General features: G+C 44.7%; 4 protein-coding genes and 1 pseudogene across 8 annotated transcripts; 3 read left to right on the forward strand and 2 right to left on the reverse strand.

Moving 5' to 3' along the window:
* Positions 1-51,608: 51,608 nt before the first annotated feature.
* LSM3 (LSM3 homolog, U6 small nuclear RNA and mRNA degradation associated) lies at positions 51,609-59,435 on the reverse strand. The gene is made up of 4 exons (XM_036431258.2): positions 59,294-59,435; positions 56,187-56,297; positions 54,858-54,953; positions 51,609-51,905 (listed from the first exon to the last, which is right to left on the reverse strand). The coding sequence occupies exons 1-4, from the start codon at positions 59,312-59,314 to the stop codon at positions 51,825-51,827; spliced, it is 309 nt and encodes a 102-aa protein (XP_036287151.1). The 5' UTR covers positions 59,315-59,435; the 3' UTR covers positions 51,609-51,824.
* Positions 59,436-59,447: 12 nt separating this feature from the next.
* XPC (XPC complex subunit, DNA damage recognition and repair factor) lies at positions 59,448-87,846 on the forward strand. 3 transcript variants are annotated; one of them, XM_036431236.2, is made up of 17 exons: positions 59,449-59,671; positions 66,333-66,528; positions 67,880-68,004; positions 71,091-71,214; positions 72,713-72,797; positions 75,427-75,584; positions 76,431-76,551; positions 77,972-78,061; positions 78,222-79,106; positions 80,729-80,889; positions 82,283-82,364; positions 84,387-84,521; positions 84,601-84,770; positions 85,283-85,376; positions 85,885-85,974; positions 86,974-87,208; positions 87,241-87,846. In XM_036431236.2, the coding sequence occupies exons 1-16, from the start codon at positions 59,587-59,589 to the stop codon at positions 87,181-87,183; spliced, it is 2,811 nt and encodes a 936-aa protein (XP_036287129.1). In that variant the 5' UTR covers positions 59,449-59,586; the 3' UTR covers positions 87,184-87,208; positions 87,241-87,846. The 3 variants fall into 3 exon arrangements, with proteins under 3 accessions (XP_036287130.1, XP_036287129.1, XP_045435178.1); XM_045579222.1 differs by having other exon boundaries at positions 86,974-87,846; XM_036431237.2 differs by lacking the exons at positions 84,601-84,770; positions 85,885-85,974; positions 86,974-87,208; positions 87,241-87,846 and having other exon boundaries at positions 59,448-59,671.
* Positions 74,455-75,207, forward strand: LOC118715265 (annotated as a pseudogene).
* Positions 82,097-106,611, reverse strand: TMEM43 (transmembrane protein 43). 2 transcript variants are annotated; one of them, XM_036431253.2, is made up of 12 exons: positions 106,437-106,611; positions 104,002-104,151; positions 103,009-103,143; positions 102,122-102,216; positions 100,728-100,777; positions 100,395-100,464; positions 99,506-99,576; positions 98,394-98,515; positions 98,039-98,113; positions 97,642-97,743; positions 94,723-94,840; positions 82,097-82,319 (listed from the first exon to the last, which is right to left on the reverse strand). In XM_036431253.2, the coding sequence occupies exons 1-12, from the start codon at positions 106,446-106,448 to the stop codon at positions 82,243-82,245; spliced, it is 1,077 nt and encodes a 358-aa protein (XP_036287146.1). In that variant the 5' UTR covers positions 106,449-106,611; the 3' UTR covers positions 82,097-82,242. The 2 variants fall into 2 exon arrangements, with proteins under 2 accessions (XP_036287146.1, XP_036287145.1); XM_036431252.2 differs by lacking the exon at positions 82,097-82,319 and adding an exon at positions 89,070-91,979 and having other exon boundaries at positions 106,437-106,609.
* A 198-nt stretch (positions 106,612-106,809) lies between these two features.
* On the forward strand, positions 106,810-121,602 carry CHCHD4 (coiled-coil-helix-coiled-coil-helix domain containing 4). 2 transcript variants are annotated; one of them, XM_036431256.2, is made up of 3 exons: positions 106,810-107,018; positions 115,587-115,685; positions 120,509-121,602. In XM_036431256.2, the coding sequence occupies exons 1-3, from the start codon at positions 106,997-106,999 to the stop codon at positions 120,811-120,813; spliced, it is 426 nt and encodes a 141-aa protein (XP_036287149.1). In that variant the 5' UTR covers positions 106,810-106,996; the 3' UTR covers positions 120,814-121,602. The 2 variants fall into 2 exon arrangements, with proteins under 2 accessions (XP_036287149.1, XP_036287147.1); XM_036431254.2 differs by lacking the exon at positions 106,810-107,018 and adding an exon at positions 115,199-115,392.
* Positions 121,603-134,561: the final 12,959 nt, after the last annotated feature.

Raw genomic sequence — 134,561 nt, forward strand, 5'->3', positions numbered from 1 at the left:
GTTTCACTCTGGGATGATGAAAAAGCTCTGTGGGTGGATGGGTGGATGGTAGCGGTAGTTGCACAATGTGAATGTATTGTACTTAATACCACTGAACTGTACACTTAAAAATGGTTTAGGTGCCGAAACCGGTTTGGCTCAGTGGTAGAGCGTTGGTCTGCGGACTGAAGGGTCCCCGGTTCGATTCCAGTCAGGGGCATGTACGTGGGTTGCGGGCACATCCCTGGTAGGGGGTGTGCAAGAGGCAGCTGATCGATGTTTCTCTCTCATCAGCGTTTCTAGCTCTCTATCTCTCTCCCTTCCTCTCTGTAAAAAAATCAATAAAATATTTTTAAAAATTTTTAAAAATGGTTAAGGTGGTAAATTTTGTTGTGCGTTTAAAAAAACAAAAATAAGGCAGCCTACAGAATGAGAGGATAAAATCAATAACAGTTAACAACCAACAAACAAAAGCAAAGAATGTGGTCTGGCCTCCAACTGAATGGGCAGTGGAACCTGAGACCAGACCTCACCCAGCAAGTGGATGCAACCAGGGCCGCGTCTGCTGAGGGTGTGGCGACAGGCAGGCCACCTCATGGATATGAAGAGGCCGATATTCTCAGGACTTCATGAGAGGCCATTGTGGGGACACATGGGCTGTGAGTTTCTCAGGTATAGCTCCCTCTGGGAAGATCACCAGTGGGAGAGCCCACCTAAGAGCCACAGCCCCCAGGCCGGGGAAGCCTGCTGCTCCCTGAGGCCCCACCCAGTGCCTGGCAAGGAGCTGGAGGGGCCTTGGAGCATGGAAAGGAGCTGATGCAATTCTCCTCTGTCCTCCCAGCTTTCAGATGAGGTCTGTCGAAGGTGCTGCCCCACCTCTTAACACCCAGCAGCCCTGTAGTCTTTCTGGTCACTTCCGGGGGTCATCAAAAGTCTTGTTTTAGATATAAAGAAATCTAGTCTGGTACAAATTATATCAACATTTAGATTTTGTAGCCAAATTGAGACCTGCACCACCACCCAGCCAAGGCAGAATGGTGAGTCCCACAGGCCAGTCCTGGTTCCCCCTGGGTGGGGAGTACACAGAGGGGCAGAAAGATGCCCCCAGGCAGTGCTAATGTCACCTAGCACCCAGCCCTCTCTGGGGCAGCTGCCTCCACATACTAGGAGGTGCTCACTAGGGATGGCAGGTGGGAGGGGGTGAGGAGCACTGAAGTGAAGGAGGCTCTTCAGGAGGACAGGACAGTCCTCTAGTTCCTCCTGCTCCTCCCCTGCACCCTCTTAGTGGCCTACCTTCAGCTCCAGATGCCACTAATGATTACGGTGAGCCTTGAACTCCAACTCTCCAGCCTCGGCCTCTTCATCTGCATAATGAGGGTGGTCAGAGTCCAGCCTCTCAGCAGCCGTGAGGGCAGGCCTGTGTCGTGTGCTTTATTTAGAGGGTAAGCTCTGGGCTGGAATTTTTGAAATTGAAAAATTCCATGGCTGCATGGTCTGGAGTAGTTTAACCTCTCTGTATCTCTGCTTGCTTATGTGTATAATGGAAGCAAATATAGGACAGACCTGGTAGAACTGTTGAGAGGATAAAGTGAATTAACATGCATAAGACTCTCACGGGGGCGTTGGGTGGTGGTAAGGTCTCAGCAGATGTGAGCTGTTACTGTTTTGAAGCAAGAGAGGGAATTGAGAAGGCTCCCGGCCCAGGACAGACCTTGTATTCGGATGTTTGCAGGACTTGGAGTGTGAATTCTCTTCTACCCAATCCCCCTACTTCCGAGGCCAGGGACTGTGGGCAGCCCTGGTGCCAAGGGGTCTGGCATGTGTGAGACCTCAGGGCCCTCACAGGCTGTCCCCAGCTTCCTCAGGCCTGGCCGCCAGAGCTCCCAGGCAGCCAAAGTCCATCTGACCCAAGCCCTGCCTGGCCAAGCCTTCAGGCATTGGTGGGGATCCAGAGCCCGAGCTGAGGAGGAGGAAATGTGGTCGGGTGGCTGGAAGGCTGGGTGGGCAGAGGTCAATGCAAAGGCAGCCCTCTTCTCTCCGCTCCGGAAAGCCCCAGCTCCACCACGTCTCCCCTGCGTTTCCTGGGGCAAGCTGCAGGGCCTCTCTGACCTCAGGCTCCTCCTCTGTCAGAGGTCTGCTGTGGGGACTCAATGACATAACCAGCTATCAGTTGCTCAATACATAATGGCTGCAATTGTTATTTTTATTATTATTATCTCATTGGTGGGGGTGACTGTCTAGGGCATAGAGATTAAAAGCATGCCAGAGCCCAGAAAGAAACAAGCATTGTGGATGTCCCCCTGCACACACTTTGCAGATGAGAAATCCAAAACCCAAGGTCTCGCAGCAATTAGGAGAGGGAGCCAGGGGGACCACACAGGGATTCAGGCTCCTCAGACCATGGAGCCAACATTGTCAGAGGTGACTTCTTACACGGCCCTGGGAGGAAATGTGCAGAGGAAAGAGGGGCCCCGGGACTGGGATGTAGGAAGAAAGAGGGGCCCCATGACTGGGGTGAAACGTACAAAAGCTCCCTCTCCCTCTTCTCCCCCTCATGCACGTCTCTCTCTCAGTAGTCAGAGTGGGGAACTGTATTAGCTATTCTGTTCTAGGATTGGGAGAAGTAATGCAGAGCCAACACGTGCAAAACAGAACGAGGACGCAAATGCACCACCAAAGGTGACTCAGAGAACTGGAAGAGCCTTCGGCATTGACCTCAATCCCTCATTTACAAACTCTGCTCGTTTTATTGTGGAATATTCCCAACGTATAGAAAAGTACAGAAAATAATGCAACAAGTGCCCGTGCATTCCTCGCCCAGTGCTGTTCAGTTCCAACATGCTGCTGCTCCCCTCCCCCCTCCTGGAGGCTCCTAGTAGAGATAGAGCAGAAGCCACGGGAACCCTCCCTGGCTGCATCTCTCTCCCAGGGAAATCGCTCCCTGGATCTGGAATGTGTCCTGCCCATATTTGTTTTCACACATACATCTGCATCCGTAAACATGACTGGTTTTTGCTTGTTTTCAAACTTTATCTAAAAGGGACTTTACTGCATGAGTCACTTGCAACTTATTCTTTTTTTTTATGCAACATCAGTTAGTGAGGTTGCTCCACATGGCTCCACAGAGCGCTAATCCCTTCACAGACAAGTCTACAAAGACACCTCGATCTATTAAACCCCTTTCCCGCTGATGGACTGCTAGGCTGTTTCTAACTGCTTGCCCTCACAATTCAGCTGCCCTGAGCATCACGGCTTCCCCAGATGGTACTTGACTGCTTTCCAAGGTAGGGATGCCACTTCTCGGTCCCACAGTTGCACGTCAGGTACTGCACCATCCACGTTCACACTATCGCTCGGTGGTACACCAAACCTTCCTTCTTCAGTAAGGAAACTGAGGTCCAGGGATGAAAAGGACCTGTGATCCTAGAGTCAGTGACTGAAGGAGCCGGGACTCCATGTTTCAGTTGTTTATTGCTATGAAACAAACAACCCCAATACTGAGTCGCTTTTTAAATGCAGTTATTCATTTTGCTCATTAATCTGCAGTTCAGACAAGACTTAGAAGGCAAGGCTGGTCTCTGTTCCATGTAATGTCAGCTGGGGTCGCTTGACGGGGGCGCCTGGAAGATCCATTTCCAAGATGATGTACAGACACCAAGTTGGTGCTGGCTGTTGGGAGGTGCTGGGCTGGGCTGAGGGAGGGGTCTTGGTTCTTTCCTGCAGGGCCTCTTTATGAGCTGCTTGGGTTTCCTCAGGGCAGACTGGCTGCGTCCCAATAGCCTGTGTCCCAGAAACTGGCAGTGTCACTTCTGCTGTGTATTGACAAAGCAACCACAGGGTCCGAATTCAAGTGGAAGGAGGGTCTATGTTATGTACTGCATCTTGACGGAAGAAGTGTCAAAAATTTTGCAAGTCTTGTTTTAAACACACTTGACCTCTGCAGCAAGCAATCCTTCAATAATGTAGAGGTCAAGACGCTCTAACAGGCAGCAGATAAACAAATGAACGGCAATGCTGCTATCATGGCTGCCAAAAACTACACTTCATCGGTGACTAAACCAGCCACAGCATGCTCAACAAGGACCTGGAGTAGAGGCCCCAAAGTATTGGCTCAAGGGCCAAATCTGTAAAAATAATTATCCATATTTTAAATTGGTAGATTTTACTGCAAAAATCCAGATTTCCAAAAAGAAAAAGAAAAAACACATAGGGGAGATTTGGCAACATGAGGCTCTCATTCCCAGATGGCCTCTCTGACTCAGTGGAGCAGTGACCACTCTGGTGAATCCTCTGGTTTTCTGCAGTCCCCAGCGTTTGGAACTGGCTCCTGTGGACCCTTGAGTTGGCAAAGTCTGGGTCACTAATTCTAGGACATTAGAAGGGCATTGAGATAATCATTCCACAGGGATTATTAGTGAACACAAATAAGGGATGTGACATAGCTCTAGGGGTGGGGGAAGTAACCCTAGAAGGCTCCCCAGCACCTGAGTCATGACAGACGGGAAGGATCTGTAAATGTTCAGGATTCTAGAAGCTAGTGCGTTTGATTTCCAATTGGGCATCTGGACATTGAGATTAGGAAGGACATAACAGCAAGAAGTTTTTTTCCCCTGGGTGTCCAACCTCTACAATACCAAATCCAATCCCCTCATTCCTATGTGGGAATGAATAAAGAGCAAAAATTCAGGCTCTATGTAGGTGGTGACTTAAATGAAGGACCCCCTAGATGCCAAACCCTCCAGACGCTGTCCTCATTGGCTGGCCATACAGCCTCAAATGCTAGCATCAGCACCACCCTGTACGTTGCAACATTCTATAGGACGCATATGTTACTTGCAAAGGAGGACATGTTTACAGACATTGCTCATCTGCCCATTCATATGAGTATGAATTAATTAATCCCTCAGATTTGCCAGCTCAGAGAAGGAGCTCCTGGGAAGGAGACGGGATGAGTAAGTGTTGGTGAAGAGAAAAGAGAGCTCATAGGAGGCTGCTTGGGAGGCAGGGGGCACAGCTGGAAGCCCTGAGCTTCATGCAGTAGAGGGAGATCTAAGATCACCAGGGGAGGAGGAGGTAGAGGTGGATGTAAGAAGGGAGACGAGGGTCACCATGCAGCTGGGCTTCCTGCAAGTCCCTCAGTCTCTCTTTTGGGATCTAATTTCTTCCTCTGCCAAAGAAGGGACCTAAAGCAAACCTGTGACACTAGAGTCCTAGGAGTCTCATATCCCCTCAGTCTGATCTTCCAAGATGCCACAATCCCATGTTCTCAGAGACTCTTAGAGTTTTAAGATTACTTTATTAGCTCTGGCTGGTTTGGCTCAGTGGATAGAAGGGTCCTGGGTTTGATTTGGGTCAAGGGTACATGCCTGGGCTGTGGGCTCGATTCCCAGTGGGGGGCATGCAGGAGGCAGCCGATCAATGATTCTTTCTCATCATTGATGTTTCTATCTCTCTCTCTCCCTCTCCTTCCCTTCTGAAATCAATAAAAATATATTTTTTTAAATTATTTTATTAAATACTGTCTTTTCGTGATATTTTTGAAAATGCAACCAAAGATATTATGGTTCAAAGGCTACTTCTGGGGCTCCAAGAGTCTAAGCTTTGATGTTGGCCAGGGTCTAAGTATTCATATTCAACCATTCTAAGGTTTTATGGATCCATCATACTTTCTCATCTAGATCCACTATGGGAAGACTATAATTTGCAATGAAGCCAATGGTTTATTATCTATGTGCTACCTCTGCTATGGTTTTCCTTTAAATTATAATTTTAAAACTTTTCACATCATTCTAAATAATAATAGTATTTGTGAAGTTGTGGATTTTAAGGATAAACACTATTTTTCTAAAAACATACCAAATAAGTTTGGGTAATATAGGTCCTGGCAACCCCTCCACCATCTTAGGCACCATCAGCAATTTGAATACATTTGAGAAGCCATTGCCCATGGGGCCAGCCCCCTCATTCCTGCAGGGAAGCATGGAAACATCCATTTGCAAGGATAGGAGCTCTCTGGGCACTGAAAATGTGAGGTCCACTCACCATGGGTTTCTGAGGAAGGCTGCCCCGTCCTGTTCCAGGTAGAAGTCACAGTTGGGAAGGCAGAGTGCCCTTCTCATGGGTTCCCATAATGGAGACTGGAGTGGCCTGGAACCCTGGGGGGGATACTATGCAATACTGCCATCTAGTGGCCAAAATGCAAGAAACGAAGAGAAGGGACAGAAAGAAGATGCTGTTCCTGGACAAGATAATGGGATACATAACTGAGAAACAAAGCAATCTAGCAGGTAATCAAATGCTAAATGGGCAGCATAGAAACAACTTAAGTGTCCACCAGAGGGGTATTGATTAAAACATTATAGTACATCAAATGAAATAGTATGCAGGCATTGCTAAGGATGCTATAGAGCTATATTATTGATGTGGAAAAATGCTGTTGAGTGGGATAAATGAGCACTAAGCAGTAACATGCAACTTGTGTAAAATGTAAGTTTAAACTCACTTTGGCTGTCCACTTAAAGAGAATATCTGCTACCCTCTGTCTTCCGCATGGCAGTATATATACCCCACCCACAAGCTGCCTCTCCCCACCACTTCCCCCACACCACCCCCCTGCTTCTCTCTCCATGGCCACCACCTTGGGAACCAGCACCATTTATGCCTGGGTGACTGCAGTCACCTTCCAAGTTCCAACCTTCCCCTCTGCCCTCCACAGCCAAGAGAGCGTTCCCAAATACCAGCCAGATCATACTGCATCCCCAATTAAAATCCTCTAAAGGCGCCCTGCCCTGGCCAGGTGGCTCAGTTGGATGGAACATCATCCCATACACCAAAGGTTGTGGGTTGGATTCCCAGTCAGGGCACATACTTAGGCTGCTGATTTCTCCTCTCTCTCTCTCTCTCTCTCTCTCTCTCTCTCTCTCTCTCTCTCTCTCTCTCTTCTTCCCTCTCTAAAAAATATATAAAAACATATCCTCAGGTGAGAATTTTTTTTAATCCTCCAATGGTTTCCTGTTCTGCATAGAATAAAAGCCAAGCTCCTCACCGCGGCCCTCGAGCAGCTGGCCACTTCCTCTCATACTCTGACCATCTCTCCCTCCATGCCTGATCAATGAGCCTCTATCACTTCCTCAACCCCCCCGAGTCTTTGCTGAAACACTCCTGTCCTGTTCCTCTCCAGCCTGATCTCTACTCAAACTTCATGCCTGGGCACACCGTCACATCCCCAGAGAAGCCTCTGTGGGTAATGGGATTTCATCTGTGTATTTTTTCTAATTTATCCAAAGCACATGTATTATGTTGTTGTGATCAGGAGAGAGCAATCTAGTTATATTCATTTAAAAATAAAATCCAATGTATAGACCATTGGTACATGGTGAGTTCAAAGAAGGAGGAGATCTGTGTAAGCTGGAAAGTCAGAGAAGGCTCCCACGGAGAGTGAGGATTGGAGGAAGGGAAGAATGAGGCCTGGGAAAGAAAACATTTGGAAAGGGAAGCATTTGAAGGTATGAAGGTGGAGGAACCAGATTTGAGCCGGAACCAGTGGGCCTGTCCAGAGGCAGCTGGAGGAGGTGGCACCTGGTTATTTAACTGTCTGGCACCCTTAATTCTGGTTGCAGCACCCCTTACCCCCCTCTCAGTGGGTTCTCAGTATGGCTGTGTGGATTGAGCCTGACCAATGACAAGCTTTCCTGGGATTTTTGCCTCATCTATTTAAAAAGGGTGTTTTCTTACCACTGAAGTTACCAAGCTGCAAAGATATATGCCTGGTGAAACCAGAACCAAAGATGTAGTCACATTCCTGATGCACATTTTTGAGCACCTGGATTCAGTCACACCTGAAGCCACATCTCCCTAGACTTTTCAGATCTGTGAACCAGTAAATCCCCCATCTTTGGAGGATTGGAATAGTTTGCCATCCATTTCTGTTACTTGTAACCCAAAGATTCCTAATGTCCACACTAGTCTGGCTGGTTCAGAGACTTGCTTTGGGAAACAGTGAGGGAGGCCGAGCAGAAATAGCAGAAGCAACACATGTTCTGGCTGCTCTCTGCAGACAAAGCCTTTATTCCCAAAGTGGACCAAGGCATCTAGTGTAGGAATTGGAGAATTCGAATTTTTGAGACAAGTCAGAAATCTGAAACGATAAGCCCTTTCCCCTGACTGTCCACAAGCCACAATCTCCCTCATCTACCCAGAAATCCTTTGAAAGGAGATGCAGGGACAAAAATGGCCCGAGGCAGCTCCCGTTCTTGGCTTCCTGGGGCTCTGGCGAAAACGGTTCTCCGTCTTCCCAGACCGCGTTGGGAAGGCCAAGAATCCACAAGACAACTGGGCAGAGGATGAAATGGGTGAGAGTGGGAACCATTTGGTGCATTTTCCACTGTTCTTTCCCTGTTTATGCATGCTCCAACTACTCCTAAGGGCCCTTGATCCCTGCCAGGGAGACAATGTGGGGGTGGAGGAGAGAGACACAGGCCCACAGGTTCCGGCCCAAATCTGGTTCCTCTAAGAACTGTATGATGACATGAAGAGTCAGTATTTGTGTCAAAAGTCCTCCTCCATGATCCCCAGTGCCTGGCAGAGGATTACATATAAAAGGGACTGGTTTCCATTCAGAAAATAGATTCCAAGTTCTTACGGGAATGAGCAGACTAGGACTCCTAAGATGGGTGATCGCATAAGTGTCACTGCCTTATCTCTTCAGGGGACTTAACACTCCTGTCCTCCTACAGCATGTCATTTGGCCCCCACTAGGGCACAACTTCCTCCGAAACCTCTGGCCTCAGACCAGCCACAAACCATTTACTTCCCAGCCTTTGAGAGCTGCATCTGTAGATGTGAACTATAATCAATAGGTACAGAAAGATATTTGTTAAAATTCAATACACATTTCTGACAAAAACTCTGAGGAAAAAAAGAATATCAAAGAGAACCTTCATTTGATAAAGAGTACCTGCCAAACACACAGAGAGAAAGAGAGTGAGAGTGAGAGCGAGAAAGAGCGAGCGAGAGAGAGAGAGAGAGAGAGAGAGAGAGAGCGCTTATATCATCATTACTGATGAAGTATTAAATACTTTTCTCCTAATGATAGAATAAGAAAGGAATATTTACCACTATGATATCTATTCAACATTGGACCTGCTCATTTCAATAAGGCAAGAAATAAAAAATTTTAAAATGAAGATCGGAAAGAAAACCTACAAACTGTCATTATGTCAGATGATAATACTATATATGGAAAAGCTCAAAATAGTCAACAAAGTATTAAAATGAATAAATGAATTTAGAAAGTTTGCTGGGTATAATCAACATACAAAAATTGAATTTGTATATACTATCAACAATTCGAAAATGAAAGTTTTATTTTCTTTTTATATTTTTATTGCATTTATTGGGTAACATTCGTTAATAAAATTATATAGGTTTCAGGTGTATAATTCATCAGGGATATTGGCCTATAATTTTCTTTCTTTGTAGTGTGTTTACCTGGTTTGGAATTACAATAATGCTGGCCTCATAAAATGAACTTGGGGAGTCTTCCCTCCTCTTGAATTTTTTGAAACAGTTTGAGGAGGATAGGTGTTAGTTCTTCATTGAATGTTTGGTAAAATTCACCTGTGAAACCATCTGGTCCAAGACTTCTGTTTGTTGGGAGTTTTTTTATTTTTTATTACTGCTTCAATTTCATTAATTGTAATCAGTCTATTCAGATTTTCTGATTCTTTCTGATTCATTTTTGAAAGATAGTATATTTCTAGGAATTTATTCATTTCATCCAGATTGTCCAATTTGTGGGCATATAGTTTTCCTAATATTTTCTTAAAATCCTTTGTATCTCTGTGGTGACAGATGTTACTTCTCCTCTTTCATTTCTGATTTAATTTATTTTGGTCCTCTCTTTTTGTTTGATGAGTCTGGTTAGAGGTCTGTCAATCTTGTTTATCTTTTCAAAGAACCAACTCTTGGTTTCATTGATCTTTTCTATTTTCTTTCTTTCTTTCTTTCTTTCTTTCTTTCTTTCTTTCTTTCTTTCTTTCAATCTCAATTCCCAATCATGTTGTGAGTGCTCAATGGTCACACATGGCTAGTGGCTACCCTACAAGGCAGCTCAAGTTTAGAGCATAAAAAGGAACTTTAAAAATCATGCTTTGCAACCTTCTTATATTGCAAATGACACTTACAGAGTTACATGCCCTTCCAGTGCAGTCCACATCTGGAGACTGAAGGAGGCAGGGTTTGGAGGTATGTTGGTTCCCACTGAAGATGGGCAGCACTCACCTCAGGGCCCTGCTGGGTTGTCTGGGCCTTCAATAGCCTGCATCACAGACTAACTTCTATTTCTGCCCAATCCTGCTCCTCCCTTTCTCTTCATAGGTGCTGATCCCTAATAGACATCTTGCAACCCAAACTCCATCACAGCATCTGCTTCTGAAGAAAACAATCTGTGGTTGCAAGGATATAGATATGGAGCAACTGGAACTTTTAATTATTGCTGTTTGGATCATAACTTAAAACTACTTCAGAAAACTGGTTGACAACACCTACTAATGCCAAAGATGCATACACTCTATTACCCAGCAAATCTCTTCTGGGTAAAGAACCAACTGATATTGGTGCTTATGGCTACAAAATTTTGCCTTGTTCACGGAAGCTTTGTTCATGATAGCAGAACTGGTGACCCAAGAAATGGCCATGAATAGTAAAATGGATAAATGCATGGTGGCAAGATGGTGCAATGTACAAAGAGTTAAAGGGGAAAAACTGCTGGTAAACACAACAACCTGGATCAGCCTCACAGGCAATATGTTGAACTGAAGAAGCCAGACACAGAAGAGTATGTACTGTATGATTCCATTTATATGAAGTCTGAAACGAGGTACAATAAATATATGATGATAGAAGTCAGAAGAGTGGAGAAGTCAAGGCTAGAGGGGACCTGCTGGGGAGCTGGCAATGCCTAATATCTTGATCTGAGTGGTGGCTGCATGTATGTATTCTCATACAGAAATTGGTCAAGCTCTACAAATAATACCTGTGCACTTTACTGAATGTTACATCTTGATAATGAAAATATGGAAAGAAGAAGAAGAAGAAGAAGAAGAAGAAGAAGAAGAAGAAGAAGAAGAAGAAGGAGGAGGAGGAGGAGGAGGAGAAGGAGTTCCAAGTCTTCACAATGACCCACATTTATGGAGAACTTACTATGTTCCAGGTCCAAGGCTTTACCTTTAACATGCAGTAGTTCATGTTAAAGGTGAACACAAATACAAATACAAATAGACACACACATATCAACACACACACTAACATATACACACCAACACATATACACTCCAACACACATACACTCCAACAGACATAGCAATAGATACTCACATACCAACCAAACACTAACATACACGAATACACACATATACATATGCACATAGACACACCAATATATACCCACACACCAAACACACCAATACACATACACCAATGTACCCAAATATACACACGCAGACACACCAAAACACACACCAACATACAACCAAACTCCAACATACACCCAAACACCAACATACCCACATACACCAAACATACACATACACAACACAGTCAACCCAACACACATACACGTACATGCACATACCAGCTACAAGGCACAGCTGAGAGCTGAGCTATGGGGAGAAATAAGAACCACAGGCAGAGATATTTGTTAAACTCTCTGTGCTTCAGTCTTCCCATATTTGAAGCGGGAGTGATGACAGAGATGTGATCACACACACCCACCAGTTAGCACAGGGCCAGGTGTACCCAAAGTTCTTTGAATATAGGGATTGTCAGTACAGCCAGCCCTGTTGAGGGAGGACACATCTGAAAAGGACAGAGTGTTGTGGGGGAAACAGGCAGACAGATAACACGATATAGCCCATGGTACCTGGGAAAGGATTGGGACAGATGGTGTAAATATCTGCATCTCCCATTCAGTTTGCAAATCCCTTTTATGCTTGTTACTGCATTTCTTCTGCTCTACATCTTGGGAAGGGCGATCATGCTAATTCCATCTACAGAGAAACCATGGCTCACATTGTCAGGAAGGGGAGATCGCATATTGGATCTTGTCCTTTGTTTTTGAAAAGCAATGAAATGTGGGGTGTGTTTCATGTGGCTGGCTGGTTTGATGCTCGGAGAAGCCTTAAATCACTAAGTTGGGAGAGACACAGCCAGGTGAGGAATCCGAGGCCTAGAGATGACAAATGGGTGGCCCCAGGTCACACAGTGAATGTTGGGAGCAGAACCAGCTCAAAAGTAGGTTTTAACTACACCAGACAGGCTGTTAATACAATGACATGGAACAAAGGTAGGGATGAGAGGATTGGAACCCAGCTCTGCTTCCCCCCACTTCTTCAAAGACCCACCTCCCGGTCTTGGAGTTCTGTGCAGCTTCTATTAGAATGGACATGGTGTCCCGGCCGCCTTTCTTGCTGGAGGGTCCCCAAGGATGCAAACAAGAACCAAGCTCAAGACTTCCTCCACCCACACTCAGAACCACATTCCAGCCAGAGGGAACGGAAGAGAACTCAGACCTCATTAGTGTCATCCCCGGCACCCAGGCAAAACACATTCCTAAAGGTCTAGGGCTTCAGATGAGACCATCTGGGAACAAAATGATGAAAAAGTCCTGGATCTCAGGATGGAGCTGTCAGGCAAACATCAGTCCCTTAGAAGGAAGGGTCTGTGATCCCAGCCATCCTGGACAACCACATTGAGGCATGGCTGACATGTGGTCAGGACAGTCCTCAAAAGAAACTGTCTTGGCAATGGATAAGAAAACTTTTAGCACAATCCAGACTTGGTGCCGTCCCTTAAATCTTAAATTGAGCTTCTTATGTGATGATTTAGTAGTTAATCAACTCAGCTAGACGCTGGGCCTTCAGGCTACTTGGAAGGAAGGTAGAGGAAGGAGAATCTTGGTTTTGGTCACTCGGCTTAAGTTCAATGACTACTGGGAAATTGTACAACAGACACACACCATGCCCGCCCACAGGTCTCATCGGCATAGCCCCAAGAGATCCTCCCACACTTTGCTTCATTCACAGTCTTAGCCTTGCACCTCTTGTCCAAGTGAGCTTCACTTTCCACATGCCTCTGAGCCCACCAGGTGATCCATCTTCCCATTTAGGACCCACAGGGTACCCACCATGGCCTCCTGACTTGGGCTTCCTGATCTCACCACCCATTCTGTGCTACATAACACAGCTCCCTGTCAGGGGTTGACAGTGTCCCCACCAATTTCTCACTTGACTCACAAAGAGAATAATGGGAAGCCCAGAGGCTGGGGCCATTGTCACAAACACAACCGAAGTGTGTGAGTACCTTGCAATGCCCTTATATAATTCCTAGGAAAAATGAACTAATGAATCAACTTGCCCAAGTGACCCATGCCTGCTGGGGACAGGTGTGGAAGATTGGGGGACCAGCCTGATGACAGCGGGTTCCTGCTTTCCAATCCTGGATATCTCACAAAGAAGGAATAACCAAACAGCTTTGGGGACACTTTTAGGGTTGCACAAGGAAGTTAGAACAAGGTCTTCAATGGAAGCAAGTACAGCCAAAGGTCAGGGAGATTCAAGGACAAGTGCAGCGTCTAGGTCAGTGGTTCTCAACCTTTGGGTCGCGACCCCTTTGGGGGTCCAATGACCCTTTCACAGGGGTCGCCTAAGACCATCAGAAAACACAAATATTTACATAATGATTCATAACAGTAGCAAAATTACAGCTATGAAGTAGCAACAAAAATAATTTTATGGTTGGGGTCACCACAACATGAGGTGTATTAAAGGGTTGTGGTATTAGGAAGGTCTAGCTGGTCCTTACAGGGATATAAAAGTGAGTGCAGAAAATCCAACAAAAGACAAAATTGCTACCTCAGTGGGGCCACATGCAGTAATGTGTCTTTCTATGTCTTCTTTTTCCTCTCTCTCTCTCTCTCTCTCTCTCTCTCTCTCTCTCTCTCTCTCTCTCTCTCTCTCTCTCTCTCTCCTTCTCTCTTTCTTTCTCTCTCAGCAAACACTTATGCAGCCAGCTCTATGCTAAGCATGGAGCTATAGGTAAGGAAGCAATGGGGAAGCAAGACCTGTCTGCCTTCACACAACTTGCAATCTAGTCAGAGATGGAAAGATGGACACATAATCTCACTAATCCTACATAATAAAGAGATAATATGCAAATTGACCATCGTACCCTCACAAGATAGCTGCCTATGACCAGGCTGGCAGAGGGAAGACCAAACGACTGAACAAGCAGGCTACATGGGGCGACCAGGCCATCAAGGGGGGCGGGGGGGCAGTTGGGGTGACCAGGTCAGTAGAGGGAAACAGTTGGGGGTGACCAGACCAGCAGGGGAGCAGTTAGGAGCGACCAGGCCAGCAGAGGAGGGCAGTTGAGGGCAACCAGGCTGGCAGGGGGGCGGGCAATAAGAAGCAACCAGGCTAACTGGGGGTAAGGGGTGTAATTAGGGGTGACCAGCAGGGGAGGCAGTGAGGAACAATCAGGCCGGCAGGAAGGGGCAGTTAGGGGCAATCAGGCAGGCAGGCAGGCAGGTGAACAATTAGGAGCCAGTGGTCCAGAATTGTGAGAGGGATGTCCAGACATCCCCAGAGGAGTCCCGGATTGGAGAGGGTACAGGCTGGGCTGAGGGGACCCCCCCTTCCCTTGCACAAATTTTGTGCACTGGGCCTCTAGTAGCTCTATATAAGCCAGGAGATCTAAGTGAAGAGAGGGATTCTAGAAGAGAAAAGGGAGAGATGTTGGTAACTGTCCTATTTGGGGACAATAGGATAAGGCCACAAAGGTTTTCACTGCCTTCAGCTCTGTGTGTTTCTCTGTGAAGTTTCCCTGCTGCTGCCCAGATGAAATCTTCCAGATGTCAGATGTCCACACAGGGTCTGTTTGTTTGCCTCTGATTATAGTCTCCTTTATGAATCAAGGCTTGGGGAAAGCATTCCTTGTTCAAATAGATGATTAAAGCCTCCAGGAGAATTCCGCGTCCTTGAGGTTGGGGAACTCAATGTTCCACCTCAGTGCTGATGGCTCCTAAGGACCTTCTGTTCAGCCCCGGGGCTGGTGGGATGGATTATTTATTGGCCAGATTAAATATATCCTCCAGCTATAAAACTGGTGCCAAAGTCCTGGGCAACACTCCCAGGGCAAGACCAATTTGTCTACCCATGGAAGAGTTCTATGGATTGGGCTCTCTCCTCCCCTATATCATTTTGGGAAGGAGAGATTCCAGGTTGAGCATTGATAGTCTGCCCAAAAGGGTTGTCACGCCTGGTACACACTGGGCCCAGCTCATGAACAAGACAGACCAGCAGAGCTCCTAGTTTAGTGGGGGAGACATAGGCCCGTCAAATCATCACTCATATATTATATATGTAAATCTAAATCATGCTAACAGCCACAAAAGAAAATCACAGAGTTTTCAGGTGAGTATACTGGGGGGGGTCTGGTTTAGATTAAGGATTTAGTAACATTTGAGTTACGAGATCTGAAGTATGAGCACAGGTGACACAGGAAGGGAGGGATGGCAATACAACAGTATGTGCAAAGGCACTGAGGGGAGACAAACCAGGGCAAATCTAAGGACTTAAGAGAGGCAGAGTAAGAATAGGGGAGTGATTTAAGAGGGTGAAGGGCAAGTCACACTTGGCCATGCCGTCTGGAGTTTTATTCGTGGGAAGCTATGGAAGATGTAAGAAGGAGGCGGACTTCATAATTCTCTTCCCCCAGGCCACCTCTCTGATCCTTCCTGCTAACTACAGGATTTTTCTAAAAGAGCTCTTATCCCACCACTCCCAGCTTAGACCCTATCCATGGCTCTTCACACTGGACAGGATATCAAGTCTTAGCAGAGGTTTAATGTCTTCATGATTGGTCAAGATTTTGAAAAATAAATAGACCTCATGAAACTACCTTTTCTTATATTCCCAACAGTGGCCTGAGCATAGACACAGTCTTTGTCATTATCTTCATCATCATGGCTCCCATTAATTAAGCTGTGATTACTGTGCTAAGCATTTTATATGATGTATTGGTTAGCTGTTGCTGTGTAATAAAATAGCCTAAAATTAGTGACTTTAGAATCTCAACTTTCTTTTTTTTTACCTATTTCACCCATTTATCCCACCAACCACTACCCACCTTTGGTATCCACCAATGAGTACAATGTCTGGCACACAGTGCATATACTTTTATCAAATATTTGCTGAGTGAGTAAATAGAAGCCCAGGAAAATGATTATTACCCCATTAGCCCAAGGTCACACAAGAGGACTAGACGCCCAGATCTCTGACCTCCTTCCCATGGTAGCCTCATTATCTGGACCTCCTGCCGCATCACTTCCCCAAAGTGGGTGAAAAAAGAACAAACACAAGATGTGAGATGTTCTGCTCTATCTTCCAGAGGTTACCCTAAAACCAGACATAGCCCCCAACACATACATCAGAAAATATTTAGATTTCACATAGTGCATGGAGAGAGCACAGGGCCCAAAGTCCAAAGACCCAAATGTGATGTGTGATCCTGCGCAAGTCACTTGGGCAAGACCTAACTTCCTTCATCTGAAACACAGGGATATAAATCCCTGCCTACATCCCAGTTCCATGTTAAAGATCAGAGGAGCTAATGGATGTACACCATTGCAAATCAGTAGGCTGTACCCAACTCAATCTACAGACCTCTCCAGGTTTGTTCAATTCCACCAACTGTGCCACCACCCCAGCCTCTTTTGCTTGCTTAAGGGAACCCTGGCTCTAAAGCCAGCTCATCTCCTAATTACTATGGGCTCAGCTTCCCACAGAGTCCTGTCTGGGTTTTAGCATGGCCTCCCTTTACTCATCACTACAGGAACCACAGTGCCCCAGTGTCTTTATCAAACCCTACTAGACACAGAGAGGCTCTCATTTCTAGACTCAGATGAAGCTCTGTGTCCTAGGGTGTCCACGCTGTGCCCTGGAGTGTCGGATATGGCTTCCCCAGTGGCTGTCCAAAGGGGCCATGCAACACATTCAGGGGAATTAAAGCTCCATAGAGAAAATTTAGACCAATCAAAGACAGAAAATAAAAAACAGTCAATGGATATTTCCCTTCTTCTCCCACACACTCTTTCAAGGTGTTCCAGTTTCACATGGCTTCTCTGAAGGAACATGGCATGGCTGAGTGACCAACTGTGCTTTCTTGTGCAGCTGTGACCAGCTCAGCAATGTACCACCTTGTGTTTGCTTCCTCTCCTTCCTGGCCTCACTTCCAACTTCTTTCAGACTGCATTCCCACACCCCCACCCTGCAATGACACATCATCCAACTCTGTCATCTAGGCAACATGGCTTAAGAAAAAGAGGAGAAATTGAGGATATTGTCAAATTGCAGTCGCTCAAAAACTCATAAGTGGACTGGCATATCCCTAGTGTTAGTGAGGAAATGGAGCAATTGGAACTCTCATACACTCCTGTGGAACGTAAATTGCAACAGTCATTTTGGAAAACAATTTGATAGTTTCTGAAAAAGTTAAATATCTACCGTATGTCCTGATCCTTCCACTCTGAAATATTTATCCAAGAGAAAATAAAAACATATGTCCACACAAAGATTTGTACAAGAATGTTTATTGTAGTTTTATTCATGATATCCCCAAACTCAAATGTTCCAAAACTGGTGAATGTATAGACAAATGGTGGTGTATTCATACCATGGCATTCTACTCGGCAATAAAAATGAATGAACTATTGATATACTTAATGTGGGAAAATTTTAAAATAATTATGCAGTGAACAAAGCCCCACAAAGAAAGAGTACATACTATTTTATTCTATTTACATAAATTCTAGAACTTGCAAGCTAATTTATAATAGCAGAAACCACGTCAGACTTACCTAGGGACTGGGTGGAAGAGGGATGGATTGCCTAGGGGCATGAGGAAACTTTAGGGAGGGGTGGGAACTGCTGTACTGGTTATGGTAATGAATAGTTTCATGGAAACATCTGAATAAAGCTGTAAAAAGTAAAAGGAAGGAAAAAAAAGAAATCGCCATGCCCACAAGTGAACTCAACCAAATCCTTAGAGAAACAATAACTCAAATGCTATTTAAAACATTTCAGTGAAAAGAGGAACGCTTCCAAATTCCTTTCGTGAAACCAGTATAACTTTGATACCTGAAACCTGGCAAAAACAGCACATTAATGAAGAGCTAGATGCTCTACACACACTTGCGGAGTTATTATTAACTCTGTAAGTCAGCTACACTGCATCTGACCTAGTTTCAAGATTTTCCTTTGTCCTTGGTTTTCAGAAGTTTAATTACAATGTTGTTTTGTGTGGATTTCTTTGGGTTTTCCTGTTGTGGGCAATTAGCAACCCGATCAGATGTGAAGAGGAGGCACATTGATCTCTATCTAAGACTGATGCCAATGACAGGCTTCTAATGGGCGGGCACCAGAGCCAGGAAAGGGAGTTCAGACATATCAGCGTGGTCTCCTTGATGCCTTTCTTGGAACGTCCCTCCTCACCCTGAACCACCCGTTCCCCATGACCATGGCTTCTGCCTTCGTTTATATCTTGATCACCTCTTGCTTTTTCTTTTAAACAAACAAACATAAATCAGCAGTCTCTGAGCCTCCTCTATGCACAAAAATCTAATTATGGGGCATCACTATGATCCTGTCACTCCTCGGCTCACCTCCTTTCACAGGCTCTGCTCCCTCATGGCCCACAGAACAAAGAGCAAACAGGCACACAGCCCAACGCTATAGCGTCATTCTCCATGATGTTGTCACTTGCTTCCAGCCAACGTTCCGATCATGCACAATGTTGTTTAGGCCTCTGTGTCTTTGCAAAGCCATTCCCTCTGCCTGGGTGGTCTTCCCTCCCTCTCATCAGTGAGAAGCAGTGGGTCTGCTCCCCAGGTCTAACTTGTGCCTCCATTGCCCAGCTCAGAATAGGGTCTGGCACCAAACAGATGCCACTGAGAACTTATAGGGAGGAAATGCTCTCTTTATTTTGCTGGTCCTGATCTATATCCTTTATAAGACAACTATAATCACAAGTATAGCATTTTCCTGAGTTCTATGAGTCATTCTAGCAAATTGTCAAACATAAGGGGGGGAGGTATGAGAACCCCAAAATCTGCAGTTTCGTTATAACAGTGGGTGACCTGGGGTACCCTGAAATGTGGCTGCCATCAGAAGTGAAGAAAAGTCTTGTTGAGGGCTGTACCATTAAACTGTGTAGTCTGCAATAATTCTAAGTGGTTAGTGCCAGAATTATGTTGCAATATTACAAGAGGCATTAGAATTTCTAAGTAAAAAAGTACACAAAAGAAACCACATCCTTGTAACAAAATGTCAACTACTAATGTATAATGGATGGTTGAAATGAGAAACTAATTTTTTTTAAATCATCACAATCATAATTGGGTCAAGCAAGAACCATCAATGGATGCTGAAACTAGTGGGTGAAAATTTGATGAGGTAGAAGATAATTGACATAGTCTCAAAGTATCACTCCATAAATTATCTACTGATTGTGAAGGATATAACAGTAACTTTACAGCATAGAAACCTGAAAGATACCACTTTGACCAAGAAATTATAAATAGATGAGGGTAAAAATAACATAAAGGGTGCTAAGGCTTCTGTACTTCAACTGGTAAAATGATGACATCAATAGACTGGTGTTATATATGTATAATTTAATACTTAGAACAATCATTAAAAGTACCTATACAACGAGATATATTCAGAAACATTATTGATAAACCAAAATAGAATTCTAAAAAGTGGAAGACAGGAAAAAAACAAAACAAAAATTTGAACCTCTAGCAAGACTGATGGAGGCGGGTAGAAGGGAGAAGACACAAATTAGCACATAGGAATGAAGCAAAAGATATTGTTTAGGCCTCAAATATCCCTAAATATCCCCCACCCCCCGAACACATCAGAAATAAAATGGCCAGCCCAGCTAGCATGGCTCAGTGGTTGAGTGTCAAACCTATGAACCAGGAGGATAGGATTCAATTCCCAGTTAGGACACATGCCTAAGTTGCGGGCTAAGATCCCCAGTGTGGGGCATGCAGGAGGAAGGCAATCAATGATTCTCTCTCATCATTGATGTTTCTATTTCTCTCTCCCTCCCCCTTCCTCTCTGAAATAAATAAAAATATTAAAGATAATAATGATAATATGGACATGAGCAGAGCAAGGACGATGGCTAGGTGCAGAAGTTCACCAGGGAGGAAAGCCCTGAGTGCCTAGCAAAGGACAATTGTAGATGAGACCTCATCCCAGGGTGATCTTTCCTCCCCTAGCATATCAGTGGTCATGCAGTTTGGACCCCCTGCCCTTTCCTCCCTAGAGATAATATGTAGGTCTCAGTTGTATTTCAGCTCCAGGCCTAGAAAAATAGCAAAACCAGACAAGTGACCCCATAGCTGGATTGAATAATGACTCCCTCCCCTGACGCTGACCAATCAATCAGTGGAGACCCGGCCCTCAGAGGACACCCCTGGAAAGCTGCTGAATATGCTATTCAGATCCTCCCCTGAGACCTCCCCTCCACTCTTAAATCTTTAGGAGTAAGAACATGACATGTTCTTTCCCTCTCCCTCTCAGGTTCCCTCCTCATCTCCCCAGGATGTTACCATTACCTTCCTCTCTCCTAAGCTCCAAGGATCTCTCCTTTGCCTTTATAAACTTATTTTATAAGACCAGTTCTTTTATGAATTACTTCTTCCACCTTTGTGATTTTATAAATAAATGTCCTCTTATTTAAAAAAAATAATAATAATAAGGGAATAGTACAATCTATGTATTATACATAAATTAGACAATGGAATGATTTCTCAAAAAAAAATAATTAACACAACTCACTCAATATTAGATCTTAGTAGCACTAGAACTATTAAGAACATTACATTTATAATTTAAAAATCTCTCCAAAAAAAAATTCTCCAGGCCCAGATATTTCACTGGAGAATCTACCAAACATTCAAAGAAGAATAAACACTAGTTCTACACAATCTTTTCCAGAAAATAGAAGAGGAGAGTATTTCAGGATTTAGTCAATGAAACAGAATTAGTGAGATATACAGTATGTTAAATGCACAAAATAATTTATTGCACGGAACGGGCCCATTGTGGTGGCTGGCTAGGCACTCTGAAACCCACAAAGTAGGCTGTCAGTAAGGGCAGGTTGAATTTCTTGGCCAACATGAAGCTGCAGTCCAAAGGCGGAATTTCAGGAAAATTTCAGGGTAAACTTAGTTCTGTTTGTAAGACCTTTCAAATGATTGAATTAGGGCCACCCGGATAATCTAGGATAATCTCTTTTACTTAAAGTCAACTGGTTATGAATGTTAATCCACCTACAAAATATCTTCATGGCAACACTTAGCATTTAATTGAATAATTGAAGAATAAAGCCTAACCAAGCTGACAGATAAAACTGACCATTACATGTTACCACTGTCACCTTGGTCCCATACACAGTCTCCAAAAACAGAATAGCTAGATCAGATATCCATCTACTAGTGATATAACTATTCTGTACACAACTGAAAACACACTAACCCTTTCCCGAGAAGAGATTGCAAAGTCTTTGATACCCTGTAATTTAAATACTGTGATATAAAATTACCTGTTATTAATACATCTTATGTTGATGGTAAAGGGGGTAAGAAATGAAAGGGAAAAAATATTTGCTTCACACATATTCACAAACATATTCATAATAAAACAAGGAAGAAAGACTCAACTATCACATTTTTAATTTCTATAACTGGTCATGTGGTTCTTACTTTTACTGCTATATTTTCTTTGCCCCAACCTGTCCTGGTTCTTTATCTGGTGGAGTCATCCAAACCTTCATTCCTGAAGGGTCTGGACCATTAGTAGTTCTGTCTGAATTTAGTTGTTGTCATTTTCCATTACCTTAATCGCAGAAATGGTAAGACAGCCTAATGAATTTCTTGTATTCCAGACATACTTTTCCTTATCTTATCCAATGGCCATATTTTGCATATTTCTATTGCTACATCAGACCATGGACTACCAGCATTCTTTTTATGACTGAAAATAGAGTCTTTTGTGTCTTTAAATCTGGTCACATCAAAGAATCAATTCCAGAGCACACAGGACCAATTCAGAAAACTCTTCCTTAAGGTTCTGTTCCTCCAGAGCCATTTCCGGTATCAAAGTCTGTATCAGTCAGGGTCCAAGCAAAAAAAAAACAGAACCAGTGGGGTATATTCATATGGATGTATTGCAAGACTTTGGATTACATAAGTGAGAGGGCTGTCCAAGCAAGTCTGAAATCTGCAGGGCAGTCAGAGTGTCAGGACTCTTGAGCATTTTTCTTTTTTCATAAGAGAGCATTCCTTTAGAAAATTACAGAGGCAGAAGAAGCAGTTCATATAAGAAATGGGCTTAGGAAACAACTAATAGAGGCAAAGGAAGGGCCCTTAGAGCTTAAAAGTGAGAAAGGTAAAGGTGACCACCTCAGGGGATGGGGAGGAGAGAGAAGGAAGAAAAGGGTCGAGGGAGGAAGCACAGGCACTCTTAAGGCCTTTCGACTGACTGAAGCAAGTGTCATACACAATCTGGGATAATCTCCTTAAAGTCATCTAATTATGAATGTTAATCACACATACAAAGCACCTTCATACCATACCTAGTGTTTGACTGAACAACGGGGATTGCAGCCTAACTAGTTGACACTTAGGGTCATCCAAGGAGAAAATATTCCCAATTCATTTTTAAACCAGACAAAGTGCAATACAAAAATGTCCTGGGAAGAGTAGAAACCCCATGGAGCTGGACTCCATCCACTCAGCAGTCTCCAGAGCAGGGTCATCATTTTCACCTGGACATTTGGCTGCCCAGTTCCCATTACCGGGGGAAAGTTAGCATATTACATCAATTTCAAATTACTTGTGTCTAGTATAGGAATTCCAAGCTATGAATAAGGAGGGCTCCATGTGTGTGTTCATTTATTCACTCACTCATTTATTCATTCATTCTAGTTAACATTTATCATACTAAGCTTGCCTATCCACTGGATAAAGGAATTTTATGCCATGATATTGTTTTTATCTTCCCAGTAATTTGACACAGTGGATCCCTTGGCCCCACCTACAAATGAGGAAACTGACATCAGCAAGATTGTATGAATAGGCCTGTAGGTTTTTATTTGACCCCAAAGCCTGCCTTCTTTACCTCTACACTAGGCTTTCATTCCAGGGCTGTAGACTGTCACCTGAACTCAGGAGTTTTGCCAGGTCTAAGTTCCTTGAATCTCTAGGAAAAGTGCCCAGAGCTTTAAGTTGGCCAGGAAACATCATTGGTAATCTGGCTGCCCCGAGATTCTGAGTCTTGTCCACCACTAGGCCTTTGCTCACAATGTTTCCTCCTACATTCCAAGGGCTAGGTAGTGGTAAGAGTGCCAGCTCCGAAATCAGTCAGAATCTAGGCTGTTTGGCCTGAGTCAGGTGGCCTCACCTCATTAAACGAACTGTTTTAGGATGGGGATAATAGCCTGACCTCATTGGATGTAGAGGGAATTAAATGCCAGGGTGCAGGGGGTCTCGATCATTGAACATACCGTACCTATAAGTCACCTGACCATATTATTAGAATGCAGATTTGGATTCAGCACATCTAAGGAGCTAGGGACCCTGCATTTCTGACAATTTCTCAGGTGATACCATTTCTGCTGGTCCATGGACCGCAATGAGTAACAAGGAGATTGTTCCACTGATATACTCAGCATGATGTTTGTACATAATAAGTACTACACGATGGTAGGCTAGGCTTAGGGTTACTGTTAGGGTTAGGGTTAGGGTTAGGCTTAGGGTTACTGTTAGGGTTAGGGTTAGGGTTAGGGTTAGGGTTAGGGTTAGGGTTAGGGTTAATAACAAAAATTCACCTCCCTCAGAACACCCAGCCCACATATTTATTTGCTCTGTCCTCATAGTTTTCTCTGATAAAAGGAAATGTACCAATTCATTAAGGAGGAACAGTTGTTTTTTTCCTGGCACTGACTTCTAAGAGCAATTTATCACCTGGATCCTCAGAGGAGGGATTCTGATTAGAACAAAGGATCATATCTTCTAGAAAAACCCTGTTGCTAGCCAGAAATGTGTAAGTGAGGAAATGTTGTCAGACCTGGGTCTCAGGCCCAGTTCTGTGTCTGGGTGACCCCCAGGCAGGATCTGCCTCACTGGCATTGTCTTCCTACTGGTTAGCATAGGGCATGTGCTTTGTGATGGTGGTTGCTCTGCTCTTCTCCTTTCTTGTCTGTAGCACAGGTATAATTGCATGTTTCCCCTAAGATTGTTTTGAGAGTCATAGATAGCATATGTCAAAGTTAACACTTACTCGGGGTCAGGAACTTTAAGCTGAGCCTATGAAATTGCTGATAGCAACCATTTTTACCTACTACTATAACAATGGCTTGAGCTAATGTACGACTTGTGTAGTCCTTACAACAAACCTTTGAGGCACATACTTTTTTTTTTTTTTTTTTTTTTTTTAATCATCATCAATTCTGTTCTACAGATGAGAGAAGTGAGGCCCTGTCCAGGGTCACGTGGCTGGTGACTGGCAGAGCCAGGACTCAATGCAGGCAGCTTGACCGCACAGCCTCATGTTTCTCGTCATAATACCCAACTCTCCCCTAATGGTGCCACACTGAAGACCCTGAATTTGCATCTCCTCCCACTCAGCTGTGTTTAATGCTGATCCCCACAAAAGCCAAGGGCCCACAGCTAATTGTCCTTTTCTGGCAGCATTTCTGCAAGGAGCGAAGCCAATTCATTCTGGGAATGTTGCTTTCTGGTGATCTGGCTGGAGCTTGAGAAGCTGGAGAGGGAAACAGGCTTGGCTGGGCCTTTACGAATAGCTCTTGTCCGAGTGGACCTATCCTAGAAGCTCAGCAGGGAGACTCAGCTTCTGTCATGCAGCCAAACCTGGTCTCATGGCTATCAGTGTGGCCAAATCAGTGGCCACTCACCCACACCTTACCCACCCCTGCACCCTGACCCCGAGATTAGCTCAGCCTCTCCTGTATCTCCTCTCACATAAATCCCTCCTGGGGGTGTTGGGCATCATTTCTGGGGCCAGGCACAGTGGTGAGCACCAGTTTAATCAGGGCTGTGACCAGCAACAAAGGTACTATGAATACCCAATTTATGAAAGTCTTGAAGAGAGGAGGGTATTTACTCAGGGTCACCCAGTGAGTGACCAGCAAGCCTGTTGAACTCCAAATCCACCCTCCTTCCATTATGCTGGCTACCATGACCTCCCATCCAAAGACCCCAAAAGGCCAGTGCCTTTGTGTCATTGGGAGGAGCAGCACTGAGGAATCTCAGGACTGCTCTCCGTCTGTGTAGTTGGGTGGTTTATTCAATGAGAGTCCCACACTGATGGCTGCAGGGATTGGCTCAGAGATGGGCATGGGACTCAAGTTAGAGTAAATCCTGGGACTTTTGCCTTTTGCCGAAACTCCTGGGGAAAGATTCCCTCTTTGTGTTGAGGTGACTAGCAGAATGTTAGCCTGCAGCTGCTGGGGGCACCCTGGCTACTCCATGGGAAGGACCTACTTGATAACAAATGCTAGATTAGGGGAGAGTAGAGACGAGACACGGAGAGGAATGAATCTCTGACAATATTCTTTGAGGCTCTGGAATCAGACACATGGTTCTACCTACACACTGCCTTTGACGCACACTGCTCATCGCCTTCCAAAGTAGCCCCTTTTGTTTCTGAGCTGAAACCTACCTCCTGGAATTCACACAGATTGGTGTAGTTCTGCCAATCTGAGGGGCAGCAAAAGTTCTAACGGCAAATGGATATGATTTCAAATCCCAATTCTGGCATTTTCTCTTCAAGTCAATATAAACTTGGAATAATAATACCTCTGCTGGAGTGATGTTGTGGGGATTGAAGAGCTTGTGCAGTGCTTTGCTTCTGTTACCATGTCATATCATCACTGTTATATTTGGTAACAAATTGTGAGGCCCAGACAGTAGGGACTTTATTTTATTCAACTTAGGTTCCCCAGCACCCTGCAGTGGTTGGCATGGAGTGGGTGCACAGTTGATGCTAGTAAAAATAAATTGGAAGTATATTTTAGCCAAGACCGGTTTGGCTCAATGGATAGAGCGTCGGCTTGGGGACTGAAGGGTCCCGGGTTCGATTCCGGTCAAGGGCATGTACCTTGGTTGCGGGCATATCCCCAGTAGGGGGTGTGCAAGAGGCAGCTGATCGATGACTCTCTCTCATCGATGTTTCTAACTCTCTATCTCTCTCCCTTCCTCTCTGTACAAAATCAATAAAATAAAAAAAATAAAAAAATAAAAAAAAATAAAAAATAAATTGGAAGTATATTTTGACCTCTGAACTATAGTGAGCTATGTGGGGACAGCTGCTCTGTTACCCAAATCTTCTCTTCCTGTCCCTGCTCTCATCTTCACCATTTCTTTGCACAACACAAATGGTTTTCCTTTTGAAAAAATGTACTAACTCAATTATTCTGTGAATATTTATCAGTTACAACCAAAGGAATGAAAATAAGCTCCCATGGTACAAAGAACCCAGATGGTTGGGGTTAGTTTTTTTGTGTTTTTTTTTTTTTAACACAATATTCAACTATTTTACTTATTTAATGTTTTTCTCAAGAAACAAAACAAAACCAATCTGCCCTAAAATTTGGAAATGAGTTTCCTTTCTCACAGTGTCTCTTGCTGTCTGTTGGGAGTGATGTGGGCATGCTTGGCAGTCACAATGGGCTGCTGACATGGGACAAGCAGGTAATGGGAAACAGCTGCTTGGCCTGCACTGTCTCTAAGTTCTAAATTGGTGACGAGGTGCCGCAGACAAAAGACAGGCAGGCATGGTTTGGGTGGAGGCCCCACGAGCAGCGATTAACTCATCTTGCCAAGTTCGCCAGGCGAAGCAGAGTGTGCTGGGCTGGCCACAGTGCAGCAGGCAACTTCCCGTGCCCATACTCTGTGCCTGTCTTTACAGCAGTGTGCACCCAGAGAGATGAGCCCACTGGCCAGAGGGCCGCCTCCCTCTCTCTGATATTGGAGAAGACATCAGCCAACAGGGACTGATGCTAAGAAAAGGCCTCACCGTCCTCTGTGTCCTGCAATAGCTTCCTATCTCTACCCCATGACACTACACCACATGGTAACCTGAATAACCTCCTGAAAATGTCAATTAGATCAGAGGTCAGCAAATGACCTCGTAAAGGGCCAGAGTATTTTAGGTTTTGTGGGCCAGGTTTTCTGCTGTTGTAGCATAAAAGTAGTCATACACAATGTGTAAATGATGGACAAGATTGGGTTCCAATAAAACTCTATTTTTACTGAAACCGGTTTGGCTCAGTGAATAGAGTGTTGGCCTGTGGACTGAAAGGTCCCAGATTCGATTCCGGTTAAGGGCACCTTGGTTGCAGGCACATCCCCAGTAGGGGGTGTGCAAGAGGCAGCTGATCGATGTTTGTCTCTCATCGATGTTTCTTTTCTTTCATCTTTTTTTTTTTTAATATATATTTTATTGATTTTTTACAGAGAGGAAGAGAGAGGGATAGAGAGTTAGAAACATCAATGAGAGAGAAACATCGACCAGCTGCCTCTTGCACACCCCCTACTGGGGCTGTGCCCGCAACCCAGGTGCATGCTCTTGACCGGAATCGAACCCGAGACCTTTCAGTCTGCAGGCAGACGCTCTATCCACTGAGCCAAACCAGTTTCAGCTCATTGATGTTTCTAACTCTCTATCCCTCTCTCTTCCTCTCTGTAAAAAATCAATAAAAATTTTATTTTATTTTTTAAAAAACTCTATTTTCAAACAACAGGCAGCAGGCTGAATTTGGCCCACTGGCTATTGTTCCTCTCTCATTGGTCCCTCTGTTTAAAACCTTGCAATGACCCCAGCTAAAACCCAGGTCTCCAGGCCTGCCCTACTGACCTCTCCACCCTTGTTTGGGACTCCAGTCCTCACTCACCACCCCATAGTCACTGTCAAGTTCATTCCTGCACTTACTGCTGTTTCCTCAGCCAAGAACACTCCCCCATCCCCATTTCACATTTTCACATGACTCACTCATTCCCATTTTTAGGTCTCAGCGCAAATGTCACTTCCTCAGAAAGGCCACTCCTTCACCCCTCTGCTGTGACCATCACCTCTCCGCTAGCCACTCGTTATCATAGCATCCTGCTTTATTTTCTGTATAGCGCATGTCAGAGTTTGACCTGATCTCTTTTCTTTGTTTAGTGTTTCATTGTGCTCCTCCCCCTAAGCTCCGGGAGGGAGGGAAGCTCATCTCCTGTGCCTATGCCCATGGAGTTAGAGTGCAGCATATATTTGGAGAATAAATGAATAAACGAGTGAATGGCTACTTCAGTAGCCTCCTCCCAACCAGTTTCCTCATCCTCTCATTTCCCTCCATCCGATTAGCCACCCTGTTGACAGTGTATCTTTGAAAAATGAATGTCGGATCATGGCCTGCAACTGCTTTAAATTCTCCAATAACTTCTTATTGCTCCAAATCCAAATTCCTCACCATGGCCCCAAAGGCCCTGCAAAAACAAACACCTGCCTGCCTCTCCCAGCCCATCTCCCATCCTAAAGAGCAGGCTGCCTGGAGGGTCCATGGATGTGACCCCGGAGGACGCCACTTGGCACTGAAGGTGTTTTTGCATTGATATCAGAAAACGGGTTATGTTCCAGGAATTCACTTTGAACAAAAGAATGAGGCCATGAACACCTGACTCATGAGAGGCTGGGAAGTCATCCAGTTTCCTCAAATCACCCCACCCAGGTCAGGCTCTCTCCTGTGACACGCTCTGGGAAGAAAGAGAGAACACAACCTTTATAGACTGATGCCAAAGTCTAAGGGCTTGAGCTTTTTTTTTTTTTTTTGGGGGGGGGGGGGGAGGGGGGCGGCGTAGAACATAGAGCTTCCCATGCTCCTTCTGGCCTGAAAACTACATGCAAATCAATGAAATAAGTTAGTCAGAGAAAGGTAAATACCATATGATCTCACTTATATGTGAAATCCAATGAACAAAATAAACTGATGAACAAAAGAGATACAGAAGCATGGATACATGGGACGACTAACAGTGGACAAAGGGGCGGGCGGCGGGGGGTGGGGGCGGGGGAGAGATGGAGACTGGATGAAAGAAGGTGAAGGAATTAAGCAAAAAAAAAACCAAAAAAAACACCAAACACATATATATATATAACATATAGACCCAGACAACAGTGTGGTGATAGCAGGAGGGAAGGGGTGGGGGGAGGTGGACAAAGCAGGGGAACATGGGGATGGAAAGAGACTTCACTTGGGACGATACTGAGTACGACAGAGTATGCAGATAATGCTTTATTGAGTTGCACATGTGTATAGTTTGAGTTGCAAAACCTGTATGGTTTTCGAACCAATGCCACCCTAATATATTCAATAATAATAATAATAATAATAATAATAATCTGCATGCAAAGCAAAGTAAAAATGATTAGGGGTGGAGCTGCCAAGAAAATAAGTAAGCAGAGTGGGTAGTATTAGAGCTGTGGACTCCTCATGCAACCATATAGTTTATACTGCTTTTTCCTCTGCTGTAAGTCAAGTAGGTTAAATTCTTCAGCAAAGATAAGACCCCACGGACAGCCCACACAGGTATCTCTCATGCAGATTATTGCTTGGGCTATACTGAGATAAAAGATTAGAAAGCTGCCCCTTTATGGCTTCTTCTCAAATAAGCCTAGAAAATAACATCGAAATGGCTAAAAGTGGTACTGGTCATCTAACTGGTGTGTAAAGTAGATAATGGAAGTTAGAAGAATATCTATTTTTTCCCCCCATGGGAGTTAAAAGTATTTTCATTTAGTTGGGGCAGGGTTTGGGGGTAGGGGTGGAGATGGTGAGGGGAGAAAGTGGTGACCCTTAAGCATTTCTCCTTTTTCTGAACTGGCTTTCCTGATCAGGTGCTCACTGATGCTCTACAGTGCAGTGTTTTCAGCAAGACACAAGCGCCCTACTTTTAGGCATTTGTTAAGCCAGGCCAACGCACCAGGCTGTCAGGTTTATAAACCTGGCCACTTAGCATCTCTGGCCTCCAATCCTATTTGATCTTGATTTGTTTTCACTTTATCTCATATCTCCCCCCTCCCCCATTCTGAATTCTTATCTCCCTGTCATGAACTCCTCCCTATTCTTATTATCTCTGGATTTGGCCCCTTCCTAACGTGTGGGTCCTGGCCTACCTTGCTCACCCACCTCCCTTTTGTTCTACTGTCACCCATGGCCCTGACTGGTGCCTAGTAAGTAAGCCTTGGCCCAGAGCCCCTGAGCAGGGAGCAGAGGTACTGTGAGAGATTACGATGATACGTCATGGAGAACAGGACAGACAGTCTCCCCACTCAACACGTTTGCGACCTCTTCTCCAACATCCCATCCATCGGCTACCAGAACACTGCCAGGGCCAAGAAACTCTTGACTTCCTAGGACTGTCCTTTTCATTTCTGACAACCTTATCAGAAAGCTCGAGCTGTCAACAAGCTTCAGAGCTGCCCTGAAGTCATCTGTTTCCTGCAGAGTGCTGACGGTGTGGTGTGACCTCCAAAGCAGCTGTCAACATACATTCTGCCTATCACTGCTGACCCCAGCACTGCAGCATGCGGCATGAATTAATCACTTCCACTTCTCACCAGCACCCGCTCCTGGTGCTTTTTCTGCCTCTGGTCATTCATGCTCAGTAGATAAGTGATAGCCACAGCACTGTGTTGAGCATGGGCAGGGTTCCGGGACAGCCAGATATAGCTCATTATCAATGCAGTTACAGTGCGTGGGCTCATTGAGATGTTAGGGGACACTTTATCAATGAGGGAGGCTGTCCCAGAAACTCTGGCGTGGGGTTTTACGTGAAGGAATGGAGGTGAAGATGAAGGCTGCTGAGATAGCAGGGCCTGCTTATCTGACACGTTTTCCCAGTGAGGTCAGACATCAAGACCACAGCCATCTGCCCAGGTGGAAACAAACCACAGAATGCCAGAGCTGGAAGACCTCAGAGGCTTTTCAGAGAAGAAAATGGGACTCTGTAAAAGGACAGGACTTGCCCAAGTCCAACAGGGAAACAGTGTTGAGAGTCAAGTATACAAGAAAAGAAAAAGGGCCCCTTTGCCCTCTGTAAGTAGAGTTGGGCTTTGAAGAAGAGGACCAGGATTGCTGAGGTTGTGAATGTTTTGCTTTTCTGCCTTTAAAACATATAAAGAGGTCAGTAGGAAGTCAGAGATGAGCTATTTCTTTAGAATCCCAGTTGAAGCATGGCTTTTCATTTATATAAAATGTCCAGACTTTTTAAAAATATATATTTGTATTTGCCTACACCGGTTTGGCTCAGTGGATAGAGATTGGCCTGCGGACTGAAAGGTCCTGGGTTCAGTTCCGGTCAAGGGCATATGCCTTGGTTGCGGACACATCCCCAGTGAGGGGTGTGCAAGAGGCAGCTGATCGATGTTTCTCTCTCATCAATGTTTCTAACTCTCTATCTCTCTCCCTTTGTAAAAAATCAATAAAATATATTAAAAAATAAAATAAAATGAAACAAATATATATATATTTGTATTTACTTCAGAGAGGAAGGAAAAGGGAGACAGAAATAGAAACATCAATGATGAAAGAGAATCAATGATCAGCTGCCTCCTGCACAATCCACACTGGGGATTGAGCCTGCCACCTGGCCATATGCCCTTTCCAGGAATCAAACAGTGACCTCCTGTTCATAGGTCAACACTCAACCACTTTGAACCAAGCTGGTTGGGCAAATGTCCATATTTTATAAAACAATTTCACTCTTTCAGTTTTTGGTTTTCTTATGTACATATGAAAAATAAAATGACAATGATAAGTATTGGTTCAAAGGAGAAGAAAGTTGCTAACTATTAAATGATGATAGTTTTACATCAATGGTATTACATGATTCAAATAGAAAATTGGTTAGTTACAATTATGTTGATTTTTGTAAAATATCAATATAATTTCTTGATTTCAGAGAGGAAGGGAGAGATAGAAACATCAATGATGAGAGATCATCACTGATCAGCTGCCTCCTGCATGCCCCCTACTGGGGATTGAGCCCACTACCCAGGCATGTGCCCTGACCTCCTGGTTCAAAGGTCAATGTTCAACTATTGAACCACACTGAATGGGCTGATGTTTTAATTCAATTCATTGAAATTCATTCCACCAAATGAATTTGTGTCTGACATGACATTATTGTAAAGGCTACTGTAAGTTTGAAGTTCAACTCTAAATTTAAAAAATCACTTATTTTAGAGATAATAATATGCATAAAATTTTATTGGGGCACAGCATCATGATAATACAATGTACTTACTAAATAAAAAGGGACTTGGAAAGGCCTTTCTGAAGAAAAGGCTTTACAGCTAAAATCTGAAGTGAAAAAGAAAATCTGAAGGATGAGTAATAATTCACCAAATGATGACTAATGGGAAGAGTTTTTCAGATGGAAAAGGACATGCAAATTTTCTGAGGTGCGATAAAGCGTATCACATTGTAAAACTAGAAGAAGGCTGTGGGACAGGGTATAGTGCGTGAGGGGCCTAAGAGGAGAATGGAGAGAGGATAGGGTCAGATTTTGCAGGGTCCTATAGACTGTTACAAAGGTTTTGGGCCCTCGCTGGTTTGGCGCTCAATGGATAGAGTGTCAATCTATGGACTAAAGGGTCCCAGATTTGATTCCAATCAAGGGCATGACAAAAAAAAAAAAAAAAAAAAAAAAAAGGCTTTGGATTTTTGTTTTTCATTCCAAGTACAATGGTCAGCCAGTCAATGAGTAAACCGTATGTCCATGTAAGTGCCCAGTATTTTTTATGCTTCAAAGGGCAAGAACACAGATGCAAAACACTACACTGCCTTGAGGACAGACACAGTGTAAATTACCCTGGGTTCCCAAGAAGCAGATCACAAGCCAAGGATTGGAATGCAAATAGTTTATTTCATGCCAGGAAGCACTTGCAGGAGAATGGGAACTAAGCTACAGAGGTGAGGAGCCAATAAAACAGGTACTGTCACACAAGTGGCCACTGTGGGCAGTTGGAGCTTAATTCCACTGGGAACTCTGGGAGCCAGCATAGAATACAGTGATTCCCTGATATCTTCAGAGATATCCTACACAAGGAGAGTAGTGGTTGAGGGCTGCTTTTGGGGATAAGGTATTAATATGCTGGTAGTTCTAGACTGCCATGCTTGTGATTAGAGCAGGCTCCAGCAGCTGGAGAAAGCCCTCAGTAAAAATGCAGGTGCTGACAGAAGTCAGGGTAGCTTGCGCTAAAATGAAAAGACCTGATGTAGAGCTGTGGCACAGTGTCTAACATACCAACATATGTATAATGGGAGTCCCAGAAGCAGAGTGGTGAAAGGAGCAAAAAGAATATTTAAAGGAATAATGGCCAAAATTTCTGAAAATTTGATAAAACACGTATATCCAAGAATCTCAATGAATCTCATGATCTTGACTGAGGCATTAAAATCAAACTGCTGAAAGTTAAAGTCAGAATCTTAAAAGCAGCAAGAGAGATGACTCATCAAGTAACAAGGAATACTGGATAAGATTAACAGCTAATTTCTCTTCAGAAATCATGAGCTCAGCCCTAGCCAGTTTGGCTCAGTGGATAGAGTGTTGGCTTGCGGATCCAAGGATCCCAGGTTACATTCCGGTCAAAGGCATGTACCTTGGTTGCGGGCATATCCTCAGTTGCGGGTGTGCAGGAGGCAGCTGATCGATGTTTCTCTCTCATTGATGTTTCTAACTCTCTATCCCTGTCCCTTCCTCTCTGTAAAAAATCAATAAAATATATATTTTTAAAAAGAAATCATGAGCTCAGAAGGCAGTGGGATGACATATTCAAAGTATTGAAAGAATAAAACAGTCAACCAAAAACTCTATATCCAGGAATATTATCCTTCAAAATTAAAAAAGAAATTAAAACTTTCTTAGATAAACAAAAACAGTTTGTTGCTAGTAGACCAATCATACGAAAAAAGCTAAAGGAGTTATTTCTAGATGAAATAAAAGAATATTAAATAGTAACTTGAATTCACATGAAGAAATAAGGAACACCAGTAAAGGTAATTATAGAGTAAGTATTTTTTTTAATTTCTTTATTGATTAAGTACATATGTGTCCTCATCCCTCCATTAACCCCCCAGAGTCAGTATTAAGGCATTTGTTTTATAACTCCTGTTTTTTTCCTATGTAGTTTGAAGGACAACTACATAAAACAATTATCAATATATTGATGAGCACAAAATGTATAAAGATGTAATTTGTGACAATAGCAATATAAGTTATTATGGAGGGCAGAACAATATAGGAGCAATGTTTAGTATACTATTGCAATTAGTTGGTATTAATTTGAACTGGATTTTTAAAAAATAGGATGTTAATGTAATTCTCAGGCAACCATTAAGACAATAAATAAAAAACATATACGTAGTTAGCCAAAACCGGTTTGGCTCAGAAGATAGAGCATCGGACTACGGACTGAAAGGTCCCAGGTTCGATTTCGGTCAAGGGCATGTACCTTGGTTGCGGGCACATCCCCAGTAAGGGGTGTGCAAGAGGCAGCTGGTCGATGTTTCTCTCTCATTGACGTTTCTAACTCTCTATCCCTCTCAATTCCTCTCTATGTAAAATCAATAAAAATATATTATATATATATTTAAGTTATATATATAATATATTTATATAATTTATATATATTTAAATAAAGAAAAGAATCAGCCCAGCTGGCGTGGTTCAGTGGTTGAGCATCAACCTATCAACCAGAAGGTTATGCTTTGATTCCCGGTCAAGGCACATGCCTGGTTGCAGGCTCAATTTTCAGTGTGGGGCTTGCAGGAGGCAGCCAATCTATGATGTTTTCTCATCATTGATGTTTCTATCTCTCTCTCTCCCTCTCCCTTCCTTTCTGAAATAAATACAAATATATATTTTTTAAAAAGGAAAGGAATCAAAATGATATACTAGAAAATATCTAGTAACACAAATGAAAGCAGTAATGTAATGGATAAATTAAGGACTATAAAAAATATGAAAAATAGTATTAAGGTAGAAATAAGGCCTTCCTCATCAATTATTTAAACTCAAAAATTAGAGTTTAAAATCAGTAAATGTAAATGATTTAAACTATACAATTAAAAGACAGACATAGGCAGCATGAATTTTTTAAAGGATCAAAATAGCCCTAGCCGGTTTGGCTTAGTGGATAGAGTGTTGGCCCGCAGACTGAAGGTCTTGGGTTCAATTCCAGGCAAGGGCATGTACCTCGGTTGCAGGTTCAATCCTGGGCTTAGGTCAGGAAGCATGCAGGAGGCAACCAATTGATGTGTCTCTCTAACTTTGGTGTTTTTCTCTCTGTCTCTCTCCCTCTCCCTTCTACTCTCTCTAAAAAAAATCACTGGAAAAATATCCTTGGATGAGGATAAATAAATAAATAAATAAAATTATCAGATTATATGCTGTCCACAAAAGACCCATTTTAGATTCAAAAATACAGCCAAAACTGGTTTGGCTCAGTGGATAGAGTGTCAGGCTGCAGACTGAAAGGTCCCACGTTTGGTTCCGGTCAAGGGCATGTACCTTGGCTGCAGGCACATAGGTGTGGTTAGCACCCATGTACACTGTCTCCACTGAATCTTTTAGAAGCTCTTTAGAATGAATGTGTTCACTGTGTACACATTTATTGTTAATTTCCATAAAATATTTCCCATTAATATAATCTTCTAGATGAATGTGTTCCTAGTATTACACCCTCCCTCTACCTGAACTGGCATCTCCTGAATCTACTTTTTAGCCATCAGCAACAGAAAGGCCCAAGTCAATCCAGAAGACACCTTACCCCCGCCCTGGCCCAGATGACGTGGCCATTTCTTACCTGGGGCCAGAACGAGGTGGGGTTGGGAAGCCTGGGCAGCAGTGGGTCAACTGAAGACAAAGCAAAGGTCAATGAATGGAAAGAAACAGTCAAGGAGGGAGGGCCCCAGCATCTGTTTCTCTCAGGAGGAAGCAAGTGACCTAGGCCTGGCCAATTGTAAGGGGCACGTGACCTGGGCCATGCCCATCATAAAGCATCCTGGGACTTCGGTTGAAATTTCAGGAAGGAGGCAGGATGCCTAAGCTGTAGAATGTCTACTTGGTGCTGCTGAGGCCATCTTGCCACATAAAGGAGGCACTTGGCTGAGAACAGTGTCAACATTGAGTAAAGTAGAAGCAAAGGATAGAGCAACAGATTCCTGGTGATTATCACTTGAGCTCTTGGATGAAATCATATCTACAGTCATATCCGCAGTCAGCTTTCCCTACTCAATTTCCCCCTTAAGCCAGTTGAAATTTCAGTTGTTTATTATTATTATTATTATTATTATTATTATTATTAAAGGGGTCAATTGTCAATAACATATTACCCATTAATATAATCTATCTTTCATAACTGCCCTTTGCCTCAATTATCATTTTAAAGTCTGCCCTTTATCTTCTGTGTGAATTGAGTGTCTCTTCACTTACCTTTGCACAAATCACTAACCCCTTCCCCACTAACTACTGTATACCAGCCCACAGGCACCTCCTGGGATATCTGCTCAAACTCCCCAGGGCTTAGGGGATAGCTGCCAGGCAAGCCTCTGTGCGTCCTTTGGAAAATCTCTTCCTTCTAGGACAGGAACTAGTGTGTTTGTTACCCATTGCTCACTATGGAGAAATCATGGCATAAACCCTTTTGGAGCGCAGTGCCAGGAAAATGTAGGTGCTATTTTTATCCCCTTTTCACAATGAGAAACAGAGGCCCTGAGAGATAAAAGTTTCTTGCCCAAGATTACACAGTTAATCTGTGATGGGGCCAGGATTCAAACCCAGGGTGTGTGGCTCCTGGGCTCACTGTCACCACTGACGTATCTTGCGCAGTAAGTGGCGGATTGTTGTTACTAATAATAATAACCAGTCACTCCAGCAAAGTGGATGACGTGGTGGCCTTCTTATCCCTGGTCACTGGATCTTCGCCATCTTCCAATGATTCCAAATGTACTTTATAAGAAGTCACCTACAGCTGGATAAGAAATGGAGCAGCCATGTTAGGATCCTGTAGTCCCTAATGGAGAAAAGTCACCTGGGATGGACTAAATTATCTTGTTCCACAGTTATCTTCTTCAATACAGTAAGCTTCAGGACCAGCTGATTTCGTACAATAAAAGCTGGGTCAGTCCCCACCTTACTACCTGGCTATCTCTATTCCAGACCTTTGCCAATCTTACCTGGGCATTGTAGTTGATAAGAATAGTGAACCCAGGAATTAAGAAATGTCAGGATTCCAAGCCAAGCTCTGCCATTAACTGTGTACAAGGTCAGACTACTTTTTCCCCTTTTCTGAACCTCACTTTCCACATCTGTAAAATCGATATGTGTGGGAGAGGGTATCTGACTAGAGTGATATTTCCCAAAGCTTTGTAATAAGCATCTTTTTAGGAGTTAAAGTTAAAAGTATATTTAATTTCAGGACTTCTTAGAAACTTCAGCTCTTGTGCATTGTAACTCCTGAACAGGGAGACAGCACACAGCAGTTTCCAAAATTACTTGTCAAAAAAAACCTTTCTGGGTGCACTATTTTGGGGGAGTGACTCTGTAAGACAGAATTTGGGAAAAGTTAGATTAGAAGATCTGTAAGAGCCCTTTTAGCTCTGAGGAGTTTAAATTGAAAATTCATTATTTGGACCTGGCTGGTATGGCTCAGTGGTTGAATGTTGACCTATGAACCAGGAGGTCACAGTTCAATTCCCGGTCAGGACACATGCCTGGGTTGCTGGCTTGATTCGATCAATGATTCTCTCTCATCCTTGATGTTTCTGCCTCTCCCTTCCATTCCCTTCCTCTCTGAAATCAATAAAAAAATATTTTTAAAAAATTCATTATTTTTACTTAGGGCTCTGTGAGATGCTAAACTAATGAAAGGGGAAAAAATAATTATGGTCAGTAAAGTTTAGATAGAATTCAGTTATAATTTATAGAATTCCAGTTGCTGAAAATGAGGTCATGAGTGGGAATGAATGAGAATGACACAATAAACAGAATAATCAATGAACTTGAACCATGCTGGACAACAGAAGGGGCTATACTGTAAGCTGATCTTGCCATGTGTTTCCTCTTTGGAGATTCAAGGACACACAGATTACTCTTTCTATACCACCAGATTCTGGGATGAATATAAAGTCAGAAACTCATGGCTTGAGGAAAGTGACTTATAGACTCTGAGTTATAAAATCAAAATGATTTTGAACTTTTGGAGAGAGCAAAATCAAAGACCTGTGGGTGTGCACATCATTTGCAGGAAAACAAACAAGCAAAATGAACTAACAAGCATCTCACTGAACCTGCCCAGGGAGAAATTCCACAGCAGTCCTCACTACTATTGTAAAAAACATGTACAGTGCAACTGACATTCTGTTCAGAGAGGTATATTGTCATATTTTGGTGAGTATAAAAAGTACCCATAGAAAAGAACTTCATGGATTCATTCTTGACTGAAGTCCTCTATGTTCACTCAAAATTGAATTTTCACATCATGGGAGTTTTTAAGAGGCAAAGTGGAGTAGGACAATGGCCATAGCACTGGAATCAGACATTTACTCTATGAATATGTATTGGGTGGCTTGTGTGTGCCAAAAGTTGGGAATGAAAGAGTCAGAAATCCCGTCCTAACAGAGCTGCCATCCTGGCTTTGTTACTTATCAGCTGCATGAGCGTGGGCAAGTCACTTAACTTTTGAGCCTGGTTAGCTCAGGTTCACAGGGTTGTTGGAAAAGCTAAATATCAGATTTTGCATTTAGCGTGTCAAGCCCAAGGCCTGGTGCCTAAGTGGCTTCTAGAAACAGCAGGCAGGATTATGGATCTTGCAGCCCAAGGGGGAAAGGGTGTTCAGATAGATTCAGGGAGGTTTTGCACTACAGACAAAGCCTTTAAAGAAGGTACGGGATGAGCTAGGACATCAGAGAACAATGGCTTACTTCCCCGAATGAAGCTCTGTTTTTGTTCTCTGCCTCTCACTTGATACCCCAGCTTTCCCAGGTCCAAAAGCATTGGCATCTGCTGAGTTGCTGACTCCTTGACTACAGAGCCCTGCCTGTTAGTCCATGTTCACTCGCAGAGAGCCAGCTTCCCTGTCAGTTCAGCTTCCACTGCCTTTGTCTTTTGGATTTCCTACAAGATCCCAGACATGCCTCCATCCCAGCCTTGGGGCAGGGGATCTCTGCCAGGCCCAAAGGCATCTAAAAGGTGCCTAGGTCAACACAGATCTAGTCCCACTCGACCCAAAAGCGGTTCACTCAGCACAAGGGGAAGTCTAGAGAGAGCAGCTCTTTGCCCAGCCTGCCACTGTCATGCCTCATGTCCTCGAGCTGCTCATTTCCCATCTCTGAGCCAGGTTCTCCTCTGTCGACTGTTAGGATTTGATCAGACATCCCTAAGGGCAGTCCCCAAGCTTTAGCACTGTTCAGAGTACAACTATTCCTCTCACAGGATACCTAGAAGAGATTTGGAGTCGACTAGACTCGTTTGCCCAATATTACCTCCACTTTCTGAGCATAGTTTTTCTATCTGTAAAAATGGGCTTAATGATCCCTTCCTTTAAATAAGACTACTGACATAATGGAAAGAGCAATGGATCTCTAGTCTGACAGATTTGAGTTTAAATACTGGCTCTGCCATTTTGCAAGAAAAATCTCTCTTCACTTATGAAATAGGCAGATAGCATTTATCTTTTTTTTAAGTTTTATTTTATTTTTTATTTTTTTATTTTTTTCTTCTCATTTTTTTATTAAGGTATTATTATATATGTGTACATACCTTAACGGTGGAGGTGAGACGAACTATGCATCACACCTGCACATAGTAGATGATCAATAATTGGCAGCTTTTATTATTGTGGTTGTTATTTACTCTAAACTAAGTGCCTGATTGAGCTGTGCTCACCCTCTCTGGGTCTTTGGCACTGGCGTTCCTCCTGCCTCTCTAACAGGGCTTCTGTGGCTAAAAGCCACACCCAGAGGGCTGTCAGCAGCTGCCCAAATTCCTTTTGGGTTACAGAGTCCATGGACCATGCAACTCTTCCTGTTGAAAGGTATGTCCTCAAATACATATGATGTGTCCTCAAATACACAGTACCCTATTTACCCTTGGAGGGGAATGAGTAGTATTTAGTTGAAGTCCTCTTCTGTTGCCTGAACTTTCTCTACCCCACCCTCTACTGAGAGTTCATTCAGCCTGTTCCTACCTCCAATGAAGAGGAACTCACTAAATGCAAAGGTGGGTCATTTCATCATCCACCCAGCTGCCAGTTAGCTGCCTGGCTTGCTTGGGAAAAAAAAATCATTTAACAGCAACAAAAAGCTTCTCTAATGGGCAAGCCATCTGTGAATCATTGATTGCAAAAAACAATACTGTTTTCTTGTCCATCCGCTCCCCAACTCTGAACTTTGTGCCCACAAAAAAAAAAAAAAAAAAAAAAAAAAAAATGGAGATTTGACATTTTTCTCTAGAATAACAAAACTGTTAATGTGTCTCTTTCATTCATCCACCCACTAGACATTCCCGTAAGGAATCCACTTTAGATGCCCAAGAGAATGCATTTACAATTCTAAACATAATTAGCTAGCTTCCAGAGGGAAGAGAAGCATTTTATGGGCATAGATAAATCATATCTTTGGCCAAATATTCTCTTCTACTTTCCAACAGGGATCCCAGAGCGATTTCAGGACAGGACTCCAGGGGTAACATTGTTTTCCTTGTGTAGCTTCAGAATCCGAGACACAGAAAAGCGAAGGTCACCCAATAAATTAAGAGCAAAGACATGCACTAAATCCCAGGAATCTAAGACCTCCCAGCATAGTAATTGATCCTCTAAGATAAATGTTTGTCTTGCTAACTAGGGATTAACTGTGGTCCTTACAGAGGGATTCTTGAGGTTCAAAATTATAAACAGGGAAACAGAGCTTGGTAATAAGTTGAGTGATTAATTGGCAGAGAAAGCTTTCAAGGAGGAAAGGATCAATGGGCTGAAGCAAAATTAAACATCTTTTAGAAAGTTTTCCCACTCCCTTACATTGTTATAATTCTTCATGCTCAGTCTCTTCATTAAGCATTTTTAATGTGGGTTTTTATTTGTTTCTTAGTTTTTGCTTTTTAGTTATTTTTCTAGCAACGTTATTTATCACATCTCCAACTTAGATTATTTCTCAGGCTAAACTGAACTTGACCTTTGCCCAATGAAACAGAACAGCCTCTTGCTTATCAGAAGTAAATGGGACCAAAAGGCCATGGAATAATCAAAACATAATCAGAAATTGCTGAATATAGAACATTATGTTTCTCTGCTGAGGAAAGGGGCACAGTGAGGATTAGTGTCAAGGGCACAGGTGGTGTGCTGGCTCTGAGGGAGCCACCTGAGGAGTGGACCCACTCAGCAGCTTTCTTCCTTTTAGCCAGCTTATCACCAGCAGTGGGACAGTGTGGCCTTTGGACTGAGATTGCTAGCTTCCCAGTTCTGCCATGTTCTTGGTGTGCAATTTCAGCAAACTTCCTTTTTTTTTTTTAATGTAATTATTGATTTCAGAGAGGAAGGAAGAGGGAGAGAGATAAAAACATCAATGATGAGGAGATAATAGATCAACCGAAGGACTTGTATACATGCATATAAGTACAACCAATGGACACAAAACTCTGGGGAGGAAGGGTATGTATGGGAGGGGGGGCATTGTTAAAATATGTACACATAATAATTTTTTTTTAAATGTAAAAAAAAAATTAAAAAAATTAAAAAAAAAAGAATCATCAATGATGAGAATCATTGATTGGCTGCCTCAAGCATGCCCCCTACTGGGCATTGAGCCCACAACCTGAGCATGTTCCCTGACCGGGAATTGAACCGTGACCTCCTGGTTCATAGGTCCATGCTCAACCACTGAGTCACACCAACCACTGAGCAACTTTTCTGAGTCTTGGTTTTCTCAGTCAGTTGCTAACAGACAAGCTCCATGGGGGTAAGAACTATATCTGTTGTGTTAACTAGTTTTCTTTAATGCCTAGAGCAGGCACTCAGTACATATCTGCTAAACGAATAAATGAAATAATGGTACCATCACTAGTATTGCAGGATCATTGTGAATATTAAATGAGAGATTACAAATCAAAGCCTTGGACATTCTAGATGCTCATTAAACAGCAGTTCTTATATTTCCAGAGCTACTGGGAAGTAGTGCCAGGGCTGGGAAGAAGTCTGGGTATTACATTGTAGAGCCCCTTGTCCTGCAGATGAGAAAACTGAGACTCAGATATGTAGATCTATTTGTTCGTTCATTTAACATATTCACCAAAGGTGCCTTCTAGATGTTAGGCACTTTAGGAGATATATCAAGACAGAAAAAGATCTCCACGCTAATGAAGTCTACATTCTAGTGGGAGGAGATCATAAAGTAGACAGATATATAAAGAAGAAGAATTTTAGCCCAGCTAGTGTGGCTCAGTGGTTGAGCGTCAACCTATGAACCAGAAGGTCAGATTCCTGATTCCTGTCAGAGCATATGCCCAGGTTGTGAGCTTGATCCCCAGCAGGGGGAGTGCAGGAGGCAGCTGTTCAATGATTCTCTCTCATCATTGATGTTTCTATCTTTCTCTCCCTCTCCCTTCCTTTTGGAAATCAATAAAAGATATATATTTAATAATAATAATAATAATAATAATAATAATAATAATAAAATTAGAATTCAAGATCTAGGTGCCATGTGGGGTCCTGCTACCAATGTATTATTGCTTCTAAGCTCTTTCAGAGGACAGAGCTACAAAGTTTCTCAAGCTTTAATGTGTTTATGCGTCACTGAGGATACTATTAAAGTGCAGATTCTGGTTCCATTGGCCAGATTTACCTGCTAGGATGGTGTATAGACTCTGCTTTTCTAGCAAGCTTCCATGCTGACACTGGTCTTTGCAAACCACATTTTAAGCTCCAAGGATCTAGGACTCAAACATTGATTCTCAATTGTTCTCAAACTTAGGCACTCATTGGAATCACCTGGAAGGTGTAAGATAAATATTCCAGGGTTTTCTCCCAAGGTTTCTGATTCACGAAGTAAGGACTAAGCATGTGCATTTCTAACAAGCTCCCAAGTGATGATGCTATTGCTGATCTGGAACCACACCTTAAGAACCACTGAGCTAGAACATGGCTTCTCAAACATGGCCACACATTGGAGCTCTTGAAGAGCTTTTTGGATTTTTGTTTGTCTTAGATACCAGCTGGTGTGTATCTATGATTTAATTGGTATAAAATGTGGCCTGAATATTGAGAATGTTATGAGCTTCATAAGGTTCTATTGCTCAGCACAAGTTGAGAAGATTGTTCTAGGAAGAGATAGGTATATTATAAAATACAAAGACCTTTAACAGGGAATGAGCTTGCCCTGGCTGTGTTGACTCAATTAGTTGGGAATCATCCGATGCACCAAAAGGTTGCTGGTCAGGGCACATGCCCAGCTTATGGGCTCAATCCCCAATAGTGGGTGTGCAGGAGGTAGCCGATCAATGTTCTGTTCTCATATCGTTGTTTTTCTTTCTCACTGCCTCTCTAAAATCAATTAGAAATATACAATATATATATTTTTAAAGAGGAAATGAGCTTGATATTTTCCAGGGCCAGCTAGGAGGCCAGTGTGGCTGGGAAGAAGGAAGTGAGGTCAGAGTGGTGGGCAGAGATGGGAATCACGAGGGAATGAGATGGGTCAGGTGTGTAGAGGTTCCTCTGGTGAGATGGGAAACCACTGGCGGCTTTAAGCAAGGATGAAGTGACCTGAATGCCTACCCATGACCCTCGCCCAAGAGTCTCAAGGCCAACTTTTCTCCCTTATACAGGTGTTTTCTACCAAATGAGTTTGAATTGTGATAAAGAAAGGATGAAATAAATTCACAGCCTTCTCCAAGTGCCCCCCATATTTTAAGTATAAATTTTGTTTAGAATTACTTTCCAAGCTTGGAATCCTTGAAAAGCAAGTTTGTCATAGTAATAAAGAATTATGTCATGGGCAAAGGACTTGGTGGGTAGGGGACTCTAGTTATTGATAAAGACATCCAGGAGTGCTTTGCTTTAAGAACACTTACCATACACTGATATACGCAACACTATTGAACTGTTCACTTAAAGGAGGTTAAGATGGTAAATTTTATGTTACGTTTTTTACAATTTTTTAAAAATATAATATTCATATATATGAATGACAAATCTGCAAAACACTAAATTCTTTAATTTGGTAAATTTGACTTGTTCCTCAGGAATGTTACTATGGGTATTTTACTATCATATGGAAAATTATATGATTCTATATAATAAAAGGCCAATATGCAAATTGACTGAATGGCAGAATGACTGGTCGCTATGACACACACTGACCACCAAGGGGAAGACGCTCAATGCAGGGGGAGCATCACTCAGCCAGAAGCCCAGCTCACGGCTGGTGAGCACAGCCACAGTGGTGGAAGCCTCTCCCACCTCCGCTCAGGATCGAGCCCGCTCAGGCTTAAGCCATCAGTTGGAACTCCCCCAAGGTCTCCTGGACTGCAAGAGGGAACAAGCCAGGCTGAGGGACCACCCTCCCCCCAGCCTGAGTGCACGAATTTCATGCACTAGGCCTCTAGTTAAGAAAAATAAGGGCACACTCTCCCTCTCAGGAGCACACCATGACTTTCCTCAGGTGTGTTACCTTTGCCCTTCTCCCTTCTAAGCTCTGAGGGCCCTTCTTTTGCTTTCTGTAACTTGTTTCCTGAGCCTACACAGCGCAGCTGGCTCACTTCTACTACCGCTGTAACTTTCTAAATAAACTTTCTCTTATAATTTGAAAGTAAAAAAAAATAATAATAAAGGATTTATGCAAAGAATTAAAAAATGTATAAAACCATGAATTGGGAAATGAATAAAGTTGGGAACAACCACTCACTTTAACAAAAGGATACTTTATGTGAGGGTTTTTGCATCAGGTTCACCTAAGTGACAGTGACACTGAAAACATGATTCACTTGACATGTAACACTGCAGAAACAACTAGCCTGTAAAGGGAGGCCAACTAAAGGGAGGCAATGTCAAATCCAACAAAGTGAGTAACTGAGATTTTGCTATCTGCTCTATCCCCTCAAGGCCATTGCACAATATGAGTGTGCTTGGATTGGACAGGATTCCTGTGACACGATTCACATACTATTTTGATTCTGGCAGTTGGTAACCTTTCTTCTAGGAAATGGGGAGGAAAAGCCTCATTGGTGATATTCTATTGCTCTGAGCATGTGAGGGCTGCTAGGCTGCCTGGGGCAAACTGAGCAGAGGCAGGTGTGGCACCTGGGTAATTTTTAGCAACACTCCCAGGCATGATATTTGATGGTGGCCTGCAACCATCTGTCAACCTGCCATAAAGATGACCTTCCCTTTCTCTGTTATTTGAGCCCTGGGTTTTTCCTGGGCAGGAGCTGACAGTGATGTCATCATCTTGTGATGCTGCTGGGTGACCTTGTTCACTGAGCTGCTTCCACTCATTACTATGGTACCCTAAAGTTGAAATGAGAAAAACATTGCTGAGAATCAAGGAGAGCAAGATTGAGATTCTGTAAAGGGGAGCTCCCCCAGAACCTCCTCATCTGATTTTCAAACCCTTATCATGATAAGCTTTTATCTGACCAGTTTCCAGGAGTCCTCAGACTGAAAAAGTCATACTAAAGGAAAAGCAGTGCAAGAAGAAATCAATAAGATTATTTCTCTAAGCATTGCCGTAGTCTCAGCAAGGCAGAAACTATGAACTCATAAAGAACAGCTTTGATCCTTGTCATAAAAACAGATGAATATTTACGAGTGGCCTCTCATACTAAGGACAAAATACAGAGGCTATTACAATATGTGGAGCTGCTGGTTTAATTAAGGGAAACAAAGATACACTGAGCTCCTCCTGCACTCCAGGCCCCAAGCTAGGTCCTTTAGGACGTCATTTACTCCTGAGCCTTTCTCCATGAGATGGGCACTGCCACTATTCTCATCTCATGGATATATTTACTGTTATTCAGTGAGTAAGCCCCAGTGCTGAGATATGAATGTGTGGCTTTTTGACTCCATGTCTGTATTCTGTACATACAATCATTGGCTTTCATATATTATAACTAAGAGTTTTTCAAGAACTCAAAATTTAGACTCTTTTAATCAGTAACAAAATGCTCCCAGGCCTTCTCCCCACATCACACAATGTTTACACTGGAAGGACATTGTACACATGAAGACACTGTGGTAAAAGGATCTGCTCAATGGAATGGTGGAATCTGGCCTCAAATCCAGACAAAAGCTCTATCCAACCAAAGTCAACTACATGCACAGGACAGAGTGCTGACAAAAGCCATCTTATCAGGAATGGGGCTTGTTGACAATCTCATTTTAGTTCAAAAGGATATGGGCATAATTAAATGGGTGTTTTACCTTACAATTTGCTCCATTATTCTTTCTTTCCTTCTTTCCTCCTGACAGCAGTAGATATTGTTGGGTTGGAGTTCACAAACTGTTCGGATTTAATGAAATAAATGACACAGAGTTTGCCAGCCAACATTAATATACTGTATGTTGACTGCAAACCAAAGGTAGAAGTTGAAAAGTAAAGAACACAGCACCATCTGGTGTTGACAATTAGCACATACAAGTTTAGGAATGCTCTCTCTGAAGCAGGGATCAAAAGCTCAAGCCTCTTAGGGGTAAAATTCCTCCTTACATTTCCCTTCAGTTGAAGAATTGAGGCCCAGAAAGGGTGAGAGGTTTGACAAAACTCATAAGCCAAGGGGGAGAGAGCTGAATCTTCAGTGTTTGTTTCCAATTCTGTGCTTTTAATGAGACCCAACTGAGGAGAAGAGAGGACGGTCATTATCCTATGAACATGGAGTACCAGTTTATATATGATCCAAATGGCTGCTGGTATTCACAAGGAAGACCCCTTCCTATAAAAATGGAAGGGAATGTTAACATGCAATCAGAAGGGACTGTGCAACAGCACAAATACACATTGCATAGCTCTGGGGACTACGGTGTGAGCAGAGAGCTGGAGTTGAGTGACACAATGGTTTCAATTTAGATTTTGGATTAGATTAACTTGAACTTGCAAGCCTCTTTCACTCTCTTGACCTTTTCCTCCCAATCTATGCCAGAAAGGTGCTGAATTACACCTGAACCTCTGAAATCCCTGACGTGGCCTCTCTGATTTCATTTAATACTGCCCTCCTTTGGCTCACTGTCCTCCAGCCCTCTGACCTCCCTGCTAACCCTTAGCCAGGTCAATCTGTTCTTGCCTCAGCCTCTGCATGAATGAATGCCATTTTGCCAAATCCCCACAAGGCTGGCTCCCTCCTGCTGTTTAGATGCCTGCTCTGTGACAAACTTGCACTGAGCTCCTCTGATGTGCCGTCCCCAGCTGCTGTCATACCTTCCATGTCCTTCATACCACTTAGCTTTGTGTTGTTTGTTCAGTCCTCTGTTGATGGACCCTACACTTAGTAGACATTTGATAACTTTTAATTGACTGAATTAACTTATTTCATGAGCCTCAAGAAAACTATTTGGGGAGAGAATGAATGCAGTCGGACACCGGCCCCATGGTGTAATGGTTAGCACTCTGGACTCTGAATGCAGATAGTTGGAATAAGATGAATGAATGACCTTAGCAAGCTTAGCTAGCCTCCCAATACTGCCTCCACTTCTGTGACTTCTGAACCTAGTGTTCATGATGTGTTAGTAACATTCTAGGCACTGTCCTAGGTTTCCTTACAGTTGATCTTAGGGTATAAGTAGTTTGCCCGCTGATACATGGCTCAGCTGGGATTTGAAACCATGGTTTTCTGACCACATTTCCAAAATATAATGGTCAGTTTCCAACCCAAGGCCAACACCCAGAGCTCAGATCTCCACAGCACCATAGGTGTTGAAAAAAATTCCTCTAGAGCAGTGATCGGCAAACTTATTAGTCAACAGAGCCAAATATCAACAGTACAACGATGGAAATTTCTTTTGAGAGCCAAATTTTTAAACTTCTTCTAATGCCACTTCTTCAAAATAGACTCGCTCAGGCTGTGGTATTTTGGGGAAGAACCACACTCAAGGGGCCAAAGAGCCGCATGTGGCTCTCAAGCCGCAGTTTGCCGAACACAGCTCTAGAGCATTCAGTATCAGAAACTGCAGAGGGGCATGTTGCTTCCACATCCAGGAAGCCTCTAGAAGCAGCCAAGAAAATAAGGATCTACATGCTCCAGGTATTAAAATTGAGCAATGGAGGTAAAAGGAATTTAAAACTTAAGACATTGGCTTCCTCATTTCTTGGTGTTACTTTTCTATGTGTATTGATAACTAGTTATCTACATTTGGCATATACTGCTATTCTCAGGTATATACGGTAATGAGGACAACAGTTAGAAAGGCAAAAAATATGGGAAGCATTGTCCAGTTGTGGGAGGACATTACAAGTACCTGGAAAACAATGTGCAAAGTTCACCTTTGACTGAACCATTTACCTTGAATGGATAAAGAAGTTACTAATATATACAAGAGTATTATTCAGTCATGAGAAAGAAGGAAATCCTGCCATTTTCAACAACATAGATGGACCCTAAGGGCATTATGCTAAGTAAAATAAGTCAGACAGAGATAAATATTGTATGGTATCATTTATATGTGGAATCTGATTTTTTTAAAATACATTTGATTTTTTTTTTTACAGAGAGGAATGGAAAGGGATAGAGTTAGAAACATCCATGAGAGAGAAACACTGCTCCTGCACACCCACTACTGGGGATGTGCCCACAACCAAGGTACATGCCCTTGACTGGAATCAAACCTGGGACCCTTCAGTCGATAGGCCGACACTCTATCCACTGAGTCAAACCAGTCAGGGTGGAATCTGATTTTTTTTTTTTTAAAAGTCAAACTTAGAAACAGAGTAAAAAAGGGGGGATATGAAGAGGATAGTAAAAGGGCACAAACCTTCAAGTATAATATTTATAAGACCTGAGGATCTAATGTAAAAAATATGACTTTAGTTGACAACACTATTTTATATAGTTGCCATTTGCCAAGACCATCAATGCTATCACATACACAAAAAAGATAAATCTAGTTGGATGCATTAACTAGATGGTGAGAATCCTTTCACGTGTATCAAATCACTACAAAGTATACTTTAAATATATTACAATGTTGTCCATTATACTTCAATAAAGCTAAAGAAAAAAGAACCATTTGCCCCTTACATCCAGTGTTGTTGCTGGTTTTCTCAAGACTTAATTACTCAATCATCCAGCATTTACTGAGGACAAACTTTTTTTTATTAAATTTCTTTATTATCACATATATGTCCTTAACCCCCCATTCCAATCCCCCACCCCCCACCACTCATGCTCCCACCCCCCTATTGTCCTTGACCACTGGTTAGGTTCCTGTGCATGCCCATAAGTCCTTTGGTTGATCTCTCCCTTTTATCCCCACCCTCCCTTTGAGGTCCAACAGTGTGACCCATGGCTTCTGATCTCTGGGTCTGTTCTTGTTCATCAGTCTATGTTGTTCACCATTTCCCCTAGATGAGGGAGATCATTGAGGACAAACTCTTGGCCAAGCCCTGTGAATACTGTACCTGGTGAAGTTGTGTTATTCACATCATGCAAGTATCCTACCTTCCTCAAGAGCTCTAAAGACCCCAATACCTACTCTCAGCCTATCACCCTTCTATGTTACAGGTCTCCCACCCCACCCTTAGAGGACCCAGCTACCATCAAACTCAGTCATCAAACAAATCTAAGCTCTATCCCCTCCTCATGGTGCTCCAGGGCCTCCTATTAGATTCCAGAGCAATGGCTTTAAATCATAACTTCCACTATGAGGCATGTTCCAAGAAACTCATTACTAATAATCAAATCCCAAAGGGGTTTATTTTCTATGAATTAGAGGAGACTACAAGTTAGCCTTTCACAGTAGGCATTCTTTATTTCCAGCTCGAATCCATTATTTCCCCTGGTTCCCTTTGGGGGGAAAAAAAAATGCCCCTCTCCAAACATAGACTATATGGCTCAATGGAAATAATCTTACTCTTATCTCCAGGTGGGCATGTGGCTCAGTCCTGGCCAATAAGAGTCCTACATTCACATGGCCATCATGACTAGACATGAACTGGCACATGAACCAATTGAGGACAATGAGACCACTGAAGTTTGAAGGCAGTTAGGTTGTAAAATCTACTACCAGGTAGTGCTTGGGCAAGAATGAAACCCACATAGTTCAGCACAGCGGAGTTACAGAAACATCAATCAAGCCTCTTGATCCTGCCAGGATGACTCCCGGATTGTCAGTTACTTTCCTGGTCCAAAGTAGGTGAGCATTGCTCATAGCTGGCAAATGCTCACACAATAGAACATTCCTCTTCTGGACTAATGAGCCTAAGGACAAAGTATGGAGGTAGCAGAAGTGAAAGAGGTTCTCTCCTGTCTACTTATATTAGATAAATAGATAGGAGAGAACCCATCAGCTCGCCCACACTTGTTCTTTTTTCCCTGCTCCATTAACTTGCAAGGACAGGTACAATAAATAATGAACACGAAAACTTCCTACTTATGTCTACCAAAAGCATCTTTTTTGCTTATGGCTTAAAATATTGTGCATATTGGCATATCGTGCCTGATACTGGATTAGCACACATTGAGCATATTCATAAACAGAACATCCACATATGAATTTTTATTTTATTTCAAAATGGTACAACCTACCTAAAGATGTCAGGTTTTAAGCCGTCTTAATAAAGTTTGCAAAATTGTTACACATTCATTAACTTTCCTCTATCTTTTGAGCATAAGTGCTAACTGACTGGAGCTAGAAGTAAAAATAGGTTTGCTTTTTTAGTCTTCTTTGTTTTATTGTGCCACTGAGGTTATATTAGCCCTCTCATCAATCGCCTGTGATCCAAGAACAGAATATGGTTTTAGTCATAAAATATGTGTAGTGTTGGTAGATATGATCAAACTGAACCACAAAGGCATAAAACCACTGACACTTAAGCTAAAAATAAATTAGGCCAGATAGAAGTAACATGCTCATCCTTCACTGCAATGCTAACATTTAGTGACACATCACCTCCCCCACACTCACCCCCTTCTGGTTCGGGAGTTCTTCTCTGTGTCTATATATGCATTATTCTATCAGCACTAATCTCACTGTCCTGCAATTATTGATTTAACTGCCTTCTCCGAAGACTGGCGGGAAAGAAGCATATTGGTAGTACTCAGCCTGGCACCTCAAACATACATGTGTACCAATACACTGAATATAAGACATGTGCTTACTTTAAAGAATTCAAAAGACAGGAGACTGCATTAAAAACAAAAAAAGAAAACATCAAGTTTAATTTAAATTAAAAAAACAGAAATTGTCTGGAAAAACCAATGGAGCAAATTAACGCCTAAAAAATAGGGCTGCATTTTAGTGATCACATTTATTGGAAGGGTTGGAGAAAAATAAAAATGCCATTTAGCTTAAGAATTTGTGTTATGTGCACATAAACTCATTTCAGGAGCAGAAGATTCCTTGGTCATTTATTAATATCAAAATTTTCGCAGGTTTCTCTTTTGAATATCTTCTACCTTTAAAGACGCAATCATATAAAGTCTCCTAATTTCCACACAGGATATATTCTTTGTTTCAACCAACTCTTAATGGAGGGGCAACTAGGACAACACCATCTCCCCGGACAAAAAGCATTGGAATATTCCGTTTTGTTGACTGGAAGAAAAAGAAAAGAAAAGAAAAAAAAAAAAAACAGAACACATTTACACAAATATGCAGTAGTATTGTTTATTTGTTGTTGTTTTTCACGAAATTTGAAAACAAAAAACAAACATGATTCATTATAACACAAACAAATTGATTAAAAAACCTGATTACTTACCTTTGTAGTACAAAAGAAAAACTATCTGTTTACTGTTTACTTTTCCTGAATATCAATAACTGGAGCAGAGACGGCACTATCTACCAATATCCATTTTCCTCTTCTCTCACATAGCTACATTCAGGCACACAGCTGGCACACAGCTATATTTCTGACCTAAAACTTCACTCAGGATGGTTATGAGGGGAGAAATAAAATTCTATTGTGCATGTTGTTACCACACTCAACCATATAAAATGGATACCTTGGGGTATTTGTTTGCCTAAGTGTCGAGCCTTAGGCAGTAATGAAACAGATATGGAATGTATGAAATCCTCTTATCCCTTGGGAAACATAAGGTAAGATTGCCTGCAATGATTTGGAAAGTAGCCCAAGGATCTCCTAAACCTATAGGTTCTAGAGGAAGAGATTGGAAAAGTCAAATGTTGGCAGGTGTTGCTGATAACCTAATGCACTCAGCAAGGAGTATAAAAAAGATATGAGCTCAGGAAAGAACTGGTTTTCAAGCAGAGATTATAATAGGATTCAAAGGGTTAGAAAATCCAATGTTTTTAGACCCCAAACTGTAGATATAAGTAGGGAAAAAGCTTTGGGGAACAAAGCCCAGTAAAACTTCTCAGTTAAACAAGCTCAGCCCTGTCAGGCTGATGTGGCTCAGTGGTTGAGTGTCAACCTATGAACCAGGAGGTCATTATTTGATTCCCAGTCAGGGCACATGCCCTGGTTGCAGGCTTGATCCCCAGTGTGGAGCGTGCAGGAGGCAGCCGATCAATGATTCTCTTGCATCATTGATGTTTCTATATCTCTCTCCCTTTCCCTTCCTCTCTGAGATCAATAAACACATATTAAGGGCAAAAAGAAAACAACCAAAAAACTCAGCCCTAGACAAAGATCAGATTAAGGGTATTGCTTCCCATCCAAGCTCATTTTATCAAGTGGCCTCAAGGAGGCAAACATTATTTTGAGGGACAGGAATAGAGGTGAGGAAGTAAAGAAAGGCATCTACAAGTTATGTCTAGGAAAAAACACTGACTGGGGATATGGACCACAAAACTGACTGGAAGTAACCAGATTTTTGGTCTAAATAACAGAAAAATCATAAACAGAAATAGAGAATTTTTGAAGGTGAAAAACACCAAGAGTTTAGTTTTAGATGTACTAGATTTAAGAAAACATCCAAAGTGAATATTTTTTTCAATAAGAATGTTGGAAATAAGAGTGAAACTCAGAAAAGGAAGGAAACTAAAAATGGATTTATATATAATCATAATTGTACATATATAATCATAACTATGTATAATTATGATTATGTATAATCCTATTACAACATATCACCAGCTTTCCATGCACCCAATCCAGTGTATCCTATTATAATCCCGAGAGGCAAACACAGGTATTGGCATTTTACAGAGGGGGTTCCCACCTGGCCAGAGTGGCTCAGCTGGTTGGGCTTGTCTCATGCACCAAAAGGTTGCCGGTTTGATTCCCAAATAGGACACAATGTCCAGGTTGCAAGTTGCAGACTCAATCCCCAGTAGTGGGTGTGCAGGAGGCAGTGAATGGATGTTTCTCGCTTTCCTATCTATCAAATCAATAAGCTATTGTTTAAAAGAAAACAAAAACTGAGGGGGTCTCAAAGGCCTAGAAAGTTTCTATAATTTTCCCAAAGTCAATCAGCAGCAGCAGCAGCCAGAATTTCAACCTAGATCTAATAAGAGCACAAGCTTTTATGCTGTACTGATTATTGTTATAGACTCACTAGTGGCCCAGTGCACGAAATTCGTGCAGGGGAGAGGAGTGTGTCCCTCAGCCCGGCCTGCACCCTCTCCAATCTGGGATTCCCTCGAAGGATGTCCTACTGCCAGTTTATAGGGATTGGGCCTAAACCGGCAGTCAGACATCCTCTCACAATCTGGGACTGCTGGCTTCTAACCGCTCATCTGCCTGCCTGCTTGATTACCCCTAACCACTCTGTCTACCAGCCTGATCACCCCCAACTGGTCCCCCTACCCCCCTACTGGTCTGCTCATCCCTAACTGAGCTCTTCCCCCCCACCCCCCAGCCTGATCACCCACAACTCTGTCCCATCCTGGCCTGATCACCCACAACTGCCCTCCCCTCTTGGCCTCTAACTGCCTCTACCTCAGCCCTGCCACCATGGCTTTGTCCAAAAAAACGTCTGGAAGGTCCCACAGTCTAATTAGCATATTAGCCTTTTATTAGTAGATAGAGGCCTGGTGGACGGGTGGGGGCCAGCTGGTTTGCCCTAAAGGGTGTCCCAAATCAGGGTGGGGGCTCCCTTGGGGCATGGGGCAGCCTGGGCGAGGAGCTTGTGGTGGTTTGCAGGCCAGGCGAGGGTCCCACTTGGGAGGTGTGGCCAGCCTAAGTGAGGGGCTGAGGGCCAGCCTGGGTAAGGGACTGAGGTCCGTTTTCAGGCTGGCCATACCCCCTTCAGGGTGAGGGTCCCACTGGGGTGCATGGCCAGCCTGAGTGAAGGGCTGATGGCTCTTACATTGTCATATTGCATTGAATCATAGTATTCCTGCTTACCAATGAGGAAATTAAGCCTGCAAAGTTAATTCCCTGTACCCCAGTATGAAGTGGCCAAACTAGTATTGAAAATCAGGTCTGTTTGACCCCAAAGACTTTACTTTTAATTGCTATACTCTACTGAGCCCATGAGTAGGAGTCAAAACATGATAGACTTGCTATAAACGAGTGTTAAGCTGTCGAATGTTAAGATTAATTGGCATTTTAAAAACAAAGAATAGAACTGCGTGACTTACTTTATATATCTCTTCATATGTTTCCTCATCAATTTCTATGGTAGTCACAGTCTCTTCCACATCTCCCAATATCATATTTAAATGTTGATCATAAGCCTGAAGTGGGAGGGTGAGGGACAAAGAAATTTAATAAATTAAGAAACAATGAACAGGGCTTACAATATGCAAATGACTCAATACAAGTAACACATAATACTTATATCACAAACTTCTATCCTCCTATATAATAAAAGGGTAATATGTAAATTGTCCCCTTGACCGGAGTTCAACCAGAGTGTGACCAGAGCAAGGGGCCAGCCTAGCCAATAGGCCGTGCGCGAATTTGTGCACCATGCCTCTAGCATGCAAATAAGAAATAATCTTGCTAGACTTGGTTGGTGTTGCTCAATGGTTAGCATATCAGCTGGCGCACCAAAGGGTAGATAGTTTAATTCCCGGTCAAAGGCAGGTACCTGGGTTGCAGATTTGTTCCCAGCCTGGTCAGGGTGTGTTCGGGAGGCAACGGATCCACGGGTCTCTCTCACATCCACATTTCTCTCTCCCCCTCCCTCCTTTTCTTTCACTCTAAAACCCACTTATTTTTTTAGGAATGGTGTGTGTGTGTGTGTGTGTGTGTGTGTGTAGTGCAAACACACACACACACACACACACACACATTTAGAGACCCAGTGCACTTGGGGGGAGGGAGGATGGTCCCCTCAGCCCCGCCTGAGCCCTCTCGCCTGAGCCCTCTCGCAGTCCAGGAGCCCTCAGGGGATAGCCAACTGCCAGCTGAGGGCCGCTCCCTATGGGAGCGCACTGATCACCAGGGAACAGCTCCTGTGTTAAGCGTCTGCCCCCTGGTGGTCAGTGCGCATCATAGTGACTGGTCATTCAGTCATTCAGTTGATTTGCATATTAGCCTTTTACTATATAGGATATACATAAAAATATAGACTCAATTTTTAATTTTTAATAGTGGTTACCAATAGAAGAAATGGAATTTCACCTTTTACTCTATGTATTTGTGTTGTTTTAATTTTTTTCACAAGAAAACACAAATTTATGTATATGTCAGTAATTTAAAGAACATTTAAGTAAGAATGAAAAAATGTTATTTGCAAGTATATAAAAGGAACAAAATGAAAGAAATGAACATCTTCTTTAATAAACACATCACTTCTGTTAAGAAAAAAAAATTTAAAAATATGAATAAAATACAGTTGTATTAGACTTACGAGGCCTTACACCTCACTCTCCTCTACATTAAAAGGCTTCTCTACAGTGGGCAGTTTTTGTATTTCAAGGGGTCAGGGTAGCAGAGGATGACAAGAAAATAATATTACTTACATGTAATCTACCTCGAAGCTCCCTGTCATTTCTCATTTTCACATAAATTCGCTCATCCAGACTGAGCCTGATAAGATCAAGGGGCTCTTCGACAGTGTTGGTAGTTTGTTGCTGATAAAAGAAGCAGGCTTATAGTAACAATTACTAGAGAGAATGCAGCACTCAAATCAATGCCATGCTGTGTGATGTGGGCAAATAACATAACTCCTCTATGTTTCAGTCTCATAATTTGTAAAATGTGGATAACAATAGTGCCTACATAATACCAAGGATTACATGACATATATGAAGACTCAGAACAGTACCTGACACAAAGTAAGTGCTATACAAATGAGGTCTGAAAACGTACATGCACAGGAAGGAGTTGGCAATTTAATCACAACTATACTCTGCTCCTTCACAGTACAAATTGTCTGACCCAATTTCAGGGAATAAGGAATCACTATCAGGGACATTAGCCTTATCTCAAATATCATTTAATACAGTAATGTGAAAAACATTCACTTAATGACTACTACACACTAGGCAGAATGCTAAGCAGAGATGAAGGTTTGAGAGAAGACTAAATTCATATAGGACAGGCTGACTTTTGGGTGCCTAATGGCCAGTAAGAGTAATACATTCAGCAATAGTAGAGAATACTGGCTGAAAACACTGGCTTTGGGTGGGTTCAACTCCTGACTCTGATACTTATGAATTGAGATTAAAAATTATGCCATCTCAGCCCTGGCCAGGTGCTCAGTTGGTTATACGCCAAGGTTCGACCTGGGGTCTGGGCACTACAAGAATCAACCAATGAATATAAAAGTAAGTGAAATGTCTGTCTCTCTCTTTCCCCCTCTCTCTAGTCAATAAATAAAAATGGGGAGGGGGGAAGGAATTATACCATCTCTAATTCTATTTCCTGGTCTATAAAACTCTTATGAGAATTAAATGAACTAATGTATAGCCCTAGCAGGTATAGCACAATTGGTTGAGCATCATCCCATGCACTGAAAGGTCGCCAGTTTGATTCCATCAGGGTACATGCCCAGGTTGTAGGTTCGATTCCTGGTGTGTGCAGCTGATCAATGCTTCTCACACTGATGTTTCTTTCTCTTTCTCTCCCCCTCTCTTCCCTCAATCTCTAAAATCAATAAAAACACATTTTTAAAAATTGAGCTAATGGCCCAGCCAGCATAGCTCACTCATTGAGCATCGACCTATGAACCAGGAAGTCACAGTTTGATTTCAGGTCAGGGCATATACACAGGTTGTGGGCTCGATCCCCAATGGGGGATGTGCAGGAGGCAGTCAACCAATGATTCTCTCTCATTGATGTTTCTATCTCTTTCTCCTCTTCTCTCTGAAATCAATAAAAAAAATTTTTTTAATTTAGCTTAATATATTTAACACTGAAGCTGGCAAACAGAAATTACTTATAAATGGTTGTCATTGTTTCTATTAAAGAACGATTGGGAAAGGTCTCAGAGATCAGAGCCATGATGACTTCGATCATCCATGTGAAAGGGATGGCTGAAGAAGAGTTGATAAAATTATTCAGGGAGAGCTTCTTCAGTGAGTACATGAGGCCACTGGAAGAAGGTGACTGAACATTACAGGCTCTACAGTCTAAAAAGGCTAGATGAGGGGAGAAAAAAATATCCTGAGCTCAACTGGTCCCCAGCCCTAGTTCAACAGGTGTTTGTTTAGAACCAGCTAACCAACTAGATTATAATGATCCAGATTATAATGATCCAGAAGTTAGTCTCTGCCCTATAGAAGCTCATTCTAGTCAGGAGAGACATATAAATAATTATAACACTATTAAAGGCCTGGTGCATGGATTTATGCACAGGTGGGGTCCCTCAACCTGGCCAGCGATCGGGGCTGTCTCACCCAGTCCCGATTTGGGCCAATGGGGGCCGCCAGCCGGGAAGGGACTGTGGAAGGGCTCCAGGGCATGTCCAGCCCCATCTTGCCCAGGCCCCATCCGTTGGACTCCAGCAGCAAGCTACCCTACCAGACAGAGCATCCACCGTCTGGTGGTCAGTGTGTGTCCCAGCAACTGGTGGAGCAGTTGACCAACCAGTTGACAGATCGGTCGGACACTGAGCATATTAGGCTTTTATATATGTAGCTATAGATAAGAATATACACATGACAGAAGCCTACTTTAGCCTCAGTCTGGGATGCCTGCAGATTACCCTTTTAAATCTGTAGCTTTAAATATTTCCTTTTCAAAGAGACCTCCCAACTCATTCAATCAACGTGTTAAATGTTTCCAGTGCTGTTCTAAACTGGGAAGACAGAATAGTGAACAAAACAAAACTCCTGCTATTAAGAGATCCATTTTTTGGGGGGAAAGGGGGGGGGGTAGGAGATACATTAAACAAAGCTTATACTAATATGAACCAATAACATGCTATGAAGTAGATAAAAAGACTGGCAGAGTGTTCTTTTATGTAGGTGGGCAAAAGTCCTCTTTGATGAGAAGTGAGACGTGGGTAGGAGTTGTGGCCTGATCCACACTGATACCTGAACAAAAGTATTTTGGGAAAAAGGAAGAGCAGGTGACAAAGCTTGTGTAGGACTATCAGTTCTGCATACCACTCCTGGCTTGTATCCTTCTTACCACATCACAGTTCCTATATATCCCACACGTCCATGTTTACTTTTTATCTGTCCTCCCACACACAATACAAACTCCAGGTGGGACCGGCGATCACGTATGTCAATGCTGGTGTCCCCGGTGTTTTGAACGGCGTCTAACCATCCAGAGTTGATGTCCCCTAAGCATATGTTGAATGAGTAATAACTGGTGCGCTCAGTAATGATAAAATTCCTCAACCTCACTGTCACGCTTTCTATCAGAATCCGGACAGCTCCTGTGAGGCAGGCAAGGATCATTATCCCCATTCTATAGATATAAAAGCGAGACTCGAGGGGAGAAAGGAAAAGGCGAGAGAGCGCAGTCCCAAGTTTCCCGGCGGACTTCTAAAAGGAAAGCCTTCAGAGCCTGAGCCCGTGAGACCCGGAGAGAGTCGGCATGGTCGGTTATCTGGGAGAAAGCAGCCCCGGTACACAAAGCCAAACAGGGAAGCTGCTGCTCCTCAGCAGACACTCACCTGGTCCACGTCGTCCGCCATGTTTCAAACCCTGCGCCCTTTCCCCGCCTCTCGCGAGATCTAGCTAGCCCCGCCCAGGCCCCCGGAAACGCGAGGACGCGAGGCACCGGAAGTAAAAAGAAATCTGTTTTGCCCTGTCTTCGGGGCGGAGCTGCATCCTGAAGCAGCGTGCGCTGGGTCTGTGAAAGGCAGGGGCGTGGCCATGCCGCCTCCCGCTCGGGGGCGCGGCCCGAGCTCGTGCTGCTCTCCGCGGCGTGGTGCGTCACTCGCGGAGCGAGTCTTGCCTGAGCGAAATGGCTCGGAAGCGGGCGGCTGGCAAGGACCCTCGGGGACGCGAACGACGCGTCCAGAAAGTCAAGGGCGAGGAGACGGAGGCAGGTGAGAGCGAGGCCAAGCTGGACTTAGCGGGAGATGCTGAAGGAGATCCGGAAGCAGGCCGGGGTGCGGGAGCGGAGAGGCCGACCCCTTGGAGGTGGGGGGCGGAGGCTGCTCTGCGCCCGTCTGCGCCACGGAGCCACGTTCCCGGGGCAAGTGGTTGTACTGCTGCCTGGGTCCTCCCCGACGCGTCCCTCTGCCTTTGTCCCCAGGCGAGGAGTGATGCGCCCTGAGCGGTTCCCCTGACACTCAGCCTCCCCACGAGCTCCCTGTTTGTCTGCAGGATAAAGTCCATCCTCCTGGTAGATGCAAAGGGCCAAATAGGGGAAAGGCATTGCAGTTATTCTGTGTCCCCAGAAGCCGGTGGCCCAGGACGCAGAGCGCTGTAGTGTGCAGACTCCCAGAGTAATATCGTGAGCTGGACAAGATTCGGGTCCAGCCTGACTTCACGATGATAGCAAATGTTGGTCGTGGGCAAAGCAAAACTCTTGGTTTTCTTCTTTCAGTTTGTCTCTTCTCCAACTTTTTCCCACCGCAATAAATGATACCTTCGCCCGCTAGTTACCGCAAACATCTCCTCCTTAAGCGCAGCCCCCCAACCAGTCAGCAAGCCCTGTCAGTTCAGTCTCAGAGCTTTATCTCGGTCCTCTCCACTTTCTTTATTCTCATGGCCATAGACCCTGCCCAAGCCATCACTATTCAGTTGAACGACTGCAGTTGCCCCTTTACTGGTCTCCCTACTTCCCTTCCCCTCCCCCTGCAAGAGTTCACCCAGAAGCCCAAATGATCTTAAAAAAAAAAAAAAAAAAAAATCAGATCACAACAGGATGTATTTCAAACTCCCTGTGTCTTTCCATTCCTCTTGGCGTAAAATTCAGAATTCCTCGTCGTGGCTTACAAGACCTTACATGATTTGGCTGTTGTTAATCTACCTGTTGTCTCCTGCCCCTCTTTTCTTGGACAGATACTCTCCTTGCAGGCCTCCTTTGTGTTTCAAACATGCCATGCTATTTCTTACCCTGAACCTTTGTCTTTGAGGTTCCTTCTGCCTGGAATGTCGTTCCGTGGCTCTTGCCATGACTGGTTCTTCTTCCATCCTCAACTCAGATACTCGTGAATGCCCTAAAGTGGTCTTTACCAGATACTCCCTGTCACAGAGGCCCTCACAGCCTCTGTCACACTCTGTAATGATCTTGTTCATTTATTTGCTTCCTTTTTGATTGCCCATCTTACTAACATTTAAGCTTCATGAAAGCATTTTTATTTTTTGCTGTATCCTCTTTTGCCTCTCCCTGCATATACTAAGTGCTCAATAAATATATATTTTTAATTTTTAAAATTGATTTTAGAAAGAGGAAGGAGGGGAGAGAGAGAGAAACATCGATTTGAAAAACATTGATTAGTTGTCCTACTTATTTATGCATTCATTGGTTTATTCTTTATATATATTTTTTTTTATTGATTTTTTTTTTTTTTTTACAGAGAGTTAGAGAGAGGGATAGAGAGTTAGAAACCGATGATAGAGAATCATCGATCAGCTCCCTCTTGCACACCCCCCACTGGGAATGTGCCCACAACCAAGGTACATGCCCTTGACCAGAATCGAACTGGGACCTTTCAGTCCGCAGGCTGACACTCTATCCACTGAGCCAAACCGGTTTCAGCCATTGGTTTATTCTTGTATATGCCCTGACTGGGGAATCCAACCTGCATCCATGGCTTATCAGGGTGATGCTCCAACCAACTCAGCTACCCGGCCAGGGCATTCAATAAATATTTTTAATAATCGCAAAATGCATGCTGTAGAGCACATGTGTCAAACACAAGGCCCGCGGGCCAAATCCGTCCCGCCAGGCCTTGCAATGTGGCCCGCACCGCGCTGTCATCACTGCACTCCGCTGCGTTTCCATCACAATGACAGTTTATGACTGTTCAGTAAACCATTCGGCCCGCGATTTAGGCTGGATTTTAGATTTTGGCCCCTTCTCTGATTGAGTTCGACACCCCTACTGTAGAGCAAGGGTAGAGAACCTTTTTTTCTACCAAGGGCCATTGGATGTTTATAATATCATTCGAGGGCCATATAAAATTGCCAACTTAAAAAATAGCCTGCTATATTTTGTCAGACATTTAATTAATTCACCCCTAATGCTTTGGCAGGGCCAGACCAAATGATTTCGCAGGCTGGCTATTCCCCACCCCTGCTGTAGAAGGACTCCTGAAAAAACTGGGTAATAGATTAGGTAACCAGCTCCTATGACACAAGATTCAACAATTTTGTGATTCTTTATATATTGTCAAGTTCTCCATCTATTGGGAAGTAGGCAAATGCTAACAGTTTCTAAACTTAAACAGTGATTTGCTGTGAGTTCCATTTCATTCATTTACTACTTATTCAAATAACATTTGAATATTTTCTGAGTACCAACTGGGTGGTGTACAAGAGCTAAGTGACATGGGAGATCAAGATTTCTTGGAGGAGCTTAGAGGATAGTAGTGTTGACATTTACAAAAAATACCAAGGCAAAGTGTGATGTCATGGGAGTAGGTGTAGGGCCTTGTGGCTTCAAAAGGAATAATTAAGTTTTTTGGTTTGTTTGTTTGTTTGTTTTTTTATATATATTTTTTATTAATTTTTTACAGAGAGGAAGAGAGAGGGATAGAGAGTTAGAAACATCGATGAAAGAGAATCATCAATCAGCTGCCTCTTGCACACCCCCTACTGGAGATGTGCCTGCAACCAAGGTACATGCCCTTGACCGGAATCGAACCCGGGACCTTTCAGTCCGCAGGCTGACACTCTATCCATTGAGCCAAACCGGTTTTGGCGGAACAATCAAGTTTGTCTGAAGATATTGGGACATGCTCTCTGAACGAGTTGTCTGATCTGTGCTTTTAAGGATGGGTAATATTTTAGCAAGAGGCTTAAGAGGGTGTTGATATTCTAGCCAGAGGGAACGTGTTCTGAATACGGGGCAAGCGTTTCTTCCAGCTAATACTTCCCCTGGCACCAGCTCGGTATAGCTCCAACACTATATAGCAAGTTGTGATATGCACTTGGGTAAATTATTTTGGACAGATAATTTAGCCTTTTTGAACCTGGTCTGTGAAACATAACGCTGCCTTGCAGGGTGGTTGTGATTTTCCAGTGAGATAGCATATATTGTAAAATCTTGGCATGATCCATATTAGGTGGTCAGTTGGGCTAGCTCATATCAATTCAGTCTACATGTAGGTTAGCATGCACTCGAGCTTAACTCAGACTCTGTTAGCCAGACGAGCTAGCAATAAGTTTCCAACGCAGCTCTCAGGATCTGAAGAGCTAGAATCTTGTCTGCGGTTGGGAGGAGGAACAAGTGTGGTTTGGGCTGCAGGTGACATAATGTGGTGACTGATGTTGCTAACAGTACATTGTGTAGGTTTTAACAGCATCTGGGTGCATGCAATGAAATTATAGTAATGAACAAGACAGGCAACGTTCTTGTCTCATGATGCTTATAATCTGTGGGTAGGTAGGGGTAGATAAGACAGACAATAAAAAGTTAAAAATAAGCCCTGGCCAGTGTGGCTCAGTTGGTTGGGCATGGACCCTAGGTTGCTAGTTCAATTTCCTGTTAGGGCACATGGCTGGGTTGGGGCTCAGTCCCTCAATCCCAGGTAGGGGGTGTGCAGGAGGCAGCTGATGGATGCTCTCACTTCGATGTTTCTCTCTCTCGAAAAATAAATTTAAAAATTTATATATAAGTTCACGTGGTGACAAGAGCTATGAAGAAAGCAAAACAGCTTACTGTCATAAAACTGACATGAGGCTGGGAAGAAGCAGCTAAGTCGGAATCACTGGTCAGGGGAGGTTTCTGTGAGGAGCGGACATGTTGAGCCAGTTACTGAATGTCCTGAAGGAGCCATCCATACGAAGTTCTTGGAGGAAAGATCCAGGCAGAGGGACCGTTGAAAGACTCTTAGGGGAATGAGGTTGGCCAGGTACCTGGAACAGTGAGTGAGGGGGATTGAGGTGAGAGAGGTGGGCAGATCCCTTAGTTTAGAGACCAGGCTAGGGAGTTTGTATTTTATCCTAAGTGCTCTGAGATGCCGCTGGTGGATTACACAGGTGTTCTTGTTAAATCTCAATAGATGGCCAAGCAAACCACAGTGGTAACTCCCGCCCTGCTGAAATAGCCACTGTGTACCACCTGTGTGGTGTGCATGAGCGATCAAGATTTCTTTCTAAACAACTATTTTGAATTCATTTTATATTGAACTCCAGGTGGCTGGTTATCCATGTTAAATATCCCTAGATCATAGAAAGTCCTGGAAAATGGCCTCTAGATTCTCTAGGACCAAAAACACAGCAAAGAATAAAGAAAAAATCACCTATATTTCTACCATGCAGAAATAACCACCACTAAATAATGGTATATTTCCTTTTAGTCTCTTGTTTTGTATAGTAGAAGCCATACTGTAAAAACAACTTTGCATGCTTTACATTTTATCCTAGATCATTCTCCTTTGTCTTAAAAGATAACTGAATTATATTTTACTGTGTTACTATACTGGAATTGATGATCATCTCATGGTTGGACACTTGGATTTTTTAATTTTTTTATACTGTAAATAATAATACCATGAACATTTTTTAAATTTAATTTTTTGTTTCCTTTTCATCTTTTTTTAACTCTTCTACTTCTCTCTTCAAACCACAAAAGTATACAGCTGTGCCTTTTAACCAACCAAATACATTTGGTGAGAAAGAAATGGTACCTCTGAAGTATCCTCCCACCTGCATTTTTAGATCAGTAAAAATGAACTATTTTGCATCTTTGCTTATTGGTAGAAGGCTAAACACCATTGTAAGACACAGAAATCCTGATTTTAAGGGCACTCTACTCAAACTGTCAAGTTACAAACCTTTAATCAGCCTCTGGCCTTGGAATAAGAAATCTGTTTCTATATTCTAAATAATTTTGAAATATTTTGTTTCCATTGAAATGTTTAAACCAAGGGAATACATATAGGTTTTAACAGCATCTATAAAACATTTGATAGATGTTTTAACTAAACCATTGATTTTTGTCAAGCATTAAAACAAATGCCCCTAGTCCTAGATGACTAAACCATTGATTTTTGTCAAGCATTAAAACAAATGCCCCTAGTCCTAGATGGTTTGGCTCAGTGGATAGAACATCGGCCTGTGAACTGAAAGGTCCAAGGTTCAATTCTGGTCAAGGTTGTGGGCTCGATCCCCAGTGGGGGACTTGCAGGAGGCAGCTGATCCATGATTCTCTCTCATCGTGAATGTTTCTATCTCTCTCTCCCTCTTCCTTCCTCTCTGACATCAATAAAAGTGTTTGTTTGTTTTTAAATGTCCCCATAATGTGAAATTTATTAAAATTAAGTTATGATTTTAGGTCAGAAGGGAGTCTTCTTCCCATGCCAAAGTATATTCTTAAAGAATATAAATACCCCAAGAGCATCATCAGGACAAACCATAAATGAAAGGAATGAATTCATTTGATATTTTAGGTTAATATTGCAGCTCCTTTGGAACCTCACTATAGGCTAGAGTATTTTTTTAAAAAAGATTAAATCTTTTTTTAAAGATATATTTTATTGATTTTGTACAGAGAAGAAGGGAGAGAGATAGTTAGAAACATCAATGAGAGTCATCGATCAGCTGCCTCCTGCACACCCCCTACTGGGGATATGCCCGCAACCAAGGTACATGCCCTTGACCGGAATCAAACCCGGGACCCTTCAGTCCCCAAGCCGACGCTCTATCCACTAAGTCAAACCGGTCTCGGCAGGCTAGAGTATTTTTGTTTTCCAAAATTAGTTCAAGCAGAGTCATGCAAAGGCAGAAAAGTGATTTATTTTAGATTCAAGATTATTTTCATGAATAGTTTTGCAAAATAAAAATCCTCTTTTGCCAAGTTATTCATTAATTCTTTATTATTAAAAGTTAATATATTGATATATTTCTATGTTAATCAACCATAGTTTTAGATACCCTAATTTAACTGAAACCAACAGCTTATGCATTTTTATATTTCCCTTTACCAAAAATATAATTATCTTAAGAAAGTAAAGATAATTATTATTATCTTATTCTAACCCTAAGCTTGCTGAGATGATTAGTATAGCAAGTTCCATTTGGATTAAATTGGAAAGATTTCATAAAGTATGTGTTTTGAGCAGAGTTTGATTTTGAAAGATGGTGAAAATACATATTAATAGAAAGAAGGTTGTGGCAAAACTTAATTATGTTTACGAACTCATAATATTTCACATAGTAGAAATGGATTATCCCTAAAAAATCGTCTTGTCAGGTAGTAAATAAGCAAGGGGTTAATCAATGGTCAATGGATTTTCTTACTGGATATAAGCAGAAACTTAAGCTTTGAAAGTTAGATATGATGGCCTCTCTGTAGTCTTAGGAAGAGTTGAATAAAATGCTAACAAAGGAAATGGTTTGACTGTGGGCACAGAGTGTAGACTGGACTGAAGGTGGGCAGAGGCTGAAAGCTAGTTGTTGACTAAATGTGACATGATGAGCTGGTGAAGGAGATGTGGTTTGGAAGGAGGTTACAGAAGAAGAGTTTTCATGACCCTGAAACCATTCTGCATCCACATTTTTATTGTCCCTTCCCTGTTGTATGTGGGCATCCAGGTGACTTTGAAGATGAGAAACCCCCGAAGAAGAGTCTGCTCTCAAAAGTCTCACAAGGAAAGAGGAAGAGGGGTTGCCATGATCCTGGGGGCTCACCAGATGCTCCAGCAAAAAAGAAGGTGGCCAAGGTGACTGTTAAATCTGCAAACCTCAAGGTTAAAAAGGATGAAGTCCTCAGTGATGGGGAAGATTTCAGGTGAGAGGTGTTGATTGCTCCTGTCAGAGAAATGTGATTCATAAAACCTGCTCTTTTTGCTTGTCATTAGGATCCACGGAAAAGACTGGATCTTTAAACTCTTTTAGATAGAGCTCAGACTACTACCAGTAGTAAGCGCTAGAAAGAATCTTAGCGATTATGTACTTACCTCCCAAACTTTTCAGGTGAGAACAATGATAGCTTGCAGAAAGTGACTTATTCAGGATTACACAGCTAGATAATGGCAGAAACCAGGATAAGACTTAGATCTTTTGACTCCTGATCCTGTGTTCTTTGTACTATACAAAGATACTGCATGTAAAAAGTATTTACCTGCCATTCCAGCTTTCTCTCATACTCCTCTCCTCAGGCACATTCGACTCCTGCTCAGCTGGACTGCACATGGCATATGCTCAGACTTTGCTATCTCTGAGTTGTGCTCATATTCTCCTTCTAAAAATGCTTTCTTCCACCATGAAGATGCAGGTCAGAAGCCGTCTACAGACTTAAGATCTTTTCAACTTAGGGTGGGTTTATTGGGAAGTAACCCCAACGTAAGTTGAGGAAGTTCTGTATTATACATTAGCAACCATTTAGTCTTGAATTGATAGGTAGCTAGCTACTTACCTATGTAGCTATCTATTTAACTAGGTAAGGTATCCAGGTTTATGTTGGTATTTATGACATATCTGTGTATAGTCACATTCCCACTTATCTTGAAGTTAGACTTCAACTTTAATCTCCTTACATCGTATTTCTTTTTTGGTTTTGTTTTTGTTGTTAATCCTCACCCAAGAATATTTTTTTCCATTGATTTTTAGAGAGAGTGAAAGGGAGGGAGAGGGAGAAAGAGAAACATTGATGTGAGAGAGAGACATCAATTGGTTGCCTCCCTCACACACCCCGACTAGGGCTGGGTTTGAACCTGCAACCCAGGAATGTGCCCTTGCAAATGTGAATTCCCTTTTCTTTCTGGTGCCCAACTGTATGTACACAGATGTCACAGCTTTTTCTTCTAGCACTCACATCATTATTGTGGTTTCTTCTAGTTTTTTCTATGCCATTTCCTGACTTCGCTGTTTCCCTTCACACAGCTCTAGGCTGTAGGTTTATAGTATTCTTTCTGTTTGACAGCACAATCTAGTATTAGACTAATGATCAGAGCACATCTTGATGAGAACTTGAGACTCATGCTGATGGAGAAAATGAGGCTCAGAACTCACAAATAAATTTTAAATAATTGCAACCAATTTTCAATAAATAGAAGGTATCCTTAAAATTCTGTTTGGTTTAAATGTAATGCTGGGATATCTGAGCCTTCTTCACCTTCCTTCCTGTGGCCTTTACACAGAGACTTTACAAGTACCTGCAAAAAGGCCCACCATCCAAAGAGAGAGTCTGCTGTGGACAAAGACAGCCATGAAGGAGACGACGACGATGAGGAGGAAAGTGAGGATGATTGGGAAGAGGTAGAAGGTAAAGCATCTTTGTTTTCAGAACTGTCTGATCCTGTTTTTCTGTTTGATTCTGTTTAGAGTCATGTCACTTATTTGCAATCCTGTTGTTTTCTTTTGAACCTAATAATACTAAAGATAAGGTTGCAGTAGTAACTTGCTTTTGATATGAAAAATTCAACACCAGATTATTAGAGCAGGTTGTATACAGGGTGTCCCCAAAAAATGTATACACACTTAGAATAGTTATGAAGGCAGTGCTTATTAAAATATATTTCCAAAATGTAATAGCTATCAGCTGTTGAGTGTATATACATTTTTGGGGGACATCAGTATTCTCTTCCTTTGCTGTCATTGGAGTTTCACCCTCCCTGCCTCCTTCCATTCTCTCAAGATCAATGGGGAGAATATTCTCTGGTGGATTTGTTTCCCCCCCCCCTTTTTTTTTTTCTAATCCAGGATCTATGAAAGGTGTAAGTCTTCTATTGGTTGTCTAATTAGTCTCTTTTATTCTATAACAGTACCCTCCACCCACCATTTTTAAAAATATATATTTTATTGATTTTTTACAGAGAGAAAGAGAGAGGGATAGAGAGTTAGAAACATCGATGAAAAAATCATTGATCAGCTGCCTCTTGCACTACCAGGAATGTGCCCACAACCAAGGTACATGCCCTTGACCGGAATCGAACTGGGACCTTTCAGTCCGCAGGCTGACACTCTGTCCACTGAGCCAAACCGGTTTCAGCCACCCACCATTTTTTATTGTTTTGTTTTTCATAGCACAGCTTTTTTTTAGTGCCCTGACCTCTTTATTTTATAGAATGTTTCAGGTTCTGATTATGTCTGATAAATAATCAAACATCTCATGATGTTGTTACAGTTGTTTCAATATCCCATGTATTTTTTTCTTCTTTTTTTGGTTAATCCCCATCATTGATTTTTTTTAGAGAGAGCGGAAGGGAGAGAGAGAGAGACAGAGAGAGAGAAACATCAAGTGAAAGACATGTAGATTGGTTGCAACTGGACCAAGGCTGGGGATGGGGCCTGCAACCGAGGTATGTGCCCTTGATAGACTTAAACCCAGGACCCTTCAGTCCACGGGCCTACACTCTATCCATTGAGCCAAACAGGCTAGGGCTCCCAGGTATTTCTTTTTTTTTTTTTTTTTAATTTTTAAAAATATATATATTTTATTGATTTTTACAGGGAGGAAGGGAGAGAGATAGAGAGTTAGAAACATCGATGAGAGAGAGTCATCGATCAGCTGCCTCCTGCACACCCCCCACTGGGGATATGCCCGCAACCAAGGCATATGCCCTGACCGGAATCGAACCCGGGACCTTTCAGTCCCCAAGCCGACGCTCTATCCACTGAGCCAAACCGGTCTCGGCCCAGGTATTTCTTAAAAGTTGTAAATTAAGTTCAAAGATTTGATTGAATTTAGATGAAACTATTTTTTACCCCAAAATACTTCATAGTTGATGCTTTTTAGTGCATTAAGAGATACCTACTCTCAGGTTGTCCTTCTAGTGATGCCAAGATTGATCATGTAAGTTGGTACTGCCCGATTATGCCAATGTAAAGGTGCATTTTCTACTTTTTAAAAAATATTTTTTTATTGATTTTTTTAGAGAGGAAAGATGAGGGATAGAGAGTTAGAAACATCAATAAGCTGCCTCCTGCACATCTCCTACTGGGGATGTGCTTGCAACTAAAGTACATGCCCTTGACCGGAATCGAACCTGGGACCTTTCAGTCCATAGGCCGACACTTTATCCACTGAGCCAAACCGGTTAAGGCAATAATTTTTTACTTAATGGTTTTAGCATGTATTAATGATATTGACTGGATCAAAAATTATTATATTGAAGATTGCACAATGGTAATAATATGATTCTATCATTTTATGTACATTTATTAGTTGACTGATCTGAAAAGGAATTGTATTTATTTAGCAAGTGCCTAATCTTACCTCCATTTCAGGAATTGCATTTAGTAATTTACTCTGAGTATCACCATAAACGTAGAGATTTTTTTCTTTAATTACATATATTACCAGTTATCATCGTTATACTTGAGCTTCAGATTGTCCCACATTTGGCTGCTGGAGGCCCCTTTAAGCTACCCTCCCATGTCTTTTCAGCGTGACCCCCTTTAGTTTTTTAGAACATTTATGCTTTCTGATACAAATTGTTTCAGGCTCACTTTATTCTTTCCAGACCTGGAATCAAAATTTTTTTCTCTCCAAGAAGCCCTGGTTCATTTTAATGGGAACTGGTAAATAGAAACCAAAAGTTTGGCCTTAGAACAGTCTTTCCAAAAATCGGGACTTTTTAAAACGCCACAGGACTCGGAAAAATTCGTTGAAAATCGGGACTGTCCCATCAAAAGCGAGACGATCTGGTCACCTTACTAGATGCTTTCATTGCTGAGCAGGTGTTACTGCTTCTAGGCCTAAAACTCCTTTAACAGACCCTTTGCCAACGAGGTTCACAGTTAGATCCAGTTCAAAAAATTCAGTTTATTTCAGCTGGTGTTCACTAGCCTTGTAGGGGATAAAGATATGAAACAGATGCGTTTCTTGTCATTAAAAGTTTACAACTAAGACTGAAAAACACTGAAATCATCACTGTATACAAAGCAAATTGCATTGTGTATTATGTAGTAATAAAAAGAAAATTGTCTCATTTGGCTTTTTTTAAAAAGAATAAGTATCTACTAAAACATACATAAGCATCAGCTCCTTCATAGCAAAGATCTGTATCTAACTCAAGTCAATGTCTTTTAGCCTTAGTTTCCTTTTCTTCTTCTACCGGGACTACTTCTGTGTATTTCTGAGTGGGTTAAATGAGACAAATAAATGTGGGTTAAATGAGACAAATAAATGTAAAACAGCGCAGTGCTGGCGTTTCATTTTTTTGTTTTGTTTGTTGTTGTTGGCTTTTTAGGTATTCAAAGCATGGGAGGAGAAGTTATCTCTGTGAGTTCCACCTCACATCCATTCCTCACTGCCTCCTTCCCAGCAGAACCTTGATTTTATTCAGTAGAGTGATTATTATTATAATTGCTGTTAATTGGTTGTTGTTTTTTAATTACTATTGATAGAACTTAGTGAGCTCGTGCCAGGTGATGCAGCAGAAAACGCAACCTTCTCTCAATCCGTTCTGCCTCTGAAGCCAGTGGAGATAGAGATTGAAACACCGGAGCAGGCGAAAGCAAGACAAAGAAGGTAAGATTAGGCACTTGCTTCTACATTCCTATCACATGCCATTGGCAGCTAATGAAAACTTCTGAGAAATACGTACGAGACCAGGGCTGAGTATCAAAGTGGTCAGGAGCCTTGGATGAGAGAACCTTGGGCTCAACTTTAAAACTTGAGTGAGAAACTTTTGTATCCTGGCTGGGGCAGGAAATGGGGGGAGAATACTCCTATATATTGACCAACTTCTGTATGCCATTGTTGTCCATTATCTTACTTAATGTCTAGAATAGGATGTGAATGAGGAGTCAGAGGCTCAGAGAGGTTAAATATCATTTCAGGAGTCACTCAGGCAGTAAGTGGATGAGCCAAGTTCCAAGTCCCTGTCAGGCTCACTTGCAAGTTACACGTTCCCCCACCACATAACTCTGCAGGTCTTGAAGCAGTGCCCCACCATGGTAGGGAGCCCCCATTTCATCCCAAAATACCCATTACCTCTGTAGCTTCTGGTGGCTTGGAAATCTGGAGCACACCTGGTAGTTGACTGGTCCATGAGTGCCTCTGTATGATGAGCACATTATTTGCCATGCCTAAGGAAGATAATAAAAGTCATTCAAGAAGCGTCGTTTTGTGTGTGTGTTTTTAATCCTCACCTGAGGATATTTTTTCCATTTTCAGACAAGAGTGGAAGGAAGGAAGGTAGAAAGGGGGGAGAAGGGGAAAGAGAAAGAGAAACACTGAGAGAGGCACATTGATTGGCTCTCTCTCACCCCCACTCCCACCAGGGGTGGGGAGCAGATTCGCAATCAAGGTACATGCCCCTGCCAGGGAATCGAACCCAGTGTCCTTTGGTCCCTGGGCTGACTCTCCAACCTCTGAGCCAAATCGGTCAGGACTTCAGAAGCATCTTAAAAATGCATGGGACGCAGACATGAAAGAGATTTTACATCAGAACAGTAAAATACAAATGACTGTACATTAATTGAATGTAAAGGCAGTAGTGGTTGCTAAGGCTGGAATCAGTAGTTGGAAGGTCAGGCAGTTAGAAAAGACTTCCTGGAGGAGGAGAACTTTTACTCATGTTCATGAGGCATGATTTGGTGCAGGTTGAAAGGAGGTCAGTCTGGGTAGAGACTGTCCTAAGCTATGTTTTGTAGGTGAGAAGAAGCAGGAAATAGGTAGCTTTTTAAAAATTTACTTGAGTAGCACAGTTTTGTGCAGGAAAACAAGGAGAGTAAATCACATGCAATTAAAAAGTGAGCCGAAACCGGTTTGGCTCAGTAGTCCCGGGTTCGATTCCGGTCAAGGGCATGTGCCTTGGTTGCGGGCACATCTCCGGTGGGGGGTGTGCAGGAGGCAGCTGGTCGATGTTTCTCTGTCATCGATGTTTCTAGCTCTCTCTCTCTCTCCCTTCCTCTCTTTAAAATATCAATAAAATTATTTTTTTTTAAAAGTGAAAGAAATTGGGGGAATGAAGTCAGGTTTCAATTTCCCAGTTCATTCTTGGATTTTTCAATGTGCATTACAGTGAAAAAATACAAATGGAGTTTGAGACGGCTCTTCGGAGAATGATGAAGCGTTTCAATAAAGAAGTCCATGAGGACACACACAAGGTAAGGGCAGGAAGTGAAGGGAGGCAGAGTGCGGTGGCAGAAAGAGCTGGGGTTCACAATCAGGGAACCCTATCTTGTTCCTGGCTCTCCCACTCACTGTGATCTTGGCAAGGTTCTTACTCTCTCTGAGGCTTCGTTTCCTCATCTTTGAAGTGGGGGTTAATAACAGTGTCTTTCTCGGAGGGTGGTTGTGAGGATTAAATGTCTATCACAAGTGAAGTACAGAGTACAATGCCTGACATGGAGCAGGGGCTAAAAAACAGACTCTCAGTCTCTTCTTTCCACAGTTTAATAACATTAATTCTGATCTCAGCTAAAATTGCTGGTTTTTTATTCAGCTGATAGCTATTGAACACATATTCTGGACCTAGTAAGGTTCTTGGCATTGTAGGAGAGAGACTCGTATAAAGCTTATTTTCTACAATTAAAGGGTTTCTGATGAAAGACCTCAAAACAAATAAACTGCCGAAACTGGTTTGGCTCAGTGGATAGAGCATCGGTCTGCGGACTGAAAGATCCTAGGTTTGATTCCGGTCAAAGGCATGTACTTGGTTGCAGGCACATCCCTGGTAGGGGGTGTGCAGAAGGCAGCTGATTGATGTCTCTCTCATCGATGTTTCTAACTCTCTGTCCCTCTCCCTTTCTCTTTGTAAAGGATCAATAAAATATATTTAAAACAAACAAAAAACAAAGAAACTCAATACTTAAAGAGATCAGTGTGAGTTTGAGTAGCTGAGGAAGGCTTTATTTAGGAGAAAGGACGGGAGCTGGGTCTAAGAGAAAAGCCAGTATGTTGAGATGGGAGTGGACAGAGACTGGAAAGATTGCTCTCTCTGAGTTACGGAGGGAATGGTAGGACAACTAATTTGCCCACATCTTTGAATATACAAGAACTGGAGTGAGGCCCACCTCTCTGCGGCCTTGGGAAATAAATAAGATAGCTCTGTTTCTTTTACCTCTTGGTGTTGGAGATTTGAAGCTGATGTGAGGGAAGAAGGGCAGTGCCACTATTGAAACAGGGAGGCTGTAGTGGGAAGGAAAGAAGACCGATTTTGAAGTGAAAATGATTCAAAGCTGTGAAAGACAGTCACATGATCACTTCAGTAGGTTGAGGAAGGGTGGAGTTGGAGGTCAGATATGGGACAGGTGTGAGGTCTAAAGTGGAGGAGGTTGGGTTCAACACACATGGAAATGCAGACAACAGTACGGTAAGCCCATGCTATCCACCAGCTTTGACAGTTATAAGCCCGTGAGCAGTCTTGCTATTCTTTCCCTCCATCCATTTTTCCTCCTAAGCAAACTCCAAATGTTGTAGTATCTCCTCCATAGTTCCTTCAGTATATATCTAAAAGACAAGGCCTCTGCCCTAGCTGATTTGGCTCAGTGGGTGGAATATCAGCCTAGGGACTGAAGGGTCCTGGGTTCGATTCCCATCAAGGCATATCCTGGGTTGCTGGTTCAATCCCCAGTAGGGGGCATGCAGGAGGTAGCCAATCAATGATACTCTCATCATTAATGTTTCTGTCTCCCTCTCCCTTCCTCTCTGAAATCAATAAAAATATATTTAAAAAATAAATAATAAAAGACAAGGCCTCTTAGAAGAAGAAAAAAGTTTGTATTCTGGAGCTTTGAGATTTGAGATTATTTTGAGTAGTTAGAAGAAGATGGGTTGAAAATCAAAATCTCAGGGAGCGGGACAGGCCAGCGCTGGAGGGAGCAAAGCATCGCGGGCAGCAAGCGAGATGCAGCACCGAGGCTTCCTCCTCCTCGCCTTCCTCCCCATCTCCGTGGCACCAGAAAGAGAGACAGTGAAGAAGGGTGGCCTGGGGAGCGAATGCACTGAGTGGACCTGAGGGCCCTGCACCCCTAGCAGCAAGGACTGCAGGGCCCAGACTCGGGGCATCCGGAGCAGGGTGCCATGCAACTGGAAGAAGGAGTATGGAGCCAACTACAAGTTTGAGAGCTGGGGGTCATGTGATGGGAGCTCGGGCACCAAAGCCCACCAAGGCACCCTGAAGAAGTACAATGCCCTGTGCCAGGAAACCACCCGCATAACCAAGCCCTGTACCCCCAAGACCAAAGCCAAGGCCAAAACCAAGAAAGGGAAGGGAAAAGACTAGAGGCCAGGCCTGAATGCCAAAGAGCCCCTGGCCCACGTCCTCCCTCACACAGCCCCAGTGTAACCCACCAGTGCATTTTGTTACTCTTCAGCTTTATCAATCATGCCCTGCCCTTTCCCTTCCCTCTCCTCCCTCCCCTCCCCCCAAGTGCCCAAAGTGAGAGGGACAAGGGAATCGGACAGCTTGAGCCTCCCCCAAAAGAATTTGATTTCCAACCCCTGTTGTTTTTATCCACAATGACACAATTGCTAAAAAAAAAAACAAATAAAACTCATTTTCTCCCAATAAAAGCTTTCTTTATATTTAAAAAAAAAAAAGCAAAATCTTGGGAAATGGGATGTTTCTCTCCCCCTCAACCCCATCTCTGAAATCAACAAAAGCATATTTTTTCAAAACAGAAATAGTCAACAAATACATCCTGCCTATAAAATGTCTTTTAATTCAGCAGCAAAAAATCCCTCTAATGTTCAGCTTTTCTTTCATCTCTTCCTTTTTCTCTTTCTCTCCAGGTTCACCTTCTGTGTCTGTTAGCAAATGGCTTCTATCGAAATCGCATCTGCAACCAGCTCGATCTTCAGGCTATCAGCCTCTCCATCATCCCAATTCGCTTTACCAAAGTGTCTCTGCAAGACGTGGACATCTGCTACCTGTCAAACCTGGTGAAATGGTATGGCCCTCCGGCCTGTGCCACACAGCCTTAGTGTAGGATTTGTGTGTCTCAGAGGTTGGGGACAGTCACTTAACACAGATATCCCCTGAGGTGACCCTGTACGCCAGGCAGTGGGCACAGCATTGAAGACAGAGCATTGTCAGTCTTGACCTCTGTCCCGGAAGAGCTCCCAGGTGAATCTGGGTGATAAATAAGCCCCCAGGTACCGTATTTTTCGGACCATAAGACGCTCCGGACCATAAGACGCACCAGTTTTTAGAGAAGGGAAATGAAGAAAAAAAGATTCTGAAACAAATAGTGTCCTAAAATATTTTATGTGCATTAAAACCCAACATCACAGTCATAAACACATGTAATCAACCCTGTAAAGTAAACAGCAGCATTTAGAACCATTTTAGAGCCGGGCAAGCACACAGAGACCACACAGAGCTGGGCAAGTAAAAAAACTTTTTTTTAAAGTATATGTGTAGGCTATATTTGGACCATAAGACGCAGGGACTTTTTCCCCCCACTTCTGGGGGGGAAAAAGTGTGTCTTATGGTCCGAAAATACGGCAATTAGTGTGACCATTGCTCTGCAAGCAGCGTGCTGGGCACCACGGGCACACAGAGCCAGGGCGCTTATCTCAGCGGGGGGTCTGGGAGGCTCCAGAGCGAGGTAAAGTCTGGATTTGGTCTTAAATGATGAGGAGGAGTTACCCAAACGGTGGGGAAAGTAGAACAAGAGCAGGCGGGGCTCACGATTTCCTTTGCAGACTGCCCCTTCTGATTTTCTTGTCTATAAAGAACAGAGTTCCTCTTTGCTCTGACTTCTCACACAAGAGAATGCCCGGCTTCTCCCCAGGTTCATTGGAACATTTACAGTTAACTCTGACCTTTCAATCAGCGAGCAAGACAGCCTGCAAACTACGTTGGAAAGGAGATTTGCGATTTACTCTGCACGAGATGATGAGGAATTGGTCCACGTGAGTGATTCTTCCTGGCAGCACTATTTTTATTACTGTAGCAAATGACAATGGCAGTCATGTGCCAGATGTAAAGTAAAACTAGGTACTGCAGCTCAAAGAGGCTAAGTACCTTTCTTAGGGTCACTCAGTTGACAAGCATTGGAATCAGGGTTGGGACCAGTGTGTGATTTGAAGGCCTATACTCTTTCTATTACTTGATGTCCTCATGTGTGAATTTTTGTTTCCTTTAACACAATTTAGAAATTGTGTTCAGAAGTTCCAAGGAAATGTTTCAAATTGGCTGCTGAAATCCTTAAGAAAGTGTTTTCATACCTTCCAATTTGGGTGATGGCATTGGCAGGCAGCCATGCAGTGAGGGGAGTTATATCTATTATACCAAAGGAGCCCTGGTGAAGAGGTCTTATGTGTAGACAGGCTTTACAACATGCTTGAAAATACCCTCAGGTAAGGTTCTGTCTGAATAAAACAAAAACAAAAGTAGGTATTCAGTTTAATCCCTGGAAGATGCCTGTGAATACATAACACTTGTGCCTGAGCCTCAAATTCCCTGTTTGTTTAGGGAAATCGACCAGACTTTTTGAATCTTACAGGCTAAGTGCCTGTCATCTTTACCTCTCTTCTGACTTGGCTTGATAAACTCTAAGATACCTGGCATGGCTAGTAATTATGCTGTAATACCACCATAAAATATCCAGTGATGGTGAGGAAAACATTAATATTTTAGTATTGTCCTTCCAAATTTTGTTTCTCTGTATTTGTGTACATATACTAGAATACTGGTTTTGTATGTGAGAGTGTTTTTAAAGCAAAAAATATATAGTGGGTGTTTGTTTGTTTTTTTAAAGATGAACAATTTAGTGATGTTCAGTGTATTGAGAATTTTGTTTGACAATCACCTCAGTTTCCAAAACATTTTTGTTACCCCAAAAGGAAATCCTGTACCCATTCAACAGTTACTCCTTCTTCTACCTCCTCCCACCTCCTCATATACCTGGCAACCACCAATGTGCATTCTGTCTAATGATTTATATGTTCTGAATAATTCATATAAAAAGTAAGCTGGGAAAAAAACACCACATATAAACAGCCATAACCCAATATATACAGGGGTAGGTCCTTTTCAAAATATGCATATATGTTTATGTTTGTGTATAATTTATTCTTAGAGAAATTAGCATTATATATTTAAACACAGACTTTTTCTTTACTATATGGTAAACATTTTCCTGTTTTTCTACAAAGATAGATCTCTGCTACATCATTTTTAATAATGTCGAGGGTTCCAGACTCCTAGTGTTAGACAGCTTGGTTTTTTCTAACTTTTCCCTATTATAAATGAGCACCACCACCACCACATTTAATTAATTAAACCTTTAGTCTTTTCTGAGGATAAATGTGTTATCCTTTTTCATTACAGATGTTTTTACTGATGCTCCGGGCCCTGCAGCTCCCTACCCGACTGGTATTGTCCCTACAGCCAGTTCCGCTGAAGTTGTCAGCAGCCAAGGTGAGGCTCTTGGGGCTTCCAGAGAAAAGGGTGGTTGGTCAGGGAGAAGTGAGAAATTATCATACTTTAAAACAATTGGTCATTAGACTGTTTTTAAGGGTCAGATTACAGGGTCTCTATCTTATCATTAGCCAAAAAGAAAATTTCTATTTTGTTGAAGGGAAAGAAGCCTAAAGAGAGATCCTCAGAGGGTCCTGACGGCTCCTCAGAAACTTCCAGCCAAGTCTCAGAAAATCACCCCAAACCAAAGACCAGCAGAGGAACCAGAAAAGAGGGCAGTTCTGGAGGCACCAGCAGTCCAAGGGCCAGAGGGAAGAGGAGTGAGGCCACTGCCGTGGGGAGGAAACGGAGAGAGCCCTCCTCCGGCGGGGGAGAAGAGGGCAAGGCGGAAGAGCAGGAGGAGACCCGGAGACAATCGCATGGCCGGGAGCGACGGGTGGCCTCCAGGGTGTCTTACAAAGAGGCCAGTGGGAGTGACGAGACCGACAGTGGCTCTGACTTCGAGCTCTCCAGTGGGGAAGCCCATCATCCATCTGATGAGGATTCTGAGCCTGGTCCTTCGAGGCAGAGGAGGGCCCCCGCCCCTCAAAGGACAAAGGCAGGGTCCAAAAGCGACTCCAGGGCCCGACACGGGAGCCACCCTCAGCATCCTGACTCCCCAGCGGCACCCACAAGCTCCTCAAGCAGTAAGAATAAGAGAGGCAAGAAAATGTCCAGTGATGGTGAGGGGACAGAAAAAGGGAAAACGGCTGGTGTGGACCAGTGGCTAGAGGTGTTCTGTGAGCGGGAGGAAAAGTGGGTGTGTGTGGACTGTGTGCATGGTGTGGTGGGCCAGGCCGTGACATGTTACAGATACGCCACCAAGCCCATGGCCTACGTTGTGGGCTTTGACAGTGATGGTTGGGTCCGGGATGTCACCCAGAGGTATGACCCAGCCTGGATGACAGCGACCCGCAAGTGCCGGGTTGATGCCAAGTGGTGGGCTGAAACCCTGAGACCCTACCAGAGCCCACTGGTGGAGAGGGAGAAGAAAGAAGACTTGGAGGTAAGGCCTCGGCTGCCACGGGCCCAAAGACTCGGTCAAGTTATTAACATTATTCCCGTATTTGAGCACTTTTGTATGCCCAGCCCTTTGTTGGGTATTTTTAGTGTTTATCTCATTAGTTATCACAACTATAAAGCTGGGGCTATTACTGCCTTTTTTTTTTCTTTTCTTTTTTTTCTTTTTTCCAATTAAGCATTTAGGATTGAAGTGATTGACTGACTGACTTGGCATTTGAACCCAGGTCTATCTGGCTTTGAAGCCTGTATAGTTGTAGTTATTGCCCAGTTATTTAATTTATGCAAGTCATACTGAGGGAAAGAAGATGAAACTCATTAATAAGATTACCGCCTTCCTTTTCAGACCGTACCCACTCACAAAACACACGCACAACCCTCCATGGATCTAGAACACTCCTCTCCTGGGGAGGAAGGGACTCAGATGAGGAATACCTTCAGTCTGTTGAGAAGGCACACTGGGAAGACTTCTAGACTGAAGGGCTCAGGAGGAGGCCTGAGCTGCTGTGCACAGCGGTGGTGGCATTGAGTGGAGCTCAGCATTCCACATGGGAGCATGCCCAGATTTGCTGGCGAATTGTTCCCAGTTCCTCAGATGGGTGAACCATGGGCTTATTTAGCATTCTCTGTATCGTACAGTTCATCCTGCATTGAGAGTTTCCTCTGGGGGTGTTCTGGTTCATTTTACTGAAAAATGTAGGAGGAGATGGGAATTGTGCAGATGGCATTGTGGCTAACCTAATAAAGTCTGTACTGGAAGCTAACTATGTGGAGGAGGGTCTGTCTTACTCCTGGCTATTACTCCATATTGCCTGTCCTCACTAATATATTTGGGGGTTTTCAAGAACTGCTAAGGAACTGTCTACGAAATCTTGGTGAATCGGATGTGAATTACAGCAGTGAAATTGTCCACTGAAAAATCAAATTCCTGCCCTAGCCGGTTTGGCTCGGTGAATAGAGCGTCAGCCTGCGGACAGAAGGGTCCCAGGTTCAATTCTGGTCAAGAGCACATGCCTGAATTGCAGGCTCAATCCCCAGTGTGGGAGGCGTGCAGGAGGTAGCCGATCAGTGATTCTCTCTCATCATCGATGTTTCTATGTCTCTCCCACTCTTCCTTCCTCTCTGAAACAAAAATATATTAAAAACAAAGAAAAATCAGATTCCTTATAGTAGACTAGGAAAAGTCACAAGGTGTGAACAACTCATTTTGATTTCCTGTGAGCAGTTAAGGAAACACACGTTGCAGAATAATGATGCCACTTGGAGATAGGACCTCTTTCCTGAAGAAAACTGTTTTTATTCCTTGGGACTCCTTAGTAGAGTGGACACTCGTCAGCTAGGGCTTGCTGAGGAATAGTTAGATGACTTTACAAAGTTGCTGTAAGCCACAGAATTACTTGATTCTTCATAGTTTGTTTTGTTTTTTGTTTTATTTTGTTTTTAATCTGAAACCTTAACAACAGCTACAAAGGCAATGTTATAATCGTTGGTGCTCATGAAACCTCTGCTTCACAAGTCTGTGAACAAGTTGGTCTGAGGATTTCCCATATCAAACCTCACTTCCTCTTCTAAACCACATGCTCAACATTATCTCTCTGGCCTTTGCAGTTTCAGGCAAAGCACCTGGACCAGCCTTTGCCCACTGTCATTGGCACATACAAGAACCACCCTCTGTACGCCCTGAAGAGGCATCTCCTGAAGTACGAGGCCATCTATCCTGAGACAGCCGCCATCATTGGGTATTGTCGTGGAGAAGCTGTCTACTCCAGGTACGTCTGCTGGCCAGGTGGGCTTCCTGATGGCCTGGGGTAAGAGGATGATAATGTCATTTATCAGACAGGATGAGTTTTATAGTGTGTGCACGTGCTATTGTGTGTGAGGATGGGTAGAAGAGATTAAAGATTGGAAATTAAAACAACATGGAATAAAAGATAAACAGGAGGGGAAAAGTTATAGGGGAAAAATAAAAATAGGGCAAGTAAGGTTTATATAGGGCAATATAAACACACCCTTAAAATATAAATTAAAAATATACAAAAGGAAGTAAAGGATTTGGTAATGAAAAGTGATTGGATATTTTAATGTGTACAAAGCTTCTGTTTTGGAAGATGGAAAATTCTGAAGATGGAGAGTGGTGATGGTTGACAATAATGTGAATGTACTTAATGCTACTGAACCATACACTTTAAAAATGGCAAAAATAGTAAATTTTTATGTTAATGTATGTTTTCCCACAGTGGAAATGCTGAAGAAGTGAAGGGAGAAAGAGTAGGAAATGAATGTAAAATATAGACAAAATTAAAACAAAAATATTTAATATAAATAAAAGGTGAAGAAAAAATAGAAGTAGATGAAGAGCTTTTAAGATATAGCAATAGAAAGAATAGAAAAGAAATATTTTTAAAATTATTAAAATACAAGACCAAAAAGTAGATGTTCTTAAGAAATGTGAAGAGAGAGAGAAAAGGAGATACAGGGAAACTTAATGAGTAGATGGTTTGAGTCTGACGGGACCACTTCCTGCATGTCAGTCCTGCAGAGAGTCACCCTGGACCCTCAGTTTAGGGTCTGTGTTGGAAATAGAATTGCAAGGCTGGGGGATAGCTCTTAGCTCTGGAAGGAGAGTGAAGCCAGAGGATTTCTCCCCGTAATCACAGGCTGCCAGGAATTATTTGACTGTTCCATGTGCATGAGTCTTAATTCCATGGTAATTTATTAACGCAATTATAATTTCCATGTAGTCTTTTTGAGTTCACCACCCCTTCCTTGGACACTTGTCCTTCAGTTATTGGCCGCAGACCAGATCCTGGGCAGGCATGTGCTTGGTGGTGAGGAAATGTGCCTTCAACTCTTCCCCCTATAGGCTGCAAAGGGACTCTCATGGTAGGAGGAGAGGTAAGGGTACCGCATGAAGCCCAAGACAGAAGTGTCATTCTGTTTAGGGTTTGTAAGTGAACTCACACACCCACTAAGATGGGAAGTCCAAGTTTACTGTTTGCCTGAGGCAGGTCCCTGGCTTCCTCAGGAGCAGAGCCTGAGAAGAGTACACAGGCTGTGCTCTTGCTCCTGGGAGGTCCTATTAGCACCCGGGTCCTCAGGGTTTCTCTCCATACTGTGCTCCATCACAGACTCTCCTTTGTCTCCCTCTGTTGGCTTCGGCAGGGATTGCGTGCAAACCCTGCACTCCAGGGACACATGGCTGAAACAAGGAAGAGTGGTGAGGCTTGGAGAAGTGCCTTACAAGGTAACCGGAGCGGGGTGGGCACCCTCCAGACGAGGGCATCGGGAGGCTCAGGACCGAGACTGAGTGGAACAGCTGAGTGCAGAGGAGTGAAGTCTAAGGGCTGCTGAGTGCAGGCCCAGGATAGGAACCCAGGTCTGCTTTCCTAGCTTGAGAAGGAGAAAAGCATTTAAATGATGTCTAACTTGAATGAAGAATTTGTAAGAGATGGATTGTCCAGAGCATGCAAGAAATCTACACCAAAAGGCAGCCCTCAGACTCCTGGTGTGTGTGCCTGCTCAAAGGCCATGTAGATTGGAACTGTTACTGAGTTGCTTGCTCTAAGAGGCCAAAGCCCTGCTTTATGCATACACATTGGCTACTTAAATATTTTCAAATATATTTGAAATCCTGTCATTTCAACATATAATGTTTTGGAATGTTAACGAGATATTTTACATTTTTTTCTTAGTAAGGCTTTGAAATCTAATATTTTACTTTCAATACATCTCAATTGTGACTATTTCATTTCAAATGTTCATGGCTATTATAATAGCACAGTTCTAGCATAATCCCAAATCTCAGGTCCTCCTTTTGTTCTGAAACCTACTGTCCAGCCCCCTGTCTTCTCTTGCTTGGATCACAGCCACCTTCAGCTCTTCAGTTCATTGTCAATGTCACTGTCATGGGATCTTTCTGAAACACAGGCTTGCATGTGACACCTCCTGGGTAGCCCACCCTCACCCTACTCAGAGTCATGTCTTTCATGAAGCACAAAACATGTGCTACTCTTAGATTCGCCTTTTTTCCGGCCACATTTCCTCCTGCATGCCAGACTATTTCAGCAGTCCCAAATACTCATGGTTCCAAACACCTTTCCCTCAGTCCTTTTCACTTTGACCAGTCCTCTTTTGCCCTTTCAGACTCAGAGAGATGGGGCCTGTTCTGAACAGCTTGTCTGATCCTCTCCATCCTCAGGGCTGGGCAAGGGGTCCTGCCTGTGGGCGCCATTCTGCCTTCTAATCCTTACACTGAATTGTAGTCTTCTCTGTCTCCCTACAGGAGCCTGTGCTCCTGAAGAACAAAGACTGCCCTTTCTCTGCCCCTAACAACCGGTGTCCCCGTGTGTCTGTAACAGATACTCATTGGCTCTCCCTTTAATTAACAGCATTGGATGAGTGGCTCCTGAGAAAGGGACTGTCATTCCCACAGGGTGACAGAGGTAGTGTGCCCAGTTTCCCTGGCATCAGTGGCCACTAGAACAGCAGTCAGCAGTCCACAGCTCACAGATCACATCCAACCTAGGTCCTGTCTCAGAATGGCGTTTACATTTTTTTATGGATTGTAAAAGGGAGAAATAAAGAATATGCAACAAAGGCTGTATGTGACCCTACAGAAAAGGTTGGCCAGCCCCTGCACTAAAAGCATCCCAGGCCAAATAGCCCATACTTAGCCCACGCCTGTGCCACTCCTCAGAAAAGTTACACAACCTTTTCCTCCTCGCCAGTTCTCCGCTCCCTTTACCCCCTCACTTCCCAGTAAAAATGTTGGTATTAACCATTAGACATCGGTAATGCAGTGTGTTTGGGGTCCCAAACTATCAGTGCCTTCCAGGGTACATGGCACAGTTAGTTTTCTAGGGTTAAATCCTGGCCATGTCATTCTAATGGCCATGGGATATTAAGTGGCCTCATTTCTTGAGTTCCAATTTCCATTTCAGTGATGAAAGTATTGAACAAAGTACAGTAATCCTCCCCTTATCTGTGGTTTTGCTGTCTGTTGTTTGTTACCCACCATCAGTCATACTCTGAAAATATTAAATACACACAGAGCACTGAGAACAGTGCCTGATACAGGGGAGCACTCTGTAGCAGTTAGCTGGTGGTACTCGTGCTAATGGTACTCAAGGCGATAAAAGGCACACCCATCCCGGGTTTGCTGGTTTGTTCTGTAACAGGTGCAAAGCCCTGCCCACGGGCCTGCTATACAGTGAGCACTCAGGCAGTGGAAGCCTTTGTTGTAAACTGGCTGTTCCCTCTGGTGCAGATGGTGAAAGGCTATTCCAACCGGGCCCGCAGAGCCCGCCTTGCCGAGCCCCAGCTGCAGGACCAAAATGACCTGGGCCTTTTTGGCAAGTGGCAGACGGAGGAGTACCAGCCCCCCGTGGCTGTGGACGGCAAGGTGAGGGCGGCGCTCAGTGGGTCCGGACCAGGCCGCTTCATTCTGCAGCTGGCCAGACCTGGCATGCCCACCTCTGCAGGTGCCCCGGAATGAATTTGGGAACGTGTACCTCTTCCTGCCCAGCATGATGCCTGTTGGCTGTGTTCAGCTGAATCTGCCCAACCTGAACCGCGTGGCTCGTAAGCTGGGCATCGACTGCGTCCCGGCCGTCACCGGCTTCGATTTCCACAAAGGATACTCCCATCCCATGTGCGTGAGGGGTCTTCCCTAGAAACTGGAAGGAGGGCAGGAGGTCACGGTGAAGTGGGTGGGAAATTGGTGTGGGTCTGGGGGAGGGGGAGGTCCAGTGGCTCTGAATCTGCAAATTCAGCCTTAGCACGTTACCTTTTACTTTTACACTTAAAAGTGAAACCAGCCCCTAATAATGTTAGATTAAAACACTTTTTCCTGGGGGTGGTCACAGGTGACCTAATGGGGTCAGCGTCCTTCCTGGTTGGTGACCTCTGTCCTGCACGTAGTGGGGCTGGGCAGGGGCTCTTTTCCCAGCTCTTAGGCAGGGCCCGGAAGAAGCAGTACCAGGTCCACAGGCTTTCCTTCTGCACGAGCGGCACCTGTTAGCCGTTATGGCCAGGACTGTGGACCCGCCGGCTCAGGAAGTCCTCAGAGCTTAGGAGCGGCCTGCTGTCCTCCGCACTGGGAGGCGGAAAGGAGAGAGCAGGAACCGGGCTCGGGGAAAGTCCACCCGTGTTACATCCCCACAGAACTGACGGGTACATAGTCTGCGAGGAATACAGAGACGTGCTCCTGGCCGCCTGGGAAAATGAGCAGGCACTCATTGAAAAGAAGGAGAAGGAGGTGAGCAGTCTGGCAAGGGCTGGCCTGGGCGGGGCTTGGGGTGGGGAAGCACAATGGCAGGGGAAAGCAAGCACCCTGGACGGGCAGTGCCTCGCTTACAGCAGCTATAAAGGAGAGTCTGTGCACTCTGAAGCTCTTTCTGGCTCCACCTCCATGGAGGGCCCTGTAGGGAGCTAGCACTGGAGAAAAAAATCCTTCCTACACCTCAGAATCCCCTGTCTGCCTGGGTCCCAGCCCCTGACTGCTGACGCCACTTGCCTCTGTCAAAAGGAATTGTCTGTGGTCCAGGTCTGAAGAACCTCCCCGAAAAATTTTGGAGTCGAAAATAATTTTTAAAAGGGTTTTCTTTTTATGCCTGTCATGCCTTTTATAAATCATTCCAAATCTTAAAACTGAGACTTGATGTAACCTAAAGTGTGTGTGTGTTTTCACAGGTTCCATCTTATTTTTCCTGAAAATAGCAGTACTCAATATTTTATGCTTACCTGTGTCGTCTTTTTTGCTGCAGAAAAGGGAGAAGAGGGCGCTCGAGAACTGGAAGCTGCTGGCTAAGGGATTGCTCATCAGGGAGAGGTTGAAGCTTCGCTATGGGGCCAAGGTCAGTGTGGGGCCTTCATAAAGAAGATTAGCTTGGGGTGGAAAGGGGTACTCAGAAATCACTGGCCCGTATTCTGCCTAGATGTCAAATCACAGATCAGTCAGCTTTATGTTTGATGCCATAGACCTGTCCCCTTACCTTGTTGGGGAAGGTGTCCCTGGAGTCAGCCTCAGCTGCCTCTTCTGGCCCCAGCCCTGCCCCAATATCCCCTTTTCTGCTCCTATCTGCACAAGCGAGGAGGTGCGTGCTCTGGTGCTAGGAGACGAGGCCTGTACTTCTGTGTGTGAGCCACCATTCAGCCGGGTGTGCTCTCAGTGCCTGCAATCATCCCCCAGGACAGGAATACTCTCGCAGCACCTGCCCTGTGGCAGGCCAGCCTCTGGACACAGGTGCGGATTTGACATGCAGGCCCGACACAGTCATGTGGTGTGGCCAGTGCTGGATCAGAGACAGCAGAAAAATGCCCTGGGAGCAGCTGCGACCACACATCTCCTACTCCACATGCTGCCTATTTGCCTTTAAAAAATATTCTTGTCATGCTTCTCCCTCAAATCCCATCAATGACCTCTTCACTGGGCTTCATGCCTGACTGGTCCCTTCCTAGCACTGTGCTCTCACCCTCTGCATCCAGCTGCCGCCCCAAGTTCAAGGAATATCTCCTCAGAGCACTGGGCACTTTTGTTCAGAATTGAAGTAATACATGCAAAGCACCAGTCAGTAATGACCTCCTAGATTTGATTGTACGCTCCCTGAGGGTAGTTTCCTGCCTGGACATCTTGGTGTTTCCTCAGCTTATAAGTTACCAGCACCTACTTGGATGAGTCCCCAGTCTGAGGAAGACACAGGAAGACAGGCCCTAGTTCTCCCCCAGCCCCGTGCAGTTCCCTCGTCCTCCGAGCCTCGCAGCTCCAAGCAGCCTGTTGATAGGAGCTTTACTGCCTCTTGAGGGTGTTTACTGACCCGGGGCCTATGTTTCCCTGCACTGCCCCACCTCTGCAGAGTGAAGCAGAAACTCCCCACCCAGCAGGAGCTGGGCTGTCTTCTGATGAAGAGGAAGGACCCAGCTCGAAAGCAGCAGCAGCCAAGATCCTGGCTGCCTCCTGGCCCCAGAACCGGGAAGCTCAAGAAGAGCAGAAGCCGAAGTGCCCGAAGAGAACCAGAAGGGGAAAGGCAGAGGCTTCCCACCTGTTTCCGTTTGAGAGGTTATGATGTGAGGGGCCATCTCATGGCAGGATCTGGCCCTTGGGCCCGACACCTACCCAGGCCTTGAGGCCATGGTATCTCCACAGAGAAAGCAAACAAGCAGCGTGGGTTGCAGACAAGGATCCGGAAAAATTGAGGTGGTGCTGCAGGTCTAGTGTGGCCCCAGCCCTTCTCAGATTCACTCAGCATAGAGCCTTCCAAGTTTCTTGCTCCCACACCCTATGTTTTGAGCTATGGAACCCATCCCTGGAGACCCTGGTACACTTAGACCAGCTTCTTCCCATCTTCTGAAACATGAGTCCGTTTTTTAGAGAGACCCCTGGGGAATTTTCGGATGATGGTACATTAGGAATGACCAATCCTTTCTTCCAGATTCTTCATCTGTCCGACACTGGTGCTCTCGCCTCTTACAGACTTCAGACCCTCTCTCTGCAGGCCACTCCTTTTCCCTCAATCAGGTTTACTAATACTGACGAATGCTGCCTCTTTATAGCATGGGGATCACATGTCAACTCAGATTCTGGTATTGTTGGGATCCACTTTTCGAAGTTACATTTCATGATGGCCGAAGGCTAGAATCATTACTGGACAAATTTTATAAAGCTCTATGGCACTGTAGGTATTTAGAATAACATTTTGAGAAAAAAATAAAGCATTTATCTAAAAAGACTCAGCTCTACATTTTCTTTCAGATTTTCTATCAGCGAAGAAAACATGCTGTGATTTGTACATGTCAAAACTACATTAAAGATAAGTTCTGTTTTCTTGTAGGCTGGGGGGCTTACATACATGGATTTTTTTTTTCTATGTTTAAGCAAGGAGGTATTATTTAATCTTTGACCGGAGCCAATAAAAATTTGAATCAGTTTTATCCAAGGGAAACAAACAAAACACTTGAGGCATGACTCATATGCAAAAAAAAGGCTGGCAGGAAGACTTGCTGAGAAACAAGTGGGTTGCCATGGAAACTGCAGAACCTCACTATTCCTGCACCAGACCCCTTCCTCTCCTCAAAAGAGGTAAGCAACTTGCTTTCTGGGAATTCAGTGGAGCATCATCCTGTCTCCCCAAACCAACCTGTTTTCCAGGCAGAGGTCAGCTCCTAGGAGGCACTATGGAAGTCAAATAAAACTCTCAGTTTTGAAATACAAGAATAGGTTTTGGAAAGTTTTCGCTCACCTGCTTCAAATCTTGTAATATCTAAAAAGAACTATTCAAATTGTTAACTTAAGGGTGGATAATTAACAGCAGTCCATTGCTTCCGAACAGGAGGCAAAAAAGAATTAAAAGTTAATGTCACATGTTTGGCATTTCATGGTCTTTCTGTCACTCCTCGCAGCAAACTTGTGGGGGTATAATGGCATTGTTCCCATTTTATAGATGAGGGAACTGAGGCTCAGAGTATTGATTTTCCCAGCATCACATAGCCAGTCAGTGGCAGACTTGAGACTGGAATTCAGGTCTGTGCCAACCCAAAGCCAATGATGCCTTTTGGACTGTGGCTCCATCCTGTCTTCTAGTACAATTCTGAAGATGGGTGAAGTATGAATCTTTCACTTTGAATGCATCCAAAACAAAGTAGGCTTTGATATTTAAGACTTCTAAGTGCTAAAAATATTGAGCTGCCCTTAAAAAAAAAATATATACATATATATATATAATTTATATTTTATTTATATTTATATTATATATATATTTTTTATTTATATTATTTATTTATATTTAAAATATATATATATAAAATATATATATATATATTTTAACAACTAAAAACAACTTAGAACTGATACTAAAAATCATATGATTTGTACTGAGTTTTACAGCTGAATTCTTTAAGATAGAAGTTTCAGAAAGAATACAGAAACAACAAAAGGAACAATGGCAATGTCCTATAAAAGTTACTTAGAATTTTATTTTGATTTTTCTATAAAAAATACAAAGAATAAAAATTTCATGATTTTTTCCAAGGCATCAAATATTTCTTAACATTATTTTGCTCCTAAAGAACACTTGAAATTGGCAGTAATTTAAAATCTTATGCTAGGAAAACTTACACAGATCAAATCCCAAAAATTTTGTATATACAGTAAAACCTCGATATAAGGACTAATTTGGGCAAGGGTGTGTTCATTAATGCTGAAAGCCCATTTATATAATAAAATAGGTTTCCCTAATGCATATTAAAAAATTGACAAATTAGTTTACCTGTTTTCTTTTAGGTAGACAAGTTTAATTAAAATTAAGTATATATGAAAAATTTAATTTCACAGAAGTTTCCTACATGTATTATTGTAATTTTAAATTTATACTGAATAGATCTAGTAAATGTGTACATTCACCAGTCTCCACTGATGGGATTGGCTTAGTGTATGTCAGAACTTGGGCGTTAAAACTGCTGCAGAAAGTGACACTGTGCGACAACAGAACTAATTACTGCTCCATGCGGTGTGATCACGTGTTCATCATTCACCAAACATTATTTACAAACACTGATTCTTAGATTTAAATATGTAGATCATAGTTGTAGATATGTAATATTTATGTAATCAAAATTACTTTTTTTTCTAGCATAAGGCCTATTCACTAAGATTTATTAAAAATAACAGTGAATAACAACAACAACAAAAAGAACCTGTTAACTGTAAGCAACGTTTGGTTAAAAGCATTTTTTAATTGAGAAGGGGTTAATTTTCACCTGACATACAGACTGGAAATTTTGTCCATTAAATACTTTAAGTCCGTTAAATCGAGGGTTTACTGTACTGTATTTTCCAAAAGTATCCTTTGAGGATTGAGAGCATGGGTGGGACACTTTTTTTCTTCCAAGAGCCATTTGAATATTTATAACATCATTTGCAGGCCACACAAAATTATCAACTTAAGCATTATCCTGCTATATCTGGTCAAACATTTAATTAACTCACCCCTAATGCCTTGGCAGGGCCAGACCAAATTATTTCTCAAGCCTTATATGGCTTGTGGGCAGGACATTCTCCACCCGATTTAGAGATTCAATGAAACTGCAGGGAACTATTTCAGTCCTTAAACCCAGATAAATCATCTGTGGGGCCAGCTGTCTTTACCATGAAGAATCTGTAACAGATATACCAGGACTACAGGAGAGACTATTAGATCACTGATTTCAGAAGTTCTGACCCCTTTTCAACCACCAGATAGTTATTTGCTAAAGCAACCACTCCCGGCAAGGTAGAACAATTTCCAAGTAGTAAAAGATAAAGTAAAAGCTATACAAAGAATTTTTTAGGACCTTCTTTATCTTTCAAAGGGTGTGAGAGTAGTTGGGAAATAAGTTGATTAAGTGTGGGTAGATTTTATTTTGGAGGAACAAAGTGGCAGACTCTTAACAGATAAAATGAATAGCAGAAGCAGCCATGGAGGCCCAGCCACTGTATCAGAAGTCCATGATGAAAGGAGTGAGGCCGGCACTCACATCTATAGCAAACCTGAGGCCTCCGAGCTTGATTCTGATGGGGTCATATGAAGGAGCGCAGGATAATAAAGCTTCCAATCTTTTCCTTTAACAGCTGACTAAAAGCTCAGAACTCTTCAAGTGCACAGGAAGTGTCTGATGCTACAGGATAAAAGGAAACGCTTTGCCTTGTAGATATTCCCCACCTCTTCCCAGAAGGGGAGACAAATCATTTTGTAACACTTATTTCAAAAGCATCTTAAAGCTTCCCAGTGACACACAATACTGACAACGGGAACTTTTTTTTTTTAACCAGATAAGTCACAGCCCCATTTAACACCTATGCTCTGAATTAACCTCTAACAGGTTAAAGGGTGTCTTTTTCTGTAACAGTCTGAAATATTAGTCATTCAGGAGGTTTTCTGATTTGCTTTTCAAATCTCGTTTTTAACAACTCCCTCGGGGTAGGAGAGTTCACATGAAGTGAAGCAATAAAAACTCAGAGCCTTTGGAGATACTATACACCAAGAAGATTCTGCCAAACCATAAAAAGTGTGAAGCCCACAAATGTCCAATTTCCCTTAGGACATAGCTAGTAGGTTTGCTTTTTTGAAGTACCAAATCTAGTTCTAGCCACAAACTGGGTTTACAGCGTCCCTGCTTTGGAGGGTATGTATGGGCTTCGTCTGTCTTGGCAATACAGCACCGATTAGACAGCTGATAAAGGTGGCCCTTTAGTATCAAGGGAGCGGCTAATGGTGTGGCAGAGCCTGGACTCATCTCCAAGGAGCAGAGGCAGAAGCGGGTAAGGCAGCAGGTCTCTGAGTGTCACCTCGGTATCTGAAGACACCGGCGGGATGAAGCATGTGAACCAGCCACACTGTCCCAGGAGAAGGGGGACACAAGCGGGAGAACGCCTGTCATGCTGCCAGATAGGAGCTGCCTTCTGCCCATCAAAGCAGCTCACTGGCAAGAAAGGGTGGAGAGACGTTAACAGATGAACACCAAACCTGACGTAAGTGCATGCTGCCAAGTCTGGCCCCTTGAAGAGTGGAGCAGGTGCAGAATCAAAAACCAGTGTGGACTCATGCTCTGGTGCAGAGCAGGGTCAGAAAAGGGGGCAGGAGGAGACCTGGATCCTGAAACTCAAATGGGTGCCAGGGCCTGTTTCACTCCAGCTTTTTGGCTGGCACCCGTGTCCGAGCAATGATGATGGGCACCAGGGCCAGACAGGCGATGAAGAGGGCCCACAGAGGCCGGTAGAAGAGCCAGCCAGCAGCCACGGTCAGCAGGGTCAGTGAGGTGGCCACACAGAAGGCAAAGGCCTTGAGGCCAATGTCGACCAGGTCTCGGAAGACAGGAAACCAGTCCACTGTGGGGAAAAGAAAGGCAGTGAGGCTTCGAGGACGCCATGTTCTACGTCTCAAAAGTCAGCAGATGGTTCCTGTCTCCAGACAAGGATGAGCCCTTGATGCCAGGTGAGTAAGGGGAGGAGAGGGTCATTGGTGGAAGGCTAATACCTCCTAGTGAGGGCTGAAAGATCCGAAAGAGGAGCCCTCCCTCCTGAGCTGCGTGGCTGGGCACAGGCTGAGCCGCCCGCTGTGCACTGCTCCCGGGAGAAGGCATATACCAGTGCTCTGTGAACTTTAAACTGCGTGTTGAAATCAATCTAAAGCCAATATAAAGACTGGATGGTGTGCTCAGTGGTTACAATATTTGTCACCGCCCCCCCCTCCCCCCCCCCCCACACACACACACACCAAAAGGTCACAAGTTTGATTCTTGGTCAAAGGATGTACCTGGGTTGCAGGTTCAATTTCCGGCCCCAGTGGACACATATGTGAGGCAAACAGTCAATGTATCTCTTTCACATCAATGTTTCCTCCCCACACCCCACCACCACCACCACCACTCTCTAAAAATCAATGGAAAAAATTCTGGGTGAGATTAACAACAACAAAAAGACATTTGACTGCAACAGTGGCAAATTTTGCTGTACACACAAAATTTACTGTACACACAAAGGAGACTGGGCAGACTTTTCTGTGGGTGCCTATTTGGGCCCCTCAGCCACTCCTGGAGATGTTTGTTCATTCAGGCACCAGGTTGTTACCAATTATCTCCATGCCCAGCTCTGCATGGACTGAGGGAAACAAATTAGCCTTAGCTGGCCCCTGCCTCAAGGCTCTCACAGGCCCAGTATGAAGTCTAGGATCCGGCTAAATCCATCTGGAACTACCCTGTTCCTGGCCTGTCCAGCATCCCATGGCTGCTATCCACTGGGGGAATCTCCACTGAGTTCCCAGGAGGCCCAGTGGTTTTGTGCCACTGGTTTGCAGAGGAAGCCCTGGTGCCCTGCCTTGACTACCGGATCCTGCAGGCCACCCCACGGCTCATCTTTGTCTACTCTCAGGTAGCACCCCTATTTGGCCCTCATAAGAAGTACAGTTCACGTTTTATACTGTGGACCATGTGTCAGGCACTGCCTGTACCATCTCATCTAACCCATAGGCCTAACCCCTGTAAGGCTGGTATTATTTTTGTGTTATTTTTAATCCACATTCAAGGATATATTTTTTATTGATTTGAGAGAAACATCAATGTGAGAAACATGGATCAGTTGCCTCCAATAAGTGCCCCAACCAGGGATCAACTTCATAACCTAGGTTATATGCCCTGACTGAGAATCAAACCCCCAACGTTTGGGTGTGCAGGACAAAATTCCAACCAACTGGGCCACCAAGCCAATGGAAGGCCAGTGCTATTCCTCACCTCATTTTACCCACAAGGTCACGAGGCCCAGGGAGTTTAACTTGCCATAAGTCTTACAGTTAGAAAGCGCCAGAGCCAGGACTTAAACTCAAGATGTCTGAGCCCAGAGCCTTAGCTCTAAGCCATGGCTCTGAGCCTTGAATGGACAGGGAACCTTGTCTGCCCTATTCATTATATGGTCAGGCTCAGACCAGTGTCCTGCACACTCCAGGCGCTCAGAAATTCTTCCTGAATGAATGCTTTTGTGTTGCAGGCTCCTGAATCACTCACCCTGCACTTTGGATCTCTCCATCCTCTGAAGTCTGTTCTGAATCTACAATGTCAGCATTTCAGATATGGAGAGAATCAGAGGAACACAGGCAGGCAGAGATTCAAAGGGCCCTTTGAAAGAGACTCCCACCTTCTCTCTTTGATGATGGGACAACAGAGTCTCTGAGAGAAAAAAGGCCTGTCCAGGTCACCCAGCCACGATGAGCTTAGTGCAGAGGAAAGAGGGAGGGTTCTGTTCAAATGCAGATCTCTCCTGAATGAAACTCAGCAGTAGCCCAAGTGACCCAGCCTGGTGCGGGGCTGAGTGCCATTCTGAGCACAAATCATCTATCCGAAGAAAACCTTGGAGAAGTGTCCTTCCCCTCCCTGTACCTCAGTTTCCCCATCCATAAAACGAGGCAGGTGGCCCTCCCTGCTCTGACAGTCTGGGGTATTTGCAGCCAGGTCTCTCCCAAACTGGAATGGTAAGTGGGGAAAAGGTTTCTGTTGGGGCTCAGAGAAGGCTGAGTCATCTGACTGGACAGGGACTCACTGGAGTAAAGGCTCAGATGGAAAGTCCTCTGAAGTCCCGTCCTCCCATTCCTCTGATTGCAACAGTCTACACCCGCCCTTACTCAGTCAGCTGGGCACTAGGTCCTGAACAGGCCACACTGGGCAACTACTGGGCTCACTGGTGCCAGCCTCGGGCTATGGGAGCAGCAAACTCTCCCTGTGCCCCAGAATTGCTGGCTATCCCAAATCTAGCCCAAAAGTATAACGATATTTTAGTGTTTCCTGTTTGGCAAATATTTCATAAAACTACAAAAGAGGTGCGAGAGAACCGCAGCTAACACGGGAAAGAGGATGGCCCAAGGTCCAGAGCTCTGACATAAGACTTCAGGTCCCGCTCACTGCGAAGGCTGGCCCTTCATCCCAGAGCTATGGAGTACGTACTCGGAGATGCCCGCTCCCTGCCCCAAGTTGCAGACCGTCAGGTCAGAAAAGCTGACAGGTGGTGTGAGAAGCATGGAGGAAGCACAGAGGGCTACAGGACGACGACGAGCAAGAGTCCCACCCCCGTGGCCCCCACCTACCCAGAGTATAGAGGATCCGTGTCATGAGGTTAAGGCCCATAAACATGGCCATCCAGCCAGCTGCCCGCAGGCCCCATGTCTTCATGGAGTTGCTCTTCTGTTCTCTAAGAAACACCTCCTGTAGGACAAAGCAGACAGGTGGCTGAGGGGACCATAACAAAGCAGGAGACATTGGCCATTTCTGAACAGACCAGAGGAAGGTTAAGGGCGCATCTCCCTCCCAGGTCTAAGTGCCTCCCCGCCTAGCACAGCACAGCAAGGTGCGCACACACATCTTTATGGAAGGCATAGGCCCTCGGGTCACAGGACAGCTCCTTCAAGAGTCCTCACCCCGCCAACTCATCTGGAATAAACGTGACCCTCCCTCATACGACAGCAGTGCCTTCCTGGGGCCGTTTATCCACAACCATGACAGTGGGAACGTGTGAGTGTGCCTGCAGGTGCTATGGGAAATGCTTCGTGTATGGTGTCCGACTTAATCTGACACTGCTCATGGCATCCGGGACCTCTCTGGTTTTCCTCCATTCCTTCCCTCCTACCATCCTCTAAATGCTGAAATTCCCTGGCTTATTCAGTCCACACTCTCTCCCAGGAGTGTATCTTTCTGGGCCTCACCTCCATGGCTCCCACAGCCTATGTGACATCCACTGCATGTCTTGGCACATCTGACACTGACACTGGAGTTTCCACCCCAACCTGTTCCTTGTCGTCTCCATCTCAGCAAATGGTACCACCCACCCACTTGCATAAGCCAAAACCTGGTGTCAAACTTGGCTTGTTCCTCCACTCACCATCCCTTATTCTGGCCATCAGCAAGTCCTGTCAACACAGGGTCCACATTTCCTCAAACCCTCTCTCACCGCCGTCAACCCCTCACCAGGGCCCCTTCAGTAGCCTCCTCCCCACAGGCCTCCCTGCTTCTGCCACCACCACCACCTTCTCCATGTAGCCAGCTGCGCCTCAGCCCCACTGGGGCACCGGTCAAACTTCCTCCTGCCTTGGGGCCTTTGCACATACGGTTGCTCTGCTGAGAGCATGTTTGCCCAGTTGTGCCTCGCCGGCTCCTACACATTTCTCTAGTCTTAGCTGAAATGCCATTTCTTCAGAGAGCCCACCTAGTCATTATCTATACTAATATTATGATAGCTAACTGATAGCTAACACTTTCTGCTTACCATTTATCAGTCAACTGTCCTAAGTGCTTAATCCTTAAAATAACTTGATGAGGTAGGCACACTTATCTCCATTTTACAGAAGAGGAAACTGAGTATCTGTGAGGATAAGTGACATGCCCAGGGTCTCACCCAAGCAGTTAGCTAAGCTATGAGCTTGAGGGCATGTCTGTTTTGTCCCTATATCCCTGGTGCTCAATAAAATGGATCATCTTCACACAACCAAATAAGATAGGAATAATTGGTCTACGGCCATACCACCCTGAACGCGCCCGATCGCAGGGTCGGGCCTGGTTAGTACTTAGATGGGAGGAATAATTGCAATTTTTTTTTCTTCTTAATTTCCATTTTACAGAGAGGCCAACAGGCTGAGAGGATAATCAACTGGCTCAAGGTCCCGTAGCCAGCGGAAGGCAGAGCAGGGCCTGAGGTGGGGCCACCTCCAGTGCCCATGCTTGTCCACACTGCACTCTCCTGTCCCCAGACTGAAAGCTGGGCAGCCTGACTCCCAGGGTTTCTAAGGGCCCAGGACGCCTCCTTGGCTCAGGACCTTCTCTCCCTGCTTATCAGACCCCAGACCCTGAGCTGGAGACCCAGGGTGATCAGGAAGCTCCTGCCCATCTCCACTGTCACCGTCTCCCCTCCTGGGGAGTTACCTAAGCCATGAGCCACCACTCCTCTGGGGGCACCTCACACTGCCTTTGCCTGCAGGAGGATGGAAGCCTGGGGACAGGGCTGGCGCTCTGGGAGAGAGGGAAAGGCCTGGACAGGGCTCCCTAATATTAGAAACTACCCAGGGGGCCCTGAGAGTTGCTGGAGGAAAGGGTGACTCATGCCATGTCAGGCTGGGAGGTGGCAGCTCCACCCTGAGGTTGGTAACCAGGCTCCTGAGCTGCAGCCCAACCACACCCTAGTCCTGGCTAGAGAAGGCTGAGCCCATGCAACACCCCAGCGCTGGTGCTAAAGTGAGAGGGATGACAGCTGAGGGCCTAAGCTGACACCTGCCCACTGCCCTTTTCAAGACCTTCTGGATGCAAAACCCAGCAATCCTATTCAAAGCACAAAATGTGCACAGTGATACACTATGCTCAACAATGGGAAAGCTGTATCTTTCCGTCAAAGAGGAGGATTTCCTGCTTAGAGGAGAGTGGCTAACTGAACTAACTGGTACATCTTTGTACCCCTTCTCCTTGGGACTTGAGAAGCAGGACTCTCCCTCTTCCTTCTACAGAGGGGAAGGCGGATGCTGCCCTCACCTGATCCGGAGACTCTGCAGCTCAGATCCCTCCCCTGCCCACCGAATCCACCCCCTCACAAGGGGCCCTGCCTGCTCAGAGTCTTCCTCCCTGACCACTCTCTCTGGGTGCTGGCCACACGGACACCCTTATGTTCCCAACAAGGTGAACTCTGACCTGCCTGGACTACTTTCAGCACTGACCCCCTCCCTTCACTTGGCACTGAGCAGAAATGTTACTCAGAGAGGCCTTTCTAGACACTGTCAAAGCAGATTTCCCATCATGCCCGTTTATCTCCAAGCATCTGCCTCCCCTTCATGATATTCCCTTACTGGTTTTACTGATGAGTCACCCTCCCCCACAAGACTGCGTGCCAGTGAAGGAGTCTGATTTGCCCAGTGTACCACTGGCCATGACCTCTAGAAGTAGGTGCTTATTTAATAACCTTATTAAAAGTGGCAGGGAGGGAAACACCAGTCCCTCCATCACCGAGGCAGACAGCAGCAACTCACCTCGGCTGAGACGTCCCCATGGTGCAGGAGGAGCAAGGTGTCCCCAGACTTGGTGGAATATGGGACTAGCTGGTCACCCCGCTGCCGGGCAATCACAGTGACCTGGTCAGAGAATTTAGCGTGAGAGCCGAGACAGTGACCAGTCCACCCCTTCAGCACCCCTCTACTCTGTGTGCCTACCAGGAAGTGAGTGAGACCGATGCCATCCCAGTTCTTAAACTGGGGGCAACGGATATCCTTGGATGGCTTCAGGGGACACAGACCTCTGGAACTGCTCAGAGGCATGCCTAACTGGAGAGGGAGGGTCCAAAGCCACATTCCCAACGCTGTCCACTGTGGCCATGCCCAGGGAGACCGGGAAGCCCTGCCTTAGTCTGCCCTGGAGAAGTTACATTACCACATGAGCTGGACCCAGGTCAGGATCATCACTGCTCAGCCCGGCATAGGAGAAGGAAACTCGAACGTCTCCGACCTGCAGGGTGGAAGAAAGGGGGGTGAGTGAGGCCTGGGCCTGGGTCCATGGCACTGTCGAGCCCCTACACTCACCCTCTTTTCCCACCCCTATGGCTTTTCCCATGTGGTTCCATCACCTAGAACTCCCTCCCCTCCAATTCACTTGGCCAAATGCAGCTGTGGATTCCACCAAATCGAATCAGTCTTAAGCGAGAACTTGACTGCTGTGCATTCCTGGGAGAAGGTACTTCAGGGGCCCTGATCTGCACTATCTGAACTGTCCGGGTCCCTCTGTGCACCTCTGGGTACTTGGGGTTTTCACTGTGGTAGAAATAGTCTCCCCGGCGAATGATGTCCACGTGTGGGTCCTCCAGCTTGGACAGGCTCAGTGGCTTGAAGTTGTCAACTTTGTCAATGAGGCCTGAGAGAAACAGGGCGGTTAGAAACACTCTTGATCTGCCAAGCCCTCAGCCTGACATCCTGCCCACCGCACCCTCACACAGCCCTGCCCAGCTGCCCTCCTGGCCCATTCTCCTCAGGGCCTTCAGCGCACGGCCCCCACGCAGTGCCCTTCTCCAGCCCCCGCTCTTCCACAGCTGCCCCTCGCCAGCCCCACTGCACTTCCCTCTCCTCCAGGAAGCCTTCCCTGTCCCCTCTCCGTCCAGTTAGAGTGGCCACAGCTCTGGGAATGGTCTTGGCTCTGCACCAATTCCACCTTGGGTCTGGTTACCCATGCCCAGGCCTGGCTCCCAAGCTGCACGGAGACACTGGAGGCCAGGGCTGGTGGGCACAGCTGAGCAACAGAGCAGATGGCAGCAGGCCAAGCCCTCGATCCCAGCCTCTCCTCCTTCACTTTGGTTATTTGGGGTCCTCAGTGTCTTCTCTCACACCTTCCTGGGTCAACCACAGGGACAGAGCCCCAGGAGATACTGTGGCCGTGATGCTGCCTTGTCCCTTGAAATCCACTCTTTGGAATAACTTGGTGAGGAGGGGGATGAACCACGCTCTCCTTGGCACAGGGCTAGATGCCATGTAGGGCTCAGGGGTGGAGCCCTCAGGGAGGGCCTTGGCTCTACTGCTGGCTCAGGGCCCCGCGAGGAAAGGCTCTTGGCTTCACCTGGTCAGAACAGGCACCAGCACCACAGCAGGGCCTGGCAGTCATTCTCTGGGATAATCCAGGGGTCAGAGGAACCTTCCTGAGGTGGGGGTGTTCTACATGAGTCCCTGCCTCCTAGAGATTTGCCTTCTCTCTGACCCCAGCCCAAAACATGATCCATGGGAAGGTTCTGGTTGATCCCATGTCCAGGGAGCAGAGCCACTTTAACCACAGAAGGGCTGAGTGCTGGAGCACCAGTCGCTAAATGGAAGCACAGAACCTCTGATGGCTCATCCGAAGGGGCCACAGACTTACCTGCCGAGAGGAAAAACCTGCCAATCTGGACGAAGGGGGCTGTTGCCGTGAACGACTCCACGGCCATCGCACTGTGGGAGGGAGGGAGCTATCAGTGAAGCAGGACACCAGGTGGAAGTATCTGAGTTCCTTTGGGTTGTGCTGGAGAGGGTCCCTACCCAGGGGACTCTTGCAAGTCCAGACCAGCCAGGCAATGCAGACATCTTGTCTTTACCAGCAACTCCATCCCCTGGATGATCTCAAGTCCCCCTTCCCTGGATGGAACATCCTCATTCTGTCTCCTGTTCCCAGAGCTCATAGCCTCTTGCCTACACCCCCTACCAGCCTGTCCCACCCCCAGCCATCAGATGGACCTTCCATGGACTTCACCCCTTTGACCCCAGCCCCAGGTAGTATCTAAGCCCACTGTGCACATTCACGTCAGGCCCGCTCCACCCCCACGTCCCCGAGCTAACCTCCCCATCCAAAATCCTACAGAGGCCCAGATCAAATGCCACTGCTCCTGAAAGCCCTTCCTGACTGTCCTCCTACCCCGTGGTTAACATGGCTAACGGTTAACAAAGCTTCCCTGGTACTACACATGCAAATCCCTTCGGGCACTCAGTCCAGGCCTTAAATTCATGACCTGTTTGAGGGTAGCTTGTTTGGGGTCAGGGAAGTTGGGTCTCGCCTCTGTTCCTGGTGCCCAGGACCTGTCCCACCTAGCAGCCAGTCTTGTGCCATGGAGTGGGTGGTCATCCCAGAGCACAGTGTGGCCCACGTGTCCAACACTTTAATCAATTCATGAGGCAGAAGTAACTCAGTCCCATTACTCAGATGAGGAAGCTAAGACTGCAGACACACCAGTGACAGCCAAGGCTGCACTCAGGCCTGGGGGCCCAGACCTCACCTAGGGTTTTTATGGCCAATCTCTCGGTCGAAGTTCCTGCTGTTGACGATTTCCGACCTCCATTCAGGGTCTGTTGTGGGAAGAGGGAACAACTCAGCAACCATGGCAGCAGTGGTCACATGTCCGAGGTCCACTTATCCAAGCCTGTGACCATTCTAGGGCTGAAGGGGCATCTCCTGGAGCCTCGCTGGATGAATGGGAGAGCAGGGCTCTGACCACCAGCACCCAGGGATCCTGACACCTGGTTCCGTGCCCGTCCCCACTGCAGGGATGTGCCCAGTGTCTGCCAACAGGCCTGGGATGTGGCCCTGGAGAACGAGGGCCTATACTCACTGTAGGAGTACTTCCTCTCCGTTTTCGCCTGCCCGTCCTCAGTATAATCTCTGCGGGAAAGCACAACAGGTCCAGAGTCAGCCCGTCACTCCTGAGACATTCCCATCTCTAAGCATCTCCAGCTGAAGCAACGGGGGCTACCCAGTCAAACTGCCCAAATGGAGCAGGCCTGGTCTGCACAGGCCCAGACAGGCTGCTCACTCCCTGGCAGACAGCCAGCTGCAGCCCTTGAGCTCCTGACCCAAGAAAAGTGCTTTCTCATGTGGAGCTGAAATCTGCCTCTGCCTGGCTCACACCAAGGGTCACAGTTCCTCTCTCTGGATCCAGAGATCGGGCTGTACCCGCTGCTCCAGGACAGCCCCAGGGAGACCCTCCAAAGGTGCCCTGCACCAGGCTCACCCAGCCTCTCTCCGCCCCTCAACTCATGGTCCATTTGGCTCAGGTGGGGCTGACCCCACCATGGCCAATGAGGGTCCCCCCTAAGACGTCTGTTAAAACTAACAAGATGTTGGCCTAGCCGAGTGGTCGGCAAACTCATTAGTCAGCAGAGCCAAATATCAACAGAACAACGACTGAAATTTCTTTTGAGAGCCCAATTTTTTAAACTTAAACTTCTTCTAATGCCACTTCTTCAAAATAGACTCACTCAGGCCTGGTATTTTGTGGAAGAGCCACACTCAAGGGGCCAAAGAGCCGCATGTGGCTCGCAAGCCACAGTTTGCCAACCACGGGGTTAGCCGGTTTGGCTCAGTGGATAGAGCATCAGCCTGTGGATTGAAGGGTCCCAGGTTCGATTCTGGCCAATGGCAAATGCCCAAGTTGTGGGCTCAATCCCCAGAGGGGGCTGTGTAAAAGACAGCCAAGCAATGATTCTCTCTCATCATTGATATTTCTCTCTCTCTCTCTCTCCCTTCCTCTCTGAAATCAATAAAAAATATATATATTTTAAAAACCTGATGGAATGTTGCCAGCTGGGTGGTTCAGCTGGTCAGAGTGCATATAGGAGGCAACCATGTTTCTCTCTCCCTCTCTCCCCCACCCCTGACTTCCTCTCCCTAAAAATCAATAAAAACATATCCTCAGGTGAGGATTAAAAATAATATTTTTTTAAACTTATGACCCCTCATGGGAGAAAAGATGGAATTAACACATGGCACAAAATTGTTTGTGGCCTGAAACCAGTAATGACTTCAGCTCAGGCCACTCTGCACTGGATTTCTGCCACCTCCAAACAAAAGATCACTCACCATTAACTGTGGGATAATTTGACATTTCTCTGACAGAAGACTTCATACTTTAAATTTCAGAAGTGTCATAGTGAAAGCCACCCGCATGTTACCCTGCCATCTGCACCTTCGCTACCCCCCGCTGACCCTCTCTCGCTGGCGCCTCACCTGGACTCCTCGGTCTCCACCCACTGGTACATCTCCACGTGCCGGCGCAGCTTCACAGCCGGGATGTGGACCCCGTAGTTTGGATCAGACAAGAGCTTCAAAGAGAAGCAAACAAACCCAAAATGAACACATAAAGAACAAAACACACACCGGCCCAGCATGCCTGGCGCAGGGGAAACTGGACTAGAAAGGAAACAGGATGGGACAGGACGGAGAACTCTGCAGCTGCTTCACGTAGGACAGTGTTTCCCAAAGTGTGGTAAGCCTACCCCCAGGGGTACGGGAAGAGTTTGGTGGGGGTACGCGTTGCACCGGAGTTTGGTGGGGATATGCACTGCACCGTGCTTAGCTGCGCCTAATACATCCATTTTTTTTTTTTTTTTTTTTTTTGACGAGGGGTACTAAGCGTTACGAAAATTATAAAAGGAGTACATATATATCAAAAGTTTGGGAAACACTGATGTAGGAGAATGGAGTGAAGCTGCCTTCCCCACGTTCTAGACACCCAGTGCCTGTGACATGTGCCTCACACCCTGGAAAGGCCCAGTAACCAGAGTACCTAAGTAGCCTTGCCCTAGGCACACATGCCAATCATAACCATTAAAGCACCTATTTTAAAGCTCATGCCACATGCCAGCCACTGTGGCAGGACGTTAGCTACTTAATCCCACCAAATCTTCAAAACTGGCCCCCTGCTTTGTCACAATTTTTCTCCCCAATTTACAGATGAAGATGTTGAGACTCAGAAGTGATGGGTCCACACAGCTGCTGAGTGCGGGGTCAGTAATCACACCCGTGTGTGTCCATGCTTTCAAAATCCTCAACCGAACAGTATCTAGTGACGTGCCGCACGCCTCCAGGGGGTCAGCAACCGCTGTGAAACGCACCTTGGATGTCCGCAGGGCCCCAATGATGTGCACCAGTCTCCCCTCGTTCTCGGGAGCCACGCTGTGGATGCTGTCAGGGGACACCACGAGTGAGAGCCCCTCAGCCAGGGCGGTTGCTGTCTTCAACGCGCGGCCCTGTGAGCAAAGGGGAGTGAGCTCTAACAGCTCAGGCGTAGCCTGACGCAGCATCTCAGGGCAGCATGGCCTGAGAGAGCACTGAGACCGACCTTCCCATTGTGCAGCTGGAAAACTGAGGTCTACCAAGTGGCGGTGTTGGGACTGAAACCCAGGTTCCTGCTTTCCCAGGCAGACCTCTTCCCACCACCCCACGGCCTCCAGGCTAGAGCTAGCTGCCGTTTTGTCTGCCTTATACCCTTTCCCCCATTTTCCTCTGCTTTCTCCTCCCCTTCGCTACTCAGTCCATGTGATTTACTTGGGTGTCAGTCCAAATCACGTGACCCAGGCCTAGCCAATCAGAACATTTGTTCATTGGCCTCAGGGACTGGTTCAGAGTGAACAGAGACCCAAGCCAGGACTCAGAGATCTCCCTGCAACTGTTGCTAAAATCATTTAGAAGGAGGTGGTTCCTCTGTTCTCTGGGGCTGCTAAGCTGACTGGATATTACCCTGGAATTCCTTTGCCACCACAAAGGAAGAGCCTGCCAAAAAAAATCCACAACAGAGAAACACAGGCGGCAGATGAAGAAATGGAGATTCCTAGTGACCCAGCATAAATGCCTGGATGCAACCATGCCTGAAGCTGGTGCTGCTCCCAGCATGTCAGGTGTGGTAACCTATCCCCTCCCTTCTCGCTTACTTCGGTTGGGGTGGGATGTGTGTGTCAAATCACAAAGAATTCTGGTGAGTTCAACATCTCCCTCCCTCTAGTGTAAAGTTAAGTCCTTATTACTAAATCCAGCCTCTGGATCTCAGCCTTTGCCGCCTGATGCTATGGGGACCCTCCCTCTGCACAGACAGACCCTGAACAACTTACCTCATTGGTAAAAATTAAGTAGAAGGAGAGAAGGAAGGTCACGAGCCCCACAAACATCCCACCCGAGGTCTCGCTCAGCCGCTCCAGGAAGCCTGGTTGGGAGTTAGTCGTAACCTTGACATGTTCTCTTCTATTACTCGTATTAGAATACTGGAGAAAGAAAAAAAGAAGAAAAAAAAAAGAATAAAATTTAGTTTTTAAAATAAATTTCATTATTTATACTCAGTTTTCATTTTAATATACATGGTAAATAAGTGTACAGTCTGATGAGTTTTGACAAATACATACCCCATCTGACCAACATCCCGGACAAGATACAGAACATGTCAATCACCCTAGAAAGTCTCTTTGCGCCCCTGCTGGCCAATACTCCCCTCTCCCCAGCTCCCAGAGTTAACTACTGTTTGCTGGTAAGGTGGGTAGAGATAGGACACTCCCAGTCCACATTCTGAATCAAATTCCCTTTGAACAGGATGATGGAGACTTCCTCTGCTCATCCTCACTACCCACCCCTACACCTAAAGGCACCCTCCCGAGCCTTCTTCCTTCCCTTCAAAGTCATCTTGACGTTGGCTGCATAATGTGTGTCCTCAGTGACACGTACCCTTCCAGTCCCAAAAGTAATGAGAGGTGGGAACAGAAGTCAACACACAGGCCCTGGAAATCACTGTGAAACCCTGGTTACGTTACTCTACCTCTCTGATCCTGTTTACTCGTTTATGAAATGGAGATGGTAAACAGTACCTATGACAGGACAGTGGTTACACAGATTAAAAAATCTTGTCACCTCCCTGATCTACCCCACTAGGGCTTGGTGGCTCCTCCCCTAGATACAAACCAGGCTACAAAAAAATTCTTCACAGCGTAGGATGGTCCATCCTGGTGGGCAGAGACCATCTGGGGTATGTTGGGACCTGACCCTTGCCAAGGAATGTCGATGAGTTTGTGTGCCCTCTAGAAGCAACCAAGACTTGGCAATAGAGGATCCCCAAATTCATCGACATTCCTTGGCAAGAGTCAGGTCCCAACATGCCCCAGATGGTCTCTGCCCACCAGCATGGACCATCTTATACTGTGAAGAATTTTTTTCATTTATTAAGTTCCTACTTCACACCAGGCACTGTTGAAAGCATAAACTTCCCAGTAACGCATCCCACTGCAGAGAGAAGCAAAGTGGGTTTGCCCCCAGGTCTGTCTGGCTCCAAAGCCTGCCGTTTTCAGCACCTTTCCCTGACATAACCTGCCAAGCTGGCTGAGAGACCCGGGCAAGTGCCTTCCCCTGCTGGGGGAGGTCCCCATCTGTAAAATATGGTGGTGGGGGTTTGGGGCAGATAGGAATCCACCTTTGGGGGCAAGCGAGTTTCCTGACTGCCCTCTCCACTGGCAGACCCTGGGCCTCATGGACCATCTCCGATGCTTTTCTAGGCCTGAAAGACAGCTCTAACTGGGGCAGAGTGGCTAGGCTGTGAGTGACACAAACTCTGCCTCACAGAGGGTGTGGGAGGCAGAGAGGATCCTTGGAGACAGAGCAGGGGCCTGGAGAGAGGGAGTGACAGGCCAGGAGAGAGTGGGTAGGACACGCCACCACAGAGGGAGGTGGAGTGAGGGAGGGAGTGTCTGGGGCTGGCTGGGTTCCCCAGCTGGCTCCAGAAGCACTCTCACGGAGGAAGGGAGTGGTGAGTCACCGGCTTCTCCCATAGGCAGTACCCTGGTGGAAAGGGCCACCCGATTTGTTGAATGAATGTTGGACTTAAGTAGACTGGCTCTTAAGAAAAGCTGGCTGCGGGAAGAGGCCGGCGGCCTTTGGAAAGGAATCACCTTCCATCAGGACCTCTCTGACCAAACCCACACTAGGAGGATGAGGGGCCAGCCAGTAGGGAAGTGCGCCCTCCTACGGCCATCCTAACTCCTCCGCTCGCAGCAAGACCTGTGCCCCTCTGCAGCATCACAGCCTCGATCCACATAGCCCCCTGGGGCGGGAGCTCGTCGCCTGCGCAGAAAGCCCTGTCTGTCCCTGCTGGACAGCTCCGCCTGGGCGGCATCTGCGTCCCCACCCTTCCCGCGGCCTGGCCCCCTCTCTGAGGTCCCGTCCAGCTCCGCCGATCTGGGAGCCAGGGCCCCGGCGGTAAGGGGGATGAAGGAGGGGCTGCTGGGAGGTGCCGCGCGCGAGTGGATGCCAATGCAACACCTCCTGGGTCTCCCTCCCCGCAAGAGCGCGCCCAAAGAATACGGACAAAAGGAGTCCGGAGTCTGGGCAGGCTAAGAGAAACGAACAGACGGATTAGCTGCCGGAAGGTTATAGAAACAGCATGCAGAGGGAGCCAGCGGGGCGCGCAGACGAGGGTCAGTCGAACAAGCAAAATGGACCCACGGGAGAGAAGAGGCCCCGTGACGGGGAAGCTTGGGTGTGGCCCGACAGGCCAGGGGACACTCACGTTCGCGGCCATGGTGGGGCCCGGCTCGCCACCCCGGCTCGCTCTGCTCAGGTAGGAAAGGGGTTCACGGCCAGGGTGCGGAGGACCTCCTGTCTGCCTGTTGCGAAAACGCGCGTGAAGCCCAAAACCCGAGGGGGATGTGCTACAATGTTACCGCCCCGCGATCTCCAGCCTCTCTGCTCATGCGCGCCGCAAGGACTTTTGGGAAACGTAGTCCGGGGTCAGGTACTTTCTCCACCTTCCAAGTTGCAAAAATGCATCTTCTGTCACTGATACGCCTGCGTATCGCAAGGCTTTCTGGGAAGTGTAGTTCCTACTCCCGTGAGAGTGCCCGGCGGCGCGCGGCCTGCTGGATATTGTAGTTCCTGCTGAGGCGTCCCCTCCCCAGGCTGGGGCTGGAAAGGCGCGGAGGCAGGCGCGCGGCGGGCAGGCCTGGAGGGGGCGGGTTCACGTGGGCCTCGGAGCCTGCGGCCCTACCAGAGAAGAGGTCACGGCGTGAAGCCGCCGCTCCCGCTGCCGCCGCCGCTACCACCGCGAGGTCTGAGCGCTGGGCTGCAGCCATGGCCTACTGCCGGCAGGAAGGTAGGGGGGGTGAGCTGCCGAGGAGACCGGCCTACGAGGGCCTGCCGGGGTCTGCTGCCTCTGCGACCTCATTGCCGGTGCGGGCAACCCCGAGGCTGTCCGGGGTATCCTCCTCGGGACCTTTGGAGCTGGCGGGGCGGCCCCCGTTTTGCAGATGAGAAAATCAAGGCCGGGAGGAACGAGGCTGTTCCAAGGTCACACAGAGGCTCGAACCCGGACCTCAGAGGTGCCGGCTCGCGGGAGAGTTTATAAACTAGACCCCAGCGGGTAAGGGAAGCGCGGAGCACGTTTCCTCTTGGCTCGCGATTGGGAATTTATTGTCACACTTACTATCGTCGCTCTTACCACACACCACGTGTTCCCATTTGCACGCGCCTTGTAACTGTCCTGAAAAGTCATTCTGGTTATGTGTGATAGAGTGGTAGAAGTGCCGGCAACAAGAACATTTTTAAAATATACATTTTTACCGATTTTAGAGAGGAAGGGAGAAGGGGAGAGAGAGAGAGAGAGATAGAAACGTCAATGATGAGAGAGAAGCATTGATCCTCTGCCTCCTGCACGCCCCTACCAGGGACCGAGCCTGAAACCCGGCCTGTGCCCTTGAGCGGAATCAAACCCGAGACCCTTCAGTCAGTCCCGCAGGCCGATACTCTATCCACTGAGCTATACAGCTAGGACAACGAGAACTTTTTTTTTTTTTTTTTTTTTTAGTCCCAACTACTTATCAGGCTTTCTTCAAGGAGCTTTATGGGGTTTATCATTGATCTCGCAGCGACCTTTGTAAGTCAGGCTCAGTTAAGACTGAGAGTGACTTGGCTAAAGCCACGAAATGGGTAAGTCCTGGAGCTGGAGTTTAAGCCCTAGCAGTCTGGTTCCAGAACTGCACCATCCAATCTGGTGCCCAGTGGATTCCGGGGAGCCCTCTTCTGGAAGGATACTCCCACACCCCATCCATACACACACACACACACACACACACACACACACACGTTAGAGTTCCAAACATGTAAAATGAGAGGTTAAAAGAAGTGAGTCTTCATTCATTCAAGCAGATATTCATGAAGAACCTTCTGGATCCCAGGTGGTGGGGATGGTGGACACCTGAGAAGCTACAGAAAGAGTTGGAACTCACCTAGAAATTCTTTGGTGAATAAATAGTCCAGCTCCCTCAGTTTAATTCGGGGAATCTGGAGCCCAGAGAAGATGACCTACCCAAGGTCATAAATCAAGTTAGAGAAACAGTCTAAAATGTGAAGCCTTTTTCCTCACCCCACCTTGCTTCTAGATTCCTCCTCCTTTCCTGGGTCATAAAGCCATGATAGTCATTGATGTTGCTAATGAGAACACTTTAAATAGACGAGTGCTTAATTATGCTGTGGGTAAAAGTCCTCTGCTCTCACCACCCGTTAAACAGTGGGTCTCTGTTTCTTAATTTTCTTTCTCTGAATCTCTCTAGTAATTTGGAGCCTTAGGATATGATGGGGCTGGGCAGATTAAAACCCCTCCTGGCCCTGCAGGATTTCTAGGAATCACAGGTTATTTGGGAAGAGTTAAAGCTTTGATTCTTATTTTTTCTGAGTTCAGAGATCTCTTTTAGTTTAGGAATGAGAATTAAAAGCACTCTTATCTAGTGTTTATCTTATCCCTACCCACTGTCCCTAAATCCCCAACTTTCTGGTTTTTTTCTACCTACCAATTTTTTTTTTTTTTTAATGCTTCTCCTAGGACTTAGAAAAATGATCACAAACTCCTTGCCCTGCAAAGGCTTAAAAGCTAAGAGGATTTGATGGGCTATGTTTACCATATTCCCAAGATCTACAGTGTTTCCCAAACTTTTGACATATGTGTACCCTTCTATAATTTTTCGTAACGCTGAGTACCCCTCATACTCATGAGAACGTAGAATTAGGCACAGCTAAGCACGTTGCAGTGCAAATCCCCACCAAACTCTTCCCGTACCCCTGGGGGTACGCGTACCACACTTTGGGAAACACTGGCCTGGTCTATAAATGGGGTGCTCAAATGTTTATCGAATAAACTCATGCACATACCTGCACTCTGTTCTTATTGAATCACTTGCCTGTGCAATTTTACTTCGCCTCCCCGCCTCAGGTTAAAGGCCTTAGCTTGCATTCAGGGCATCCACAGCATGGCTCAGCCTTGCTCCCTGGCCTTGGGCTGCCCACTCTTGCCTGTTCCTTTCGTTAGTTTCCTTCTTTTCTAACACTAAGCCTGCCCTCTCCTGTTCAGTCAGCAAGCATTCACTGAGCCCCTGTGACTTGCCATCCACTTCACATTATCAGTGAGCACAGGTGACAAAACCTGCCTCCGTGGCCTGATGGACACTCCTGGGCTGGGTATGCTCAGATTCTGATGTAATGATCCAGTGCATAGGTGCTTAATGGTGATGATCTTACTGTCTTCCTGTCCCTCTGCTGCATGTCCTAATCCAGAGTTCAGTTTCTCCACTTCACTCTTTCAACAAATATTGATTACCCACCATGCTCTGGGCACTGTGCAGGCTCTTGGGGTACTGCAATGAACGGAAAAGACAAACCCTTGCCCCTAAGGAGCTGACATTTCCCTGAGGGAGATGGGTGGTAAATAAATACATAACATGTTAGGGGAGGACAAGTGCTTTGGAGAAAAATAAAGCAGGGTGACGGAGATGCGGAGTGCTCAGGGAAGGTGGCATCCTAGCAGGTGGCATGAAGACATGCGCGGGAAGTGCTAGTGGAGGAGAGGACAGCCTGTGCAGAGGCCCAGAGGGATGTGTGTGCTCTGCATCTTCAAGTAAATGCAAGAAGGTGCTGGAACGTGGGAGCAAGTAGTGGAAGATGAGGTCATGCCCTAACCGGTTTGGCTCAGTGGATAGAGCGTCGGCCTGCAGACTGAAAGGTCCCAGGTTCGGTTCCGGTCAAGGGCATGTTCCTTGGTTGCGGGCACATCCCCAGTAGGAGGTTGTACAAGAGGTAGCTGATTGATGTTTCTCTCTCATCACTGTTTCTAATTCTCTTTCCCTCTCCCTTCCTCTCTTTTAAAAAAAAAATCAATAAAATAAATTAAAAAAAGAAAGATGAGGTCATGTGAGGGATGCAGATCTTCCTAGACATATTGGTACTTAGAGCTAGAACCAGTCTCATTTGATGATGGAAGTGTGAGAGAAGACAGGAGTCAGGGTGGCTGTGCAGAGTAAAACTCCAGAGTTAGGGTGTCTTGGTATCCAGCTGCTCGACTAGTCCTTCCCTACTCAGCCCCTCTCCGAAGTCCTGCTCTCAGAGCCCCCTGGGGCCTTGGCTTCCCGCCCTTCCCAGGGTCCTGGAGTGGGCACTGATTTGCTTCTAGTTGGCTGCCTCTCCTTGTGAGCCTTGGGTCTAAAGCCTCCATTCATTGCTCCAGAGAGCGCTCTCTGTCAGCTTGTCCACGTCTAAAACTACTGACCTCTCTCGCCTCTGATTGCCTCTTTTCCTGGCCATTTTATCTTTGAAATTCGAGCGGGATTTCGGTTGAGAGCAGAAACTTGTTTCACTTTCTTTGTTTACCATGGTGGGTAGGCTGAGCTGGTGAAGAGCCTGTTTTCCTGAGTCCCCCAAGGAGGTGCCTGATTACCCCACTAGTTGGCATTCTCGGGACTGGTTCTAAGTTGGCATGCTTAGGCTTGGCTCTTTCTTTCACTGTTAGAACTGTTAGGAGTAAGTAAGCATCGTCCTGGCATTCACTTTTAAACATTCCAGGAAGCGAAAGGCCTGGGAGTATGTATATTTCTTATATAAATCACAGGATCACATCCATCCATCCAGCATAACCTCTCTAAGAGGGATGTCCAAGAAGATGCTTGCGAGGACTCAGCCCTGTGGGAGGGACCTGGAACAGTCCCGGTGGGACTGCTAGGCCTGGGACTCCCCTCCTGGCTGTGTGTCACAGCTACCTGGGAGCCAGGGAGCAATGTGAGCATGCCAGAGAGCTTAATTTAATGATGGGTGAGGCCTGGCCTCTGGACCCCATTATTGGTCTGGGTCTAGCTGAGGTCTTGGTAAACAAAACTGTCAGAGCTGAGCTGAGAAATTTGCCGTCAGCTTATTCTGCTTAGCATGCAGCATTTTTTGCAGGTTGCTTTCCAATGTTTTGAAAACGACAGGACCACCAGGGTCGTTAGTTAATGTGCCCTGGCTGCTTGGCCCAGATCCTTTCCCAGGCCACGTGGGAAGAGTCTTCTCTGGGATGAAATGTGAGGTGTGGAGGCGGAGACCAGCTCTGGGCACGGCAACCTCAGGAAGGCTGAAGTCCTGTCCCTGTGCACGCCGAGGGTCACCCCGTGTGGAAAGGATGGGACGCACCCAGGTGCCTTCCCTCTGTCCCTGCAACTGTCCTTTTCACTGGAAGTGTCCTGCTTCTTGCTGTCACCCCAAGCCTCCTTAAATGTAGCAGCCAAGCATGCTGCCGCCCCCAAATAAAAGCATGAAATAGTCAGAGAGCCCGTTTCTGCAGGCCTGGCCTCTGCTCCCGCAGTAGCTAATTCACCCCAGGCCCTGACAGAGGCTTGTCCGAGGGCACATTTGGATGGTGCCTGGAGAAGTCTTAAATGCCAGGCATCTCCCGTCCCTCACTGAGGGTCCCCTTATCCCAGATCTCCTGGGTCACGGTGGGGGGAGGAGGGGGGGGTTAGTTAGAGCTATAGAATTTGTCTTTCCCTTCAGCAGGTGGGTACCAGGAGCTTAGAAAAATCTTATTTATGCACTCAGCAAACATTCACTGACTTAACTCCAAGCTTCTTGGTCAGGAATTGGGTCAGTATTTATTGTGCAGAACATTTATTCTTGCCCAGAGCACACAGATCTCTCAGGATAGCATCCAGGTGATGCTGAGTCCTCAGTGTCAGGCTGTCATTATTACTCTTATGTTTGTGTGTTCTGGGGGCAGTGTAGGTGTGTGGAAAGGATCTCCATTGTGTGGCCTTTGGAGTCTCAGAACTGGATTCAAATTCCAGCCCTGTGTGAACAAATCACTTCCCACCTTAAAATGGGGCTCCCGCCCCAGCCTGTATGGCCCAGTGGATAGAGCGTCAGCCTACAGGCTGAAGGGTCTGGGTAGATTCTGGTCAAGGGCACAGTAGGGGGTGTGCAGGAGGCAGCTGATCAATGATTCTCCCTCATCATTGATGTTTCTCAACCTCTTCCTTCCTCTCTGAAATCAATAAAAATATATTGTGTTTTGTTTAATTTTTAAGTGGGGCTCCTGCTGTCTCCTCTGAGGGTAATGACAAGATGGCAGGAGCTAGCTGATATGCAAGACCCAGAGGGGCCAGCCCTCCAGGGACTGCAGGGCCAACTGATGACGATGCAGCGTGTGTGGCTCTAAGGAGAAGGTAGGGGTGTCGAACTCAATCAGAGAAGGGGCCAAAATCTAAAATCCAGCCTAAATCGCGGGCCAAATGGTTTACTGAACAGTCATAAACTGTCATTGTGATGGAAACGCAGCGGAGTGCAGTGATGACAGCGCGGTGCGGGCCACATTGCAAGGCCTGGCGGGACGGATTTGGCCCGCGGGCCTTGTGTTTGACACATGTGCTCTAAGGAGAAGGTGCTCCCCACTCACCGTGGGAATACGGAGAGAGGCCTGCCGTGTACTTAGCCGACGGCCACAGGTTTTAGGAAATGAAGCCAAGTGCCAGCAGCTACAAGGCGTAGAGGAGGGAGTCCAGCAGGTGAGGTCCCTGCCTTGCTGGTTGATTTTGAGTCACCTCTCCGGGCTTTGCCTTTTATGCTGTAAAATCAGGGCCATAAAACTTTATAGGTTCACCGAAAGGTTAGTTGAAGTGAGCATGGAATACACCCATCCTGGTTCCTTCAACGCTGATTCCCTTTTCTGTGCTTCCCATGAGGAGAACCCCGTATAAAATGCATTTGACCCGGCCGGTGTAGCTCAGCAGTTGAGCATACACTCAGGAAACGAGGCCGCCGGTTCGAAGTCAGGGCACATGTCCCGATTGTGGGCTCAATCCCCTGTGGGGGGGGGTGCGGGGAGGGCAACTGATCGATGATGTTTCTCTCTCATCCATGTTTCTCTCTGTGTATCCCTTCCCTTTCTCGCTCTAAAAATCAATTTAAAAAGGTTTTTTTCTTTTATTTTTTTTTAAATATATTTTATTGATTTTTTACAGAGAGGAAGGGAGAGAGATAGAGAGCTAGAAACGTCGATGAGAGAGAAACATCGGCCAGCTGCCTCTTGCACACCCCCTACCGGGGATGTGCCCGCAACCAATGTACATGCCCTTGACCGGAATCGAACCTGGGACCTTTCAGTCCGCAGACTGACACTCTACCACTGAGCCAAACTGGCTTTGGCTTCTCTTTTTTTTTTTTTTTTTTTTTTTTTTACTGCATTTGGCTCCTACCAGTTTGCTTTCCTGGAAGCTCAGGCCCTCTGACAGCCAGGTTCATGGGGCTAGGGGTTCTGACTAAGGTGTCTTCCTGATCTGGTTTTGGTTTTTGGAGAGCATCAGTCTGGCTCTGCTGCCTATCCTGTTATGTTTGGGTTGGGTGATGGTTCTACAAAAAACAAGCCGCAGGTTGTCACAAATGTGTGTGTCAATTAGATGCCTCAGCCCAACAGTTTAATATAAGCAGGTGAACCTCCTTCGCTGTAAGTCTGGGTGTGATCACCTGCCTCTTAGCTGAGCCCTGGGGCGGGCCCTTTAAAAATAGTTTCTCAGCCTGGCACATGTGGCTCAGTGGTTGAGCACTGACCCATGAACCAGGCGGTCACAGTCTCATTCTGGGTCAGAGCACATGCCCAGGTTGCAGGTTCAATCCCTAGTAGGGGGGCGTACAGAAGCCAGCCGATCAATGATGCTCTGACATCGTTGATGTTTTTCTCTCTGTCTCTCCCTCTCCCTTCCTCTGAAATCAATTAAAAATGTTTTTTTTCCTAAGTTTTTTTTGTTTGTTTGTTTGTTTTTAAGACTAGTTTCTCAGATCACTATAATCTTAAGGGTCTCGGGACATGAGTGAGCCCTGTTTGTTTTCGAAGTTAAATGTTGGAGGGCTCATCTCTCAAGTGTGTGTCTTAAAAGCTGGGATGCTCAGAGTGGGGTTCCATCCCTTCGCTCCTCCAGGAGAAACTGAGTTTTGAGTTCTCCCTGTTGTGGGTCACTGTGATGGAGGCAGGACTTATGGCGAGACTGTGTCCAAGCCTCTCTGCCTCTCCTGCTCACTTAGATGTAGTTTTCTTCTCTTTGCCCAATGTGCAGTTGTCACCAGCCAGCCTAAGTTTTTGGGTGTGTGTTTATTTTAGTATATATTTTTTTAAATATATTTTATTGATTTTGTACAGAGAGGAAGGGAGAGAGATAGAGAGTTAGAAACATCGATGAGAGAGAGTCATCGATCAGTTGCCTCTTGCACACCCCCTACTGGGGATATGCCCGCAACCAAGGTACATGCCCTTGACCGGAATCGAACCCGGGTCCCTTCAGTCCCCAAGCCGATGCTCTATCCATTGAGCCAAACTGGTCCCGGCTATTTTAGTATATTTTTATTGAAAATACATTTCTTTTTTTTTTTTTTTCTTTTCTTTTCTTTTTTTTCAGAGAGGAAGGGAGAGAGAGATAGAAACGTCAATGATGAGAGAAAATCATTGATCAGCTGCCTCCTGCACACCCCCTACTGGGGATCGAGCCCGCAACCCAGCATGTGCCCTTGACCGGAATCGAGCCTTTAGTCCGCAGGCCGACACTCCATCTACTGAGCCAAACTGGCTAGGCCAGCCTAGGTTTGTTTTTGTTTACCAGCCTAGGTTTTTTAAGAAGGAAATTGTTTCACATGAACCTGTAGATTCAGTTTGTCCATGGGGGAAGGAGAGTTCAGACTCTTTCTATATCATCATCTTGAGCCCTCTTCTTTTTCTTTGGCTTTTTTTCTGTCCCTCGTGCTCCACCCACTCACACCTCACACCCCAGCACAGAGACAGCAGCTTGTGTGTCAGGTGGGGGTGCCCAGCAGCAGGCACTCCCAGCATCCCTGGGCTAGTAAGCCGTCATCATGCCGCAGTATTATCTGAGTCCCGACTGCTCACAGGTCCCTGCTCGGTCTGGGAGGAGAGGGAAATGCTATTTAGATGTGGACAACATGGAAGTAGAGGAGGGCTCACAGGCTGATGGGAAATAACATGGACAGTTAGACTGCTCCTTTCTTGACGGGAAGAAGAAAGATGTGTTGCATCACTGGAATGTCAGCCAATTTGGGGACTAAAAGCAGCTGCATTTGGTAGGATTGGGCCATCTCCTCTCCCACGTGGAGGATACCTATGGTGGACAGGGTTTGCTATCGTCGTCCTCACCCCCAAGACCTTGGTGGAGTTTTCGTTCCAGCCTCCGGTGCTCAGTAAAAGCAGCTGCTAAACCGGCATCATGCAGCCAGTGTCTCAGCCCAGGGAGACAGTTCTATGGTCACCTGACTTTAGGGTTTCACTTGGGACCTTCTTCAAACATGGTGTGCTTGCCTGTTTTGGATGTAGGGCTGATTTCCCTGCTCTTGAGTGAAAGTTTCTTCTCTGCCCTCCGAACACTAGGGAAGGATCGAATTATATTTGTGACCAAAGAAGACCATGAAACTCCAAGCAATGCAGAGCTGGTGGCTGACGACCCCAATGATCCATACGAGGAGCATGGTGAGTGGCGTGGGCCCCCCACCCCACCCCACCCCGGGGACCCAGGGACGTGTACTGAGGGAAAAGTTCACTGTTTAAAAATGTTCTCCCATTTTGCCCCAGCCACGGCAGATATGCATCTCAGCCATTGACCATCTCTCAGGACAGTGGGTTCATCTCCCTCAGAATTGTAAGGGGCTGTTTGGGCCCTTGTTCTGATGCACTTCCCTGGCCATTAGGCTAAAATCTAAGGTTTTTCTCCTTACTGAAGTCTTCTGCCTCTTTTTCTTAGTTTTTGCATTGGCTTAAGCTGCTAGTTGGATGCTTCCCAGTGACTGTGTTTGGGGGAAGGTGTCAGTGGGTTTCAGCAGTTCCAGGTAGGTTAAGGTGACAGAATCCCCCTGCTCAAACAAGTTCCCACGCTGAATTCTGCCGCATCTGCAGACTGTTAGCAAGCAGGTACCTGCCGGTAATAGCCACATACCTTGTTCTGTGAGGTACTTTCTCCGTGTGGGTTCCCCAGCAAGCACCTTGCCAGAACAGCTCACTTGAGATAGAGGGGCAGTGTTCTAGCAGCAGGACTCAGCTCACTAGTTACACACAACTCAGTTAATGGTCACTTGGGCATCACTCCAAAGACTCTCTAGGTAGGACTTAGCCAGCCTGTGTAAAGCAGCTGTGTAGGGGCAATATTCCTACATAGTCCAAGTTTCATAAACAGTACTCACTCTACCAATCTAAAGCCTTTTCTGACATCCCGGGTGATAACAAACAAGCCTTTAGTTTTGATTGGTGATACATATGGTTGAAAGAGCTTGAAGGAGCTGCCTGAAGAGTAGGGGCTGCTAGTTGGAATTTTTCAGCTGCTAAGAATAAAGTGTATGTTCTTAGGTAGGACACTGTTTACTGCCCTGGCTGCTCCTTGGGATTAGAGGAAAGCTCAGTAGGCGTTATCTGGCACCTTAAGGGGACAGTGGGAAGTGCAAACATACAAAGTGTTAGATTTCTGAGAATCTCAGCTATAGGAGTAATCTTAAGTCATCCCATATAATAAAGCGGGATATGCAAATTAACCGTCACACCATAATAAATGGCTGCACCAACAGCAGAGGCAGGGATTCCATAAACAAGATGGCTGTGTCGCTGCCCTACCCCCTGCCCCACCACTCCCACGGCCTGATGGGCTTGATAGGGGACCTTAGGCTGCAGCCTACCCCTGCCCAGCAGGGTTTGACAGGGACCTCAAGGCGTGCCCCTGGCCCAGGCTGGGGGACCTCAGGCTATGCCCCCTGCCCTGACGTGGGGCCAGGTGACCCCTGAGGCCACACCCCCCACCCAGTGGGGCTTAAATGGGGGTGGAGCCAGCTGGGGCTGGATCTAGCCCAATGTGAGTGGGACAGGCTGAGTCTGAGTCTCACACGATTTCGAAGCTCATGTGGGTGGGCGGGGACTTGGCTCTGGTTCCCATGGTTCACCCCAGACTCTGACATAAGGAAGATTTTAATATACATTTTACTAATTTTCTCTCATCTCTGACACTTCTGTTATAGAGAGTGGGACCAAATAGCACTATTAAAATATTTCTTCTAATTAATTCCCTTTTAATGTGCACAAATTTCGTGCACCGGGTCACTAGTACTTTTACAGAGAAAAGTAAATCACACATAAATTCTAGTCCTTTGCCTATCTTTAGATCCATATTAGTTAAGTATGTTTCTTTAATTGATTGAGACTCTGTGAGGCCTGCAGGATAAATCAGGTTTTGTTTTGTCTGCCTCAGTGTTTTTATAAAAACTGAATGTGTCTGTCTGTAGATTGTGCATTCCCCTATTTCCTGAACTATTACTTTTAATGTTAGCATTATGATATATTTCTTCACCATACACTTGTTTTTTTTCCTCCTACCTGCTTGTCATGTACAGTATACCTACTTGAACACTATACGTATTTGCCTTTGCAACCCCTTGTGAATAATTGTGTGAGGAGGTATATAAAACAGCACTCTGGGACCCAGATTCTGAGTTCTCAGTTGCAAAAAACATGCTGCATCTGCGCTTAATTTAATATGTGATGTTTTTTTACAGTGTTTCCCTGAAGTGCATATTGGCTTCATAGTGCCCTCTGTGAAGAACTAATGCGTTCTAGCTCAATCCTCTGATAAACAGTGGTATAAGGACTGTTCAGACCTCATTATTACTTAATTTTTTTAAAGAATAGTAATAGTCCTTTTTTAAGTTAACTAGAGAGAAAGAGAGGAAAGGAGACAGAGAAATATCAATTTGTTGTACCACTTATCTATGCATTCATTGGTTGTTTCTTGTATGTGCCCTGACCAGGGATCAAACCCACAGCCATGGCATATCGAGACGACACCCTAACCAAACGAGCTAACCAGCCAGGGCCTGAACTGTTACTTTTTTTTTTTTTTTTTTTTTTTTTTAATATATTTTTATTGATATCAGAGAGGGAGAGAGAGAGAAACACAATGATGAAAGAAAATCATCGATCGCTGCCTCCTGCACACTCACACGGGATCGAGCCTACAACCCGGGCATGTGCCCTGAACAGGAATCAAACCCTGACCTGGTTCATAGGTTGACACTCAACCATTGAGCTATACCAGTGGGGCTGACCTATTACTTTTTTTTTTTTTTTTAATATATTTTATTGATTTTTTACAGAGAGGAATAGAGAGTTAGAAACATCAATGAGAGAGAAACATCGATCAGCTGCCTCCTGCACTCCCCCCACTGAGAATGCGCCCGCAACCAAGATACATGCCCTTGACCGGAATCGAACCTGGGACCCCCCAGTCCGCAGGCCGACACTCCATCCACTGAACCAAACCGGCTTCGGCTGAACTACTACTTTTTTTTTTTTTAATATATTTTTTATTGATTTTTTTACAGAGAGAAAGGGAGAGGGACAGAGAGCTGGAAACATCAATGAGATAGAAACATCGACCAGTTGCCCCCTGCACACCTCCCACTGGGGATGTGCCCACAACCAATGTATATACCCCCAACCGGAATCGAACCTGGGACCCCTCAGTTTGCAGATCGATGCTCTATCCACTGAGCCAAACCGGTTTTGGCTGAACTATTACTTTTAATGTTAGCATTATGATATGTTTCTTTTATAAACTGTTTGTGCAGGTGTGTTAGCATTGTTGAGCATCCAGGGGGCAGCATTTGTATATGCTTCCAGTGCTGACATGTGGAGCAAAGAGCATGGGCTCTGGGACTCTAAAGGGCCCTCGTTGTAGTCCTGATTTAGACTCCACTGAACCCCAGAAACCTCATGTGTAAAGAATTATAAACACCTCCCAAAGGATTAAGTGATTTACCACATACAACTTCATGCACAAAAATGTGCATTGCAGCTGTCGTTGGTGCCAGTGGTGAACTGCCTGCCAGTCTCATTGCCATCCCTACTGTTAGCCTGTTTACTACCGTGTTTCTCCGAAAATAAGACATCCTCAGAAAATAAGACCTAGCGCAACTTTGGGAGAAAAAATTAATATAAGACACTGTCTTATTTTCGGGTAAACAGGGTAGTGAGGAGCCACTGCAGCAGATTTGTTGATCACTGAAGTTTCTAAGGTAGAATTAAGAGACAGGGTCCAGCTTGGGCCTACGACTTCGGACACTAGCTCAGAGCACCAGCTAGTGGTATCAGACCTGAGTATTTCCCTGGAGTGAAAAATCATGGTGATTTCACTGGGTACTTAAGAGTCTTTTTTTTAAAAAAAAAAAAAAAATAATATATCTTTATTAATTTCAGAGAAGGGGAGACAGATAGATATATCAATGATGAGAATCATCGATCAGCTGCCTCCCACACACCTCCTACTGCGGATTGAGAGCACAGCCCGGCATGTGCCCTGACTGGGAATCGAACCGTGACCTCCTGGTTCATAGGTCAACGCTCAACCATTGAGCCACCCCAGCTGAGCAAGTCTTTCTTAAAGAGTGCTCTCAGTCTCTGTAGTCAACTTATCTAAGAGAATTCTATATGAATCATATTTCTGTCCATGTCTGTCACAAAGCTGAAGTTAAGCCATCATCTTGAAAGCATTTTGGAAAACTAGGAAATACTACTTAGATGTGGACAAAGTTCAAAGAGAAGAAAAAATGTAAAGTTAAAAAGTTAAGTGAAAATCTGTCTGAAACCTCAAACTCTCTCCAACACATATACAATGCAATAATTTGGTTAATGTAATTACTCTCCCTCTAAGCTTCTCGTTTTTATAAGAATGGAGTCACACCTCTTTGGTATGCCACTAGCCTTTTCCTTGTAAAACATATCTTGGACATCTTCCCAGTCAGCACAGAAGGATCAGACTTTGGTTTTTACCAGTCCCCACACTGTGTGTGACTTCCGAGAGCAGCCACAGAGCCAGGGGGGCTGGAGGAGCAGCACCCGTGTGCGGGGAGCAGAGATTGGAAGGAGAAGGTCAGCTTTGGCCTCGGTGTGTTAAAGTGTGTATGTTTCCAAAGGTCCCCATTAACCATCGGGTGATGGCTTCTACTTTGGACTAAATGGATTCCAGTCGGCAGTTCTTAGAGCACAGCCACTGTATGGGGCGGGGCTTAGATATAGGTTAGGGTTACATGTGGAGAAAGTAGCCGATGGTGGCTTTTTTCCAGCTGAGCCAGGATGGCTGGATTTGCCCCAGGCATTTGCACCTGTTATAAGAGGTAGGTCCACAGGCAAGTGCCTGCCAGGCAACCGTTCATACTGTTCAGCTCTTAAGTGGCCTGGGAGGACAGGACTTGGTTTTGTTTGTTCTGAAACCTTCAAGAGGATCTCTCACCTTCTCCTTACCCGCCTTCCTGTTCCAGGATTGATCCTGCCCAACGGAGAAATTAACTGGAACTGCCCGTGCCTTGGGGGCATGGCTAGTGGCCCCTGTGGGGAACAATTCAAGTCAGCCTTTTCCTGCTTCCACTACAGCACGGAGGATCTCAAGGGATCAGACTGTGTAGACCAGTTCCGGGCCATGCAGGAATGCATGCAGAAGTACCCAGACCTCTATCCCCAGGATGAGGAGGAGGAGGAGGAGGAAGAGAAGAAGCCAGCAGAACGTTTAGAAAAGGCAGCTCCCGCCGAGGCCACCGCAGCCAAAGAAGAGAAGGGGTCAAGCTAATGAAGGCTGTGCCGCAGCCCTGGCTCCGGGCCTTCCGCTCAGAGTGACGTGAACCTTCTGCAAACGCCTTTTGGTCACTCTCCATGAGTCTTTCCCTCTATGGTTCTGTGCACTGTAATGTACAAAATAACTTATTTTGATGATCGGGGGTTTGGGCCCCTTGACATATACACTGAAAAACATGGGTAATCTGTCTGTGTTTCTCACATAACTCTACCAGTGACTGTGGCTACTGCTTTCGAGTTCTCCTCTGAGATTACCTCTAAGTTTGCCACTTTGAAATAATGTGCTGGATACTCTCAGCAACTAAAAATCATTATCTAGGAGTGTCTCTTGCGAGTGAGCTGATTTATTCTGATTCATTATCTCCCTTTTGGTAGATTTTACACCCGTTTGGGAAATGAAATAGAAATAAAAAAAACATCTTCCTTTAAACATGCTGGAATGGGGCCATTCCTAATACAAGAGGCCAGATAATCAGATGCTTATCTTGTGTATAGGAGGTATTATGCTTCATTTCTGATACATTTTGGTTTTCCTTTTTTATATTGAGCCCCAGGGTTTTCTTTCTAGAGAGTGGAGCTTTGGACCCCCCGGCTCACAGACTCTTTCTAAAAAGAAGAAGCTGGTTTTGCTGTTCTTGTTATTCCAGAAGCACTGGTTGGGGCCTGTGTTCGCACTGGCTCTGGCTCTGTTCAGATGCAATATTCTTGAGAGATGGGGACCTACTTGTTACCAAAGTAGCGACCAAGAAGGAAACATGAATTAAAAAGAGAGCACGGTTTTACCTGATTTTGAATGTGTTCTTTTTTTTTCCTGGTTGAACATGTTTTTGATGTAGGGAAATATAAATTATGAAAAGTTCAATTGAAACTGCTCCTTGACCAAATTTTATATGTTGGTATTCATATCAAGCAGTTTTTGTCTGTGAACAGATGCCTTCCTAATCCATTAGGTGGAGTGGGCTCTTCCCATTTGAAGATAAGGAACTAAAGTAAGGTGACCAGACATCCCACTTTTGGCGGGACAGTCCCGATTTTTAACAATTTGTCCCACGTCCCTCAGTTTTTTAAAACGCCGCGGGACAAACTGTTGGAAATTGGGACATCTGATCACCTTAAACCACACGTGTCAAACACAAGGCCCGAGGGCCAAATCCTTGATAGCATGTGAGTTGGTTAACAGCAACTTAAGTTAAGTGAGTTGGTTAACAGCAACAGCAAGTTAAGGAAAAGATTGTTCCACTCATTTTAAATTCACATTTCTGGTTAACATTGTCAGTTTATGACTGTTCAGTAAACCATTCGGCCCGCGATTTAGGCTGGATTTTAGATTTTGGCCCCTTCTCTGATTGAGTTTGACACCCCTACCTTAAACTAAAGCCCTCGTAGGTTAAGTAACTTGCCCAAGGTGTAACTGCTGGACAGTTTTCTGGCTGTGATGCAGTAATGCCTCATTGGTCCCAGGTGCATTGGCTCTCTATCGCTGTGTTTAAAAAAATTACCTTAAAACGGAACAGCTTGAAACAAACATTTTCAATCTCGAGTTTCTGCCAGTTGCGATGATGGCTTTGACTTTGCTGGCCCCTCGGGCTCAGCCTCTCGCCCTGACATCAAGGTGTTGGCCAGGGTGCAGTCATCTCAGGGCTCGACAGGCTTTCCAAACCGCTCGGCCGGTTTGGGGCAGGACTCGGTTCCTGTGGCGTGTTGGATGGAGGCCTCAGTTCCCCACTGGCTATTGGTCAGAGCCCGCCCTCCGTTCCTCGGCCTGTGGGCCTCAGCATGGCAGGTGGCTTCCATCAGAGAGCAAGATGGAAGCCAGAGCCTTTCGGAAATTAATCTCGAATGACATTCCCCCGCTTTACCATACTCTGTTTTGTTAGAAGCCAGTCACAGTCCACACTCAAGAGAAGGGACACAGGGCACGAGAACCAGGAGGCTGCCTGCACACCAGAAAACAAGGTAACAGCACATTGAAGCTGGAAGCACAGTTAGACGTGAGGAATTGTGGGTCTGAGGTGTTAGGGAGGTAGAGGACTGTGCTGTCCATAGTCTGAACTTGTCAAAAATCAAGAACGTGTAGCTGTCCGAGTTTGGCAGCTATGACAGTCCTGTTTCTTGGGCTCATAAAGGGCCTTGCACATTTAACAAACATACTTCTCAGTTAAGATATTGGTCACTACCCAGATGTTACTGATTTGGGGACATGTCATGGATCCCACTCATTTGATGCATTCAAGAAACCTCTACAGTTCCAAGTCCTCGGCACATGGGAAAATGAGTCCTATGGTGCCTGCCTGCGTGAAGTCAGCATTCACCAGAAGGAAGGAATGGTGGGTAGTGCGTGATGGCACTGGATTCACAAGATAGATTGTTTTCTTCTAGCAATGGTCATTTACAACAGACTCTCAGGCTGACTTTACCTAGTCCACTTGGTTAGAAAAAAGATTCCATTTCCCCCATTTTTCAGTAGAAAAACAACTTGGCAATAAGAGGTGCCCCCTGCATAAGCAATGAAGAGGAGAATTTTTAATTGCAAATGACATGCATTATTATATTAGTTTCAAATGTTCAACATAGTGATTAGACATTTATATAACTTAGAACGATCACCCCAATAAGTCTAGTACCCATCTGACACCATAGTTATTACAAGGTTGTAATAACTAATTCCCAAGTTGTTATAGGAAAAACAAGGGACAGAAGAACATGTGAAATGACACAATGGGATTTGATCAGCAAATTCCAAAACAAAACTAAAGAACAAAGGGTGTGATTTTTTTTTCATGAATAAATTGCAAGGAAAAACTTTTCATCAAGACAGCAGAGTAGGTAACTGTAGTTATAATATTCCCTCTACCTGTGACTGTTTATTTTGTTTTTAGATTTCACATGTAAGTGAAATTATATGGTACCTGTCTTTCTCTTGATTGACTTGTGTCACTTAGCATAATACCTTCTAGGTCTATTATGTTATCACAGATGGCAAGATTTCATTATTTTATAGCTGGGTAATACTCCATTGTATCACGTACCTTTTTTTTTTTTTTTTTTTTAATCCTGACCCAAGGATATTTTTTCCATTGATTCCCCCCCCCCCATATTTTATTGATTTTTTTACAGAGAGGAAGGGAGAGGAATAGAGAGCTAGAAACATCGATGAGAGAGAACATCGACAAGCTGCCTCCTGCACACATACACACACACACACACACACACACACACACACACACACACCCCGGGGATGTGCCCGCAATCAAGGCACATGTCCTTGACCAGAATCAAACCTGGGACCCCTCAGTCCGCAGGCCAATGCTCTATCCACTGAGCCAAACCGGTTCGGCTTTTTCCATTGATTTTTTAAAAAATATTTGTATTGATTTTAGAGAGGAAGGGAGAGGGAGAGAGAGAGAGAAACTTTAATGATGAAAGAGAATCATTGATTGGCTGCCTCCTGCATGCCCCAAACTGGGGATCGAGCTCTCAACCCAGGCTTATGGCCTGGCTGGGAATTGAACTGTGATCTCCTGGTCCATACGTTGACACTCAACCACTGAGCCACACCAGTCGACCTCTATTGATTTTTAGACAGAATGGCAGGGAGAAAGAAACATCAACTGATTGCCTCCTGGACTTCCAACTCCTGCTTCCCAACTAGGGCCGGAGATGGAGCCTGCAAGAAAAGTATGTGCCCTTGATTGGAATTGAACCTAGGACCCTTTAGTCTAAGGCTCCAACCACTGAGCCAAACCAGTTAGTGCTGACCATCTTTTCTTTATCCGCTTGTATATCAATTGAAACTAATCTTTTGATTAGAGTGTTTAAACCATTTACATTTAAAGGAGTTATTGATAGGTATGCAAGCTGGGTGGGAAGAAGGTTAACAAATTTTCTATTCAGAGCAGGTGAGTCTGAGTAAATCTGTGCACCAGCCCCTTAAGAAGGACCTGGGATTCCAGCAAGCAGCCCTCTCAGCTACAATCCCTGCCGGTTTTTACAGCCAGAAGTTATGGGGAGCCAAAACTGTTTTGGCTCCGAGGATAGAGCATCGGCCTGCGGACTGAAAGGTCCCGGGATCAATTCTCGTCAAGTGCATGTACCTTGGTTATGGGCACATCCCCAGTAGGGGTCCTGCAGAAGGCGGCTAATCAATGTTTCTCATTGATGTTTCTAACTATCTCCCTCTCTGTGAAAAATCAATAAAATATATATATTTTTTAAAAAGTTATGGTGATTTCTCTTCCTGATACTGGCACCTCTCCCTCCTGCACCTGCAGCCCTGATACCCCCACCCCCCACCATCGGGGGTTCCTTCCCCCTCCATTTCTTAAGTGCCACACTGATTGTGGGGCCTGCCCCTTCTGCTCCTCCAACCCTCTTATCAGAATCAATGTGGCCTCTGAATATCCTTAATTATATAGGACTTCTGTTTAGCTAGTTCATGCTGTTGGGGGGGGGGGGAGGGGGTTGTTCTGTAGTTTACTTGTAATTTTGAAGTACCATAGTATTGGGAGGAGGTGACCATAGCGTTTACCTACTCTGCTGCCTTGATGAAAGTTTTTCTTTGCAATTTTTTCGTGAAAAAAAAAAAAATCACATCCTTTGTCCTTTTGTTTTGGAATTTGTTGATTGCATCCCATTGTGTCATTTCACATGTTCCTCTGTCCTTTGTAATATTTCTTATAAGCTGGTAGCTATAAACTATATGGGGAGCTTTTAAAACTGGTAGCTATGGGGAGCTTTTAAAAACTGTGTCTGGACCTCACCCTAAAAATGTATTCAGTAGGGCTGGTGTGGGTGCTAGAAATCTAACTTTCCTAAGGTCCCTAGATGAGTCAGAGTCTGTTTGCATCGATCCATGCACCAAAAGGAGGTGAGTTCAATTCCCAGTCAGGGCACATACCCAGGTTGTGGGGTTTGATCCCCATCAGGGGCATCCGAGAGGCAGCCAATTGATAGGGTGCTTTCACATCGATGTTTCTCTCTAAAAAATAAACTATTCTTTAAAATAAATAAACAAATAGAACACTTAGAAATATGAACAGATAACTGAAAAGAAAAACTCAAAAGTTTGAGATTAGGTTTAAACTGTCACATCACCATTGACCAATGATTTAATCCATTATGCCTGCATACCGGGACTTCCATAAAATCCCCAAACAAGGGAATTTGGGAGCTCCTAAACTGGTGCCAGGAGGGTGGCTCTGCCAGCTCCATGGAGGCTAAAGCATTTGGGACTCTTGCCCTATGCACCTCTTCATCTGGCTGTTCATCTGACTCAGCAGGAAAGTATCATTTATAATGAAAACATATACTTTATAATCTATATATATAAAAGCCTAAGTGACCAAACAACTGATCGCTATTATGTGCACTGGCCACCAGGGGACAGAAGCTCAACGCACAGGATCAGCTCCCTCCTGTCTGGATCAGGCCTGCGGGAATTAGGCCGAGATTGGCTATCCGACATCCCCCGAGGGGTCCCAGATTATAAAAGGGCACAGGACATGCCAAGAGACTCCACCAGTGCACTAAAATCCACGCACCAGACCTCTAGTAAATTAATGAGTAGGTTGTGTGTTTTTTTAAACAGTTTGCAATTAAAATTAATTTGAAGATAGTACTTTACCAAAATACAGCATAGTCTATTTACAGATATATATTTTTTTAAAGAACAAGTATTAGATATTGAAAATATATTGGGCAATTTCAAAATAAGTTTAATGTAGACCTGAAAGAAATTAGAAAAGAAATAATAGAGGGAAATACACAATTACTGAAAGAACTTGTCATTAGGTAGAAGTTGCACACAGTAAAGCTACAGAAAAATCAAAGTTAACGCAAAAAAAAATCTTATATATCTACCTACCAGGAAAAGAAACAACTTTTCTAAAACGAATGTCTCATTTCGTCACAATAAAAATGACAGTGGAAAACAGATGACAGGAAATATATTGAGTAATGACTTCAAAATGCAGAGGTATCATAATATGTGGTAGTTCCCATTAGAACCTATATACAATTAAACTTCTAGGGACAGAAAGCACAGGAATATTTGCAAATATACAAATAATATGAAATCTTACTACTTATAGAGCTTGTTGGAAATTTTAAAAAGAAAAAATTTTAAATATATTTTATTGATTTTCCACAGAGAGGAAGAGAGAAGGATAGAGAGTTAGAAACATCGATGAGAGAAGAAACATTGATCAGCTGCTTCTTGCACACACCCCCACCGGGGATGTGCCCGCAACCAACATACTTGCCCTTGACCGGAATCGAACCTGGGACCCTTGAGTCCGCAGGCCGGTGCTCACTGAGCCAAACCGGATTCAGCTAAAAAGAAATTTTAAAGGGAATTTTTTTTTAAGAAGAGAAGTCCATTTAGTCAGGAGCAGCTTCTAAGTGTCTGTGTAAGTCTGTAAAACTTCCTGGCTCTAGTTTAGAGTTCGCTTTTTAATGGCAGGTCAAATCACCACCAACTGTGCAGTCTGTCCTATGGTCCCTGCAGTTCATGTCATCCTATGGGACTAGGTGTGTGGGGACCTGACAGTGTGCTGATCTGGCCTAAAATCCATTTGGGCTTGTTCCATCCTCATAAGCTGACTCACCTTGCAGCCGCGAAAGGGATCCCTATGACCCTGAGAGCCGCAATGCCGCTGCTGAGGGAGTGCTTGACAGCCGGTAATGGAGAATGACAAGGCTGTTACAAATGTAATCATGCGGTGATGAAATTTGTAACTGTGGGTCTAGGCACTAGGGGTGACAGCCAGTGCACCTGGGGCAGCTGAAGACTGGGGTATGGGGGCATTTGATCCAGGCACGTGCTGTATTTTTTGGCATATGCTCTATTAATAACATTTAAAATATATATTTTATTGTTTTTTTACAGAGAGGAAGGGAGAGGGATAGAGAGCTAGAAACACCGATGAGAGAGAAACATGGATCAGCTGCCTCCTGCACACCTCCTACTGGGGATGTGCCCGTAAACCAAGGTACATGCCCTTGACCGGGATCGAACCTGGGACCTTTCAGTCCACAGGCTGACGACGCTCTATCCACTGAGCCAAACCAGTTAGGGCTATTAATAACGTTTTTTTAAAGTTTGTATTTAGGTGGCAGAGTTAACAATTACCTTTACAACCTGGCCCTGGCACTGTATCCACTTTCCTCTCTATCGTAATAAAGTCTGGGTGAACTTGTTCATCTTTATATGCCCCAGATCATCATGTTGGTTCATGACACGTCGCTAATGGGATCTCTGAGCCGGCATTAGGAAACACTCCAGACACCTTATTAAGAAAAACAAGTGTGGCAGATGGCGGGAGATAAATCCTGCAAAAGTTCAGTGGCATTGTCAAAATGATTGGAATATCGAGTCCAAAATTCTGGAGCTTGTGGGATACTCATTGGAAAGTGAGAGGTATGTTGCTGCATTTTCTACTATCTGTAGCAAAGAAAGAGGCGTAATCTTGGTGGGCCTCTCGGGGTTTTAGCGGCAGCATATTTATTTCACTTGGGGACATGCAGTGCTGACCTGGTTCTTGGGTAATCCAGTTTGGAATGGGACTCAGAGCAAGAAAGTTCTCTGCAATAGGAGCAAGTTGTGCCAGGAGGCTGAACTGCAGGAAAGGTGTTTGTGGCAGACAGACTGCTGTAGGATTCCTCTGGCAAATCCTACAGTAGAATCACAGTGCTGACCACAAGGAGTGAGCCTGTCTTTGCTCTCCCCTATTCTGTATTTGAAGTTACTCCTGCTTCCTGTGAACGCTGGGAGTGACTAGATATCTGACCCTGGGATAGCAGGTGGCCTGAACATCTACTCATGAACTGGGTTTAATGGGACCCCCTGAACCACAAAATTGCACGTAAAGGAAACAGAAGTTGATTTGGCAACTGTGACCATGTTTGGGCCTACGTCATTTTGAAAGACACAACAGGCACACTTTATGGTCTGGGAACTCAGATAACCAAGGTTCTTTTGTTTGTTTGTTTTTACAGAGAAGAAGGGAGAGGGATAGAGAGTTAGAAACATTGATGAGAGAGAAACATCGATCAGCTGCCTCCTGCACACCCCCTACTGGGGATGTGCCCACAACCAAGGTACATGCCCTTGACCAGAATCAAACCTGGGACCTTTCAGTTCGCAGGCCGGCTCTTTATTCACTGAGCCAAACCTGTTAGGGTAACCAAGGTTCTTATCCATAATGCTTTACCCTCTCTCCCTCAGCTCATAGGGGAGTTCCCTATGGTCAGCTAGCAGTAAAGGGAAAAGTCCAGGGCCTGATTTATACGTAGATTTTCACGGTTGGCCAGCACCAGCTGGACACGGTCAGTTTCATACTGCAGTGTCACATGGGTGGCCTCTGACAGAGTAGTGTCTTTGCTGATCAAGGCCTTGAAAAAACCAGCCTTGAACAAATTGGTGAGTAGGAGGCCTTGGGGGAGGAATGAGGGTCAGCCTCACAGAGTAGGCAGAACGTGATGATTCATTACCACACAACTGCCCACAGAGGCACCAGCTTCAGAGATAATTCTCCATAATCAGTAGACACGATGATGATCTGTCCCGTGAATGTCACTCAGCTTCTTTCATATTCATTGTGACCGTGCATAAAGTGGCCATGGCAGCAGGGACGAAGGCTCTGTATGGAGTGAACTTCATGACAGTCCACTCACCAGGGCTGACCTGGCTACCACCTCTTCCAGGTGCCCAGCCTTCCGAACCACAGAAGTTGATGTTGACTTTTGGTATAGAAATATTCCATGCTGACAGGTTGACTATACTGACCTCTCTTATTGTGGGGAAGGTGATGCTTTAGTCCCTGGGGCAGATATATTCTGAGGATGGATTTAATCTCCCTGGCCTGCACAATCATTTGTGAACTTCCAAAACCCTGAGGGCTTGGGATGCTGCCGCACCCACACAGTATTATATATTCAGTATATGGAGCTGCTTACCTCAGAGCCAGAGGGCACCCATCCAGGAACCAAAGGTAAAAGATGGGCCCCTCTTGTAATTACACATTATAGTCCACGTGAAGAACTTCTGTTTCCTGTTACTGCAACGTTGGGCTTGGTGGGCTTGGAGGTCTCAGTGCCTCTGTATTGGCTTTAGAATCAGGGACTTCACCCGTGTATGAATTCATGCACCAGACCTCTAGTTTAGAATAAGTAGGGAAGAAATATAGGGAAATAGGTGAGTTATCAGTTTCTGCAAACTACCAGAGCACAGATTAAGGCATGTAGCTCAGAGAAATAACCCAAATTAGGGTGGCTTGGCTCAGAGCTTTTAGACACGGACAGGCTGGCAATACCTAAGAGCAGCTATTAGATTCTCAGAGGGGAACCAGAAAAGGAGAAAATTTTTTCCTTACCTTTCTGACTTCATGAAGTAACTAGTCCAAGATCATGCTGTAAATGGATAAGATTATTATGTGGGATAATGAGAAATGATACTCATGCCTTTGAGAACTAGGAATTTTATTTTTTTTATTTTTTAAATATATAGTTTTATTGATTTTTTACAGAGAGGAAGAATGAGGGATAGAGAGTTAGAAACATCAATGAGAGAGAGTCATCAATCAGCTGCCTCCTACACACCCCCAATTGGAGATGTGCCCACCACCAAGGTACATGCCCTTGACCGGAATCAAACCCGGGACTTTTCAGTCCGCAGACCGACGCTATATCTACTGAGCCAATTCGGTTTCGGCAGAGAACTAGGAATTTTAGAAAATTTTGGAGCCTTGGCTGGTTTGGCTCTCAGCTGTTTGGGTGTCACGGAAAAGTTGCTGATTTGATTCCTGATCAGGGCACACGCCCAGATTGTGAGCTCTATCCCCAGTAGGGGACAGGTGATTGATTGATGTTCTACTTTTGCATCAATGTTTCTCTCTCTCCCTCTTCCTCTCTCTCTCTAACAGTCAATAAAAATATTTTTAAAGCCTGGCCAGCATGGCTCAATGGTTGAGCATCCATCTAGGAACCAGGAGATCAGGGTTTGATTCCCAGTCAGGCCACATGCCCAGGTTATGGGCTTGATCTCCAGTGGAGGGGGAGGGACATGCAGAAGGCAGCTGGTCATTGATTCTCTCTCATCATTGATATTTCTATCTCTCTCCCTCACCCTTCCTCTCTGAAATCAATAACAATATTTTTAAAATAATTTTTGAAATATTAGTCCTTTGTCCATTATATGTCCTACAGATATCTTTCCCTAGCTTGCAACTTGTTTTTCACTGTTTATGAAATATTTTACCAACTTTTAAACTTTACATTATAGAAAATTTGAAATATATAGAGAATATTTAAAAAATATATATATATATATATATATATATATATTTTTTTTTTTTTTACAGAGAAGAAGAGAGGGGGATAGAGAATTAGAAACATCAATGAGAGAAAAACACCGATCAGCTGCCTCCTGCACACCCACTACTAGGGATGTTCCCTCAACCAAGATACATGTCCTTGACTGGAATCTAACCTGGGACTCTTGAGTCCTCAGGCCAACGCTCTATCCACTGAGGCAAATCAGTTTCGGCAAAAATTTGAAATATAAAGGAAGCAGAAAATAGTATAACACCAGGAAGAAATAGAATGCTCCCTCTGCACTGTTGAACATCTTTTCGTGTTTTTTTTTTTTTTTTTTTTTTGCCATCTGCTTATCTTCTTCAGTGAAATGTCTATTCATCTCTTTTGGCCACTTACTAATTGGGTTGTCTGCCATATCTTTAAAGTAATATTTTTTAACTTAAAAAAAATCAGTCCAGTGACTTAAGAAGTCATTGCATAGGATTTTCCAATTCTTCTAGGTAAAATATAGATAGCATTTGGACATGATTACATAATGTGCTGAGCAGAAGAGTTCTCATATTTCTTCTGTACTCAGAGCGCTACTAATACCGTACGACAGCAAAAAGTTTCAAATACCTTTACTTAGAATCTTAAGTGGGCTGCACGCATAGGTATTACATAACTACCCCAATGTTTCTAAGCTTTTTTATTTAAAATAAGGTAATTTGTATAAATGTTTCAGAATGATTTTGTGGAAAATTTCCTATTTGTATAAGACAGTATAGATTCCAATTCATATGAATCAATAAATTGATAACCTTATTTCTCTGAAGTTATTTACAAAATTTATAGTTTTATTAAATATTTTTGAGAACCTCATAAACCATTGTTAAAAATCTATAGATAAAATCTAGGATGCATAGCAATAGAAATATTTTTCAGGTGTGTACACATTTTCCCCTTACCTCTTTGTCTACTTTAACTTCTGAATTTGCTTTTTAATGTTACCTAGAAAATCTTATTTAAAACTATTTTCAGTTTGTTTTCTGCACTTTAAGAAGGGAGAGAGCCCTGACTGGTTTGGCTCAGTGGACAGAGCGTCGGCCTGCGAATTGAAGGGTCCCAGGTTCGATTCAGTCAAGGGCATGTACCTTGGTTGCGGGCACATCCCCAATAGGGAGTGTGCAGGAAGTAGCTGATCGATGTTTCTCTCTCATCAGTGTTTCCAACTCTCTATCCCTACTTCTTCCTCTCTGTAAAAAAATCAATAATAAATAAATATATATATATATATATATATATATATATATATATATATATATATATATTTTTTTTTTTTTTTTTTTTTTTTTTTTTTAAGGGAGAGAAATATGCCGAGACAGGTTTGGCTCAATGGATAGAGCGTTGGCTTGGGGACTGAAGGGTCCTGGGTTCGATTCCGGTCAAGGGCAGGTACCTTGGTTGTGGGCATATTCCCAGTAGGGGGTGTGCAAGAAGCAGCTGATCGATGACTCTCTCTCTGTACAAAATCAATAAAATATATATTTAAAAAAATAAAAAGGGAGAGAAATAAGCATATGCTAACTACAGTTGTGATTCATGATAAATTTGGGCTTAATATGGTTAGAGAAGAAAGATTTTATGTAACCATGTCTCTTTAGATCCTATTTAGGCTTATTATTCCATATTCCACATTCTTGCACAAAGGAAATTATTAGAGAAGAGGGTTAATTATTTGTAGTGGGAAAAAGATTATATAACTAGTTGTGAAAATATACTGTATTTTTAAATATTTAGAAAGATTTAGAATCTGTAGAAAAGATAATTTCAAATGTGAATATGATGTGATTAGCCTCACAGCTGTTAAAAATCCCTTCTGAAAATTATCACCTAAAATTATTTGGGAAACTACAATGAAACAGTGAATGATTGATCTATACAGGTTGTGCATTGAAGCCATTTTTAGTTAGTGTTTCTCTGCTCATTCTTTGAGCTCGCCTGTCTACATAGTGACCTCTGGGTGGTGGAGGATTCAGTCAGACAATTGGGATTCTATTCCATGGTCATAGTGGAGCCCATTACCATTTCTTTTCTTTTATTTTCTTTTTTAATATATATTTTATTGAGTTTTTACAGAGAGGAAGGGAGAGGGATAGACAATTAGAAACATCGATGAGAAAGAAACATCAATTAGCTGCCTCCTGCACCCCCCCCCCACTGGGGATGTGCCCGCAATCAAGGTACATGCCCTTGACCGGAATCGAACCTGGGACCTTTCAGTCTGCAAGCCAATGCTCTATCCACTGAGCCAAACCAGTTTCGATCCATTACTATTTCTGAGCCCATGGTATCATTCCATATCAGGGAATTTGAAGGATGATATGCATTGAGTTATTAGAAGAGAGAAAGACTTGGTTCTTATTTTATTTTATTTCGAAGAAATATTAGTCTAATGAGAAGGACAAAGAAGGGGGAGGCATTATGGAGATATATGAAGCTTACTTTTCTGAAATTTATCTATTTTATAGCAATATTTTTAAAGAATCTGGCTTATGTAAAAGAAATTGTAAGGAAAAAAAGTGAGGATGATATGGAGTAATAGTGGAATTCAAAGAAACAGAACCCATTAAGAGGTGAATGTAAGCCAAAAACATTAGATTTGTTAAGTATCCCTTATTTCCCTCCTCCCCCATCACTTGGGCAAAGAATATTATCTACCAGATCCTAAGGAATTCTCTTTTGGTCTAACCAACCCTTGTCCTGTCTCTCCCAGTAAGTCCTATCTCTGTCATTAAGTCCTGTCTCTCCCAGTAAATCCTATCTCCCCCAGTAAGTCCTAGCTCTGTCAGCATCCCAGCTTCATCACCAAACACTGCCAAGAACTGACAAAAGCCTGAAAGTTTACTCTTCTTGGAAACCAACAAGTTAGCCTTTCACAGCTCCCTGGATACAGGAAGAAGACACGAGACTCCTGGGTCAGAGATTACAGACTTTATCACTCCAGCAAACACCAGGACCTTCATATTTGCGTGGCTTCCCCTTACCTTTCAACTCCTACTGAGAGCAGTTCAGGTAAATGCTGTGCACACAGTGGGACTGCAGCACAGCTGAGGAATCTCAAGCTTAGGAAACCCAAGTCTTCTGTAATGAGCTGCGAGTAAACCTGCCCAATGCTTGCTCCAGAGGAAATAATTTTTATTATCCTGGATGTAAAGAAAACTGCTCTCTATTCTGGAGGGAGACCCTCTCTATTTTATAGCAAAGGCCCCAGTGCCTTTCCTGGCAAGACAAGCAGAAATGAGAGAGCCAGGTAGAAGGGGGTCCCAACAGTAAATTAATGATCTTGACTGTGGCGATAGTTTCATGGATATATACATATGCCAAAACTCATCGTTGTTTTTTTTTAATTTTAATTTTAAGTATGCTTAGTTTATTGTATGTCAATTT

This window comes from Pipistrellus kuhlii, unplaced genomic scaffold, assembly GCF_014108245.1.
Source record: "Pipistrellus kuhlii isolate mPipKuh1 unplaced genomic scaffold, mPipKuh1.p scaffold_m20_p_11, whole genome shotgun sequence".
In the NCBI taxonomy this organism is placed as follows: Eukaryota; Metazoa; Chordata; class Mammalia; order Chiroptera; family Vespertilionidae; genus Pipistrellus; species Pipistrellus kuhlii.

Bases quoted from the DNA above. Each gene is read 5' to 3' on its own strand.
- TMEM43 (XM_036431252.2), bottom strand. The intron at 98,516-99,505 runs GTAAGTCTGTGG...TGTTTCTCTCAG, and splicing joins CAGGTTTTTCCTCTCGGCAG to GCCTCATTGACAAAGTTGAC. The intron at 94,841-97,641 runs GTGAGTTGCTGC...TTTGTCCTACAG, and splicing joins ATGGGGACGTCTCAGCCGAG to GAGGTGTTTCTTAGAGAACA.
- XPC (XM_045579222.1), top strand. From the start codon at position 59,587: ATGGCTCGGAAGCGGGCGGCTGGCAAGGACCCTCGGGGACGCGAACGA. The intron at 71,215-72,712 runs GTAAGATTAGGC...TGTGCATTACAG, and splicing joins GCGAAAGCAAGACAAAGAAG to TGAAAAAATACAAATGGAGT. The intron at 85,975-86,973 runs GTCAGTGTGGGG...CCACCTCTGCAG, and splicing joins AGCTTCGCTATGGGGCCAAG to AGTGAAGCAGAAACTCCCCA.
- LSM3 (XM_036431258.2), bottom strand. From the start codon at position 59,314: ATGGCGGACGACGTGGACCAG. The intron at 56,298-59,293 runs GTGAGTGTCTGC...TTCTTTTATCAG, and splicing joins TGGCGGACGACGTGGACCAG to CAACAAACTACCAACACTGT. The intron at 54,954-56,186 runs GTAAGTAATATT...CTCCCACTTCAG, and splicing joins AGCTTCGAGGTAGATTACAT to GCTTATGATCAACATTTAAA.
- CHCHD4 (XM_036431254.2), top strand. From the start codon at position 115,323: ATGGTGGACAGGGTTTGCTATCGTCGTCCTCACCCCCAAGACCTTGGT. The intron at 115,393-115,586 runs GTGCTCAGTAAA...TCCGAACACTAG, and splicing joins AGTTTTCGTTCCAGCCTCCG to GGAAGGATCGAATTATATTT. The intron at 115,686-120,508 runs GTGAGTGGCGTG...TTCCTGTTCCAG, and splicing joins TGATCCATACGAGGAGCATG to GATTGATCCTGCCCAACGGA.